At 44.3% G+C, this 124,938-nt stretch overlaps 1 protein-coding gene and 1 long non-coding RNA gene across 2 annotated transcripts; both read left to right on the forward strand.

Moving 5' to 3' along the window:
• Positions 1-6,859: 6,859 nt before the first annotated feature.
• Positions 6,860-112,243, forward strand: Mettl24 (methyltransferase like 24). Its single transcript, XM_060373165.1, is given in 6 exon segments — positions 6,860-7,272; positions 7,274-7,426; positions 39,748-39,846; positions 46,599-46,738; positions 56,437-56,665; positions 110,151-112,243. Coding segments are annotated over 6 exon segments (1,092 nt in total). The 5' UTR covers positions 6,860-7,116; the 3' UTR covers positions 110,466-112,243.
• LOC132649435 (uncharacterized) lies at positions 11,253-28,731 on the forward strand. The gene is made up of 5 exons (XR_009587871.1): positions 11,253-11,624; positions 20,125-21,049; positions 24,956-25,119; positions 27,914-28,074; positions 28,416-28,731. It is a non-coding gene; the product is annotated as an uncharacterized LOC132649435 (long non-coding RNA).
• Positions 112,244-124,938: the final 12,695 nt, after the last annotated feature.

The raw sequence follows: 124,938 nt of genomic DNA on the forward strand, positions 1-124,938 counted from the left end.
AGGAAACCAGATGTAAACTTTGCTGTGGTCACTCTTCTGTTAGGGGCCGGCTCATGGCTGCTCTTTAATGGTTCCCAATCATAACAGAGAAATATTTTATGCTCTTTAAATAAGATTAGTACAGCTTTTTATGGTATGTTTAAAAATTAATAACAACCCGTTTCATCAAAAGACAAACTTTCCTTAAATTAGCACGCTACAGCACTCTGCTCTTAGAGCTAAATATGACAAAATGATTATAAGTGCCCACAGGCTCAATGCTCTCTTCGCTCTTTGTTTCAACAATTATTTCTCAAGTTACCAAGCCATTGTTCTAGATATTGGAGTTATAGCAATAACTAAGATAGGCAAAGTCCCTAAGCTTGTGGACCTTACACTCTGGCTTGGGAGGACACAGAAAAAGTATCACACTGTCAATTCTCACGAGTAGTTTTCAGTCTAAATCAGTGGTTCTCACCCTGCCTACCTAATTCTGCGACCCTTTAATACAGTTCCTCATGTTGTGGTGACCCCCAACCTTAAAATTATTTTGTTGCTACATCATAACTGTAATTTTGCTGCTGTTAGGAATCATAATGTAAATATCCGATACGCAGGATATCTGAAAAGCTACACCTGTGGGGGGTTGGGACCCACAGTTGGAGAACGGCTGATCTCTATCCTCCTTAGCCTCTTCCTTCTAGAAGTACATTTTCCGCTTTGTGTCACAGGGAGCAGGCTTCGAGGTTTCCTAAGTCCATGCCAATTCCAGTCCTCTCTCTCAGCCTTGTGTTTGTGGATCAAGATGCTTAAGCTCTCAGCTACCGCCCAGCCTATGCTCCCCACCACGATGGACACAGACTTTAAATAACCCTCTAAAACTGTAAGCCCTCAATAAACGTTTTCTTCCGTAAGTTGCCTTGGTCATGGTGTCTTATCGAAGCAACAGAAAAGTAACGAAGACACTTGGTTTCTGTGATACATGTTCTCTTATCATACTGTGTATCTAAATCAGAACCTTTAATGAACTCTGATTATGTTTCTGACTTTATTTATTTTTTTAGATTTATTTATTTTCATGTATGAGGGCTCTATCTCAATTTACACCTGCATGCCAGAAGAGGGCATCAGATCCCAGTATAGATGGTTGTGAGCCACCATGTGGTTGCTGCAAATGGAACACGGGACCTCTGAAAAAGCATTCAGTACTACTAACCACTGAGCTACCCCTCCAGCCCCTGTTTTTGACTTTAAATTGGTAAATACTGAAGCTAAGTTCTCAGAATGTTCTTCTCTCCTCCCCTCTCCATGCTGATGGTCTAAAGTTATATTTCAATCCCTTTACCACTTCTAGGAATTTTAATTTCAAATCCAACTGCCTTCCCTCCTTCTTCACATGGACAAACTTAGCATAATCACCAAAGTCAAACTCTTGGTTTTCTCACCCAAGAGTCTTTCTCCTTTCCGTCAATGGCAACTTCATTCTTACAGTTACTCAAGACAAGTCTTGGAATCACTCCTGACGTCTTTCTCTCATACTCTGTATCTGATTTTTCAGAGTTAGCTGCAGGCATGTTCACCACTGTGTTATTTTAAAATGCAAAAACTCTTCATCAGTGGAGGGATGGGTCAGTCATGGTACTTCTAGCCATTAAAATGAGATGACAGGCAGTAATAATCAAAGACAGTAAAAGAAAAAATACCACAGGGTGCACAAAGCTGCTGTTATAAAAACGACAAGTGACAACATCTGTTCTTAACAACTGTAGGCAGTGATGTGAGAGTCTGAGTCTATTGTTTGTAAGAATGCAGATTGGTACATTGATTATGAAAAATAAGGTAAGAATTTCTGCAGAAATTAAAAGGAGGGATGTCATACTAGCCAGCAGTCCCTTGTACCCAAGGAAGACAATGCAGTGTATTTATATGGTGGGATAATATTGCCCTTAATAAAGGAGGAGATTCTGTTATTTCCTACAACATGGATGGAGCACAGGACATTACGCTAAGTGAAATAAGCCACAGGCAGTCATAAAAATGTTATATGATTTTTATTCCAGCAGAGTTCAAGTATACAGAAAATGAAATGGTGATTACCATTGATGGGAGAAGAGAGGAAAGGAAGTGAGGAGAAACAGGTAAGCAGGTATGAAGCACAGAGGAGTGGGATTATTAGAGACCCAATGTCCAACATGAAAACTCCAATTAATGAAATTGTGTTGCATTGTGTTAAAGTGGTATTGCTAGATAAACACACTATTCCTCCTTTACCAGACTTTTGATTTCAGTTTTCTGAAGATAACTTAGATAGGAAACTATTAAATGGAAATTTCCAGAAATAAATGGTTCATAAGTTTTCACTGCTCACTGTTTTGGTAGCATGGTAAATCAGTCATCACTTTGCTACACCCATGCAGAATCCTCTGCTCACCAGCCACAGAGATGTCTCAGATATCAGACTTGACTGCTGTGCTTTGGCAGTGCGTGTATAGAATTTGGATCTATATAGCTTCAGGCATCCATAATGGGTGTTTGGTTCAGATCTTCCGTTGGTAAAGGGTATGTGGACTGTAGAGTTTAGGCACTCTTGCTCTCCCAGTATAGGAATTATATGAGATTACAGAGACGTCGATCCTTACTCTAGTGACAATCACACCATCCAAATTCTCTAACAACATCTTGTAAACTAATATGAGCTCTCAATGTTGTTATTTTAAAGATGTAGTGGATAGCTTACAATTTAAAACATGTTTATTGCGCGTTATCTCAAACACACAGAGATGAAGAACTGTGAATCCATTATCCAGCTATAATGATCAACTTGAAGACATTTTTGTTTGATTTGAACCCCCACTATCCCTCACCTCTCTCCACAGGATTAGTTTAATGCAAACCTTGTATGTATTATTTACAAGACAGTGATTTTATCTTCTTTGGGTATACATAATAATTTGGGTTTATAATAATATAAATATTATGTTACAAAAGTGGATTGCAGGAGGATGCATTTGGTTTCCCTTTTGGTAAACAGGGGAGGGTTTGATAAGATACTTACCTCTGAATTAAAAAAAAATGACTGTTTACATCCTCTTTGGTTTGTATATATTTCACACAGTGTACATGTGGAGAAAAGATGATTGCAGCTGAAGGAAGATCTTGATGCCAACACTCTGGCTTTATTCCTCTTGAGAATCTGATTGCTTTGATTCAGCCTGGATGCCTTACACGGCAGGGCAGGCATAGCCATGCTACAAAGGCAAGAATAATTTCTGTTGGTTTCTCTTTTCTCCTTGGCATCTCAGTAATTTAAAATTTCAGTTATCAGCCTCTATCATGACAGCTTTCTCACAGTCAGAGCTCCTGACGTCTTGCGCTGGACCATTCTTCACCGTGGAGGGTTGTCTGTTCCAGTGGAGCGTGTTTAGCACACTGGCTCCTTACCTGTTAGATGCTAGTTTCATCTTCTCTCCCTAAGAGGAGCTGCAATACTCAAAAATGTCTTTAGACATTGCCAAGCTTCTCTTTGTAAGGTAAAGTTACCCCCGGCTGGAATTCACTGTGCTCCAGTGTGCGTGTGTGTGTGTGTGTGTGTGAGTGTGTGTGTACGTAGTCTTGAAAATTAGCAATAAAAACTTTCATTCATTTTATTGGCTAAAACCTCACGGAGAACATCACCAGTGATCTGATAAAAGTTGCTGCTGTGTTTTACTGACCCCCATATTTAATTAACAAACCTATGACACAATGGCTAATGGTAATTTGCAAGTTTGAGACCTATGCAGGAACAACCTTGACAAGATTAACTCTGAGAAAAGCGAAGGTCACGAGCGGAGGACTGCTTGTCATCTGGGACAGTGTTCAGTCACTTTTGCCTCTCCAGCTTAACCATTAGGCCATCTAAACATTCATTGTCATCCACAACACAGGGAAATATTGTGTGGAACTTAAAGAAGATTTCTGCCTAGAAAATTAATGATGTTCCATACATATCAATAGGCCTTTTGCTTAGTTATAAACACATAGCCATGGGTGCAAAATATAAAGGAAAAGGGTATTTAAACGTTGCATATAATTTGGAGGGTCCCCGCCCCCATAGTAAAACTCTTCGTTAGAGAAGCATAAAATGAGATAAGGGGAAATATGAAGTCATCCTGCTTATTCCCTTCAAGGGCTACACTGTTCTGAATGAGTCCATGTCTTTGCTGTGCTCTCCTCCCAGTCCAGTGTCTTAATCAATGCCCTCATTTTAGCAATATAGGGAAGTCCATGATTCCTCTCTTTAGACTCAGCAGAGAACCAGAGGGCATGCATTAGTGGTACCGTGATCTTCAGAAGATTGTTTTTGTTTTTAGTTTTTTTTTTTTTTTTTTTAACTTATTGGCACTGTGCTAAGCACAAGAAACAAAACAAGGCAAAACTTACCAGCTTCTATCGAAGTCCACATCAGACATTGCTGAACAGGATTATTAAACACTATACATGTTGTTTTAAGTAATGCGGGGCAGGTATGTAATGCGCTAGAATGCATTTGCAGAACCTTGGGTCTGGGAATGGACCTCAGGGCTTCGTGAAAGCTAGGTGAGCCCTCTTCCACTGAGCTACAGACCCAGCCCTGGGAGCGTGAGTCTTCCATGTTCTTGAAACTGTTGGTGTTTTAGCTGGGTTCTACAGAGGAACATACCAAGCAAGCGTTAAAATGACGATAGCCGAATCACATCTTAGACACTGAGAACCGGGCGTTCGGTCCTTGGGGCAGGGGTGTAGCCCCAGAACAGCTGTCTCTCGCTGGGAGTGATGGCTGCAGCTCGACAGGGCAGGTGCCTCCGCCACCCCGGGCTGGCGCTGAAGTTCTTGGAAAGCACTGGTCCCTGTCCTGAGTCAAAACCGTGGAAATGCTGGTTCCACAGTGGCAGAGAATTCAGTCCCTCAGCCCCAGTGCAGTGAAGGAAGGTCAAGCAAGCAAAAGGTGAGAATTAATCCACTCTGAAATACTCTTGTTTAACCTTGGCTGCTACCCGAGGGTGTAAACGACTGGGGGGGGGGGGACGGGACAGTTCTTCAGGTGAGGTGAGACTCCCTACTGAAATGATTCTGACTGTGGCAAGTTGACATTAAAATCAAACATAACACTTAGCATATGCTGGTTATACACAACAATGGCTTTCATATATACATATAACCCATTTTTATCATATTATTTGGAGATTCCTAAGTCAAGAGAAGATAAACATCACTTTGTCTTTTTTTTTTTTTGCATTTGCCCATCTTTAAAAAAAATGCAATTTTTTTTGTGATGATACTCAGAATTTCTAATATTTGTAAATGGTTAAAGAATAGTTAGCTTCTGAGGGCCAGTTATTACTTAGGCACTAAATACACAGTAGTAATGCAATAGCTGTAATCCTAAATACTGATCTATCTCCCCAAGGGAAATGGAAGCTCAGAAAAGATAAGTACATTGTTTAATATCTCATATCACTCACTGAGAGGGCTGTGATTCAAACACAGTTCAAGTAAATAATTACAGGATGTGAGGCTGTTTCTTACAGTTGTATGAATAAAAAGGCATGTGTTTATGTTCATTATTACAGATTTTTATCTGCAATTTCCCTGGAGGTGGACAAGTAGAAATCTCTCTCTCTCTCTCTTTCTCTCTCTATATCTCCTATCTTATATCTATTTACCTATCTATCTATCTATCTGTCTGTCTGTCTGTCTGTCTGTCTATCTATCTATCTCAATCATGTGTACATATTTTAAAGCATAATACAAATAAAACTTTCAGGAGCCTGAGGACTGGCGGTGGCCAGGGAATGCACTAAATTTGGCTGACAAGTTTTGTGGCTGTAGGAAAAGAGGTTAAATGCTCTGTGACAAAGGATAAATTGGGTTTTCAGCCAAAAAGGGATAGGATTTTTCAGAGAGCAGACCTCCCTATGGGAGAATCCCAAAATCCAAATGGGGGCAGACTTCACACTGGGTCTCTGTTGTCCGTGCTGCAGGCTAGAGAGAGAGAACAGTCAGCAGAGGCAACCTGCAGAGAAGCGTGGAAAATGCCCCCAGCTCGAGAGAGAGAGAAAGAGAGAGAGAGAGAGAGAGAGAGAGAGAGAGAGAGAGAGATATGAGGGTGTGTGTGTGTGCTTGGCTGTAGTTTACAAAAACAAAGACTCCAAAAGAAACCGAATGTAAAACTAGAGATCAAAGTCACCCCAAACAGGTGGAGGGAAAGAATTCCAACTGAAAGTGGAACATGGACCCTAGGGCTCTAGCTGTGAGCATTTAGGTTGTATTAATTAAGGTCAAGGTGATGACGGCAATCCCAGCTGGGGAGCATTTTTTCCCGGAGATAAATATGTCCCTCTCCATTTCTGCGAGGCAGTGGGGAGGTGTGTGTTCGGAGCTAAATTAATTTGATTTACATCATGCCATGGCAACTTCTGTTCCCCCTCTCCCTGCTGTTCGATATCTTAGCTGCCTGGTTCCCCCCCCCCCCTTTCCTTCACCCCCACACATTTCATAACACCGAGAGAAAGCAGGGATTGGCTCCAGGCAGAATTTAGAAACTGGATAACTCTAATTTGATTCTTCTGCATGGAATGCTAGTCTCTTTCTCTCTCTCTCCCTCCTTCCTTGAGGGAAAGAAGTTGTAAACCCTAGCATAAGTATAATTGATTTTTGTATCACGCTTAATGGCACAAACTGCTTGACAGAACTTTTTCTTTGGTGCAGCACCTGGCAGCTCACTTTTCCCTTCTCTCCTGTGTCTAACACCAACACCAACCAATGGAGTCAGAGCCCTGGCCCTCAGGAGGAATGTGCTCTTTGCTGGCTCTGTGGCTGTCCCCTGCGCCAGGCTTCACAGGCGGGTCATACCTAGTGATAGCCAGCTGGGCAGCGGGCAGCCTGGATGCTGGTCTAGCCCACTGCCCCTGCCCCTCGCTCTTCCCGAGCGAGCGGCTGGGCAGGATAAGGTTACACCCAGGCCTCCTGTGTCCCAGGGAAGAAGGCGGGCCGAACTCCGGCCCGCTGGGGAGTTGCCACAGTTGGCAGCCAGGGGCCCTTGGGGACGCTTCTTTTCTGGCGGCCGGGAGCTGAGGGTGGGACTCAGACCGCAGCCGGAGGCCGGGGGTCTCCGCCATGGGCACCGCCAGGTCTCCCGGGCGCGGCTGCGGAGCCCTGACCCGGTGGCTGCTGGGCGCCGTGCTGCTGCTGGGCCTGCGGCTGTGCATGGAGTTGCGCCAGGCGGGCTCGGGACCCCCGGGCCGCCGCGACCCCCCCGGGGCCACCCGGGCCTCCCCACGTGCTGCTGGCGCCCGGCCCTCCGCGCGGAGCCAGGAGGAGGCAGGTGACCTACGTGCGCAGCGGGCGCCGAGCGCCGCCCCGGGGTGGTGGCGGCACGACGCCGGAGCCGAGCTGCTGTGCCCAGCGAGGGCTTCCCCGCAGGAAGGTCAGTTAAAAACTGCAGACCTGGACCTTTGGAGTTGAGCCCGCACCCGGATGGCGCCTGGGGGTGGGGGAGCTTCTGTTCAGTGCCCCCACTGGAACACCCAGACTCTTCCACTCCCTGGAACTTTCTCCAGTCTCATTCAGTGCCCCCCCCCCCGAATGCAGTGGAATGGGGGGGGGTTCACCAACACTCAACCAATGTTTGTTGAGCGCCCGCTGGGGCCGGCCTTCTAGGAATAGAGCACCCAGCAACCGTACCCACTTCAGTGCGGGAGGGGGCGCTGAAGGCAAAGGAGGCTTGGTTGCCATTGTGTCTCCCCCACCCAGGCCTAGACAAAGACTTGGAGAAGTCGGTCAGGTCCAGGGGATGGCGAAGATCTGCCTTCCAGCTGCATCACCTCCACCCCCAGCCCCCACCCAGGGGTTGGGACTGAGAAGTCACGCCTCCAGCACCACTTAGTGGGAAATAATTAGATCCTCCAGGACCAAAGCTGGGTTCTGTCTCACATCGCTGGCTAGGCTCTTTCCTGGCCTCATTAGCTTCCTGATTCCCACTTCATTGAGGGGGTCAGTTCTAGCCGCTGGTGGTTAAAGCCGACGCTTCCCACCTTCTTTTGGGAACTCATCACTTATATGGTACTTAAGAGTGAAAAGATGAGGAACTGAATGGATGAGCTTGCCACATCCTTACACCATCACTCCTGCTTCCAACTGCAGTGGCCTCCTCCGAGGCAAGGCTGTCTGTGCCGCTTTTGGAATAGTTTTTTTTTTTTTTCCTTGATGGCATATGCCCCCCCCTACCTCTCCCCACCTTGCCCACTCCGCTCCCTGCATTTATCACCCTACTCTCCCTTCGGGTCTCCACCCTCTCTTCAACCCTAATACCCTCCCCTCATTCTTGGGTGTTTTCCTTCCCGCCCTTCCTCTACATGCCTTGCTACCAGTTTTCCCACGGCGGTAGTTACTTAACAGCCTATCCTGTTATCTTCTGGGATAAACACAGCTCCGTCTTCTGTCTCTGAAATGCAGTTCCTATGTAAAGACTCTAAAGGAGCCACTTCCTTCTCTAGCTGCCCATGCGATTCCCATCATACTGTGTTCAGCATTCAAAACTCTTGCCGAAGGGCTTACGCAGGACGGTGGGTCAAGTGCTGCCAGCACAAACTGAGTTCAGAGCGGTTGGGGGCTCAGGAAAGGAGTTCAGTTTGATTTAGGTCTTGAACCTAGAGAGGAAGATCAGAAAGAGAAAAGGGGGCATTTCAGCTGCGACTTGATATTTTTTTAAGAGGTTGGCTCCCTTCGTGCCTCTGTAGATGACCTCGTTCTGTCTTTGATACACTTTTCCCTTTCAGAGTGATTCTCCACACCTTTTGTTTCTGTTGTCGGCTGTTCAGAGAGTCCTAAGGTTTCCTCTCCACGGTTGCTGGTAACTAGAGCCTGCCTTACAACGTTAAAGTTTGGAAAGTATAGACTCAGAGGGTCACGAGGGCTTGTGGGGGGAGTTCACCTCCATCCCCTGTAGGAGGCTGGGGCAGAGGTCCAGTCAGAAAATGGTGGGGGGTGGTAGACACGGAGGTGTCAAGAAATGGCGAACACCATTTGGAAGGTACAAGGAGAAGCAGGGAGGTTCCGCCTGCCTTTGGTAGATTACCGAGGGGGGGGGGTGTGCTCACTCCAGATTACTTTCAAATATCCTTTAGCTATTCTGTTGGAAATGTCAAAGGACAGTCAGACATGTTGATCTGGGGCTTAGAGGCAGTGTCCGGACTGAAGGAGTGATCTGGAGGTTGTCACCAGTGGCACTAAAACTCTGAGATTTTACACTGCCACGTGGGGGTGAGTGTGGTTGGCAGGACGGGAGTTTGAATACTGGGGTTCAGTCATTACAATTAAGTTTAAAAAAAAACAAAAGGAGAATGTTAGGGTAATGTCTAGTATGATATAAACACAATGTGACAGCTCTTATTTTCTCTAAGCTGTCCTAAGTCTTCAGCCTTAGCTGTCCCTCAGATATAAACTGTTACGGCTCACTAGCATTCCTTTGCCACATCCCCAATCCTGTTCTGTGTGGCCCATCCTGCACCTTGACCATCTTCCACCGTCTCCTATTTCAAACATTCAGGTCAAGGCTTGTTCCCACCCCTGACCATTCAGGCCAAGGTTCGCTGAGAAACTCCTCTTATTTCCACGCTGATCTCTGAAGAGTGCAGTGACAACAGCAATGCTTTCTGGGAGTTTGAATTGCTTTGCTCGTGTGAAGACCTGAGAATCCATCTCAGGTGGAATGTTTTGTCTGTACAAAGTGTCCTTGATTGGGAGGGATTTCATTTCCCACAGTGACCCTAGTACACTCCAGAGACGCTAACAGGAGAAAGATGAATACTGGTACTTTTTGAGTTTCTCACGGGTGATTCTAAACGTCTTTGGTTAAACTACATAAGAACCAAGGCCCATCACTATTGTAAAAATATTAAGTTATTAGCCTTCAATGGAAACATTTTCCTTAGATTACTTTTTCCATAGTTACTTATTTTCAGAGTAAATATCTCATCTTACCAACTTCTAGTCAGGATTTTGGATTTGCTTCACTTTGCCAGTCTTTCACAGCCAAGTTAAAATATTCCTCAAAACTGGAAAGGCCAGTTATTTAATCTGTTTTCTGACTTCTGGGAATGGAATTCACTATCTCATACCCCGGGATAAACCTTGGCTTTGGAGTCTTAAAAGATACAGTATGATTCAAGATGAATGTACCACTGATACACTGAAATAGAGTTTCGAAGTTACCTGTTGAACTTTTAATTTAATTTTTTTTTAAATTTTATTTTAATGGCTTGAGAATACTGATCAACCAACCGTTCCACGGTGTTCTCAGTTTCTTTGTGCCGGGGCAGCTTCCACATTCTAAAGTAGACCGCACTCTATTCTGTGGGCTGTGTTCTGGGTGCAGTGAAACGGCGTGGGATGCAGAGGGTTTCTATCCACCAAGCTTTCTTTGCAGAAGTGAGAGGTGCAAACATTCAACAGTTCTATTGCCACCTTAATCAGAAACAGTTTGGGGGTAGGGGAGGGGGAGAGAGAAAGAGGCAGAGGGGGAAGAAGGGAGAGAGAGAGAGAGAGAGAAAATGAGACAGAGACAGAGAGACAAAGAGAGACAGAGAGGACATAGTTCTATTGTGATTCGCTTCCTCTTCCTCCACCCTCCTTTTTGAAGCAGTGTCTAGCTCTAAATATGAGGTCCCCTTGCACATCAAGAGTTCTAATCTTTGAGCTGGGAGATGAGACCAGGTGACAGATGGCGGGTAAGCACTGCATCTTCTGAGTGTGACAATCTTGGAGCAATCTTGGACGATCTTGTTCATTTCTGCACATTACAGGCTCAGCGCATCTCATCAGTGTGTGTAGTCTCTAAACAGTACATGGGCGTTAAAACATCACTGACGTGCCTTTCTTTACTTCCTGTTTCCTGCTTGTTTCTGGGTTCTGCTGTTGTTTTCTTTCTTAACTAGGCGTTTATGGTTCACATGCCTGAAGACTGATTCACAGACGGTTAGATGTGGTCTCTGTGACTTAGGCTTCTTAGGTACTTTTGGGGTGCATCTGGTACCCCTTACAAGGTTGAGAGTCCACCTACAAGGAAGCAGCTTTTGAAGCTCTAGGTCTCGCTTGTTCCGGAGATACTTAATTCAGCATCAGGCTTCTAGAAGAAATGCCTTTTCAGAGCTATGTCACTTGACATTTAATATGCTGGCAAGAAAAGTGACGTGAGTCACTGAGCTATAGAACCCAGCAACGTGTGGCTGCTGTCTTGGCTGGTGAGTTACAGATCCTTTGGAACAGTGTGAGTGTGCATGCTCATGCGTAGGGGGGGGGACTGTTTTCTTTTCTGGAAAACCAAATGGCAAATGTGGTCTTACTTCTTGTCATCCTTAGTTTTCTAATTCTGTAGTTGTCAGCTACATGGGGAATTGGCATGCTGTGCCCTCCAGAACTATGCCTTAAGAGCCCTTACTGTTTCCAGTAGGTTGAGTTCCCGTGACACACAGAGAGGACATAGTCCTCCTTTGATGGGCTCCCTCCTTCCCCACCCCACCCCCTTTTCAAGCTGTATAGGACTAGCTCTCAATATGAAGTCCTTTTGCACATCAGGAGTTCTGATCTTTGAGCCTTGGGACATGAAGAAGGATGACAGATGGCAGGTGAGCACTGCCCCTTTTGGTTGTGACAATCTTGGAGCTCAGCAGTCATGTCCAGCCCCTCCGGTTTTGCATATGTACCCATACTTCTGACGTACAGGGAGCAGCATGCGTCAGCCCCCTCCCTCTGCCCACAGAAAGCCGAACATTTTCATCTGAAACAAAGTCAGTGGAGAGTAATTGAGTGAGCTCCAGCAGCATGTGGGTGTGAAATAGCAGTTGCTTACTTTCATTTCAAAAAGCGGGTTTTTATTACAAATTTTGATGTGCCTTCAGTGGGGACCAGGGCTCTGTTTCCACCCAAACCCTGCAGTTAGTTTCTTGGAGAGTGGCCTGTGGGCAGAGGGCTGCTAATGGAGCCTCTGTTGTTTTCCAGCTGCCGGTGGCGGAGATTTTAGGTTCTTGCGTATAATTTGTGCAGTCCATTTTCTCCAAGGAGAAAAATGACCTGCCAGTTTTCTCGAATGGAATTGAGTTTCCCTTCTCAGTTCGTGAAGAGAATCAGGGCCTCCTAGCTAAATGGGAGACTGTCACGGGTGGAGGGGCCTTGAGATTTTCCATCTGTGCAATGATACCTTTGCAGGCCTTATGTTTCTGAGAAGTTCTGCTCTTTGTTCTGGGAGACAAGGGAAGTAACTGGAGTCTGCTTCACTTATCATGAGCTGAGCCTCAGCACAGCAATCCACCAGCAGTGATAAACATCTTTTCAAACAGCGCCTGAGCCCCCTGGGTATGCCACAGTGGACCCATCAGTGTCCTGTGGAGGTTTCTGGTAAAGGAGGGTGGGAAAATTTGCTCTCCAACAAGCATTTCTATCTTGCTCAAGTGACTGAAAGAAAATTGAGTTTTAGAAGCCTTACAATCTAGGGCCATATGTAATTTAAACTAATAGCAAGCTAGACTGTTAGTTACTAGAGGGGTAAATATAGTCAATGAATTTGAACCCTGTAACACTTTTTTTCTACAAGTGGGGATTAAACTCAGAGTTCATACATGATGGGCACAGGCTCTTCTATTGAGCCCTATACTGTACCTATACCTATACTGTAATGTAAATATCTCTAGACAAGTAAACAGTGGCCTCCAGCACTAAGCCTTACTATACGCTAATGCAAATGTCTTTAGATGGGGAACTCGGTGGGATACAGCTAATCACTCTCTCCATTCACTTTACCTTCATGATCTCAGAGGGTATTTGAAATTACAACCCTGAGCCAAATACTCTCAATGAGCAAAGTTGTTTTTTTCCTAAAAAGTGACAAGTAAAGCTAATACTTTTTAAGCTCCTTGACAGTATGACATATCCTTACCATATGCAAAAAAAAAAAGGAGAGGTCCTTGGACTGCTGTTTTTCAGAAAGAGGGTGCGATGGTTAACCTTCAAAGTCAACTTGGTTGGATTTAGACTTATGTAGGAGACATCCTTTGGGGGTGTATCTGTGAGGGCATCACCACAGAGGATTTGCTGGGAAGGGAAGACCCATTCTGAATGGAGGGGGGCACCATCCCATGGGCTGGGGACCGAGAAAACCAGACAGACGCAGGGACATTAGTTGCTTTTCTGTTGCCGTGATTAAAACACCACCGCCACCATGGCAACTTACAGAAGAAAGAATTTATTTGAGCTTATGGTTCCAGAAGGTTAGAGTCCATCCTGGAAGGGAGGCATGGCAGGAAGCAGCAGGTATGGCAGCTAGAGTAGAATGCTAAGAGCTCAGCTCCGTTAGTGTAAGCCCCACACAGACAGTAAACTGGAAGTAGATTAGGCTTCTGACTCTCAAATCCTGCCCCCAGAAACATAGTTCCTACATCCAGGCCTCACCTCCCAAACTTAACCAACTGGAGACCGAGTGTTCAAATGCCCAAGACTATGGGAACCAATGTTCCTTGCTCTCTGCTTCCTGACCCTGATTTGCAGAGATGAGAGGAAACCCAGTGTGTGATCCTGTGACACCTCTTTGCCGTCCCTTCTTTTGTGCTTTCCTCACCACGATGGGCGGTACCCATACTGGATGGTACCCATGGAGGATGGTACCCACGATGGGTGGTATCCATGACGATGGATGATACACATGATGGATGACATCCACAATGGATGCTACCTGTGATGGATGGTACCCACCCTCCTTTACCAGAAATCTCCACAGGACACCAATGGGTCCACTGTGGCATATCCAGGGGACCCGGGAGCTATTTAAAAAGATGCTTATCACTGCTGGCAGATTGCTCTGCTGACACCCTCTCTCATGCTAAATGAAGCAGGCTCCTGTTACTTCCTGTGTCTCATGAACAAAGATCCCAACTCCTCAGAAACAGAAGGCCTGCAAAGATATCCTTGCATGGATAGAAAAAACTCAAGATGGATGGTACCCTCTGAAGCCATGAGCCAGAGCCAATACTTCTTGCTTTAACTTGCTTCCACTGGCATTTTGTCCCAGGAGTGAGAAAGTAGGGGAAACAGATGAATCACCCAGAGCCAGAAGTAGCTACTGGGGAAGGTGTTTGTAAGGAAATATATTGACTCAAAGTAGTGCTCTTTTGGGTTTTATAGCAACAACCAAACACCCAGGTTTTGGTTTTTAGACAAGAAAACACATCAATTATTTAAAAAAATTATTTAAGTCTTGCCTGAATTAACGAAAACAAGGCAGAATGGGGAGCAAAAGAGAAGCATTGAAGAGGTGTATCGGGAAATGGTAGAGATTCCTCCCCGAGCTGGGGGAAGAGTTCCATCACTTCCTTTTGGAAGAGGGGGGCTGTCCAGAAAACTCCGCTGTCTTCCTTTCTGAAGGCCCCCAGAAGGTGGCTCTCCTTGCTCTAGTCTGGAGCTAGCTCTCTGATATCCACTTTGAATGGGCCAGCTCTGACCACTTGTTCTAAAAACAGCACAGGGTCATCTCCTGTCCTGGAAGCCATTCTTAGACAGAAACTGTCACTAAGTTACCCTGAACAGCCGAGTCCTTCCCTTTCCCTAACTACTCAGTATTATTTTTGCAGTTTTACCTTAGACATTTTTTTTTCTCCTATTTTATGTTATTTTAATTGGTCCATTTGGGAAATCTTAGACCTGGGCTCTAGAAATACATTCTTATTTTTGTTTTGTTCTGTTTTTTTTTTTTTTTTTTTTTTTTTTTTTTTTTACTGATCCCAGAACCTGTCCTCTATATGTGAGTTTATGTAGTTATGTACATCTCTGGCTATCTTTCTTTCTTTCTTATTTACTCATTAATGGCATTCTTTGCTCTGCATGCATTGTGTGTTCCCATGTGGCATCCTGAGGTTGGTAAATTGTCTTCCTCTATTGCTTTGCCTTTTTAAAAATAAAGATTTACTTATTTTTATTTTCTGTGTATGAGTGTTTTGCTTGCATGGATGTATGTATGCACCAAGTTCAGGCCTGGTGCCAGAGGAAGCCAGTCAGAGGCACTGGATCTCCTGGTAATGGAGTTATAGGCAGTTGTGAGCTGGTAGGTTGTGGGTGCTAGCAATTGAACCAATTCTAGAGGAGCAGCAAGTGTTCTGAACCATGGAGCCATATCTCTAGCCCTGCCCCCAACCTCAATTTTGAGACAGGGTCTCTCCCTAAATCTGGTATTCACCTATTGGCTGGACTGGCTGGCCAGCAAGTTCCTGAGATCCTTCTGTCTCTGGCTTCCTGTGCTAGAATTATGGGTATGTGATACTCAGCTTTTTTCATGGATGTGGGGGATCTGAACTTGGGACCTTATGCTTGAGTAGCAAGCATTCTATCCAGTGAGTCATCCCTCCAGCCCCTGTCTATTATAACCCTACTTCCAGGTAGTACTGGGCAGGAAGCCGGCACTCGGGGCACAAGATGTTTCACTCTGTAGGTATGTATACATAGAAACTGTATGTTGTCTTCCATTCATTCTTCTACCTCTCCATTTCTTTTCTCTCTCCTTTCACTTCTTCTTCTTTTTTTCCCCCCAAAAAGTTATTTGCGAGGACTTGTGGTAGAAAAACAAATAGAAATAGTTGGGCCATCATCACAATTTAGGTTCTTCAACCCAAACTAGGGTTTAATGATACTTAAATTATTTTTTGTTGTTTGTTAATGAAGTTACTTTTCAAAAAACATCCGAATTATTGCCCAGTGCATTTACATCTTTACAGCCTTCGTTCTAACTGGCTAGTTTAAGACTCCTTAGTGTAAGGCTACTTCTGTGTCAGTTAGGACTTGGGTTACGAGCGACAGACCAGGTCAAAACTAGTAAAACCAGAGACTGGTTGGATGAAAGTCTGGATGACAAAGAAGAAATACAGAAGCCGGGAAGGCTCTGAGAAATCAAGCAGAGGCTACAGTGAGCATGAATACCTCAGCTATCCAGAAGCTCCCATATCAGATCGTAGTGGGAACCAACTGTTTGTGTTGGCTGTGTCTTCCTCCTCCACCTCCTCCTCCTCCTCCTCTTCCTCCTCCTCATTCTCCCTGTTTGCAGAACTATCTACTTCTCTAAGAGAACATTTCCCCAGTTTTCCTTGCACCTGATGTTCCCTCAGAGGACCTGGGCATCACCCTTCAGACTGGATTGTACTTTACAGACATAAAGAAGCAGATGGTACGAGCATAGCTGAGGCCAGGGGTCTAAGGATGGGGAAATGGTAGGTTCGTGGCTTCTGTACCCACGGTGGTGGGTACAGAAGTGGTGAGGCAGTTCAGTCTATACCAGTGTGTCTGAAGGTGCTGTTCCTGCCCTTGCGTGTCTGTAAGCCAATAAATCTTTAATCAATCCCCTTTCTGCTTAACTAGCTAGAGTGGTTTCTGTTGTTTACAGCGAAGAACCTTGACAGAGCAGTAAATTAGAGCTGGCACACTGGAAGGTTATGGCTATAACTCTCCCTTTTCAGTTTTGCCTGGGTCTGTTTAATTCAGGTTTTGGAACACGATGATTGGGGGCTGAGTGAACTATGGGCCCAGGGATCTTTCCCTGACAAGATGATAGCATTCAGTTTCAGACACTGAATTACACAGATCTGCTAACTCATCTCTAGAGACACCAAACCATGTTTCACAGTGCCGTTTGCCTGGGGTTTCAGGAAGGAGGCGAGAAGTGCATGCTGCTGTCACAAATAGCGGTCCAGTGTCAGGGTAGGTCACTTCTGGCCTGGCCATGCTTCTTTATGAGTTGGACAGGAGTGTGTCATGCTGCTCTGTGCTGCAATTGGCCTCCCCAAGGATTCCAGGCTGAAAGTGCAGCCATATTTCTCCATTCACCTGAGCTTAGGGCTGGGTGTTCTAATGAGCCTTGCCTTATATTATTTAAAGATCTAGCTTTGGGGCTGGGAAGATGGCTCAGCACCCATGTTCTTTTAGAGTACCTGGGTTCAGTTCTCAGCACCCACAAGGCAGTTCGCAGTTGCTAGTGACTCCAGTTCTAGGGGATCTGATACCCTGTCTGGCTTCCCTGGCCTCCTGTATGCACAGGGTACGCATAAACCTATGCAGGCATGTATGTGTAAGCCTAAGTATTCATTTAAAAAAAAATGCCAGGAAGTGGCGTATCTCTCTCTCTTACACAATACAATGTCCAGAGCTACTCAAGGCCAGTGGTGTCATCCTGCCAGGTGCCAGAAGACAGCTGGACAGTTTGGTGAGCAAGACACTGGGTTCACAGAATGTAACCTTTCAACTGAGAATGCCCGTGTGGGCATTGTCTAGGTCATGTTTGTGCCTATGCTTTGAGCTCCTTGCTGATCTGCACGTTCGACAGTGTTGAAGAAAGCACGGTTGTTTGTTTTCAGGGGCTGAGGTCTGAAATGAAGTAGCCTCCGTCTGTCATGGTTGGAATGAAAATATCTCCTGTAGGCCCGTAGGGGGTGGCACTATGAGGAAGTGAGGCCCTGTTGGAGGAAGCGTGTCACTGCTGAGGGCTTGAAGGTCTCAGATGCTCAAGTCAGGCCCAGTGTTGCTCTCTCTTCCTGCTGCCTGCAGATCTGGATGTAGAACTCTCAGGTACCTCTTCAGTACCACGTCTGCCTGCACGCTGCCATGCTTCCTGGCATGATGCTAATGGACTAAACCTCCGAACTGTAAGCCAGCCCCGAGTAAACGTTTTCCTTTATGAGAGTTGCCATGGTCATGATGTCCCTTCACAGCAACAGAAGTCCCAAGACATTGTCTAAATTTAGTAGGACCCCGCAATAAAAAAAAAAAAAAAAAAAAAGACAATGTATAGATTAAGTGCTAGAGCCACAGACACAGTGATTCTTGTTGACATCGCGTATGTTAGGCTCTGCTCTGGGCAGACAGAGGAAGCAAAGGGTTAAATAAAACCATGAATGTTAAGTGCAGGAGAGATGGCTCAGTAGTGGAGAGTGCTTGTTGTTCTTCTAGAGCACTGGAGTTTGGTTCCCACAGTAGGCACCTCATTAGGCCTGTAACTCCAGCTCCAGGGGGAATCTGACGCCTTCTTCTGGCCTCCAAGAGGACCAGCATGCATGCGCTCATGGTCACACACACACACACACACACACACACACACACACACACACAGATGCACACACATACAGAATCAGTAAATAAAAAGCCATGAATGTTAACGAGTGGAAGGCTTCAAATAAAAGGAGTCAATCGCCATGCCCCAAACCATCTTCATGGTGACCATTTCTGCATTTTTACCCAGAGTTAACGGAAAGACTTCCAAATATGCTTCTAGAGCATGGTTACACGTCAGAACTAGTACTTGAGGTCTATAGCACTGGCCTGTAGGCACAATATAACACCAGGCCATTCCGTTTATTTCACATCTACTTTGAGTGTAGAACAAGGGATCCCTTAAGAACTCTGCTCATTCTGAACTCAGAGAGTTCAGGCTGCAGAAGGTGGTTTTTCTGCCAGCTGTTTTGAGAGTAGAGTATGGGAGGATAATAATAACACACGAGATCTTAGGGTACCGGTGACATTCACTGAAATGTCATGTAAATACTCTGATATAAGTAGCATGCCTGTGAGACAGGCTTTTGGCTTCTCTCGTGGTCTTTCCTGTGACAGGAATTAACCCCAGCATCCTGCATATGTTAGGCCCAAGGCTTCTATTTTTATGCTTGAGGTCAGATGGTTAGACTTTGATCCTATACATGTTGAATGTAGGCAAGAGATGCCATTTTCTGAATTTTAGTTTGTTAAAAAAAAAAAGATTGAATTTTAACGTTTTAAATTATGTGTTGATGTGCATGTTGGCCTTTGGGTATGTGTATGTGAGTGCAGGTGCCCTCCAAGGCCAGGGGCGATGGAACCACCAACCCTGGAGCTGTAGTTTCAAGCAGCTGTGACTATGAGCTACCAAAGAGTGGGTGCTGGGAGATGTAAGGAGGAACCCGGGTTCCTGCAAAAGCAGTGAACACTCTCAAGCACTGAGCCATCTCTCCAGCCCCTGGTTTCTTCCTCTGCAAAACAAGATTGGTAGAACATCACTCACAGGGATTCTGTGAAGGTGAAATGAGAGGAGGTAGAGAAAGCACTAGGAGGGGTCCTGGCATGTGGATGGCTTCTTCCTCTTCTTCCTCTTCTTCCTCTTCTTCCTCTTCTTCCTCTTCTTCCTCTTCTTCCTCTTCTTCCTCTTCTTCCTCTTCTTCCTCTTCTTCCTCTTCTTCCTCTTCTTCCTCTTCTTCCTCTTCTTCCTCTTCTTCCTCTTCTTCCTCTTCTTCCTCTTCTTCCTCTTCTTCCTCTTCTTCCTCTTCTTCCTCTTCTTCCTCTTCTTCTTCTTCTTCTTCTTCTTCTTCTTCTTCTTCTTCTTCTTCTTCTTCTTCTTCTTCTTCTTCTTCTTCTTCTCTCCTCCTCCTCTTTTGTTCACTTTACATCCTGATCATAGCATCTCCTCTCCTCCTGGTCCCACCCTTCCTCCCTCTTCCTCCTATCCTCTCTTCTCTACTCCTCAGAAAAGGGGAGCCCCTCCCCAACAACTCATCCCAGCCCATCAATTTGAATCAGGACTGAGCACATCCTCTTCCACTGAGGCTGGACAAGGCAGTCCCACCAGGGGAAAGTGGTCCAAAACCAGGCAACAGAGTCCATGTCAGAGACAGCCCCTGCTTCCCTTACGAGGGAACCCACATGAAGACTAAGCTGCCCATCAGCTAGGTATGTGTAGGGGGCCTAGGGTAGACGGAATTACAGTCATGGTGTCCTGAGGAGTGTGAAAGTCAGTATTTGTTGCAATTTTGTTTCCTTAAAACTAATTTTAAGTTTTGTTTTTTTTTTTTAAAAAAACAATGTGCCGTTGTTGAATAATTTTGGTTTGTATTAGTGTTGCAATGTAATTCCAAGCTTTTGCAATATTTTTTTTTCCTCAAAAAATGTTTACAAATCTATCCGCTGCTTCATCCATAAGCACTCGATTGCTTCTTTAGTTCAAGGGAGGCCAGCTGGTGAGATCAAGGGTTAACAAGCTAGCTGATAAATTGTTTTGCTGCTTTTGTCTTCCACGTTTTAGCCATGCTGAGTGAATGTTACTGTATTCTGCACTTTATTTGCCTTTTAAAGATAAGCTCAACTCGACGCATCAGACACTACGTACGTATCCGTGTTGTGTCTGGTTTGTGGTAATAATATTCCTTCAAGCAACATGTACTGAATGAGCCAGGAAGACACTATTGTGCTCGGCTAGAATTGTCTTCATCCTGCACACAAGGAAGCCATGGCCTCGCTAGAGGAATTAGATCCCTGGGGTCTAGGGGGCCTGTGCTTGCTTTGGCCTCTTCCCTTAGCTCCCTTTTCTCTGCATTCTGGTGCCACGATGGGATCTGCTCTACTCTGCCACATCTTTCTATAGATTAACACCTTGGAAACCAGGAGCCCCAGGGAAATCAACCCTTCAGTTGCTTCTGTCAGGAACTCGGGCGCAGCGACACAAAGTCAGTTATGCATCCACAGAAAGAAAAGGGAGAAATGCAGAACAGCAAGCTGGGGCTTGTGAAGAGTTAGCCCAAGGAGGGGGGCTGGAGCCACGCCCGCCCTGAACCTGACTTTTCAAAGAACGGTTTCGCCAACCTCTGCTATAGCAGTGGCCCCAGGCCACCTAAGTATGATTGTTTGGTGTGGGGGTGAAAACAGAACTTCTTCACAGGGCTGCCACATCTTGGAGATGTCCATCCTAGACTTTTCTCATCTGCTGAATGAGGAGAATGGCCCTAGACTTCCAACATGGCGCTGAGAATCCCGGAGACTGTCTCCATAAAGTCCTAAAATGTTCATAGTCACATAATAAGGATTTGGGTGGTTAATGTCTTGAAGATCTTTGTCATGTGACCATAGCCACGTAGTGAGCATTCGCATGGTTTACAGCTGGCTTGGCCTACTAGCACCTGATCTTGACTTTTCCTAATATAACTACAGTGTCGCTGGACAAAGTCTGGGGTCAACTTTCCCCTAATGCGTACACTTGAACGACATGGGCCACACAGAAAAGGTAGGTATCTTTCCTTCTGTACGATATGCTGGTAACGTCTGGGGCTTACATTTTCCTGTCCACATCTCTGTGTTTCCTGCTGCTAGTTCAGCATCTCTTCTCTGGAGTGCACTGCCCACTTCTTTAATCTTCCAGGGTGACGCCAACACAGGCCTAGGGAGGTCAATCCAGTTCAGAGCAAACACCACTCCAAAATCAATCCTTCAACGTTTTCCTGGCTGTTGTGTCTTAGTTAAGGCTGTCCTTTCTTCTCAGGTTCCCACTACATAGTTCTTGCCTGCCCTCAGAGGCCCACCAGTGCTTTTCCTCCATGCTGTACGTTCAGTCTCTCACACACAAGCCTCCTCTCTTGACCTAACAACAAACTTCCTGGTCCATACCCTTTTTGCTTTGTTCATTTGCTTTAAGCTTGCGTGATTTATCTCTCTGCTCCTGCAGGCCTGGCCCTAGCGATGTGTTCTTCTGCCACAGTGGCAGCAGGCAAAACTGTGCTTTTCCTTTGGTGGGGATGGGGACTGAATGCGGATCTTTGTGTGTGCCAGACAAGGGTTTACTGTTGAACTAGACTCCCAGCTGCAGCATGCATGTGGAGGCCAGAAGACTTGCCCCAGTATCTAGCCTTGCTTTTCACCTTGTTGGAGACAGGGTCTCTTGTTGTTGGCCGCTGCAAAGGCCAGTCTGGCTGGCCCATGAGTTTCCAGGGACATCCCCGTACCCACCTCCTATGTCTCCGAGGAGCACTGGGATTATAGCTGTGTGCTACTGTGCCTGGCTTTATATGGGTTCCAAGGCCTTGAACACAGGTCCTGTGCTTGCGTGGTAAGTGGTCTAACCACTGAGCAATCTCCCAGCTTTACAAAACTTTTTTTTTTTTTTTTTGTACACAAAATGTGCAGGAATGTTTAGAGCAATATTATAGTGCCTAGAAATAAGAAACCACTCTAGTGTTTCTTGGCTGATGGACAAATCTGTAAAATGTGGGTTAGCCAATCAAACAAAACTTATTCACGAATTGAAAGGAGATGCTAAAGTGTGAATAAACCTTGAAGCACACTGTGTTAAGTGAAAGGAAGCAGTCACCAAAATATCACATATTCCAGGAACTCCATTCTAACAAATATGCCCACCAATGACAAACATATCCTCAGAAGGTAGGTGTGTGGAGGGATAGGAATGATTGCCCTTGGGGACATTTTTTTTTTTTTTTGAGAGGATGAACGTATTCTGGAGGTGACAGTGGTAGCAACTGCGCAACTTGTGTTCATACAAACCCTGCTGGATCCCACCCTTCAAAGTTGCGCATGTTGTGGAATGTGAATTGAAAAAATTCCTAGAAGGCCATGGGTGAGTAACAGACATGAAGTTCAGTGCTCTGCCCTGCTCAGATAAAGATAAATCCACCACGAGAGGGCCCTGGCACCCCACCCTGCTGGTACTCATTGATCGGCACGGCCAAGTTCAGTTGGGATATGCAGTCCATGTGTTTGCCTGTCTCTGTGGCTCCTGCCATGGCCTCTCAGAAGCTCCCCCCGCTCTTCAGGCCTGGCAACACGGTGCAGAGCCTGGCATGGCCAGTCCTGTGTTTGCCGATGGAGGAGAACCTCGAGGTATCCTTGTTATAAGCTTGCTGGCTACTGATGCACCAATTTTGTCAGAAAGGATGGCACAAGAGCACCAAATGTGTCTGCTTGTCTGTCATCCCATTGCGTCTCTTCTTAGACAGCCACTTCTTATTCTGCTTGCACTGGCTCTCTTTCCTCCTCGTCATTCTCATCCAAACGACTTCTTGCTGCATTTGCCATGGTTTGTGTAGCAGTCCAGACGGCCCTTTCTGCCTTGGCAAGGCTTGCTCTGCTGTCACCTCAAGCGGGCTTTATGTAGCCTTGTGGGTGCGATGGGCATTGTTCCCCTGCCATCAACTGGGAGCCTGGTTCAAGATAAAATGAGAGCGTGACCCAGGTCGGCTGAGGTCAGATTTAGTGTCATTTCTACTCTCTGCTATCAATTATTACTGTTGAAATCTCTATTGGAAAAAAAAAAATAGGTTGGTTTCTATACATTGCAGATTCTGTATGGAAGTGAAGCGTCTAACATATCTTCCAAATCAACTAATATATTTTTGAGTTTTGGCTTTAGCTATTTTGCTTAGGTAGAATTTCAAGTACGCCTTACATTGCTTAAAAACAAAATTGAACTGATTATGTAATTATGATGGGGAATGTTCTTTTGGGTGGTGAATATTCATTTTGCACAAAAATAGTAAAAAAAATAAAAGAAAAAGAAAAAAAATAAAGCTGTCTTATTGAACTAATGTGCTCTTAGAGGACCCCCAGTCAGGAACAGCCAGCCACATGAGTTTGAAACAGAAATGGCTTGAATGTGTTTGGGTGCCCTGGATACAGAGAATTGTTTTGGAAAATCTGATGCCTGGGTTTTATTCTTGGACAAGGAATGTTCTTATTTACACAAACTGAGCCACCAGTGAAGACTGACACTTATTTAACACACACAGCATCGTTCTTCCTTGTTCTGGTGAAGCATGGAGAAAAAAAAAAAACATGAAAAAATGTACTATGTATATGTATAGATTTTATTTTTAAAATATAGGTAAGACATGGTACTGAGAGTTAAAATATGCAGCTGTGTGTTTGGTTCAGTCCTTAACTTCATAGTAAAACCAGAAAGTGCTCTTAAGGTCTTTTTTTTTTTTAATGCTTTAATAACAAAACCATACAGACACGGAAGGAGTTGGGTAAGGGACATTGGAAAGTCAATTTTCTATGTCTTTTATCCAAAGAATTCTTAGGTTATAGCTATTTTGAAACAAAAAAAATTCAACTTAAAAATAGAAGTGAGGAAATAGGAACAGATTGCAGTCTGCAGCAAGAAGTGAAAAAGCAGGGAGTGGAAAGGATACAACAGAGTGTGGTGGGGGGAGGCACGGGGGTGTGGGTGGGGACTGCAGGGGTACATTTGTGTTCGGTCCTTCTCGGATGTCCTCAGTGTGGTGCCAATGAAAGGGCCGTGGAGACAGGGGCTGAGCTTCCTCACTTCTGTTGCTGAGTTACAAAAGCATGACGTGGACCACGTGATGGAAACTATAGAAGGCTTGGCAGACCATTGAACATCACACATAAGCTTATAGACACACACAGAGGCAGATATACTCACACACACTCAGCTCTGTCTTAACCTAACACTCCCCTCCCTCAGGAATGACCCTTCCCAGAAACCCCTGACCAGGTGAAGCCATTAATTTCTTTGTGAAGGCGTGTAGGGAGTCGTGGCCCTCCTCAGGCTGGAAGCTCTTAATGTGGAGATGGTTCAGAATGACTCCTGGGGGTTTCAGGAACACGGAGGCTTCACCTGGTCGGGCATCTCTGAAGGGTCACTTCTGAGGGAGGGGAGTGTTAGGTTATGATAAGGACAGATAAGGGTGAGGTGGCTGTGTTCTTTCTGGGAGAGTGACCCCCGTGCAAGGAGTCTTTTCCCTGTGGGGCTGGGCTGGATGTGAGTGAAACTCCTGAGAGGTGGAAGCATGCTGTTGGGGAGCAAGGCCTGGGGACCGCTCCCCAGCAGGCTGGGCCCAGCTAACCACTTCCTGGCCCTGTGATAGGCATCCTACAGAGGGCCAGGTCTGTTTGCCTTGGCCTCTGTAAGCTCCACTGGGAAGAATTGCTGTGTTTTCTTGTCAGAATAGAAACCGCTGCCTCCTCCCTGCTATTGATTTTTTTGTGTTATTTCATTTGTAAACGAACGCTTGTTCTATATTATAAAACTAGTCAATGCTAAGCAAATTTTTGAAGGTTGAAAAAAGTCAATTTCTTGTGAAAATAAACGCAAAGGGAGGCGTGGGCCAGCTCTTCCGCCTTGTGCACAGTTTAATTTATGTTTCTGTTTCCTCAGCGGCACACTCACCTGGGGCTGGTGTCTTTCTGTGCGGGCCCATAGCCTCACACCGTCTCTGACGAGCATTTGCGCATCCTCCACAACTATCCAGGTGTCAAGCTGAGTCGAAGCCTTGTACCCACGTTCACCCACTTGCAGTAATTAGATCCGTTAGAGAAAAGGTAGGGAAAGCCATAAACTGGGAGGCACACGCATGCAAAGTCTCCTTCAGCTGCAAATGTGCGTGTGCATTGACTTGCCAATCTTACTTTGCAACCTTTCTTGCAAAAACCCGTTGAGACTGCATCTCAACCTCTCTCACCCTTTCCACTTGGTTTCTTCAAATGGAGCAATAGCTTGATACACGCGAAGCAATTTAAGTGCAGGATGCTTTCAGATCGTAGTAATTAGGATATACTTTCACAGTTCATTCACCCATACGTTAAAAAAAAATACATTAAAAAAAAAAAAAGTCACCGTGACACAATTCCTGCCAGAAGCAACTTAAGGGCCGAAAGGCCTGCCTCTGTGGCTCAGGGGTTACTGTCTGTCACCGTGGAGAAGGCATAACAGAGGAGCATGGCTGCTGAAGATTGGGGTGTTCATGGCCCCAACCAGGAAGCAGGAGAGCAGTAGTGAAAGCAGGTGGCTAGAACTCTCAAGGCCAGTGATATTCCAGTGATCCGCTTCCTCCAGTGAGGCGGCAGCTTTCCTAAACTTCCCCAAACATCACATCAAACCGGAAGCTGAGCTTTCAAACACACGAGCCTGTTGGAAAGGAGCTAATCTTTCCCAACTTTTTTTTTTATATAATTGCCTTATTTACCTTGGGCTGGGCAGGTATTTTTACCCACGCTACCTCAATAACCTCCCCACCCGTCTCCCAGCCTCCACCCTGACCTCATTTTTATAGGCCCGTGAACCTGTTCTATTCCACGCACTCATTTCACCGACTTGCCTAATGATCAATTAAGTTGTCATTTCAAAAAAACTTGTAGAACTGATGTGAACTGGTCTGGGAAGAAACGAAGTGATTGCTGGCGAAAATAAACGAAGCCGTCAGCAGCAGGGGCGCACGGCAGGGATACTCCAGTGTCGATCAACTGGTTTCAGTGGAGACAGGTTAGAGTGTCTCTGTGGGGGTGTCTGCCTGGCGCTCCAGCACTCTGGAGGCCAAGGCAGGGTGATTGCAGGCCAGCCTTCAGCTACATAGTGAGACTGTGTCTCAGCCTCCCTGACTCACCCTCCCAAAGCGTTTCTACTAGCATGTAAGTAGCTGTAAGTGTTTAACCTTTCAGACTTTATGAAACTAATTTCTGGTTTGGGTGGTACTGAGCGATCCAGTCCAGGGTCTTCAGCATCCCAGGAAATCAGTGTAACCACTGAGCTACCCCCTCCCCAGCCCCCACAAACCCTTTTTATTTATTTATTTTTTTTAAATTCATGTGCATGCATGTTTGCATGTGTGCAGGTGATAACGCGTGTGCGCGAATGTGGAGGCCCAAGGCTGACAGCAGGAGTCCTTCACCTTGCTCTTTGAGGCAGGGCCTCTCCTTTGAGTCCAGAGCTTGACTGACGTTGGGCTAATGAAGTTAGTGAGCTTGCTCCCGCGATTCTGTGTGGAGTGGCTGCCACACCTACTTGCCATTTTCTCATGATTTGGGGATTTGTACTTTGAGCTTCCCAATTGCTGCCACGCAGCAAACACTTTAATTGCTGAGCCATGTCCTCAGCCCAACGGCGCTAATCTTCCACGACCTGTTTTAAATCCTCAGGAATGCTTTCCTGCAGTTTTTCCTCGAGGGTTTGGCTGATTTCCTTGTCATCTCTGAATTTTAAAAAATACATTCATTTAATATCTATATGTGTGTGGATCCTTCGCCTGCATGTATGTCTGGGCACTATGTTCGCACCTGGTGCCTGAGGAGGCCAGAAGACAGTGCTGGATCCCCTGCACTGGATCCCCTGCACTGGATCCCCTGCACTCAGTAAGAGCTGATTGTGAGCCACCACGTGGGCGCTGAGAGTCAGGGCTCTCCGGAAGGGCAGAAAGTGCTCTCTATAACTGCTGAGCCATCTCCCCAGCCTCTGCTTTTTACTTTTAAGTGAACAGAACGGAGTCAAGGACTCTCAGATTTCATAACAACTTACTTCTGTCTGAGTAAAGAGCGGCTCTATTTAGCCACCTTAAGGTAAGCCCAGTTAGTGAATTTTCCCCCAAATTAATTATTTTTTAAAAGCTGTTTTCAACTCCAAAGGATATATCATGTTCTTTTCTCTCTGGCATTTAAACCAGTGTGAAAATGTCCCTTGGAAACTAGCTCTGTGGGGGACTGCAAGGGAAGCAAGATGCGTGGTGTCTTCCTAAGGCTGGTGGTTTGGTTAAAGCGATTCCCCTGCATCAGATCCTACCAAACAGTTAAGTGAGAAGAGTCTGCCTTGCTCAGTGTACTTTGCACAGGCTTGAGGAATCAGGACTTCTGAGTGTGGGGTGTGGCTAACACTAGACCCGGAGGAAGAAGTGGGATTTGAACTGGCTCGTGAATAAGGGAGAGGATTCTGGACAGGAGGGAAGAGGCCTGGCTCGGTGTGGTACAGCTCAGATACACTTAGAAAACAGACCAGGCAGGAGGATTGGCATTGTCGCCAAAATTTCCTTATGGGTTTATTCCGAGTGTTCCCTCGCTCCTCTGAGCCGTGGCATTCAATTGTCTTTGGTCGTGTTTCTTGTCTTTCTCCCATCCAAGAATCTCTACACAGCCAGTTGTTTGTCTTCACCCTCTGTTCAGTCTGAAGGTGTGGCACTGGCAAGATAGAATATGTGGCCTTCACGGTACTGAATGTCTTTTATCTCTTCAGCCTGCGTCAGTCAGGACAAGGCTAGGTGCTGCTGCAGTAACAAGCGTTCAGGTGGATTTCAAATTTGAGAGGATTATGATAACTAATTCCCATTTCTCACCTTTGCTCCGTATCCAGTGTGGGTTGATATGAAAAGCAAAGTCCTACTTGTTGCTGTCATCCAGGGGCTCACATGACCCTGATATCATCATCACCCTCTGCCAGCATGGCCTGGATCAGCTTACCCCTCCTTTCTAACTACTCAGCATTCATTATCCACAACGTTGTCAGATTCACTAGTAAGTTTCTTAGTGTGTCTCATATCTTTTTTGTTTTTGTTTGTTGAGATAGTGTTTCTCTGTGTAGCCTTGGCTGTCCTGGACTTGCTTTGTAGACAGGGCTGGCCTGGAACTCACAGCGATCTGACTGTCCCTGCCTCCCTGAGTGCTGGGTTTAAAGGCGTGTGCCACCACGCCTGGCTGTGTAGCCCATATCCTATGGATAAATAATTTCTTAAATTCGTTCCCATTGCATTGAGGAATCTGTCAGTGCAGGCTGGTTGCTGTTTTTTTTTTTTTTTTTTTTTTTTTTTTTTCCGAGAGGCCCTTCTAAAGTTTTCACGAGCACGTCCTGTGCACAGGATGAAGAAAACCATGTGTGGGGAAGAGAAGCCGAGCTGGGATGGAGACAGCGTGGAGAACAAGTGTGGGGCTGTCCAAGCTTCACTGCCGGCACCTCCTACGCGTGACTCCGGTTTCTCACTTCGCCTCTTTGAACTTCGTCTTCTTTTATTACACCATGAAGGAGTTGGTCTGGGTTATGCGTGAGGCTCCTTTCAAGACAATTATTCTCTACAAACATGACAGAAGTAAAATTTAAAGCCAGAAGTAGACTGTGTCTTCTGTATTCTAAATATATTGAAGGTTTTTTTTTTTTTTTTTTTAATAAAGGTTTTAAGCTCTTCCTGGTGAAAGAAAGTTGTACTTTTCTTTCTTGATAATTTTTTGAGAACCTCCTGCATGAGCCACCCTCCCCTCTGCAGTTCCTCCAGGGTCCTCTTCTCCCAAAGTCACGAAATCTTCTTTAATTGTTATACACATGTATATAGAACCAACGGAGTCCATTGAGCTTCGCTCATAAAACATACCTGTGTGTGTGTGTGTGTGTGTGTGTGTGTGTGTGGCTGAGCGGTGGGGATTGGACATCCTATGTGGGCGCTCCTGACGTACGCTCAGCAAGCGTACGTCACCTGCATCTCTTCACCTGGATATGGGACCTCGCAAAACACCCCTCCACACACCCCACCGTCCATGTTGGCATGCCAACTTGTATTTTCATTCTGTTAGTCTTGTTCAGGCAACCCAATTTTGAGAGTTCATGGGTACAGCTTTTTTTTTTTGGTAATATATAGGAGACACAATCTTGCAGAAGATGATGTACTATTAAAAATGTTTACAGGACCTCCTCAGCTTAGAGCTGATCTATTTATTTGCATGCTCTGTCCCCTCTACTCTTTGATATTTCCCGTCTGCAGTGGGGAAAGGGTCTGTGTAAAAGCCATGGCCGCTGGCAGATTCACTTGCAACTTTGGAGGATCTTACCCTCTTGCAGCAACAAACAAACAAAAAACAAACGGAAAACCCAAGTCCGGAGTTAGGCAGCAACAAGCAGATGACAGCTGACTCCCAGAAAGGCCTGCTTCCTGCAGCAATTCTTCATGTTCCGAAAGGGGCACTTAGTGAGAAAGATAAGTGCTTTTGGTTTCTGAGGCGTGCAGCCAGCTCTCTGCCTGCCTTGTTTCACACTGTTGGCACTTTCCCACAGAAAGCCTTCCCCTGGGCTTTTGCTAATGTGTGAGGTACTATAATTTATAGTGCATTCAGGAAGAAAAATGTCCTATAAATATAGAATCATACAAAGAATGTCCTAGAAGCAGAGCCTTAGCTCTAATTGTCAGGTAGGATTTCCCAAGGCTTCTAATACCCTATCAGTCTCTAAGGGCCAGAGATGGCTGATAGGAATGCTGTGAAGTGTGGACAACAGAAAATGAAAAGGAGTTCATGTGAATGAATGCACCCTTAACACCGAGAAATGCGCACACGCATACACGCACAGTTATGTGCAGCTGATGACATTTTCAACAGCATGTGACAGCTTTGCCTGGAAACCAGCGATATTCCTAACCATATGGTAAATGGTGTGAGGGCTTGGCTGAGGGCCTGGGTGGCTTTGGTTCTCTCCCTCATCCCTACCTGAGATGTCCTTTCTACCTTGTGGAAGATTGTCTCCAGCTGGCTTCCAGGGAAGGCTTTGCTTGCCCTGAGTGTACGTGCTTGTGGCTGCTGTGGCTGTGTGTGCGTATGGCCCACTTGCCAGCTGTGGCCATGGCTGCTGGGTGACCTGGGTTTTCTGTATTTCTGTGTTTCCCTGAGTATTCTATGTGTGCTTGGATGCATTCTTTCTGCCACGATTCCTACACCTGGTGGCTAGGGCTGTAAAGCTTGCATCTTGAGTCCTAAGGTTTGAGGACTTTAAGTAGTTGAGAGTCAACAAAGAGACCCTGGGCCACTGTGGGTCCTCGCTGAACCGACGGGGAGGTGCAGGTATGGAGAAAAAGCCCCACTTCCTTCTCTGCTCATAGCCTTTCCAGTTTCCTTCTCCATGCTCACCCCACACAGTGTCTTTCCTGCCCTGCCCCTTGCCAACTTGCTTGGAAATGGTCTTGTAGGGGTACTGCAGACCTCTACCCTAGGCTAATGTTTTCAGGAAAGGTGTCTGTTTGGGGATGCTGAATGAGGTGAGTCCATGGACACAGCAGATTGATGTTGACTTAGATGGTGCTGTGCTCCGAGAATTCTGGTACCTGGCATGTTAGGAAAACGTTATGTATGCATGTAGAAGGGTGTGTGTGCGTGCATGTGTGTGTAAGTGTGTGTGTGTGTGTGTGTGTGTGAGAGAGAGAGAGAGAGAGAGACAGACAGACAGACAGACAGACAGCAAAAACAATCCTGAAAAATATGGTTAATACTTTTCTAAATTTCTATTTGCTTTCTTAGGCAAACATTTTTATATAAGCTTACTTCTGAAAGAAATGACATGCCCCTCTCCTGTCCTCGTTGGTATGCGGGCTCCATGAACTCCCTGATTTGACATTTGAGTCCCCATTGTGTATGCAGATACTGTGTAGCGTCTACATTATGCAAATTAGTGGAAACCTCTGGGTCTCTCTGGATCTATTCCAGGTATTTGGCTTCTCTTTTTACCGCCTGTGATAAAATCCAGAAATACATGGCATTCTCTTCTCTTAGCTCTCCCTTGGGGTGTTCAATCTTACCCAGATTGGAGCCATTTCAACGTGCACAGAAAATACGGGGAACTTAAAGACGTCAGTTTAAGAACAAAGCGCCACTCTAATTTGCTTGGCTCCTCTTCCAACTTAGCAGAGTAACTTCGAAAATAAATCTAGAGTGTTTATTCTTCCTTGTCCTTTTCTCTATCCTTCCTAAAAGTTATCAGGGCCTGCCTGAGTTATAGTGCATTTTTTCCTGTCAGGGATGATCTGATTTCTAGCTCCCTCATCCCTCGCCTCCCAGCCCACACTCTGTGTAATGATGCCGGGTGGCAGATTGATGGGGCGAGGATTCGGAGTGCCTCTCGGCCTGTGGGTTTCAGCACCCCTGATGCCACTGCCAGAGACTGCTAGCAGATGGACTTGCTGGAGGTGAGGTGGGCGTGGGTCCTGACACAGAGCATCCCGGGGAAGGGTACCCTGTGGCCTGGGTTGCTCCTGTCCCTGACCAGCCCTGCTGGTTAGAGCATTAACACAGACTCAGCTCTTTTCTTGCTATTGTCTTTATTTAGTGTTAGTAGGCTGATGATGTGCACTGAAGTAAAATCCTTTCATTTTGTGAGTTTATAGTAGCTTGAGGATTGGGGAGTGTTGAACCTAAAGCCTCAGATGCACTACGTAAGCTCTACCACTGAGCTGTATCCTCAGGCCCCACACATGGAGTTTTGTGTGTGTGTCTCCTATGGTTTGCTGAGCCCCTTGTTGCTTTAGATTTATGTATTTTTTTTTTCAAGTATGATTTTTTTGAATGCTGTTTTTATACCCCGTGTTCTTCCTCATCCTTCTCTGGGATATCAGGGCCGTGAATGTTAGAAGTCTTGATATGGTCATACAGGTCTCCCAAAATCTTCTTTTAAAAGATTTGTGTTTAGGTCTGTGTGTGTGTGCATGTGTGCCCGCATGCATGTGTTTGTATCTTGAGTGCTGGTGCCCTCAAGACGTGGGACCCCCTGGAGTTGGAGTTACAGGCAGTTGCAAGCTGCCCATTATGAGTGTTGGGAACAGAATTTGGGTCCTCTGCAAGAGTAGTATAGACTCTTAACTGGTGGCCCAGTGCTCATACCTCAAGCTCTTTTTGTCCTCATACCCAGTCATTCTCTTCCTCTCAGTTTTACTTCCAGTTGCTTCATCTATAGTCCACTGGCTCATTCTTCTACTGAGTCTATCCACTGATAGTTTATGTTAGTTACTATATATATTTGTTTAAAAAATGTCCACTTGGCTTTTTTTTTTTTTTTTTAGCTCCTGTGTTGGCTGAGTCTCCTTTTCAGTCTTGGTCAAAACATTTCCTCGTGCTGTGTGCCTTCATTGGAGTCCACTAATTGTCCTTTCTCATCCCAGCTGGGAGTTTTTTGTTGTTGTTGTTGTTTTAATTCTTCACATGCTTAGTAGTTTGGGATTGCATTCTGGACATTTTGAGTATAATCTATGGAATATATATGTATGTATGTATACACACACACACACACATATATATATATATATATATATATATATATATTTAATATGGGACTGCCCTCACTGGGCTTGGGCATGAAGTCTCAGCCAGCTTACTATGGTGTAAATATGGAATGTGCTCCAAGCTCATGTGTTGAAGGTCCTAAGCCGGGGACATTAGTTCTGGATTTAAGGAAGCAGGTTACCGGGGGCAAGTCTTTGGGAGGTGTCTTGACCTGACCCCTTCCTGTTTCTCTACCTCCTGGCCACCGTGAGGTGAGCTCTCTGTGCCCTGTTCACCTTCGTGTGGTGCCTCAGCGACACAGAACCAATGACCAAGGGCCAGAAGCCAGAGACCTGGGAGCCCAGACACATCTCCCCAAGAACTGTTTCTCTGCCTGGCGACTGGTGACAGAGATGAGAAACTGTTTGGGTTGTGGCATTTATGTCAGTCGTGTTTGCAATGCGATCACGCCGTGTTTCAGATCTGCCCCTAGGCATGTGCCTCAGTAGCCAGCCTGGACTCTGGCCAAATGAAAGATCAGGGTCAGATCTAAGCCTGTGTAGTTTTGGAGTGGGATGGACGTCACAAACTACTATGGCATTTTCTCAGCTGCTGTCTCTTCCCAGTGGCTCCAGTGTGGTCCACTTCCCCCTGGCTTCTAAATCTCCGGACAGAGATTTGGGTATCTGGAAACCACGCTGTGCTCATGCTTTGGTGCACATTCCCTATGGCTCTCAGTCTGAGGCCAACTGGGTGACGAGAGAGACACACCACCCTCTTGGAGCTACTGCCTCAGAGCAAACCACTAACTGCCTTTCCTCAGAATGTTAGCTGTGTTTTGGCCTCTGCTTTTGCTTTGACCAGTTTAGTGGGCTTGCTTTGGAGTTGGGATACAAGAATGGAGAAGTGGAAAAGCTGGGGGGGTTGGTGGGCTCCCTCTGGGGGAGAGTACTTGCCTTCCTTCCCTGAGTCTGAAGGGGGCGGGGGCTTCTCTGGCTTTCTGTCTGTGTTAGCAGTCCTGAATGGGGACAGGGCCAAAACAAAGAATTGTTGGGTTAGGGGTGGAAACTGAGAAAACTCACTTCAGAGACAGAAGCTTAAAATGCAAGCTTTATTTTCTGTGTGCGCAGGAAGGCAGCCAGTTCGAGATCTGAATGGAATCCCTGAAGGGAGATCGTACATTTTTAAAGGAGGGGAGCAGGAGCGGGTGTTGCATTGGCCAATCATAATTTGACACAAGCAAGGAAGGTAACGTGGGTGACTGGGCCTTTCCAAGTCACCTGGTTTCAGGACCTTAGTCTCAGCTTTTTGAAGTCATGTCCTCTCTTGGACTTTGGTCCGGAGTTTTAGGATGATAAGAATACAAAGGAGTGGGCAAGCTTTAAGTCAAGACCTCTTAACAGACAAACATGAAACACCTGAGGAAGCAGGGGAGGAGTTGGGTTCCAGACCCTGCCAGCAAGATGGAACTTGTCTCTGGGACGGCTGGACTCAGAAAACTGTCTCCTAACAGAACAAAGGAACTTACAGTTGACTCCATGGTACTTTGAATTTTAGCCACTCTCCCCGGCCCCCCATTTAGCCTGCAAATATTTACTTGTCTGAGTTTCTAAAGAACTCTTCTCCACTTCCCTTCCCTCATTGCTGTGTTCATGGGGTATGGGGACGTCCTTAGCCATCTGACGCAGACTTCAGACTCAACTCTCATTTCAACAACATTTTTAATAAGGTATCCGCATTTGGGGTATCATTGCAAAACATGTGATTGAGCCTTGCTCTATGTCAGGGGTGAGTCTGAGGGCCAAGAGAGTAACAGAAGATCTGGCAACTCTTGTATGTAAGGGCACCATAGGATGTAGGGAGCTGATGCCCAGAAACCCTCAGGTGAAGCTGGATTTATATGCTGCCCAGATACCACAGTGTGCCTCCCCTCCCCCAGCAGCCCCCACCGCCCACTCCTCCCTTGGAAGAGAAATAAACAGTTTCCTTCATTGTTCCGTGCCCACCAACAGATGCTCTCAATTACCACAAAATTGCTAAATAAATCTATTTTGCTTGTTTTCGTTTGTTTCTTCCAGAAAGCCTTGGCTTCTCTGATCAACACATCAACATACACTCAGCCCTGAGTCTTGTTTAGTTGGAATCAAGGATGTACAACCATGTCCATTTCCTCTGGCACAGCCATGATGCAGAGAACCCGTTGAGAGCCGCCACTCCTGGTGGGAAATGGCTGGCTCTAAAACCTCCCAGGGGCTTGGGAATGTACCTTTGGGAACACACTGATAAATACGACCCCCGATATTCTATCATGGCCAAGGAATTGATATTTTAGTCACCCAGTACACATGATTTCCTAAAGGAACTGTGACATTAAAACAGGAAGGAATGGGCCTGTACGGAAAAAAAATGCTTTCTTTTTGGTTTATTTTATTATTTTGTTTCCTCTACCCATCTCAGTACAAAAAGGGCTTGTATAGAATTTGTCCGTGCTGCTATGCCTGGTGGCACATGCTTATTAATCCTGTCACTTGGGAAGCTGAGGCAGGAGGATCTCAAGTTTGAGGTCCCTATGAGCCACATAAGAGTGGCCTGGGCAACACAACAAAACCATGTCTCAAAGCTCACTGTGCTGCTGTTTTTAGTTTGGCAGTTTCTTCATGGGCTGCGTGAGATCATTTGTGAGGGCTAGGAAATTGCTTTTGAAGAAGAAAACTGTTGTTCTAAATTTCCAGACAAGGAAAGCTTTTGCAGGGCAGCGTTGATGACTCTTCTTTTCTAGGTCATGGATGGGCCTGCTTAAGAAAAAAAAATAATTTTTTAATACCACCCGTTTAGCTCGAGGCTTTGTCTTGAATTAATGAGTATAGCCTTGCAGGCCAAGAAGTACTTTAAAAGATTGCTTTAAAATTTTTTTCTTTATTATCCTGTAGGAATAAAATCTTAGAGCCCAGCCTCCTGGTTTTAAGAGAGCCTCTGTCTCTTTCTTTCTAAGAAACAAAATTTAATGCTGCTATAATAAATAAGAAAAATATCCCAAACCCTCCGGTCTGTGCTTGGTGCGTCCTCATCGAGTCTGACCCCTTAGCTCATGCACCTTTTCCCGCTGGATAGCAGAACCTCAAATGTCTGCAAAACAGCACAGGGCTACGTGAGCTAGCTTTTCAGAGGACCTTCTGCTGTCTTTGATCTTACTGTTTGGAATTCCATGTGAAAGAAAGCCTCCCGCCTCCCTTTCAAGAAGTAAACATCAGAGTAAGTGCTGGCTGGAGTCTTATACAAGGAGAATGGCCGTCCTCCCGTCCCCCTGCCCCCACCCCCAGTCCAGGAGCTTGACCTCTTGTGAAGCTCATGCGATAGGAGGTGTCCAGTCTCTGTGCCGATTCCACCCCCTCAGACCCCATCTGTGTGAAGTCTGGTGTCTTAGGAAGCAAGGGCCCAGAGGGGCTTCCCTCTCTTTGCGGGGAGAGGGGAGCTCATCCGTGTGACAACTCATTGAAATGCTGCACTTGACATTTCCACACAGGCCTGTGGGGAACAAACAGACAACCTCACACAAAGAGATTCTGCTCGCAGCCACCTGCTGCTAAGTGACTCTCTACCTGCCCCAAGAGCCGGCTGATGGACAGGTAGATGGGTTTTGGAAACCCACAGCCCCACCGCCTGGGAGTGATGGAGGTGTCGTTGTTACGGTCACTTGATATTTGAAGTACATGGATAATTGGCACGCAGTGCTCCCTGGCATTTAGGAGATTGTGTGGCGCAAAACCATCATCATATTTTTTTTTTAAAGAAAATTATGGGCTTTGCTGTTTTCTATTAAACTTGCCTGAGTGTTTGAAGGTGCCCACAGAATTCTGTTTGTGGGAATTTGGGAAGGACATTATGCTGACGTGTGCAGTGGAGAATTAAGACAGATGATAATTGAATGAGATGATAAAAGCCCGTGGTTTCCATGGGGAAATAACCACGACCTGCTGTCGGATTGATCCCAATAAGAACATTGCTTTATGTGAAATGTTTTTTAAACAGCTGAACCAAAGCAGTAAGCCAGAGCACAACTGAGGACATTTATTGCTACCTGTGTGTTTCTATTAGAGCGCCGTCTGAGGTTCCTCGACTTCGGCTATCCACCAGCACAGCTGTGTTTAGCTTCTTTGTGGTCCACACTTAGCTGGCAACGAGAAGTATCAGGTTGCAGAAAGATAATCCTACATCTAACCAGAGATTCACAAACTACTGATTTGGGAAGTCTGCATGCTAGTGCTGGGGTTCGATGCTGCTGCTGGGTTGAACGTGTCTCTTTAATAGTTCTACAAAGACCTTGCTGTGTTTGGTTTTTGTTTTTGTTTTTGTTTTTTTTTTTTAGCCATAGAAACCCTTTCCTGTAATCCTTATCTGCTTTTTTTGTGCTTTGATTGTGGAGTAATCCTTACGGACCCCATTTTCTTGTGTCCCTATTGTACACCATAGAGAATTCCATCAAAACCCTTAAATAATTATTTGCATTTGTTGTGTGACAACAGCTGTGCCTGATATTAAACAGAAACAAACATACCCTGGGGGCATGAGGCACAAATGCCCACAAAATGAATGAATGAATGAATGACTCTTTGGTCAAACCTTGCTTCCATTTCACCTCGCCTCTATTCCACCAGCTGGGACCCTGGGTAGGCGTTCTGACTGCAGGGGCCAGCCTCAGTTTCCCTCTCTGTGGCTTTAGCTAGCAGAAGGCAGAAGACTGGAGAGCAGGGCAAATAAGGTGATATCTGTAAAGGGGCTGTTTCTTAAAGACCCTCTCCATACATTTCCCCAGAAGGCTCTCTGGTGCCACCAGTCACTGCTATCACATGATTTCTCACGCGCATCCTTAAATCCCGACCACACCTCTGTGAACAGTCTCTCTGTGAAATTCTCCGAGGTTAGCCAGTGTGATGGTTCCGGGTGTCCTGCCGAGTCCCCGACTGATAGTTGCCCAAGCCACCTAAATGACAAAGTTGGCTAATCTAGATATGACAGCTCGACCCGCTTGCGTTATTGCTCATAAATGCCCCAGAAGAGCGCTCCGCCTGTTCGATGCAGAAAAGAATGCGAGCAGGAATAGGCGGAAGTGTTTGCTGTGACCTCAGAAGCAGAGAAGAATAACTCTTAAATGTGTCCCTATTTTCTTTTCAAAGTCATTTTGCACAAACCCGATCTGCTCCTAGCCATGGCGTCTCCTGGGAGAGTCTAGATTGCATTCAAATCTGTATTTATCCTTGCCTGGTCCTTGCTGGTGCTTGATAAATATTGACTGACTAAATGGTTATCAGCATCTAATAAGAGAAGAAAAAAAATCAATATTGGGTTGAAAGGTAGATTAGATAGCATTCCTCGATGCTCTCTGATCTACCTTCACAGGACAACAGCTCTGAGACATGGCGGTCCTCAGCAAAGGCACCTTGCCCAGCAAGTGGCTACAGTGTTTCCGCAAGACAGAGTCTTGCTATACAACTGTCTAAGTTTCTTTTCCTGTTGCTCTGATAAGGTGTCCTGGCAGAGGGAATTTAAGGGATTTGGGGGCGGGGTTCGCAGTTCAAGATTATATGGTGGAAAAGTCACAGCAGCAGGAGATGAAAACAGATTCATGGTCAAGAAGCAGACAGCAGTGAATGCTTGTGTTCTGCTCACTCTCTTCTTTAGGTGCACTCTCTAGTCCTAGCCTTGGGAACAGTGCTATCCGCAGTGGGCAGGCCCTCCCACGTCAATCAACCTGACCAAGATAATCCCCCAAGGTCTGCCTGGATGTCCATCAAAGATGGTTGCAGATCTCATCAGATTGACAGTAGAAATTAACCATCACAGTAGTCTGGGATGGCTTTTACTTGTTATCCTCCCGCCTCAGCATGGGCCAGTGTTGAGATGACCAGTGCTAAGGAAGGTCACCAAATGCCCGAGTATCTCTTCCCCATGAAGTTGGTGCTTCAGTTTTACAGTGCTGTGAAACCCCAGAACTGCTGCCCTTTAAGGAGCAGATTTTTTGATGCTCTAACCTTAGAAAACAGTAATTGATAAGGACCCCTTTCCTTCTGGATGTGAAGTGGGATCACCTTGTATCGAGACACAGTTAAGGTACTGTCAGGTGAAGTCAGGTGGAATGTATCTTTGACCAGACAGTCCCTAGGAATCATTATCACCTGTAGAGGACTTTTAATTCAGAACATGGCTGTTCTGGCAAGAGATCACAATCAAAGACCCTCTAGGTCTGTGTGATTTGGCTGGCAAGAGATCACATCCAAAGATCTAGGTCTGTGTGATCTGGTTGGAATACAAGCATGCCTTTAATCCAGGAGACAGAGGCAAGCAGATCTGAGTTCAAGGCCAGCCTGGTATAGAGCAAGTTTCAGGTAAAGGAAAGCTTAGGTCCAGGCGTGGTGGTACACCCCTTTAATCCCAAACAATGAAGGTAATGTAAGTTTGCGGAAGGAAGCACCATGTTTGAAAGTGATACCTAAGTAAGTGGCAGGAAACGTAATTAATCAGAGAAAGATTTGACAGAACAGGATACACCCAACTCTCATGAGAAGAGAGAGGAAAGGGAAGCTACTAAAGGGGCAATGAGAGAGAGAGAAGAGGTAGTTTTACCAGGACAGTAATGGAGAGCACATAGGTAAAGACTGAATGAGCCAGGGAATGAGAAGAAGCCAGGAGATTAGAAAAGATTTCTGGAGTTAGTTTGAGGCTGAGCAGAGCAATTCAGAGGCCCAGAGAAGAGCCAGATCGAATAAGTCAGCTGGGAGAGGAGTTTGAGCCAGAACATCTGAGTTGAACCAGCCAGCCCAGAGTTCCAAAGAACAGAAAGGGTGAGCTTATTAAGCAATAAGTCTCAGGGGCTGAAAATGTTCCAGGCCTAGGTTAGATTGTACGGAGGCTAGTAGCTTCCAGGACTAGGCCTAGGTTAGCAGACAGATGCAGGAGGCATCCAAGACAACAGCTGAACCAGTTGAATGAGAGTTCCTTTTACAGTCACCGGCTTCTTAACTCGGCCACTGGACTTTCTTACAACGTCCTCCTGTGGTTCATGTGGCCCTTAAACAAGAGCAGCTCTGTGCACACATGCTGTTAGCCTGGGCCCAATCTCATGTTCACCCGCTCTGCCCAGACACTCAGTCTTTCCACGCTGACTGTGTTCTCTGTCCCTCACAGGGTCCCCGGTGGCGCATAGAGCTCCAGCCATGGGCAGGTCCTGCTCAGTCCCTGGATGAAGAAGCCTCAAGGTTCCTGAGCTACATCAGTACCACTCAGGTTGTGTTTCAAGCTCAAATAGGTTTGGGGATGCAAAGGTACTGACCAACCATCGCAAGGAGAGTTTGCCCTCTGGGGCTGGGAGGTTGTGAGGAACTCCTGATAGGAAGAGGGTAGAGACCCCGGTTCTGAATGGCTGCTACTCAGCTTTCTCCCCTTGCCTGGAAGCAGAGAAGATGGCTTCCCTTTGCCTGTCATCTTCCCTCTAGGACTCTCACCGACCTGGAATGTTCTAATGATTCAGCCCCAAGTGTTTTAAAGAATCACTTTAGAAAATGGCTTTGGAAAGCCATTTGAAGAGACAGATTTGTCCCTGTGAGTAGGCAGTCAAGTGTGTCACAAAACAAAAGCGTCATCTGGAGGTTCAGCAACTTTCCTATTTGGAAGCCTTCATCTAGCTATGTGCCTCCCAGCCACAGGCTCTTGGCAGCCAGGCAACGGTGAGCTGGGCGGGGTAGCCAGAGCCTCTGAGGAGAACAACAAGACTTTAATGACCCCTGTGCTCACTTCCCTGTCCCTGGAGCGCCCTGAGTCATTAGTGAGCTTGGCCTTTGTTAGTGGCTTAACACACACAGTAGCAGCTCCTGCCCAGCTCCGAGAATGAGTTGGAGCCAGGCCCTGAAAAGGGAAGAGAACGTTCATGAAAGTAACTCTAGGGCGCTTGACACATTGATCAGCCGATTTATTCTCTAAGATTAGCCTGCAGAAAAGGCAGATCTAAGAGGAGATGGAGGCCTGGGGACACTTAGCCGTGGATGGAGAGGTGGCAGAAGGTAGAACTTTCTGAGCCTGGCAACTGAGCATAGGCTCACGCTAGGATGCTCCCTGGGCAGGCATGGCCTGGGGGAGGCGGGCCTGGTTGCTTAAGATGGCTGGCCCTTGGCACTGCACTGAGCCTCGCTGGCAGCAAAGCCCATCATAAAGAATGGGAAAGAGTATAGTCTAGTTTCCTGTCTGCCCTCTGCTTTGAGAGATGCTCTCGCTATTCAGCCCAGGCTAGCCCTGAACTCCTGCTGAGGGCTGAGGTCGCAGGTGTATGCCATTGTGCTGAGCTCTTTTCCAGAGCTGTAGGAGATTAGTTTAGGTTGAAAATCTTATTTCTTACATGCTGCAGTCAGACAATCCTAGGAATTTTAATACTTGTCCCTAAACATGGAAATAAAAGCTTGTGGAATTAATTGTGGCTGATAGAATGATAAATCAGTTCCCATGCTTTACAGAAATTTATCTTATTCGGGCTGCTTTAAATTAATTCAGTGGACTTACCCAGGCATAATTAAAATATTATAATTTTAATTTTACAATTTGGCTTTACATGAAGCATAGGAGACTAGGTCTCTTAATTATAACCTAGAAACGCTCTTAAAAAGCCTGGAGAAAAATTAGAAGTATTAAATATACAAACTGAACTTGAAAATGATGAGCTCCATCCTCCAAAATTAATCTTTTGAGCACAACTCTCCAAATTCCATCTTACATGTGTTTTAGGTTAATTTTCTATACCTTATAATGAGGGGTACATACTTACAAGATCCTCTTGGAGCATTCTATGGTCATTTCAGACTTTTCCTGGGTCTTTCGCATGAGCCATGGTCTGAGAGGGGGAGGAAAAAGTCTGGAAAGAGAAAGCATGTTCTAGTGTGATGTGGACTAACACTGGAACCTGGATGATTGACTTTGATCAGAACAGGCTGTCCCTGTTCTGATCCTGAAAAGCTTGAGGTCGGACCAAATGCCTCCAAGGCCTCCCCCGTGGCTGAGTGATGTACAAAAAAAATAGTTTATGGCTGTTATTACCCAAGTATTTCTGAGTGCCTATGTGGCCAGGGAATTTGGAAAGCACTTGGCTTGCAGTCTTGGCCTCAAGGACCCCAGAGACGAGTAGATACATAATTACTGGACAACGTGAGACGTGCTGTGATGGAGACATGGTGTCCGAAGCTCTGAGAGAAAGGCTTCCCACCACATTGTGATGTGGGTCTTCAGCTGGATTTCAGACCCTCACTGATACAGGAGGCTTGAAAAGCAAAGCCACAGCGTCAGAGCAAAGCGACAGTGTTTCTGCTAAACTTTGTGGGAGTCTTCACAAGACAGATGTTCCCTTAGGAATGGCCAAAGCACGGTGCTTTCATGCTTTGTACATGGAGGAAAAATAAACTTGGGAAGGAACAATGGAACAAATGGACCTCTAGACACACACAGTAAATCCCAAGGGTACTGCCAGGAGAACTGTAGTGGGGACCTTGGCAGCAGGGATTGGGGGAGGCAGGAATCTAAGAGCTAGTGGGTGATGGAGTTGACTCTGACCTTTATTCTGTCTTTTTGCAATGCCAGTGACCAAGAGGATTCAGGGCTATTTCCCAGCCTCCATACGGGAAGGCCACCCCACCCCCAGAAATCTGTGTAGCCTGTTACACAGAGGAAAAGTCAAGCCAATGGCTCTCTGTGAAGTGATAGTCCCTTGAGAGATGGCAGCTTGAGGTAATGACTGTACTAGTTTGGAATCTTATTGAAATGATGTGTCCTGAGTTCCTTCCGGACTCAGTGGAAGGCTTTCTGTTCTTGAGAAAACTTCGATAGCTTGCAGGCCTCACCATGCTTTTGTAATCAGGAGACATTTTATCCAGGTAAAGCTCTGCATGCTGATGGCTTCCAGGTGGGAGCCGACACTGACTCTTCATTAGAGTCCTTCCTTCGATGACCGTTGCTCCTGCCCCTTCTTTGTGCAGCGAGTAGCTTTTTGGATGCTCTGTGACTTGCACCTCATTTAGAAATCAAGCTAACAATGGGAGCCTGTGAAACTTGCAAAATATTAACATCACGGTTACCTAAAATTTTCAGATAGCAGCGATGAGTCACTAAGTGAATTCCACCCCCATCCTCTATGCTGCCTAAAAAAAAAAAAAAAAAAAAAAAGAAGCCCTCCAATCTATGTTCAAACCAGTACAGTAAGGCCCAGCATTTGATAAGTTAATGGCTGAATTTTTCACATATCTGTACAAAAAGCATGTATTGATCACCTGCCCACGGGCTGGCACAATGCTGAGTTCTGGGATCTCAAACCTTAATGAAATGCCTCTCCCTAATGTTAAGTAGGATGTAAGAGAGGCATCTAAGGGAGGATGAGCATGTGGGTAGGCATTAGACAGCCATGGGCGTGGTTTTCTATGCATAGTGATGATCTTGGTGGCAAGATTAGGACCCTGATTTATTTATTTATTTAATGAAACATCAGAGGCTCTGGCATTTGACTCAACTATGCAGAGTATCAGTTCCAGTTTAATTAGCCACATTGTTTTTCATTCTTCACGTGGGAGGCCCTGATCACCCTACAGAGTTCTGCAGTGAATGGTACAGTGAACCGCTACCAGGAAATGGTTAAATCGCAAGCGCTTGCTCGGCTCTGAAGGAAGGCTCCAAAGCCAGCCTCCACACCATATGCCTCCAGGAAGGAAGCCTCTCAGTAGAGTTCATCTAAGCGACATGGCTGTTCTAAATTAGCACAAAAAAATGCTTTAAATTCTGTTTTTCTATTACTGCCCATCTCTAATCTGTTAGTTATCCAATTACCTACCCATCTACTTGTAAAAATAACCTAAGGAGTCAGGCTCCGGAGACCAGGAGACACATGCTGGAATTTTGCAGCATTGAATCAATAGTATATATTAGTATATATTATATTTGCATGCTCTCTCTCTTTCTCACACGCGCACATACACACACACAGAAAGAGAACGAAAAATTCATTCCTGCCTTTGAGCTTTTCAAAATAATGTAACCATATAAATGTACAGTTAATTGTTAAAGGATCCTGGCCAAAACTCCCCAAATTTTAAAAACCTTCTTTGCCACATTCCGCTCATGTGTTGGTAGAATTGGTATCCAAGCTTTGGGGATGCAAAATGAAATAGAAATGCATTAGATCTCTTTAAGCTAAATAAATTAAAAACATTTCACAAAAACATCATTTTTTCTTCCTGGAGTCTATTTGCCTTTGTCCAGACCTAAATTACTTTATATGGCTAAAATTACAAGGGGAATTAAGCAGGCAGAGGGTATAATTACTTCAGCTGGAGCTTAGCACGAAAGTTGCTGTCCTCGCTCATTTCGCTTGCAAGCGAGTTTATCGAAACCTTGGCTATAAATCTTAACCAGAAAGTTTGAAAAAAAAATCAATATTTAATTAATTTTTAGGAGCAGGATTTTATGGAGGACTTCTAGTTATTTTCCAAAAAAATGAATGTCTGTCGGTAAGACGGTTCATGAATGGTTAGAAGTGGGTAATTCTTGTGCTGTATCTTTTAGATAAAAGAGGAAGGGGAGAGGAAAAGACCGTCTCTCTGATAGGAGAGTATCTCTGCAAGATAAAATCGTAGGATGAGAGAGAGAAAAAAAAACGTGATTGGATGAAGTGCGATCATACTAGAGAGGATCCCGGGACAGGGGTTCTCAACCTTCCTAATGCTGCAACCCTTTAGTACAGCTCCTCATGGTGTGGTGACCCCCCCCCCCAGCCATAAAATTGTTTGGTTTCGGCTTCATAACTGTAAATTTTGCTACCGTTATGAATCGAAATGTAAATCTCTGATATGCCAGATATCTCATTCCATTCTGTGAAAGGGTCATTTGACCCCTCTCGAACAGCTGCCCTAAACCATGGCAGTGGTTCAGGAGGAGCAACTGCACCATGACTCCTGCCCTGAGTTCCTTGTTTTGAGGGGCCCCTGGTTAATTGTTGATGCCAACCTTTCTGGTCTTTGTTGGGGTGGGGGGCGGTGTTGAAGAGGATGCTGTCTTCAGTTGAAAGCTCTGGCCTGGGTCTAGTCTCTTTCCTTAACTTTCTAAGATTCAGGCGAGAAGACCATGCCGGGCATTTTACAGAAGGCCAACCCCCCCACTAAACTCGAAGGACGGCCTGTCTAAGCCCTGCCTCCTTTTGGGGGGGCTTCTTAGATGACCTGTTCCTAGGGGTCTTGGTACCTTGCAAATCTGGAGCAAAAACCAGAACCTGTCCCACCCCTCTCCCCCCCCACTCCCACACTACCTTCCTTTTGCCCCCTGCAAATCCGTCTCCAGGTGGTTCTGTAGCAGGGGAACCATACTTTAAGCAGCGCTGTGAAAGAGGCTGCGGTGGGGTTTTGATGTCACCAGAAAGGCAATAGAACATATTCTGTGTGTCATCATGGAAGGTCTTAGAGAGAAGTGTCCAAGAGTGTCTAATCTTCAGAGTAGGGCACTGCCCTGGAGCAAAAGGCTCAGACTTAAAACCCAGGACCCACAAAAGTGCTCTTGTCTAACCGGCCTCCTGCAGGAGTTCAAGGCACAGACACAGAGCTCCGAGTAGTACCCAGGTTCAAGACGCAGCAACTTTCTCAGTAGTAGGTCAGTTCTGGCCAATTAGATTGACAGTGCCCCTGGAAATTGAATCCTGGTCCTCTGGAAGAGCAGCCAGTACTCTCAACCACTGAGCTATCTCTCCAGCCTGATTTTGCTTTTAATTGTGTGTGTGTGTGTGTGTGTGTGTGTGTGTGTGTGTGTGTGCGCGCGCCCGCCTGCTCGCACACTGCTTATTTGCCTATATATGTTCATATGGAGGGCAGAGGCTGACATCAAATGCTGTCTTCCATTGCTTTCTTTTTTTTATTTTATATTTTATTTATTTATTGAGACAGGGTCTTTCATTGAACCCAAAGCTCACAATTCCGCTAGACTAAACTGGCTATGTGGCTACATACAGACACTATTGAAGATTTTTCAGCAATCATTTTACCCACTGCGCCATCTTGCCAGCCCTAGAATATTTTCTCAAGAAAAAACAATTTCCTGCTGTTGTTTTTCCAATGAAGGAAAGCAGCGACCCTCGGAGCTATGTTTGGAGTGCTCTTTTGTCCCCATGTGATGGCTTGGAGAGTTTTGAGGGATGATGAGGAAGGGGACTTTGGTCACTCAGTCTGGCAAATGTCCGGGACTCAACTCTTTTCTTCTAGTCCATCAGCCCCAGCTGTGCGCAGTACCAGCCTCAGACCCGAGCCATTCTTCTTATGAAGTTCATCTGCTTAATGAGCATTTGGAATTAGAGGTTTCTTTCTGCTTAACTTAGACTTGCATTCCCTTTGGTTTTTTTTTTTTTTTTTCATCTAATCTCGATGCATGCTTTAGGAGAAGGGCATGGGTGAGCTAGGCAGCACTTTTCGCTTGTCAGAGGATCAGCTGTGCACCTGGGTAACACAGGCGACTTTCCTGGCCTCAGTGGTCCCACCTTATCTGCCTGCAGTCGGGCACAGGTGACCTTGGGCTCTTGCTCCCAAGAGCAAGCATGCAACACTCTTGCAGTAGGCACACTGCCCAGCCCTCAGTCCAGACTTAATCAGTTCATCTTAATCTTCATCAGTTCATCCCCCAGACTAGCCAGACCGGCAGACCTCCCTGCACTGCCTCCGGCTCCCTCCTCCAGCCCATCCTGCTCCCCAATTTGCAATCTGGGCAGATGGCCACTGCAAGCCCTTAATTTCCCTTCAAACCCACACCGAGCCTTCATGAGGTTGCTTCTTATCTGGCATGTAATTGAAATTCCTCTGAACATTTTGCGGCGGTCTTGTGGTTCCCCGGGGAGGAGAGTAGTTAGCAGTGGAGGACATATCTCTGCTATTGCTGTTTTCAGGAGCGGGGGGGGGGGGGGAGCAGTTAAGTCTCTACCTGCCATTTATCATCCAGCGTTTTAAATTATTCATATCGATTTCCAATCCTTACAGATTGCATGCGATCACATGGGTACAGACAGCTTGGCTGCTGACTCCAGCCCTGCAACGAAGCCCTGGCTGGTGTATCTTGATGACAGGTTTGGCTTAGCTCATCAAATCCGCAACAAGCGGTGCCGCCTCTACTCTTTAGGGTAAGACTTTTTTTTTTTTTTTATAATAGCTGAGGCCTTTTCAGTGACAACAGGGATGGCAGGTGCAGAGTGTTCAAGAGCTGGGATTTGTCTCAGGCCTCCGCATCAGGCTGACTCCCTCCCATGCGGCTGGCAGATCTCCTGGCTGGAGCCACTTTTTCGCCCGTCCTGCTGGTAATTAGGCAGCAGCTTCCGTTCTCCACATGAGGAGGATCCCCTTGGAGAAACCAAAGGCTCCCAGCGTGAACCAGAGCACTTTTGTTAGAGAGAGAAAAACACGAACAGCTGTAGCGAGGAAAAGAGTACGCCAGGAATGCTAGACACAGTTATGAATGACCCGAGACAGATAACAGACACCGTTTTTTGTTGTTGTTTGCTTTGTGTGTGTGTGAGACAAGAGCAAGAGAGCATGTGTGATTGTGTGTGTGTTGTACCAGTGATCAGTCTATATATAGCTTTGTATTTAGCAAAATAAAGGGAATTCTTAGAAAAACCATGTGATTTTTGCAAAAAAAAAAAAAAAACCCACAAAAAAACAAAAAAACCTTAGTTATACAGGTTGAAAATGACCTCGATGTGTTCTGTAAAAGAATGGATATGAGGTAATGAGACCTGTCCCCTATGTCTAACTACCAGCACTTTTGTAAACTCTGGAACTTGCAAATATGTCTCAGGTTTCTGTCACTCTGTGTATGGTGTACCGTCATGACCAAAAGCAACTTGGGGAGGAAAGGGTTAGTTAAACTTACAGCTCCACACCACAGTTTACCCAGGGAAGTCAGGAAAGGAGCTTGAGGCAGGAACTGAAGCAGAGGCCATGGCTTGCTCAGCCTGCTCTCTCACACAACCCTGACCTAACCGCCTGGGGATGGCACCTCCCACAATGGGCGTGGCCCTCTCACATCCATCCCTAATTAATAAAATGCCCTGCAGGCTTTGCCGACATCCTGATCTTATGGAGACATTTTCTTAGTTGAGGTTGGTTCCTTCTCAGATAACTCTAGCCTGTGTCAAGATGAAAAAACCCACAGAAAACAAAACAAAAACAACCAGGACAAAATGATACCTGTCTGAAGACAAAGCAGGGGGGGAATGATTTCTGTTTGGAGCGCTCTGTTCAGTAGACTATTCATAGAAGCCAAGCAGGTGATTGTAGCATTTTGAAAGCAGTTAGAAAGACCCTAAACGAGTCTGTCCCTCACTTGATGGTATTGGTTATGTCAAGGGTTGTTTGAGAAGGGGACTCTGGCTGTGTGTGGAATGGAGCTTGAGTGGTCAGACAGGAGCTGGGCACCGGTCGGTAAGAACTGAGGCCTTCCTGGAAGCCACCGCCTACGCTTTAAGACTGTAGGAAGGAATGGGAGGGCCTGATAGCAGAGTTTATTTTATGTCACTTTACAAATCTGTGAAAGTAGGTCAAAAAAATAATTGCATAGTATAGCATGCAAATTGGCAATGTCATCTTGATCCTATTTCCTGGTTCCAAACCTCCTTTATGTTCTTTCTCCTTAGCATTTTACATTCCATAATAATTTCATTTAAAGCTTATAACTGAATAAAATAAAACTTGGGAAGTTATTTAGGGTGTGTTTTGAAATTCTTTCCCCTCCTTATGCTTCCAAGCTGTTAGGTAAGATGGTTCTGTAGCTAGATTTCAGATTATTACATAGAGAAAATTTTTTATTTTCTTTCATTTACATTCAAAATTAGCTTTGCAAAATGCAAATGAGAACTTCTGAATTACCCTGGAAACAGAAATGAACAGATTATAAGGGTCAATATTTGATGAGAAACATGAAAGCTTTCATTACAAACTGCAATCTAGCTGGACATGGTGGTACACACCTTTGATGGAGGCACTCAGGGGGTAGAGGCAGGTGGATCTTTGTGAGCTCAAGGACAGCCGGTCCTGTCCCCAAATGAGACCCTGTCCCCCCAAATCAAAACAAAGTAAATAAGCAAACAACCCCCAAACCAAATCAAAACAAGACAAACCCCCCACAGACAAATGGGGGCGAGGAGAAAAACAGAAAGACTGGAATCTAAAGAATATACTTGTGTTTTGTTTTTTTTTTTTTTAAAAATGGCCCTTGGATTGTGGGCCATGGGTAAGGATGGTGAGTGGCTGTGACTTGGGGCCTGGGATCTAGACACCCCTCCTGATGAACTGCTTGTCGCTGGACAAGCAGATTGCTGTTCGCCATCTCAATTGATGCTGAGAGGGGAGGCACAAACCGTGGTTCTGAAGTGAAGAACCACTGCAGGGCAGGGAATGCTGGCCCTGGGTGACCAGTGTCTGGGAGTGTTGGGACAGCTGTGTGACAAGTGGGGGGGGGGTGGATGAGGAATCTGTGGCCTCTACATACATGCAAGTGTGTATCTGAGCTCCACAGAAGGGCGATAATGATACTGTAAATCTGACGGAGCCAGGGGTTCCCAAAGATACAGGTGCAGCTGGGGGAACCATCCTGACATGGGGATCCGGGGGACAGAAGACAAAGGCTGATGGCCTCATGTCTGATGTGCCCCATCCTCTCTCCTCCACCCTCATCCTGGAAGCAAGTGTTGCCCCTGCTGTCTCTCTCCCATCCGAACTGTCTCCGCTGGGAGTCAGAATTTCATATTCCACAGTGGATGTAAAAAGACAGAACTGCCTGGTGTGATGCATTCCATCAAAAACTTAACTGGGGTCTCTTCCAGTTTTCAAATAGTGGGGAGTAGGCCAGCGAACACACAGGAAAGGATGAGAAAAAGGAAGGTAAATGTTGCAGAGAAGAAAAAGAAGAAAAAGAAAGAGAACTGAAAAAAAGAACAGGTTGTGGGTTCCGAGGGTAGTTTACACCTTACAACTTGAATCTTCACAGCAAGTCTTGCTGTGTAGACAGCAATGAGGGCATCATTCAGTTGTGGTGGAGATCAGAGACGAAAGGAGTGGCACACAGAGAGAAGTCGCCTTGCATGCCAGCGATTGCGTTTTAGGGGTAGAGCTGCACGTGGAAAGGAAGATGAGGAGCGACAAGGCGGAAACCCGCTGTCTGTGTCTCCGCTCGCTCTGTGTGAAATTACACTCTTTGGTTTCAAGATAAGATTTCTTGGTGTAAGACAGAAGATTTCCTGAGACACACAGGGTGAGGCAACACCGAGCCAGTGTTTTAGACGGAAAACCTGCAATTTCTGGTGGCTGGGAACACTTTAAGAGGAATGAATGAGTCTCACAGAAAATCCATTTGCTTTCCAGGGCTTGAATGGAGCCAGCACAGCATATGTGAATGAGGAAGGAGAAGATTGTGGCTCTCAGTGGTTCTAGACACTTTCTGCCTGAGCAGTGTGTCTGTGGTCTGAATGCCATAGACACACTGTATATCTGTTTATGCTCTGTGTAATATCTATGCTTTATATATAAAAAGACATTCGTGGTCACATACACACACACACACACACACACTCCCTAAATTTCATAGTCTTTGGGAGTGGTATTGTTTTGAAAATACATGGCTTTTATTTGTTTCTGAGGTAAGGTTTCACTGTATAGCCCCAGATGTTCTGAAATGCAGACCAGGCTGGCCTCAAACTCACAGAGCTCCTCCTGCCTCTACCTCCTGAGTGCTGGGATTAAAGGCGTATATCTCCATGATTGGATTCCTGTTTTACTTGAAAATTTGAAACTTTGCCATGTTATCAACACAAGAAACAATAAGTACAAAGTATTAACTACTCTCTTTGCGCTTTAAGACCCTCCCCCCAGCACTCAGAAGCAGTTTGCAGGCCTAGCCTGCCACCTGGCCAGAGCGCCTCCCTCGATCCTGCCAACGGCTAACACTTGAGGAAAACACTTCCCACGGCTTCCAGACCTCTCCTCTCAGTCATGAGGACTTTTCTGACCCGTATTCTAGATTTATTTTTATTGTTTTCAGTTTTAACAGTTTGATCTACATAGAGCTCACATGCCTAAATGCACAAATTGGGGCTTTCTTTTAGCTGAGACACTTAAATTTCAAACATTTTCATCACCTTCTCCTCCCCAGAGAGCCCTGGGTCCAATATATATCACTCTCAGTTTCCCTCCAATCTTTATCTCCCCAACTCTTCAGCCCCTCCCCCCCCCCCCCGCCGCCATGCCCTGGCCTTACACAAACACTAAGGTGACTTTCTGTGTTTAGAGTCACCTACGCTGACCATTTCATGTCAATAGAATGATATAACATGTACCATCTCGTGCATTTGTCTCTAACAATGTTTTCATAGTTCACTTAGAGTGTAACATGCATCTACTCCATTAGTCTTTAGGGCTGGGTCACACTCCAATGTGTGGAAACACCACCTGTTTCTTCGCCCATCAGTAGATGGACATGGTTTCCCCTTTTTAGTTATTGTGGATGCTGAGATGAGTGTTGCCGTGTAAATTTTGAGCCCACATCTTTTGTTTGATCTTGAATATATACTGTTTTACATCCCCAGCGATAAATAGTCTTTGACTATTCCAATTTTTCCTGTCAGCGCCGTATTGGATGTTGGGATGGGGCATCTCACTGTGGCTTCAAACTGCCTTTCTCTACTGAGCCATGATCCCGAGTGTCTTTTCACACCCTTATGTTCTAAGATTTTGAGAACATAAAATCCACTTACCCTGTATAGTCAAAACCAAACAAAACAAAACAAAAAACCCAAAAACAAAAACCCAAAGGCTAACCAAGGAGCTGCCATCATCCATTCCTTTTACCTTTTGTGGTATAGGAGAGCACGTGGCGGCCATACCCATGGTTCATGTACTTGAAGTGCACCTAAAGTTAGTGCAAAGAGGACTCATGCACAACTTTTAAAAGAAAGTACTCCCCTCTCAAGAGCTCTTGGTGCCATCTACCAGGAAATCACTGTGAAGGTGGTTCTGTGTGACGGGAAATCCTATAGTTCTTTAGTGTATAACCCACACTGCTGCGTGAGGGAACCCGGTTGCTTTACTCTGAGACATCAGAGAAGGAGGGCCAACGTGGGTGTCCTGATATAGTCTACTTTTGAGGACTTAGCCCTGGAAGTCTTGCCCTTCTTCAAGACTTGATAGTCTCTTGAAAGTGCTCTTTCCTCATCAGTACCCCATGAGCGCCCTTGTCTTAAGGACAGTTAGGCTGTTTGTCCATGTCCAGTGGATGCTTTGCTCATGAATAGTATCCTATGAATACTCATTTACATACAGAGTATATATAAGTCAGAGGATTGAAGCCTGCCGCGTGCCACATCTGAACGCTGCTGTATATCCTGGGAATCGCAGACCTCACATAAAGGTTCCTATCACTGAGGGCAGCATTGCAGTTCTGCCTGCCACCACTGTGTGCAGCACAGGAGAGTCAGCAGCGAGCAAGGCCAACTCAGCCTCACTCTCTGAAAAGTGATAACTTTCTAGGCTTGGAGAAGAATGTTCCTCCAGAGCCCTGTGTCCCAGGTCACATGCAGTGAAGAAGAGAATCCACAGAGCATGTGGTTCGGAGGTGCGGGAGGTGGACTCCATTCCTACTTCCATTGTAGTGTGCAATAGCTTGACTCTCCCTCTTGCTTTTTACATCTGTCATGACACCTGATAAATGCAAACCTAAGCCTGGAAAAGGCATCATCTTAGATACGCAAAAGGTAGACCTGCACACACTAGGTAAATGAGCATAGCTTATGCCTTCCCAAATAGCACATTAAAATTAAGTGCTGTGGAAACGCCCTGGTGAACCCCATCATTCTGTAGTCTAAATGCACTAGTTGTGATGGTGAGTCTCATCAGTTTGAGTGGACTGGAACACCCCTTGGGCATTATTAGTACAGCACATCTCTAGGGGTATCTATGAGGGTGCCTTTAGAGCAGAAGGTCTCTGACCTGAATGGATTAAGCCGCTGGTGGATTCAAGGTGTGAATTGAGTGTTGGGAGGTGGTGGAAGGTGGGACCTAGCCAGAGGAGATAAGTCCTCGGGTGGGGGTGTCCTGGGGTCTCTGCCTTGCCCTGGCCCCTTCCTGTCACTGCTCTGTTCTGCTCCCCGCCCGCCATGCTGTGGGCTGTTCCACCATGCCTTCCCCTCTGAGATGGGATGAAACCATAAGCTGGAATCAAAAGTTACTTTCTTTAAGTTATTCTTCTAAGTATCATTTTTCCACAGCTACAGGCTAAAATACTGCTAAGAAATAAAAAAAAAAAAGATTAAATAGATTGAGCAAAAGCAAGATCAGTTAATGGATATTACAAATTACAAATAGTTTCAGGCCACCTGATATATCATATAAAATATCTCTATCATGTAATGGTTAGCTTACATAGGTATGCGTGCGCTCCTAATAAGTTATAATAGACACCATCCCTGTATATTCGTAGAAAAATTCTAGAAAGAGACAGAAATGCTACTTAGCATGGTAATCTCTAGAAGTTAATGGTTACAATTTCTAGTGTTAGAAAATGTACTTTTCATTTTCTCTGCTTTCTTATCTTTTGTTGTTGTTTTTCTATGCGTAGGACTAGAATATAAGAAACTAGTTTCAGGGACAGGGTTGTAGCTCAGATGAGTAGAGTGCTTATCTGGTATGCATAAGGCTCTGGGTCTGATCCCTAGCATATGCAGTGAGAGAGGGAGGAAGGGAGGGGTGGGGGAGGGAGAGAGGGTTTTGAGTGCGTTTTACAGAAGGAAGAAAGCAGGGAACAAGCCCTCTCAGGCAGAAGACATGGGACTGTTGAATCTTTCTAGCTAAAGCAGACTAACGAGGTCTCGTTGAGGGATACCGTGGGCTGACTGACATGTCAAGGTGCCTAGTGATGAAGTCAGCGTCGTAATGAGGTAAAGAATAAGGCAAACAGGACGACTTGAAAGTTTTAGGCAGGTGATTTCTGCACTGAGAGCTGACTTTAGTTAGCTAAAACTGCTGAATGATTGTTGTCTCCTGTTTTTGTGTATGCCCAGGTTACCCAACAGTCTGGAGTAGTTGTCTGAGAGAATAAAGTTCTTCTGTGCTAGTTTGGGTTTGGTCAAGTATCACAGACGTTCTGTGGGATTGTTCAGTCCTAAATCACGGCTTTGGGACTAAGCATGGTCATCCATACGTGTATTCCATGCAGTAGGAAAGCTGAGGTGGGGGATTGAGGGTTCAAGACCAACCTGGGCTGTGTAGCAAGTCTCTCTCTCTCAAAAAAGCATAGAAAATTTGGTATAGAAGTCTTAATTACCATTAAAAGCTTCACTGTCTTCTGGTAATGTCACGTTTTTCATTCAAATTGGTGCTTTAACCAATGCGGCTCTTCTTACACTCAATGAGACATTTTCCTTAAATTGGTGCTTTAACCAATGCAGCTCTTCTTACACTCAATGAGACATTTTCCTTAGCAGCTCGGTGTCTGTAAGTACGTGGACTGTTTGCATGACATACACCCTACTAGCTGCTTAGGTATAGCGTACTCATTATTTCTTCCCCTTATTGATGTGAACTTAGGTATAGATTCTTTCTTCGGGCTCTGGATATAGTAGAAGCACATACATTTGCCTTTTTTTTTTTTTCTTTAACCACACTCCTTCAAAGTGCCTTTATTTGAAAGAACACGCAGCTGTCCACAAGTCCAGTGTCGTGCTTAGCAGCTTAGCACCGAGAAAACACATTAGCACCTTAGCAGACTGTAACTCCCCGCAGGCCTGTCCTTTTTGGTCAATGATGAGCAATTTCTCCTAAGACGAGTGGATATTCTTATTTTTCTTAAAAAATACAAATCTTGCTTCATACAATATATTCTGATCACAATTTCTTTTCTTCCTTTCATCCTACCTCCCTACCCATCCAATTCCACCTCTTCTTTCTCTCTCTCTTTAGGAAACAAACAGCTAGATAAAAACAAACAAACAAACAAACAAACAACAATAATAAAAAAAAACGACCACAAAGAAAAACCACCATAAGTACAGAGATACAACACGAAAACAAAACCCATAAAAACACAAGATCGACATTATAATATACAAGCAAAAATAAATAAATAAATAAACCAGTGAGGTAAAAAAACAAACAAGCAAACAAAACAAGAAAACCCAAAAGAAATATGAAACAAACAAAAATCTTCAAAAACACCTTGACTTCATTGTGGATTGGCCATCTACTGCTGGCCGTGAGACCTGCTGTTAAGTGTGATTTGTATACGCAATGAGCCTACCCTGGAGAAAACTCTAACTATTCCTTTGTAAGTGGCTGTCAGTTGGAGATAACTTTTGGGTTAGGGATGGGAGCTCATACTACTTCCTATTTTAGTGGGGCCCCATCTGAGTTAGACCTATGCGAGATGACACAGTCTCTGTGAGCTCCCGTGTCCATTAGTCCTGCTGTGTCTGGAAGACACTGTGTCCTTGGTGGCATCCATCTTTACTAGCTCTCAGAATCTTTCCACCTTCTCTTATGCACTCTTCCCCGGGCCCACTCTCTGCACATTGTCCAGTTGTGGGTCTCTGTATTGGTTTCCATCTCCTGTCGGAGAAAGCTTCTGTGATGGTGACTGAGTGAAACACTGATCTACGGAGACATGGAATGTCATCCGGAGTCATTTTATTGCTATGATCCTTAGCAAAACAAAAGTATTTGGTTTTTCCCTATGTCCGTGGCCTATTTAGTCTCAGGTTCTATACCACCTAACCTATATTGGAATGGGTTTCATCTTAAGGAGCAGGCCTTCAATTCGATCAAAGAGTGGTTGGTTACTCTTATAACATTTGTGCCATGCTTGCACAAGCCTATCATGCAGGCAAGCCACCACTGTCGATCACAGGGTCTGTCCTGGGCTGATGCTTACCTTTCTTTCCTGGGAGCATGCGGGATACCTTCCAGCAGCATGAACACTCGTTGGGGGGGGGGTGAAGGTCCTAGTTAGGCACTAGCCTGACTTTTCCATGTTCAGTGAGATCTGTAAGTGTTGTCTTTAGAAATGAGGCTTTACCATTAGTTTTTGGAGAACAACTGATGGTTTGGACAATGACCTGAGTTGTTTGAGGTTTCCATGAGGCCCCTTGGCCAACAACTCAATTAGATGTAAGCCATTCCTGGAACTGAGGATTTCACTCCATGACAAATGATGTCTAGTTGGGGTGTTGGTTATTTTATTTGGTGACTCCAGTTATATTTATTTTACATATGTATACGCTTTTGAAGCTTCTACTGTAGGAGGCTTCTATATAACCTCAAATGGCCCTTCGTGTTGGTTGTCTCTCTCTCTCTCTCTCTCTCTCTCTGAATTCTCTTTTTGTAACTTCTTCTCCTTCTTTGGGATGCCATGCCCCACCAGTCTCTTACTCTATACCTAGCCTCTGTGGTTACAGATCATAGTGTGCCTATTGAAGTTAGTGGATATTTTTTATTTGCTCCATTGTTAATATAACTTACAACTTAAATACACCATTCTCACAGGTGCCTACATGTTTAGCTAGCGATTTTGTGATCTGTGTTTGGCAAATAAGTTTTATTTTATTCAGAGGCATTGACCTACAGTGTATGAGTGTGTGTGTTTATGTATAGAGCATGTGTATGTGAAGTTCATTGAATGTGTACATTAGACATGTTTTAAAACAGAAAGCATGATGTCACTAGGAAGAGCGGCATTAAAGTTGTCAATTTGTTCATCTAACTTTGCTTCATTATATATATGTGTGTATACACACACACATACACACACATGATTTGACTTTCTTTCTCTGGTCTCTAGGCTAGGAAGCGATGACACACACTTTGAGGTGAGCATGGCCAATGATGGATGTGAAGTGCATCGCTTTGATCCTAGTGTCAAATCAGCCCATGTTCTGGAGAGCCAGCGCCTCTGGCATCACCGCCTGTCCATTGATTGGCGGGATCGGCATCCGGCTGTGGCTGCTCAGAAGCCCCACAGCAACACCAGAAAACTGGGAAGCGTTTTGAATGAATTTGGGCATTACAAGGTGAGACTTCTCATTTGATTTCACAATTCGATAAAGTGAGTAAGCCTACCAATTTAAAAAAAAATGAGAACTGAGGCTAACACCATTGGACACTGGAAGTCTGAAGGCTTAGTTTTTCAATCTTGAGGGTCACCCAACATTATCTGTAGAGTTGACATGTAGACGTGATGTTTTGGTTATGCTAGAGCTGTTTACATTTTAGAGCTGTTTTAGTTTCTTCTAAGGAATGCTAAGCCTTGGCCAAGTTGAGACAAGAGGCTAAGAAGTTAACTCCTGATGGAGACTTCAGCATACTATTCCTGCTTAGGAGTTTATCTAAAATTTTTGGAAAGGCAAACTGCTTATTTCAGCCTTGAATATCCAAAAATAATCATTCCCATGCTCCTCTTTGGTAAGACACTGATTTTGTATAATATTCCTCAAGTTACTTGCTGTTTTGAGACTTTTGGCTCTTAAAGTGCAGAAAATACATGTAGCTTTGAGTAAAAATCACTTTATAAAATTGAATGGGAGTCATGTATGTTGCAATTTATATAATTATGTCAAAGGATATAAAATACATGCAAATACTCCATTGTGGAGGAATATCATAAAGAAACTCAATCTCTGAGCAATGTTCCTTGAACCCAGCTTTTAGCGTCCTGTATCCCAGCTAACTGAAGTAGCTAAAGAGATGCTAAAAGAGCATCTGTCAAAAACTGCCATTGCCTTTTTTTGGTGTCTATCTCTCATTGAGTTTGGCCTGGCTTAACCTATGGTTCCTAGCCTGGGGAGCCATGGAACTTACAACACATCAGAATAGGAGTCTACCTGTGAAACAAAGTGTAGGAACTTTAAGTTTTAATTGGCTTATTGATCTTTAATAAAAGGACTTTTCCTATGCATTACTCCTTTTCCTTTCTCTCTTCTCTTCCTCCTCTTCTTTGTAAAATAAAAAAATCCCTGTCCTAATTAGGATTTTTATTGCTGTGATAAAATACAATTACACACACACACACACATACACACACACACACAAGTTGTGGAGGAAAGGGTTTATTTCCCCTTACAATTTGTGGTTCATCATCCAGGGAAGTCAGGGCAGGAACTCAAGGCAGGAGCCTAGGGGCAGGAGCTCATGTAGCTAGAGGTCATAGAAGAATACCTGCTATGTGGTTGGCTTGCTCAGCCTGCTTTCTTACGGTACCTGGGACCACCAGCCCAGCAGTGGTACCACCCACGGTGGGCTCTGGGCCCTCCCACACCGATCATCAATCAAGAAGATACACCAAGGCTTCCTTACAGGCCAGTCTGGTGGGGATGTTTTCTCAGTTGTGGTTCCCTCTTTCTAAATGACCCGTGTCAAGTTGACCCAAAGCTAGCCAGCACACTCCCTTTAATCAGACAGTCAGTTTCAAGATCAACCTTAAGGAATGTATCGTTCTTCTAACATGGGACTAGCTACTGGTTTGGGTTTTGTTTCCGCCACCAAGAGTAACCAGCACCCAGCAGCCGGGAATCACCAGCACCCAGCAGCCGGGAATCTTAATGCTTCCTATGTCAAATGTTTTGGGTAAAATCTCTGAACAGAACTTTTCTTCTTCTTCTTCTTCTTCTTCTTCTTCTTCTTCTTCTTCTTCTTCTTCTTCTTCTTCTTCTTCTTCTTCTTCTTCTTCTCTACTAAATTTTTAATAAGAGTGAGAAGTAGGGGCATTTTTCAGAATTCTAGTTTATTTTATTTGCCACTCCTACTTTTGCAAACCTACCTTTCTTTACTGATGAAACTTACAAACCAGCTCCCTAATATGAGTCTGGATTATGCAGAGTGAAAATACTCGGTGTTCAGTAAAGTGTCTTGCTGGTCCTCTCTGTGGGTGTTACTCCCTGGCCCTGTCCACCCTCAGTCTTCTGAGACAAGACTGAATAGGCAAAAGGAGTTAGTTAAAGTCAGTGCCCTTTCGCATTTTTCCAGCCACGTTTTAGCCAAAGATTTGCTAATGGGGAGAATAAAATGAGGCTCTGATAAAGTGATGTGTGTACAGAATTTATCCAAGCACATTTCCTATGGAGAGTATGTTTTGGGATAGTGAGGCACCAACCTGAATTGCGCGCATTCAGTCCCTGGGAGTGGCAGTGGGCCAACCTTCATGCCGAGGGTAGTGTGAGGCGGTTTGCCCCTGAGAGAGCAGAAGCATTTGCAAGGGTGCTTACAGGCAAGAGATGATTTAAAGGGTTGCTTTCTTTCTACGGTGACTTATTTTTCTTAAAAACATTAATAACAGTGAAAGCGATCTGCCTCACAATTGCCAGGTATGTATTTGATGCTTTTTTTTTTTTTAATCCATTGTTGAAAAATGGAAGAGGTGTCTGATTCTTTGGGGGGGGGGGAGTATTTCCAAACAGAAACAACAAAGACTAAACTACCAGTGAGTGATTGCTTCCATTAGAAACACGCATCTAGAGGCTACGCAATGCCAGATAAAAGGAAACTTCATTTGTGGCCCGTAGAGAGCACGCTCTGTTTCTATTTCTCCGCATGTGTGCAGACATTGATAAATAGGACATGGCTGAGGCAAGGGAGGCAGGCAGAGCAAAACACTGGAAAGTATCAGCATTTCCACCTCTTTGTCCGTTCATTGTGGAAGTGGGAAGAGAAGCCAAATAATGATTCAAAGACTTTAAAATATCTCATATAGTTTTGTAATAATCTCCACGTTTGGGCTGTCTTTTCTCTTCTTCCCTACATCCAAGCCTACTTTCTAGTCAAGCAAAGACCGAGAAAACAAAATGCAGGCAGTATTTGGAGAGAGGGACAGCAAGATGCATGTGGCTTTTGTGCTGCTGTAAAAAACTCTTTGCTAATTTTAACTTTAAACTATAAATCAACCCCCCCCCAAAAAAAAAAAAAACCAAACCAAACCAAAACAAAACAAAAAAACAAAAAGCAAACTATACAGAGCATCATGCAGAAGCGGCTGCTTCAGCAAAGCCGTGTGGACCAGAAGTCTGCCGGGGAGTCCTACCACCCGGACCCAGCCTTGCTGGGGATGATTTGCTGTCTAGCCCACGCTGAAATGGTTGTTGCTGTTAACTAAGGCTATGAATTTTTCAAGACTGTATGAAGATTAAACCCAAGGAGTCTGCCCTTAATAATTTTATTATGTGGTTTTTCTTCCCCTCCAAACTCTTTATCACAAACTCAGCATTTCCAGGCTGAGCCAGGCCTGGGAATCATAAATTATGATTGCAATCGTCGCCAGTGTGCCAAGGGTTCTTTTCTCCATCCTTGGGTGGAGAGTGCGGCTGTTAAACTTCAGCCCCCTTCGTGCCAGCCGCTCTGCGCTTAGGGGGTTGGGAGCTTCTGCTCTTTCTCTGCATTCAGCTCTAGCGCTCCTCAGTAGCCAGAGAAACTGCCTGTCTGGGTTTGGGCTGTGGTGGCCAGAGCTTGTATACCTCCCTCTCTCGGCTTCCCTTAGTCTTCCCCTTACATCATCTTCTCTCTTTGCCCCCTTGGCCTTCTGCAGCCTCCAGAGTCTCTGTTCTCCACAGAGACACTTCTGCATTCCTTCATAGTCTTCTCCAGTCTCTGTTTAGGACCATTCTTGGGAACTCATCTGCTGCCCTCTCGCTACTGCTGGGGCGAGCTTAAGGCTGGCAGCTGAGAGAGTAGTCTGCTCTTTGAGCTGCCCGCTCAACCCACTCTATCCATGATAAAGACCAAAAGGCAGGAGATGGGACCACTCAGAAGAGGCCCTGTGAATGCCTAGTGTTAGGGCGCAGTAGGGTTGTTCAGGAGGAAGATCTGGTTAGGAGAGTGAGAGGCAGGCAGCTTACACAGCCGGTCGCAGCCCTCTGCTTACAACCACACACATCATCATGCGGTCTGTGAAGATCATCCTGGGCCTGTCATGGATGCAGTCAGTGCCCAACTTGACTGAGGGTTTTGGTTGATTTCTGGAGTGGCTGATCTGATCATCTAATGCTGTCAGGGTTGAAAAACTATTTTCAGGAGTTGATTCAGAGTGCCTGGAATGGCTCTTAATAAATGACCTTTTTTTTTTTTCTTTTTCCAAAGCAAAAGTCATGGTTGGGGGTAATGGCCTTGAATGTTCCTGCTGGTTTATATTGTTGGAAGGAAACCTTCCTCAGGCACCTGTGGCTAGACAGGAGCCTCCACGACCAGCTTAAGATGGTCAGAACAGAGCTATGGTGATGGCAGCTGGAGGAATGACACACGCACTAGCCAGCTGACTGGTAGCTCATGATTGCCGTGACAAATGGACCTGGAGCTGTCATTGCTGCCATCCCTAGTGGGATAGTACCGGTGTCATTGCCAGCCCCACTAGATTTGAGAGCTATGGAGATAGTGGCGTTGATCCCCCTCCAGACTCAGTTCCTTATGGTCCTGGAGTCATCCCCTGGCTGGGCGCCTTTGCAACCGCTGAAAAGGGGTTTTCTGACAGCTGTCAGTCAAGCAGCTGACTAGCCCGCCCCTGACAGCTCCAGTCATTTGAGAGGAAAACAAGCAAACAAACAAGCTTACAGCAAAGATCTAGCAAGAAAATGTCATCCGCTGGTACACTTTCTTTAACAATACCCAACCCCTAACTGGTGCCCTGAGGATGGGACAGGTTCTCCTGGTCACACCTTCCTTATTGGGACCTTCAGTTTTGACCACGCTGCTGAGTGCAGGGAGAGATGGCTTTCGGGGTGCTTACCACCGAGAAGGCCTCAATCTAGAGTCGGATCAAAAGCCCGCTTGTTAGCATTTGGCACAGCACAGGTCAGCTGACCTCTCTGGCACTCAGTTTGCTCATCTGTAAGAGCGACAGCATTAATAATGTGTGGCTTATTTGGAGAATTAGCTTCGAGAACACAGGGTAGAAGTCTCCAGCCGAAATCTGGGCATGCGCTCACCACTTCATTTTTCTTTCAGTGAATTTAGAGGACCGTGATCCACATTTTCAGTAACTGCTGACAACGATTACAGGAAATGTTTGTTTCTCTTTCTTTGTTTTCAGGGAGACTCTATCATAGATTCGTTTGGACATTGCTAACTGCAACTAATTTCAGGCAAGAGTTGTTGTTCATGAAAGCTGTGGGTGAAACTAAAGGGCCCTTGGTCCTTCAGACATGGTTGAAAGAGAATCATTATTGTTTGCTGCCTTGGGGCACTGAACAGCTTTGCCGAGTGATTGTGTAGAAAGTAAATACTGTGCTGCAGAGAGAGTAAATAAGCCACTGAGAATTAATTGGAATCTGTTTCACTTGAGCAGATGTCTACCTCCAGGGCTGGGCTGCCCAGTCAGATGGCTCTGGGGGGACTGGGCTCCTCTCTGTCAGCTCAGGTCTCTGCCCTTGCTTCCTCCTGCCATGACTCCTCTGGATCAGTGTCCTCTTGGGCCTCAGAAAGACTGCCTCCCCAAGCTAAGAGCTCGCTATTCATTCTAGATCATCGGTTTTCTTGTGTGTTTATGCTGTTTGAGAGGCTATGGGTTCTGAAGTCAAACAATTTTTTTCCTTTCCTTTGTACTCCCTGCTCAGCTTCCGAATGGCTGCGAGGATTGTGTAGAAGTTCACTGGATAGACTTTGGATCTGATCTTTTGTTGTTGTTGTTGTTTTGGTATTTAGTGTTTTTATTTGCATTTTAATCAAAAGGTTTATTAATATATTTTAGAAGATTTTTTAAATGGGATATGAAACATTTGAAGGGGTCAGTATGGGCAGTGGTAGAGAGCTTACTAAGTACCCAGAGGGCTCCAGATTTGACCCTTTTAAAAAAATGCATAAAAAAGAAGAAAAGAGAAAGCCCCTGATGAGAAACAGTTTACAGAAGAGGTACAGAGGACTCCTGAAAAGTCACTCAAGCTTTTTCATGTTAAGAGACATGCAAATAAAACTGCACCTGCCAATGTTTCATCAAGTCACCAGCCAGGAAGCAGCAGCAGGAACATGACTGGGCACAGCCTTTCCGCAGCAGAGGCTGGCAAGGGCAAACCTTCCGTACTTCTGTACCCACAGGCCCCCACGTGTGAACAAGGTCACCTGTTTGCAGCACTGTGTGGGCTGGGTTACCCTACTCTGTGGGAGTAGGCACATGAAAAGCTGGGTATCTTTCTGTGGACTCCTTACAATGCCCCAGGGAAAAAAGACTGGGCAAATCTTTATGTACTGGCATGGAACTATTTTATATATATATATATATATATATATATATATATATAATTTTTTTTTAAGCAAAGGAAGACACAAGGCAAAGAAAGTGCCACTTTTGAAAAAGAGCGGACTTAGATTTGTACTGGTTGAGTCTAATATTTAAGTCGTAGCCATCAAAATAGTATCATATTGATTTGAAGATAGATGGGTAAATGTAATTGGAGTATCAAGAGCACTTGCAAATATCTATATTTATACATACATATATATACGAGTATGTATACACACACACATATTCCCACATGGTGGGGTACTTATATAGACACATACAGAAATTTGGTAAAGTGCTACCATGTTCAACAGTGAAAATGATGGTGTTTACACAAACTGTATCAGATCCACTGGATAGCTGTGTGAAAAACCATCTATGCAATGTATTGTGGTCATACCCTCCCCCTTCCTATAGTGCCCTGCCTATAGTGCTTTCCCCACCCTGCCCCCTCCCAACTCTATTTTTTAATTATTGATAACCTTTTTGAGTTTCACTCGTGCTGCCCAGTTACACACTGGCGTGGGGCCATTCACAGAAGCATGGACAACCTACTAGCAGTGATTTTTCCCTCCCTCAGCAGCTCCACCATCAGTAGACCATTTACCAAAAGTGGGGTCTTGGGGAACCCTCCCTCACTTGTGCTAACATTTTGGCTGGCTTGATTTTGTACAGCTAACCACAGTTGCTGTGAGTTGACGTGTACAGAGGGAGGTCATGTCCGGAAGTCAGCATTTCACAGCTTCCCTTCTCGTCAGCCAGCTCTGACATTTTCTTTTCTGTCACACTTCCACGATGTTCCCCCGAGCTTTGGATGCAGGGAGGTTAATAGAGATGATTCATCCGCAGCTAAATACTCATGGCTACTTACACCTGACACTCTGACCAGTTATGGCTCTGTATTAACCAGCACCCATTGTGAAAGGAGGTTTCTATAGACAAGGTTGAGACAATTAATTTAAAATAAGATAGGCCTAAACATGGAAGGCAAAATCATGAAATTTTTGGAGATGTTCAAGACCTTGAAATTGGTGACTATTTCTTTAAAGATTTTTGTGTATGTCTGTGTACCCTGTGCTTGCTTGGTACCTGAGGAGGTCAGAAGAAAGTGTCAGATCCCCTGGAACTAGAGTTCTGGGTAGTTATGATTTGCCGTGGGGCTTCTGGGAATTGGACCTGCATTCTATGGAGAGCCTCCAGCTCTCTTGACCACCAAGCCATCTCTGTAGCCCAGGAATTTAAAAAGGTAGTATCTTATCGAGATAAAATATTCTGCCCACCCAAGGACATTGTTAAGAACGTGAAACCTGAGATAAAAATTCCACCACAAACACATCAGATTTAAAAACTTTCAATCCAGATTGTACAAAGAATTTTTACACTAATGGGGTGCGGCAGCAACTCAGTTCAGAACTGGACAAAGATCTGAACAGGCACTTTCCCAGAGAAGGTATGGAGAGGCAAAAAAATACACGAGAAGATGCTCAGCATCACTAGTCATCAGGCAAAGGAAAGTTAGAGCTAGAATAGATGCTGTACCAAAGTTACGAAATGAAAAAGATTGACAAGAAGCAGTAATGGAGGTATGCGATAACTGGACTGCTCTGGCATTTTTTGGTGAAAATGAGACCGCTTTGGAAGAGTTTGGCAATATTTGGTATTTAGTTTAGATAAGGAGTGGTACCTAAAGGCCCACCAGATATTATGGCTATGGCACCACTGGAGATGATGTGGGAGGTCTTCAGGGTGTTAGGTATGTACCCTCCGAAGGACTACTGGGACCCCAGACCCTTCTTCCTCTTTTATAATCTGGCCATGTAGTAAGCAGCTCTCTCCTGCCAGGACGTGCAACCTATAGGCCACAAAACCACAGGCCAATCAACCGTGCACTAAAACCTCCAAAAGGAAGCTTTCTTCTTTATAAAAGTGATCATCTCAGATATCTATCGCAGTTCTGGAAAGCTGATGACACGGTTGAACCTGTAAGTACTAACAGAGCGAGGAGAAGCCTGTTTAAGGAAGAGAACTGAGCACGTATGCCCACACGAAGACTCATTCTTGATGATCCATCTAAGATGTATTCACACTAGCTTCTAACTCAGGCAGTTCAGATGTGTTTTAATAGGGGTGGTGGTTAATATTCATTGTAAACTTGCTTTGATTTAAAAATCACCTAGGTGACACACCTTTGGCATCTTTCCAGAAAGAATTAACTGAGGAGGGAAGGCCCACCCTGACGGGGGTGACACCATCCCCTGTACTGGAGACCCAGACTGAATACAGGAGAATAAAGTAGAAAGCCCAATGAACACTAGCAAGCCTCTCTGTGTGTCTAAGCTATCCCAGACCTGAACAAACAGCCTTATGATTCCGCCATCATGCCCTCCCCACCAGGAAGGGCTGTACTTGCTAATACTATAAGCCAAAAACCACTTTCTCTTTTATGTTCCTTCTTCTTAGGTATCTCACAACAGTGACAAGAAAAGTAACTAATACAACATTTGAATGAATAAGTTATAGTTTGAATACATAAAAAATAATATGCCATATACCACCCATATAGGCTGAATATAGCTCAGAAATAAAAAAAGCAATAAACTTGGTAACTTATAGAGCATGAATCCATCTTATGGATTCGGTTTTATCCACACTGGATAGCAGAGTATGTCACGTACAATCCTCTGCTCATTTAGATTCTAGAAAAGAAAAAACCTATTAGCCAGTGGTGGAAAGCTGTCACCAGTCAAGTCCTGGTGCCGTTGATAAAGGAGCAAAGATGGATGGAGAGACTCCCAGGGGAGTTTGAGGTGTGTGACTGTTCTGTATTGGAGTGTGTCGGTGGCTTACATGGGTCTTCATGAATGTCACATATCTTTGGGCTGTACACTCGAAACGTATGACTTTATTGTATATTAATTATATCCTAAGAAAGGAAAAGTACAGAAGAATATGTAGGTTTTGCCATTCCACTGTCCATACAGTAGTTTTCGCTTGTCCATCCTTTCCAAAGAAGCAACGAGAACCTAGGGAGGTCTTTTGCCTCCAGGGAGAATAGATCTCTGACAAAGATACTGCGCCTTTTGAATTTTTGTCTCTTCTGAATATTTAAGAAGTTAAGAAAATATGTTCAGTTGCTTCTGGCTGTGGTTTAAATCTTGACGTCCCCCCCCAAAGACGACTCATGTGCCAAAGGTTCAGTTCTCAGCTTGACGCTACTGGGAGGCGATAGCACCTTTGAGAGGTGGAGCCTATTAGAAGGAAGTTAGGTGCTAGGAACTCGTCCTGGTAGGGCTTTTAGGACCCTGGTTTATTTCTCTCTTTCTCTTTTGCTTGCTGGCAGCCATGAGACAGCCCGCTCTTTCCTTGAAGTTCTGTCTCACTATAGGCCTAAAAGCAACGGTGTCAATCAACCATACACCACGACTCTTGAAACTGTGAGCCAAAACCCAACCTTTCCTCATTCTAAGTCTTTTGTCTCAGGAGTTTTGTGCCAGTAACAGAATGGTAACTCGTACTCTGGGAGCTACTTCCGCATGTGTTCCAGAGCCTCCCCGTCTATTCTTCCTCTCTTAGTTGCCCTTCCATATTTTAAAACGTCATCTACTATCGTACTTTGAGTGAATTCCTTAGTACTAGCTCCAACTTTCTTACACAGTTTATACCATTTATTGATATTTTTACTAGGAAAAAAAAGTAACTTTTTACTTTCAAGATTTTAATTGGGATCTTTCCTGTCCATCTGTTCTTTTATAGTTGTGCATGTTTTATTTTAAAATGTATTGCCACTGCTTACACCATGTGAAAGCGGATCTTATTTCTGATCCCCCATCCTAAGTACACCAATTATAGCCGGACTGTTCAGTACAATTAATCTTAGAATGAATAACAATCCGTTTGTTGTCCAGGTTATTCTTTGTATGTATTCCTTTGACTGTTCTGTGCAAGTTGGAATTTTGATTTGCTGACTCATTTTCAGTGGAAGATTTTGGTTTGGCTTTCCTCTTTTTTTTTTTTTTTTATTGGCTTACCCTTCTCTTATGAGTGGTTTTGCAATAATCCCCAGGACCTAGTCTTATGCAAGCATTTGGGGGCTTCTGCTCCCCTCGATGACGCTGAGACTGTTCCACCACTGAACCCTCTGAAATCTGCCTCATTTGCTTTTTTAGGGGTGTCTTTCTTCTCCTCAAGTCTCCTAAGGACAATGGTTAGTTTTAAGCCAGATCTTCAGCCAGTGGTATTTGAAAATTTATTTCAGACTCTCCTGGAGCTAGGGAGCTCCACCCCAGCTCTGGCTTTAATCAATGACAGTGACTCTGGGTTTTGTCTCGGAGGCTCTGCCTTGGCTTCTCCTCTGCGTAGAAGGAACACTCCCAACACCACCGCCACCTGCCTGAAGGTGGAAGGCGGTGCATGCCAGCCTCAGTCCTGCTCCCGGCATGAATGAGAGGCTCTTCTTCTTGCTTTCAAGTGTGCTTTCTTCTTTTCTTTTCTTGAAGCATCCTACTCGTTTTTGCTTTATTATGGCATGGGGCAGGAGTACATCTCACTTTTGTATTTTCGGTCAAGTGTGCCTTAAATAAATTCAATGTGCTTGGAGTTATCTAGATTATGTTCATGGATCAGCTTCACTAGTTATCTTCCCTAATACATATGTAAAATGCCAGGAATGAGCGATTTTGAGATGTTTACATATTCCATATGATGATTTCTCAAATGTAACGTATATGTTAAATACCCGGAACCCAATGAAAATGGTGACGGTGGAGGTCAGAGGAGGGGCTGGGGTTCTCTGTTTCTCCTGTGGTGTGAGATGATGTGGGGCTATGCTCTCAGTGACAAGGTTTGCAGCACACTTAGCAAAACACAGGACCTGGGGACCCCAATAGCAAAACGCATAGCTGGGTCTTGAAGCTATGTAGCATTCCCCAGAGCCTGAGCACTGAGCCACCCAGCCCTGCTCACGTCCTCTTCCACACTCAGTGTTAAGTTCTTGTCAAGGTGGGAAGAGGGCAGGTGCTACGGCATACGTCATTTTTTTCTGCCCGTAGCTTCGGACACCAGGCTTCTGCCCGAACTGCCATCCTGGGACAAATCCTCCCCAGTTGGCCCATGGCATCAGCTCAAGGCCCAGGCGTTCTAGGTGATTCCTGATCTGCCCTCGAGCTAAAACCTTGATCTTGAAAGGGTTAGACTAACTTTGTAACCTATATGTCTTCTAAAGCCTATAGTTTTGAGTTTTAGGTCCAGGTTAAGCTAAAGCCTCTTAGTACCTTTCCAGAGAGTGAAGGAATGTGACCCTATCTGTGAGGACAGATATAAAAAAAGGGCAAGCAAGCAATGACCTTCACTCAGCAAAAGAAGGACCAGACCCTTGTCCTTGAGATAGCGTTTCTTAGCAACGAACCTAGACTTCTTCTGAGTAGCTTTTGACCTCCGGCCAAGAGCCCGCAGCCCTAATCTTCAAGGATGAGCTAACCACCACCACCTTAAAGTGCAGCTGCATCCACACTTGGCAGGACTGGCCAAGCTTGAGCACCTAAGACTAACCAATTATCTTACTTTATAGCTTCCTCATCCAATCCTAAATTGCCAAAACTAAAACTTCAAATTTCCCGCAATTTTTCTTTTAAAAACCTAAAGGCCTTTGTCTCCCGGTGCCACTCTTTGCTGACCAGCAAGGGTGACCCCGTTGTACAATGGTTAATAAACCTCTTGCTTTTGCAACGAGTCTTGGTCTGGGGGAGTTTCTAAAAAGGGCGCAATTAAACTCCTGAGCTGTGAGACCCCAGGTCTTACAATCTGAGCCATGTCCCTGACCAATAGATCCGTTATCTTAGGGCCTCACGCTCCGCACACCTGGCTGTGAAAAGCCTAGGAAGCTTGCCGATCTGCGTTCTCTCCAGCAGCGTGCTAAGTCAGATGTGTGGGGCCTCAATACTTCATCTTTTGACACGACTTACCGCAGTACTGGGGAGTGACGCATTAATAAGCAGCGGGCATAAGCATGCAGATCTCTGTTGGAGATTCAGAACGTCTCCGATGAGCTTTCGGTGAGAAAGCTTACCGAAAACCAGCTATGCCGCAATGTTATTTTAGGCCCCAGTGCAATCTTCTCTCTAAACTCCTGCATTCCTTTTTCAGGGAGAGAGAGCTGTGTCATTTATCATTCAGTACATTTGAAGGCAGCTTCATCTTGTGGAATCACTATTTAATCATGAAGGGTCTGTGTTTCTGTGAAATCAGCCGGTGGTGATTTAGCAGTAATGAGTCATTCAAGGCCGCGAATCGCAATTGGAAAAGCGGGGACATCTTTCTATTTCCCTCAGTCTGCAGTGGACCCCATGGATAAGGCGTCTCGGAACACGACTCCAGAACTTTGCAATTCCACACTTAAGAAACGAGGTGGTTTGGTGGTTTTTTTTTTTCTAGTTCTGCTCACTCATCTATAATGGTGAGCTTCCCCTCCCCGACGAGGGGCCCAATGCTTTGCCTCTTACTGTTCTCAATTCACCCTGCATTTTACTCTTAGTGCAGACCTACGATAGACTAGGAAAGCCGCCAAAGAGGGAGCAAAGTGCATCTGGATGAAGTTGTAGGTGGCGAGGCCGTGCTCTCCTTACTGTATTCCGGGTGGCAGGGGTGGGGGTGGGGGGAGCAGGGCAGAAGCTGTGAGGGACAAGCTTAAGCCGGAACAGTGTTCTGGGTCTGGGGATATGCTGCCACCTGGATGGGGCCAACCGCTCCAGAGATTCCACCACAACAATGGGAAGCAGGAGGAAATAAACCGACACAGTAGCAAAGTACATAGTGATCCAAGACTCCCAACCTCCAGAAACACCTGATTGAAATGGCAAGCCAGGACCAACCCTAGAAAGAGGGAGGATGTTAAGTCCCAGGAATGTCACCTTGAGGAAGCTATTGAGACCCGCTCTCTTTCCCCCAGCCACCACAGGGTGAATAAATTTGAGCATAAGCCAAAACCTTTGAAGTGTGAGCCAAAATAACTATTTTTTTTTTTTAAACTTGATCATGTCAGGTATTTTGTTAGGGCAGCGGAGCTTAGTTACTACCCTGGCAGGAGTCTCTGGGTATAACGAGGACTTGGATGACGTAAGCCTTCACTTGTGACTTCCAGCCTCTTGCTGTGAATAAGGAAGGCCCTGTAGGCAAGAGGGAGACCGGGAACCTGGCATTCAACTTCTGCAGCTTCTTCCCGATTCCTCACCACGTTGCCGAGGGTGCTATGCCTCAGTTTCCCTACTAAAAGAGGGAGTGAGATCATGTATCCTGTAAAATCCACCACTGGAGAATGTGGCACAGGCAGATGAACTCACACTAGGGAGAAAAATGAACAAGGGGTATTCACGAGACAGCATTGTGACTATGCTCCACGCAGAATAAGGGCTGGCGTGGCTCTGGGAACATGAAGGGGCCCAGCCTTACTACAAAGGAGGGAGATTTCACGTGCGGTGGGGATGAGCCTCCGGGCGCCTCCTCTTTGTTTTTCATTGTTTCCATGTACCAGGAGTGGGTAGATTCATCTCAGAGTTCTTTGCCGTTTTGACAGAGTTTACAGAATGAGAAAGAAGCAAATGAACCTGGAGAGACGACAGGTCCTCTGGAAGTTTCCTTGATTTCCTTTGGTAGGGTGTCCTTTTCTGAAGGAGACTAGGGGTCTGCTGTGCGGCTTGGATATGGAGGGCATGAAGCTCTGCGCTGGCTTTAGGTGTGTTTAATAACAGCTTTTGATAGCAGAAGGCAGAGAGTTTACAATCCTCTAAGGGTATGTATTCTTACATTTTATTTGTTGATTATTTACTTATTTCTTTGTTATTAGGATGTGTGCATGTAGGAGGCCAGAGGACAGCTTTGTGGAGCTGGCTCTCCTGTTCTGCCTTGTAAGTGACTACTGAAGCTGGAACCCAGGTGGCTTATTTGATGAGCAAGTTCCCTGCTGAGCCTGCCGCGGGCCCTGAGCAAATCCTTCCAGGCCATACCCATACTGGCTACTTTTGCCTCAGGAGCTCAGCTGAAGCAGTGCAGGACCTACAAGCAGTCCTGAGAGGAGCTGGACAAAACTGATTTAGACAGGAAATCTGGTTTGTTTTTCTTCCAGTTAAAATACTGAGAAAGGAAGTTTCATTTGCTACTATTTAGTTAAGAACATAAAGACCCCGAAAAGCCTCCACAGATTTCCCAGCATGCAGTGGCATTCAACAGTGTTGCAATTAAAAGGATAATGAAACTTTTCTCACTAGAACTTCTCTTTAAAATCAGCGTGATGGGTACACAGTACACCATTAGGAGGAATTATGCAAAACAGCCTCCCTGTTCCAAGTTTTATTTTAAGATTTAATTTATTCCAGATTCTGCAGGAAAAAAAAATGCCCATGTGACAAGCCTCCTAACAGATGTCAATTTAGTTTTATAGCACATGCCTGCATTGCAGTGCCAGGAAATGGAGAGTATTCTTTCTGCCTGCTGTTTATGGTACACCGAAGCCTTGGAGCACTGGGCTCCAGAGGGTGGCTGATTGCTGACCTGTGGGCACCCGACTTATCCTGCTTTGCATTGCCACCATCAAGTGAAGGCTTCAGTTTACATCCTGTTAGATGAACAGAGGTTCTGGAAGGAGCAGAGGTGGCTGAAAATGGGGTTTTCTCTATGTTAATATCATCTAAGCCAAGGGAAAGGTTAGCTTATGATACGATGTGAGAGAAACAAGAAAAAATAATTATGTATTTATATATATTTAAATAATTTAAATAGGTCACTTTTGAATATTTGTTTTATTCTTTTCTATTATTCTTATTGAGACAGGGTATCATATTCTAGTCCTGCTGGCTTAAAACAAGACACATAGCTCAGGCTAGCCTGAAACAAGGTGCACAGCCCAGGTTGGCCTGAGCTCATAGTTTTACTGCCACTGTCTCTAGTGTGCTGGGATAACAGGCACACGCAACAATGCCTGGTCTCCCTATTTTCAATGACATTCAAGAGAATGTAGAATAATAATTGCTAACTTAACCATCTTGGGTGGCTCCGCAGTGTGTGTTAGTGCTAAGCCCAATAATGTCATGTGTAAAACAGAGAGCCAATACCCATTAAGCAATAGCTCCCCTCCCCTCCATCCCCCTAACTCCCAGTAACTGTTAATCCGCTTGATGTCTTCCTGAATTTCCTGTTCTAGGTATCTCACACAAGTGGATCTCCCACACAATGTTTGTCCTTATTATATCTGGCTTATTTCACTTAACATGCTCTATCAGTTACTCTTCCGTTTCTGTGGTAAGATATCACGACCAAAAAATGTCTGTGTAAAAAGGAGTTTGTTTTGGCTTATGGTTCCAGAAGGATATGAGTCCAACAGGCAGGGAAGCAGGGAAGCAAGCAGCAGGCGTGGCAGGGGGAGCAGGGAGCTGAAAGCTCGTGTCTTCATCAGCAAGCCCAGAGCCAAGAGTGCAAACGGAGAGTAAGGCAAAGCTGTGAACTTCCAAGTCCACCTCAAGGGATGAGCTTCCTCCAGTGAGGACATACTTCCTGACTCCCCCCTTCCCCACACCCCCCACACACAAACAATGCCAGCAGCTGGGAGCACACACTCAAATGCCCAAGCTGTGAGCTGTACATTTCTCATTCAAAACACCACACCCGTTTTCAGGATATCTTCACGTTGAAGCATGTATCAGAAAGTCCTTCATTATCTATTTATTTATTAAAAATAATTTTTTTTTTAGTCAAACATCTTTCTATGTAGCCCTAGCTGTCCTGGAACTCTCTGTTGGCTGGCCTTCAATTCATAGAGATCTGCCTGTCTCTGCCTCCCTAGTGCTGGGAGGATACCTCATTGTATGTATAACGTATTCAATCATCACTTCATCTATCAGTAGCCCCTGGATTTGCTCCCGGCTCTTGCCTGTTATGTATGGTAATATGTCCACAAGCGTGAGTGCATAGAGCATGCTTCCAACTCCTTTGGATATACATGGACCTTGAGGTGCCTCTATTTTATCATCGTTATCAATTTGATGGTGCTGGGAATTTAGCCCAGGGCATGCTGCACAGAAGCTCTGCCATTTGGCTGGCTACCTGGCCCCTATTCCCACCATACATTTCTCAAAGTGTGTACATCATTTTATATTCTCATAAAAAAAAAAGTCATTTGAGATTAAAACGTAGTGGAAAAGACAGAGCTCTTGCAATAAGCTACAAAGAAGCTTGCTGGGCCACCGGAAGGTTTCTAGAAGCCCTGCTGCTAGGGCCACAGTGGGAACCGGAGAAGTGATGGGTAGGTAAAGGGGCCACCCACACCTTTGATGACTCAGCCTCTTTGGGTTTGCTCCTTCCTGTTAGCCAGTGCCGTCTATTCTGCAGGATGGTAGCAGAGAAGGTTGGGAGATTTTACTAATGAGTTCTTCCTTTTCCTTGGTTGTCTCGGTATATTGCTGCCAAGTCATAGAAAAACATGTTTTCAGTTAGGTTCCTTTTCTTATTCTATACTTTATCTAGTATTTAGAGACGTTCTTACCAGAGATGCCCCTCCTTGCCTTGTGGGTGGGAGGAGGAAGCTGCCCGTGGATATGAGATGGTGTTAGGAAGAGAGGGGAAATCACTTTCCTCTTTTATTCTCAGAAAATTGCCTCCATTTTCTAACTCTCTAAGGAGTTGTTCTATAAAGAGAGCAGAAAGACCTTTTGCTCATTTTTTCTCATTTGGCTTAAATCAGTAATGTTTTGCTCAATTACATGCTGTTTATAGCTATGGAAGCCTTAGTCTTGACGCATCAAGAGAATTTCAGGTATTAAGAATATAGAGCCTGGCCCAGTGAGATAGTTCAGTGGTTATGAGTACTGAATGCTTTTCCAGAGGACCTGGGTTCAATTCCCAGCGCACAGCAGCTCACAATTGTCTGTAACTCTAAGATCTGACACCTGCACACAGACATATATGTGTGAGACAGGCAAAACACTTCTTAGATGTTATTTCTTGCTCTTTACCATGCTGCTACGACTCCGATTAACGGGAGATACTGTCTGAAGAGACCTCTGAATTTCTCAAGGTTGCTCTGTCTTGATATGGGCATCAGAGAGCCAAACTGATGGCATTTTCAGGATGTCGCTGGACCAGCTAGTGCATCCTGGGCCACACTGCATCGTTTCTGCAAAGTGAGGACAGCTTTTCAGGCAAGATGGTTGAGGGATTAAAGACAAAAGTCTGGAAAGCGTGACCACGGTGCTACTTGCTGCCTCTGGGGCTGTCCAAGGCTGAGGCTGATCTAATGAATTAGGACAATGTTCCAATACCAGGATGGAGAATTATGGCAGGCGCGACAGACAGTGTATTTCATTGCCCCTTTACTTTCCTAATGGTTATGGGGAAATATCTTTTAGGTCAAACATTTACTCAGACATTGTTAAATTAGGGAGGGGGGGGGTCATTCTCCTGGATTGGATCTTGAAAGTATTTGGAACAGAAACAGTTCGTGTCTGATGTCCAGGCACCCCTTCAGGGTCCTTTTCTGCATTGACAGATATGGCCATGATTGGTGTGTGCTCCAGATAATCTGTCTAATCATGGTGTCAGTAGGAATCTTGTAACTCTGAGCTCCCCTTGGGCTCCTCCTGGAACACTGATGTGAAATAATCTGAGCTCTTTTGACATCTTTGATGATGTTTAACACGGGGGGGGGGGCTGTTCTTTTCACTATTTTGCCATATGGCATTCATTTCTTCTAATCCCCCAACCCTTATTCTCTGTCTTTGTATCTTGTCTGAAGCTATCTATTATATAATTTTGACACCCTTTTGGGGAAATATATCAAGTATAGTGCTAACCTGAAAGCTCTGGAATTTTCTGGATAGCTTAAATTATCTGACTAAATTAAAGACTAAATTAAAGACCTCTCCCTGTCATTATTCTCATGTACCACTTAGTTATGTTAAATAAAAACATCTCACTGGATACAAAAGGTATGAAGTCAACGTGTGGGTGAAACAGAGAGAGAGGATGAAGGAGAGAGAGAGTATGAACGTGTGTGAGAGAGAGAGGGGTAGAGAATTGTGTGTATGTGAGGGCCTCAGTGTGTGAGAGACTCTCAGATTCTCTCTCTCTCTCTCTCTCTCTGTCTCTCTGTCTCTCTGTCTCTCTGTCTCTCTCTCTCTCTGTGTGTGTCTGTGTGTGTACACATACTGGGGGTTGACATTAGATATCTTCCTCTCCCGCTCTCCACATTTTATTTTTTTGGAACAGAATCTTTCACTAAGCCTGGAGCTTGAGGACTGACTGGGCTGGCAGTCGAGTCCCTGGGCTTCCTGTCCCCACCCCTCGCAGCACTGGAGTTATAGACATGCATGCCTGGTGTGGGAGGGACCCACGCACAGATCCTGTTCTTGTGCAGCATTGCTCTACCCACCGAGCCATCATCTTCCAAGCCTGTGAACTCAATTTCCCGAATGTACTCCCACAGATGTCTTATACTTGTTTTCTTTTGAGGCAGGGTCCTGTATACCCCAAGCTGGCCTTGAACTCGCTGTGCTTGGCTGTGAGGACGACCTTGAGATTTTCAGTTGTCCAGTTTATGTGTGCTGAGGGAAAACCCAGGACTTTGTGTGTTCTTGGCGAGCACTCTGCTAACGGAACTCCATCTCTAGTCCCAGATTTCCCTTCCTTTGGCTGGATGGCCTTACTTCCAATTTGCCTAAATACTTCCATCCCATGTAACGCTTTGTTCACAATTTCCACCCTTTCTAATATTCTTCCTGTATTTGAACAAACAAATAATTTCACTCATCTTTCAGATACTATTCCAAATGTCATTTCTTCCACAAAGCCTTTCTCACAGCCCATTTAGCTTTCATTGCATAAATGATGTATGTTCACTGTCAAAAATGTAGATGATAGAGAACATAGGAAGGAAAAGGATTAAAATTAAAATTAAAATTGCAGTTAATTCTGCCACTGGGGATACCTGCCATTGATATATGTAGTCTTTCATTCCAGATTTTTCTTTGCTACAGTATTTTAACAAAATTACATCACTATCATACTATATATGTTATTTTACACCTGACTTGCTTTTTACTTAAAATATCTTTAACATTTCTGTATATCATTAAGCATTTTATTTAGGTATATTGCAATATATAATAAAAATCTGGAAACAACACAATTACCTTGTTGAAGAATGGAATAAATGAAAGTTGCTAAAATATATATGATCAAATATTCAGTGACTATAAAAAACATACTTGCCATTGGGTGGTGGTGGTGCCTGCCTTTAATCCCAGCACTAAGGGTGAGGGGTGGGGCAGCCAAGGCACGCAGATCTCTGAGTTCAAGACCAGCCTGGTTTACAGAGTGAGTTTCAGGACAGCTAAGGCTACTCTATCTCAGGAAAAAAAAAAAAAAGATTTACTTAAAATACCTACCATATACTTGTATTTTGCTAATATGGAAACTATCTGAGCTAAATTGTTAAGAATTGAAAGCAAAGTACCAGGTGAGGGTATACTGTGACACCCAAAATTTGAACAAAAATTCTTTAGATAAAGGTGCTTTTTGGGGTACCCTTGGATATTTTGAGTATTTATGAGGAAGATAGTGGGGACTCTGGGGTAAAAAAAAAAAGACATTTTGTTGTTCTTTTGAAGGGGTTGGACAATTTAAACATCTGTGTTTCATGTACCTTTCATACATTCATAATAAATATTCATCAACAATGTAATCTTTGAGAGCTACATATATTCTAGTAAATAAGTGCATCGTAATGTACGGGATTACATCCCAAATGATGTGGTTTTGACTGCTCTCTGCCCTACAGTAGTGTCCTTTTTGTATGTATCACTAAATTGCCCACAGGAGACTGTCTGTTTTGTTTCTTTCTAACTGAGATCTTTCAGTTGTTGTGATTGCTTATATCTTTGAATTCATCAACAACTTCATTTGCATATCTGTTCTAGCTGGGGTGTCTTCCCATCACAGAGAGTTCGTACTGTATCTCTAGCTATATGAATTATAGTGTATATATATATATATTAGACACTCTGAAATGTCAGACAGTGACTGTCACACTTGCTTCCCTTTCCCCACTTTGACACAGAGCTGCAGTGAATCATTTCTCATGGTGAGTGAACATCTTTCTAAAATGATGGTAATGAAATTTGTCTAGCTGAGCATCTTGAGATAGCCTTCTTTGTAGATCACTATAAACTACACTCTAGAATCTCACGAAATACCAACACCTTTAACAATTTGAGCCAAGGCATTTTACCTATTCATATATATATTATATATATATAATATATATATATATTTCATAAAGTCATGTAACCAAGCTGCAGAGCTAAGCAATATTGTTGTAGATGTTTTGGTTTATGATTCATGAATAGGTTTTTGTTAAAATTCCCTGTTGGGGATTTTAGTTTGTCCACACCTGTTACGTGTCTTGTGCAGAGCGTGGTCTTTGCCAGGCGGAAGTAGTTGAGGGCTGAGGACTTTGATGGGCATAAATATGACAGCCCAGAGGATGACGATGCAGCTGCTTGGAGGAAGACTGCTTGTCTGATTCGCCCTGCTGCTGTGTTTGCTGATTTGCTGGTTACCTAGACATCTAGATTTCTTGGCTACTATATGGTATTGTCCTCAGTGGGAAGGAACAGAGAGAACTCCATCCCCCGTCTCCACTAACTTTCTTTCCCTCCCACCTGTTGTTGGGGGGTTGGAAGGGAGGTAGGAGCGTTTAATAATCCTAAATAAAATAGGTTTTGTTAGAAAATCAAGGTCAACACAATATTGACTCTTTCTGGTTTCCTCATTAATAATTAGTTGCCACTTGTCATTTATTTTTCCTCTATTGGCTCATGGAGGCAGACAATTAGCAGTCAGTGTGGAGGCAAGAAACACTGATGAGTTTTGTCATGTGGGAAATTACCTTGATGCAAATAGCCTCCACACATACATAAGAGGTAAGTTATCCCGGAGGTTATGGATCACAAATTAAGATGCCTGAGCTGCATGGTTTATTGAATCAATTAAAAGCTCACAGTGGGAAGTAAGGGGAGGGAGGTGGAGTACGTTTGTAAGCCAGTGAGATAGAAGAACAATTCTGCATGAATCCTAATCAGCTACCATCCTCCCCCTTCCTACCTTCCTCTCTCTCCCCTCCCTCTCTACTTCCCTGTACTTTCTTCTTTCACTGAGCTCTCTCATCAACCTTCCGTGAAGATGGTAGGACAACCAGGACCAGAATTAAGGTTGGGAGCGAGGAGACTTCATTGTAGATTGCAGGTAGAAGTGCTTTTTTTGTCACAGCTGTGAGCTCACTTATTTAGTTAGTAACTCATGACTCTGTGAATGCTGATTGGCTCATGCACACTTAATGCTCATTAACTGCATGAATGTTTAAACAACGTTCCCATCCTGTTCCTTTCTAATGCTGAGCACACATACATCCTGTAACCTTCCTGGGAGGAGTGAAGGTATTCTAAAAGGACACTGTACCCTTCTCTTTTGTTATCAGACAGTTGAGACATTGTACCCCAAAGTAATTATCATTTTGCCAGGCAAAAGGCTGGGAGCCTGGTGCCTGCCAGAGCAGAGCTTGTCTCCTAGAAAGAAATTTATAGCTTGTCAGGCAATTTTGTGGGAGAAACTGGAGCTGAGACAAAGTCGGGTCCTCACCTCGATTAGGACTATTTATCTACACATACCTCTTTTACTTCTGTTTAAGCCTAAACCTCATGTCTGGACCCTGAAGATGAGCTTGAAGGGCCACTGGACCTTTTTCCTTTTCCCAACATGGTCATGTTAAATAAACCTCGCCTTCCTGCTTTTTGGTATTGTTATTTGTTTAATTGGCCCACTAAAACCAGTGGTCCAGCCTGACTTGTCAAGTTGTCAAGGCCCAGACTCTGACCCTTAATGGCTCCTCAGCTACTTGTTAACTCTACAAGATATACACTGTAGACTTCATTTTTTCCATTTGCTGTCTCGTCTTCTGCAGGACTAAATATTCTTTTTTTTTTAAAAAAGATTTATTTGTTTATTTTACATATATGTGTGCTCTATCTGCATGTACACCTGCATGCCAGAAGAGGGCATCCAGTATAGACGGTTGCGAGCCACCATGTGATTGCTGGAAATTAAACTCGGGACTTTTAAAGAGCAAACAGTGCTAACACTTTTCTTAGCCGCTGAGCCATCGCTCCAGCCCATAAACGGCTGCTGCCGGTTTAAAACTAAAGTTGTGAAAAATATGTAGAGTAAGTTCTTTTTTTCACCATAAACCCACTTCTGGGTTCAAACAAACACCTCTGCAGTCTTTCGCAGGCCCCTGAGGCAATCGTCCATCAGCTGTCGTGAAGAGAAGTGTGATAGAGTGAGGTGTGCCACAGTTCTGAACAGCCATACCGAGTTTCACCCTTATGGTGGCTTCATAGTCATACAAGACAAACCTGAAATGTCTCTTCAGAACAGTTTACATTTAAAATTACATTGTGTGTGTGTGTGTTTGTGTGCATGAATGCCATGGCCTGTGTAGAGGTCTATGTGGGGGCCCTGTGGGAGTCAGAAAACTCCTTCCATCACATGGGTAGTGGGGATCACTGGGATGGTCTGCCGAGGACATGTGTTTGAGGGACAAAGTCTCCTATCTCGGGCATAGTACAAGAAAAAATGAATGCGCAGTCACTGTGAGTCTCTTGTTTGTTCCAGTCTTTTCTCAGCGTAGGTTTTTAATACATGATGTTTCTAAGAGAAAGGCACAGAGAGATAAAGTTTAGCATTTTTATAGCTTCTTGCTTTCTTGTAAAGAGCAGTACGGTGCAGAGAAGATAAAAACACCAGCAAGGAACAAAGACAAAAGGAATATTCTACCTGCCGGCTCCTGGGATGCCCGAAATCTCTTAGTACAAGGGAGCCGGAGACGAAAGCCTGAGCGTGCCCATGAAGTAATCACCTGAAAAATGTCACAGAGTGTAAAAAGGATAGGGATTTGGTTAGCCGTGTTCTTAAACAACCTGCACTCACACACACACAGAGACGCCCAAGTGTGCTAATGGCACTGATGGCGTGCCTGGAAACACTCCCTCTGAGAGGCACCTTAACTTTTCTCACAGCTGGGCTTATCACAGGCAAGAGTTGAAGACAATTTGTCACATGGAGGAAATCGAACACTTTCTCTGGCTTCTTCCACATTCCGTTATCAGCAGCATTCTTTCTTGAGTGTTTGCTGGAAATTCAGAGTAATAAGTTTAGCTCAGCTAGAATACCTCTATTTGAGTATTTTATGCACTAAAAGCTTTTAATCAAGATAGCAGAATGCTAATTTATTTAGACAGCAAAATATATTAAAGGAGATCTAGCTTTCTGTAACATTTTCCCCGACAATTTCTTTATTATAATTTAAACTGCATATTTTAGAAAGCTCCTTCCATTTAGAGTGAATTTAAATCCACATATAAAATGTAGGATAGCAACTTCTTGGAAATTATTGGACAGCAAACCATAAATGAGTCCTGTTCCCTAGGCAACCACATGGAAAGCTGTAACATCCCCCAAACTCTTAAAATGAAGTTTAAGGTTGCAACTATTTTGGGTTTCAGCTTCCTCTGAAAATGGGCTTCATTTCTCGCGATTATTCCTTGATATAATGAGTCTGAGCCCTTTCCACTCCTCCCCGCACCGTGCTTGCACGTGTTGGCCTCTGCATCCTTTGATCTCCGTGTGTTAGGCTGTTAGAGGCATGGGCACCCTGGAAATGAGATCCAATTGAGGGTGGAAACGAACAAGGAGACGGGGCAGAGCAGAGGCATTTCCAGTCTTTTGAGAGGCTCTTGCATTTCATCGAGAAAAGTGCCTGGAGTTTTCTGACCCACTCACTCTTTTGTGGTTTCTCTCTTTTTCTTTTTTTCTTTCTTTCTTTTTTTTTTTTTTTTTTAGCAAATGTGGGATGATGCACTAACCTTTAGATGAAAACCATTTTAATGGAAAAGATACTGGAATGAGTCCATTTCTGGTTCTCTTGGCAGACCTTTCTGCACGAGTGTCAAGTGCCGTCTTGGGTGTGGAATCGTCTATAGAAAAGTAGCAGCCTTTCTTATCTTGTCCTAACTTTCTGTTCTCCTTCTCTGTGTGTCTTTTGGCAATTTTATTTTAGTATTTGCTAGGCAGTTGTGAACCGAGCACGGGTCCCTTAGGGAAGGCACCCTGGGAAATCCCTGCCGAGGTCTGGTATCAGCACGTTCCAGAACCTCGAGGACTGCTTGTTGACACTTCTCTCCACCGTGCTGTCTGTGGCTGGTGGTACCCTGTGACTCAAAGGTCCAAGTGGCTTCTAGAAGGCCTCCGTATATTCCAGTGGTTAGAATTTACATTAATTAGTAATTTTTGGAAGGCTGAGCCCGTTCTTGCCCAACTCTCAACTACTTAAGTAATGGAGTCTCATTGATTCCTCATGTGTCCTATGGTATCTGATTTCGTGGGGATTGAGAGTTTCCTATGTGCCTTAGTACGTGTTATAATGAATAAGCTCTCTGGCTATCCAGAGGGCATTTGCCGGTAAATCTGTGCATACAAAGTGACTGAGGTGAGAAAGGAACACAGAAAGAAGCTTGGCAGGAGAAGCAGGCACTGCCACAGTGCGCTGCCCTGGCAGTTTGACTGTATTGTGTGCGTGAGTGTGGTGCTGCAGTTTCCCTGTGTGGGCCGGAGTAGGCTGGACACACCACGTCTCTCTATTAACTAACATCACAAAGCCCTCACTCCATGTTTACATACGTCTAACCTTTGACACTGTGACAGGGCATCACCTGCCAACTTCACCCTCAAGAACTGGGCAGTCAAGTTACAAAAGAAAATTAAATAAATAAATAAATAAATAAATAAATAAAACCACAAAAAGTCTGATAACGTTTTAAGTACATTCATGATTTTTTTTTTTTTTTTTTTTTTTTTTTTTTTGTCATTTTTTGGGACAGGGTTTCTCTGTGGAACCTTGGCTGTCCTGGGCTGGCTTTGTAGACCAAACTGGCCTTGAACTCATAGGGATCCATCTGCCTCTGCCTCCTGAGTGCTAGGATTAAAGGTGTATGCCACCACGCCCGGCTTACGATTATTTGTAATTGGGCCACATTCATATCTATCCTGGGGTACAGGTGGGATACACCTAAAAAATTGGATTTGGGTTATTGATTGAATTTGCTGGATTATACTGAAAACTACTTAGCATCATAAAAATACTTTTTGAAGTTCTCTTTTGTATCAAGATCAAGGATCAAGGATGAAGGGTCATTGCCCTCAGAGGTAGTACCAGCTATAAGGATTACACAAAGTTGTACACAGTGTCTCTAGATTGTCAGTGGGTTGGGGGTCATGGGTGAGGAGGGGTTACAGGAGAGAGTCTGTGTCAGGTGGCTCTTCAAGGAGTTTAATTTTTATTTATTTGGGTTTTATTTATTTTATAGTGCTGAAGATTGAACAAGCACTCTGCCACTGAACTACATCTCCAGCTTTGGAGAGAGGGAGAGAAAATAGTAGACACAAGGACAAACACATGAGGGGAGGAAAAAAAAAACCAAAAAACCAGGGAATTCTGAGAGAGATTGAAGACTCAGTGTGTGTTGGGACCCAGAGGTCCTTGTGTTGGTAGAGAGCACGAGACAAAGCAGGGAGGTTGAACACACAGAGCTGTCTCTTCAAGGGAAGAAATGTGTAACCTTTTTGTGCCCAGAAGGCTGGGAACAGCCTTGGTGACTTCTCCCACACTTGTAGGGCCAGGCCACACCTGGATTCCCCCAGGCTCCCCAAACAGGACCACAGGTGATTACTAGCCTGAGGACCTTTGTGCTACCCGGAGAGCCAAGCCACACCTGGCTCCCTCAGGCTGCCCCGGATCTTACTAACAGGACTGGAAGCGATTACTAGCGTGACCTCTGCACTATCTGTAGGGCCAGGACACAACTCCCCCCACCACCCCCCATCCCCACCAGACCCTTCAAAACAGAACTGGAGTTGGTTAGTAGCCTGGGGACCTTTGCATTATCTGTATGGCTGAAGCCACCTCCCCCAGACCCTTAAAATACCCATGTAGTCTTTCTATAGAACTCAGCTTCATGCACAAGGTGACATGTACTTTGAAAAGAGTTTCAAAGTAATTATGCCTTAAGCTTTATTGAGTACACAGGACCGTGGTGCACTGCGGAAGTTTTGTTTTTTCCACATTGTACTTAAATATGCCTAAAATAAATGGTCCGGTTGGTGTCAGACTAGACGTTCAAACCAACCTGACTTCCTTCTTGCTTCAGGCAGATGGGCCCTGTGTTGGGGGTTGGGCTGCAGGCTGTAAGCTCTGGAAACTGAGTCAGTCCTTCTGTAGCTGAAGGGAACGAGCAGAGACCTGTAAGCAAGGCTCCAGCAACTGGTTATAATTTTCTCAAATTCTGATGCCTGGTGGAAGGTGGCGGCACAGAGCTCCTGAGGAAACAGGCAGAGTTCACGAAAACTATACTGAATAGATCAAACGTTAAGAATGTTGATCACGTTCAGGGTGGAGGAAGGTGGCATCAGTCAAGACTGACACTTTAGCAATAGCTGTCATCTGTCAACAGACAGCAAGATTTACAATGTGGAGAGACATGACATTTCTTCCTTAGTTATAGTTTATGACCAACTTTCATGGCAACAAGTTTGCTTTTGAAAGGGAGAAAAGTCAAATCCCATTGCAGTAAAGCAGGGACATCAGAACATGCAAAGCTCTCACTAATAACTCATTTTCAAAAGAAATATTTATTTCTAAAACACTAGAAACTACCGCTAGGTACTGATAGGAACAGATTTGAACTCTGTTGTGTTGTTTTGTTTTGTCTGTGAAGAAAACAAAATATGTCACGTTTCCCGGAAACCATGAGAGCCATTTCTGCACTGTCGGCAAATTACCATGTTCTGCCATGGATCCTATTAATACAAACTGTAGGTAACCCCAAACAAACATTCGGTATTTGCTGTGAAGCGTGCATGTATTTGCCCTACCTTTGAGTCTGGATTTGAAAATTATTCTATAGATAACTGGGAACTGTTTTTTTGTTTTGTTTTGTTTTGTAAAAGATACTTAGAGGGGTTTTTAAGTTCTTCCATTGATACTTCTGGGTTTCCTGGAGGTTTTGTTGTTGTTTGTTTTTTTGTTTGTTTGTTTTGTTTTAGTTCAGGTGCATATCTGAGTGAAATATTCCAGTACATAGATCAAGAGCCCAAAACTAATACAAGTAGTTCATCACGTTTAGTTTTTGGGAAACAACAAATTGAAAAGGGATGCTTTTAACTGAAATTGTTAAAAGTTGTATTCGGCACAAATTCAGCAGAGACCTATCAAATTAGTGAGGTTAGGTTGTCAAATCTGGCAACTCCACTCCAGAAGAAGGCATCGTTTTCCCTCCCTCGTGTTTGACAAGATGAGTGAACACTCCTGTCTCCTCAAGGGCATAGGGTGCTGGCCTGAGGGTCGCAGTGACCATGAACTTCGAGGGACTGAGAGTTCCTGCTGTGGAATCTTAACACAAGATTCGGCTCTCCCGGAGCTTCAAATGTCTTAGTTCCAGGAAAAACGCTTCTCTGTTTAACATGCCTCAGAGCTGCAGTTGGTGCTTTATATATGTCTGCCTGAAATTGCCCGCTCTCTGGAATACGGAATGCACGTCATATCTAGAGAAGGTATTCCTGGTGATGGGTTCACAGCAGTCTCCTAAGCTCCAGAAATGGTGTCTGCACCCTGGGGAGGCTCCATTCTACTCTGTTTCCATTGGTAAAATGCCAACTGGAAAGCTCCTCCGGTTCCGGAACTACTGCGTTGCCTCGTGACTGAAACCTCCAAACATCAGCAATTCTTCCACTGAAGGGAGATAAGCAAGGGGGCAGGGAAGGTTGGGGCTTCCGTTTTGGAAGTGTGGAACACCAACAGATATGGAGGAGGAGGCCCTTGGCTGACACAAAGAACGTTTCAGAGTACCTCCATTCTGGACCACAGCAGACACTTAAAACACTCCATTATATGTGTTGGTCTCTTTGATTCTGTTAGAAAAGTGTATTTTTGGAACATTTTCAATGGATGGCCATTTATCAAAACGTCCATGTCAGACAAAGTAGCCAAAATATCTTTGCAGGTTGGCAGCCATCCCGCAAGTTTCCTTGCTGCAAAATTGGAAACAGAGAAATGATTTAGAGCAGAGAGGAGAAATGTCAGCCTGATGTCCTGTTGGACAGTCCTTCCCTGCTCCTTCACCCCACCCCCCACCTCCCCCACCCCCGCCATGAGCTCCCCTCATAACAAACGGATGAGGCAGTTTACACTATATGAGCGTCTCCATGAGTCTTCCGCCCTTCCAGTGTGCTGCCTCCCTTGCTTGCTTCCGGATTTGCAATCTTCCCTGAGTGTGCGTTCGGAGATCACCAGGTGTGGGACAGTGGATGTTGTGAAACATTAAAAAGAAAATGTCTCGCTGAAGTCTGGGGAGCGCGAGACTACAGCGGCAACCATGCCATTGTGGGGGTCCTTGGGGGGGTATAGTGTGTCTGTATCTTTACTACTATGGGACCTAAAATAAAATAAAACAAAAATCCCAGGACGCATTGCTGAATTCTGCTCATGTGAAGCACAAGCTGTCTGCACACGCCTCCAGAGTGTTCAAGCTAAGACGTTGAAATAAGATCTTTGGACCATAAGGGAGTTGTTTATGAATATTAAACAGATGGCCTTTTAAAATAAGCACGCAGCCCGCTAGAAGCGGGTCTCAGGATTCTTCACACTAGGCGATGTTGATTACTTTCCAAATTAGATAAAATGCTGCAAGAAATTCAACGAAGCACTGTAAGGAAAAACGGGCTTTTCCTTTGGGGGGAGTTGGGACAGAAGCTCAAGGCTAGCTGCCTACCAGACCTGAAAGTTTGGGTTCAGTCCCCTAGTGCTGAGGAGGAGAGGGAAGGAGGGAAGGAGGAAGGAGGGAGAGGATGGGGGAAGGGAGGGGATACAGGAAACAAGAAAAAGGGCTTGTTTGGGGACAAAGATTGAGTTTTTCTTCTCATCCATGTATCTTTTGTATTCTCCTAGTTGTTAATAGACACCATGCCTTATTTTTTAAAAATGGAAACCAACTCACAGCTTCCCAAATTGTTACCCCTTTCTGGGGTGTGGAGAGGCCTGGGTGGAGCTGGGCTTTTTGATATGTTGAGACTTAAGTGACTTTTTTTTTTTTTGACAGTTTAATTCCTAACATAATTGTGGCTGTAGAGTTGGCTCTTTCCAAATTAGACCCAGACCTGAATTTAGGCCTTGAAAAGAGTAGCAGAACCCAAGTAAATTACTTGGGGGAAAAAACCTTCTGCAGCAGGAACAGGGACTCTGTGGTATATACTTCAGCTTCCACTCATGAAAATGATGGCTTTCTTCTTATTAGATAATCCAATGCACTTATGTGGAATTTTATAAAACATAAAATGGCAAAAAAAAAAAAAAAAAAAGAAAAAAAAGACCTGTCCCCAACTTATGCCATTTGGTGATAGGGTAACCATGATAATATGAATTGCTACAACATTATTTTTAAAGAAACTATGTGAACAAGGAAGCCAGGGGACACCTGTTCCTATGAGAAAATTAGGTACAGTGCATTTTATAGTATGTGCCTTTTCTAAAGCCAGGCTGGATTGCTGCAGCTCTCTGCCTCCCTCCCCCTTTCCTGCCCCCACAGCTGTTCCTCTCCCCCTTTGCTCTGCCCTCCCCCTCCCCCACCCCCAAGGCCGCAAGTGGGTCATGTTTGGGAAGTTTATCAAGGCTTACCAAGCGATAGACCACACTTGCTTTTTCAACTGTCTGTCATTTGTGCAAAGGAAAGTAAAAGTCAGAAATGTCCCCTTTTGTGCTCATGTCCTTTACTGTCCTTCGTGTTTAAATCACCTTTCAATAGGGCCAGGCAACCGACAACCAAGCGTTCCACACTATGGTTTATATTCAAATCATGATATTCCATCCCTTCTGCCCCAAATGTCTCATGTCTATCTCATAATGCGAAATGCTCCCAGGACCATGAGGGTCTCAATGGTTCTAGTGTTGCTCAAAAGCCCAAGTTCAATGTCTTCTCTGGTACTCAAGGTAAGCTCTTAGCTAAGAGCCTCTGTAAAACCAGAAAGAAAGTTACATGTTTCCAACATGCAATGGTGGGATAGGGTACAAACTCCCATCCCAAAAGGGAGGAATGGAAAAATAGCAAGGGGGGCTGGAGAGATGGCTTAGTGGTTAAGAGCACTGGTTGCTCTTCCAGCTGGGCCTGGGTTCGATTCCTAGCACTCAGACGGTGGGTCACAATTGTCTGTAACTCCAGTTCCAAGGAATCCAATGAGCTCTTCTGGCCTCTGTGGATGCTGAGCACGCATAAGATGCAAAGACATACATGTAGTCAAGACAGCCAAACATAAAATAAAAAATTTAAAAAAGAAATAAAACTATAGAAACCATAAAAGCAATTTGAGTACATTTAGAGACTTCCCTAGAACTTCGAACTTTGATGGACTGGTGTTTATGTTGTGGCAAGCCGTGCTATCTGTGTGCCAAGGTTTTTTAAATTTATACAATTCAGAAAGTGGTTTTTGTGCTTAAAAGCTCACTCTGAGAGAAAGGCTCGAGACTGCACTGGGATCCTGAGCACCAACTGTAGTCTCTAGCTGGCTAATAAAGGCTTTCTGTTGCAGGAAGGAAGGAAGGAAGGAAGGAAGGAAGGAAGGAAGGAAGGAAGGAAGGAAGAGAAAAAAAGCTATCAAGGAAGTATCAAACTAAAACAATTTCAAAACCTAGCAAGGCAAACATTAAAAAAATACTGTGTCTAGGTGGTGGGGTGTGGGTTCCCAAAGCCTTGGGAATTCCTGCTCTTAGTCCCTGTCATTTGCAGCTCATGTGGATTCTCTCATGGACTGACTTTATTTGCTTCCTATTCTGACCTTCCTATATACCATTTGACCTGCCACACCTCCCTTTGCAGCCTGGGTGGAAACCAAGATCCTGCAACTCATTTCTCGATGCCTGCAAAGTAAACATCATATAGGCATTGACAAGGCCTGGTGCCAGCTGTACCAGGGCCAAGCACACTTAGACCATGGCCTCTGTGTCCTGGATAGATAAACACAGGGAACACCTCTCTAGGTGACCCTTCTTACAACGAGATCTTTCAAATGAGTCGTACACCTTTACAGACTTGAGTCTGGGGTGAGCTGGGTTCAGTCTGATGCTGGAAGCTGAGATCATTAGACCTACTGTCTCCTTGTAAAGTATTTAGCTGATTCCATGGTGCTAATAATTTTCATAACCGTGCCTTCCTTGCCTCCCACTTTAAACACATTCCTTTCTAAAAGGTTTTAACATTCCCTTCTGTTCTGATATTTGCTCCCTGTTTTTACTGTAAATCTGGCCCAGTGTAGCTAGCAATAACAGCCTGCCTTAGAATCTCCTGTGTCTGCCTCCACAGTCTCAGGACGTGGACAAAATGGAGACAAAGTTCCATGCCACGATGTAACGGGAGCAGCTTCTTAGCTAATTCCCAGTACCGTCCTCACTTCCAACCGAGACCTCCTGATTCAGTCTTCACTGCACTCCTTTTGGCATCCTGGTCTTCTGCACTCCTACCAGAATCACCCACTGCGCTCGCTCTGTCTTCTGCTTCCTCAAGTATCTCTGAAAAAAAATTTTTTTTTAAATTCTTTCTGATAGCTCTGAACCGTACAGTCAGCGAGGTGGGTTAAATGAGAATGCCCCTCACGGGCTCATCTACTTGAATACCTGGTCCCTAGTTTGGTGGAACTATTTGGGATTAGTTCCAAGGATTAGTAGGTGTGGCCTTGTTGGGGGAGGTGTGTCTAGAAAGGGGAGGTTTGAGGTTTCAAAAGCGCACATCAGGGCTAGTTTCACCCTCTCTGCCTCCACCGTGCAGAGCGAGGTAAGCTTTCAGCTACTGCTCCAATGCCAAACCTGCCCGCCTGACACTATGATCCCCGCCATAGTTTCAGACTAAGCTTCTGAAACTGTAAGCAAACCGCCAATTAAATGCCTTCTGTTATAAGCTGCACTGGGTATGGTGTCTCTTTGTAGGAATAGAACTAAGGCTGGGAATAGTCAAAGCAATGATTCCACTTCTTGGTACCAATTTTCTATGTGAGGCTTATAGTTTAATCGTGTGTGTGTGTGTGTGTGAGAGAGAGAGAGAGAGAGAGAGAGAGAGAGAATACTTCAGAAACTACTTTAAAAGAGAATGTTTTGATTTTATTTATGATGTCAAAGGTTTTAGTCCATGCCAGCATGGCCCCATTATCTCTTGGGTCATTAAAGGCAGGGGCATGTGGGGATGGGGCAGAGCTACTCACCTCATGAAAGACAGTAAGCAAAGAAAGAGATGGAAATGGACCAGGGATCCATATCCATTCTACCCATAATCTGCTTCTGTCAACGAGGCCCCAGCTCCTAATAGCCCATGTATTGTGGACTCACCAATGGATTGTAATCTATTGATGAAGTCAATACCTTCATGAGTCAATCATCTCTTAATACTCACACTAGTTGGAAACCAAGCTTCCAATAATGGGCCTTTTGGGAGAACACTTTCTATCCGAACTGTAAATAGGAGGAGATCTATAACTTTTAATAGAATATAAATTATTAGGCTGCTGTGCTGGCATGTGCCACTTTCTCATGAAAGTTTCCAGATGTGAACAACTTTTTAAATAGAGATTTTATTTCTTTATTGAGAAACTTAAGTCTCAGGTACATCAAAACCAATTTCTGTGACAGGGAAAAAAATTAGAACCCACAATAGAAAAAAAAAAATGTTATCACCATTTGGGCCAGAGAAGAACCCAGAGAATATATTCTCATAATTGAAAAAAATTCTAGGTGCTTCATAATTGACCTTTTGATACAAAATGACCTGTGGAATTTGGTGTGGGGGTCCACAGACAAACTAGGGAATCCAGGCCTTAACTGAATGCCAGTGGGCAACTCTGAAAATGTGAACCCCACTCTTAGTAAGTAGCCAAAATGGTTGTATGTGATTCATATATGCAAGATTAGGGTCAGTTGCATTTGGAAAGAAAGCAAAACAAAACAAAACAACAACAACAGCAACAACAGCAGCAACGGCAGGTGGCTTAAGTGACAGAAACATTTCTTCCTCTTACACGAAAGGAGTCTAGATGTGAGTGGTTGAGGTTTCACATGAGGTACAAAGTCACTAGGGGCCCACAACGTGTCTAATTTTCCCCTGACGCATCCCTAAAATATAACCCTTCTCCTCTTGGCCCAGAAATGTTGTTGAAGGCCCAGCCATGACAATCTCACTCCAAGCAAAGATGTGGAAGACACACTAAGCAAGGAAACTCACTGGCAATCTCATGGGACAGTTTTATCTTATCGAGTAGACATTTGCTACTTTATCACCCGGCTATGGAGAAATGAGAAAACAGAGCCTTTTCCCAGGACATAGACATTCACATAAATAACAAATAAAATTAAATGTTAAAAAGGTTTAGCTGTGCTGAGAAATTGCTCAGCAGCTAAGAGAACAGGATGCTCTTGCAGAGGACCCAGGTGAGAGTCATCTGTAAATCAGGGTTGTTTTTATTTTTTATTTTTTAACAAGTATGGATGCATGGGCAAGTAACAGCTCTTCTAGGTACCTTTGAAATATCATATATATCGTTGCTATTTTCCCTATTTTGTAAATGCGTTTCTCAGATGATTTTATGAGATTTGCATTTTTATTAATATAAGAACTTGTATTGATCAGAAATAGATTTGGAAAACACCATATCGTGCTTTCGGTGCAAAGAAATTCTTGCCAGAGGGGAATGCTGGGAGGAGAAAGAGATGTGCAACTGTCTTCAAGGTGTCTTCTGTCTAGTCTTTAGGTCTGCTCCTCATTCTCTTCATGCCTCTTTCCCTCCCTCCCTCCTTCCTTCTCTCTCTATCTCTCCTCTCTGAGCTGTGTTTGAGATGTAGGCTTTATCACCGAATAAGTAATTTGTGACCTGAAATGTGTCATTTGTGCCTTGTCCTCTAAATGAGGAAGTTGGACCAGGTGTCCTCAAAGCCTGGACAAGCAGGCTGTAATCTGTAACAGAATACAAGAGGAGCCTTAGTCACTCAGCTACCCATCCATCACCCATCTATCATAAGAGCCCCGTCTAGGCATCCACTCACCCATCCGCCCAACACAGACATCTCTCGGATATTGTAGACCACCTTCCAGATCCCAGGGAATGTGCTGGAAGCTGCGGATTCAACCTCAAGCCATCTGCTCTTCCGAAGCTTACAGTGTAGTTCAGGACTTTTCTCTCTTGTCAGAATAAAAAATGTAACCCAAGAAGCTGTCTTCAGTTGCCCCTGCCAGTGTGCCATGTCTAGCTGACTCTTGTTTGTAAATGCCTCTCTGTAATTACCATAGCAAATACTGCTTCTGAGCCATCTCCCTAAGCATGGGTGTAATAAACCACAGAAAGCACGTTTTTGATGTTGCCTTAAATCAGACACTCATTTTAAAAATTGTTTTTAATTTTTGACTGTGTGTGCATGGGTGTGTCTGTATGGATCTATGAATGTATGAGCACAGGTGCCCACGAAGTCCAGAGAGGGAGTCAGATCGCCTGGAGTCATGTGTAGTTGTGAACGGCTTGGTGTGGGTGCTGGGAACCAAACTCAGGCCCTCTGCAAGAGCAGTGCGTGTTCCTAACCTCTGAGGAAACTGCCCATTTCCTGAAAAATCAAACACTCCCAGTGTTTTTTTTTGAATTACAGATTTTATGAAGAGCTAGTAAAAAGAACAGGAGTTCTCGCTGAGGAACTTGATTCTGCTCCAGGCACTCATAGGTACACAGGTGGGGTTTTGTTGGCTTTTCTGGGTTAGCCTAGAAATGGTCCTATGGTATGGGCTCTGCCACAGAGAAGCTAAGCTATCCCAGACCCTTTGATCTGACAGTCTACCCCAGACCCAAGGTTCCCACTGTTCCCAGGAAAATGTTTATTCTGCAAATGCAGTTTTGTACACCGTTCCAGCAAAAACATGTCTCACGGAAAGGCTGTGAGTTTAGGAGACTTTGACATGATGCAACCATCACTTAAGAAGCAACTGGTTGTAAAACCACCACGAATCTTCCAAGACCACTTATCTCTTACATGCAGGTACCTTTCTGCACCTGCTGGGAAGAAGGGAGAAGCTGAGGATGAGAGTCTCAGACAAACACAACAAGAACAGCTCAGGCAGCATTATCATCAAACAGCTCAGCTAGCGTCATCACCAAAGATTCCCCACGTGTGGTCCTCGGACCTGCATCATCACCATCAGACGGGGCTCCGCTTAGAAATGCAAACACCCAGCTCCCACCCTATCTACCACATCAGAGACTGGTCGCCGAAGCCCCGCAGGTGATAAGAATGCAGGCCGTCTTCTGCGCGGCGTTGCCAGTGAACGGAAAGGGAGCGTGTCTAACATGGTAGCCACTTGCCAAGTGCAGTTACAGAGTACTTGAGGCACGGAGGAGGAACTGTTATATGGTTGGCACCTATGTCAAATGGCTACTTTACAAAGCAGCACAGATGAGCACCGTTCTCAAGCCCTCTATCCGTTCTGCTGAGCCCAAAGGAAATAATCTTTATGTGATTCTACCCCCGCCCCAGCAGTATTTTTCAGTTGTGTGTTTTATATACCTGTTTGTCTGCAGGTGCATACACATATTCACAGCTGTTCACATCTGTTCTGCATCAGACTCTAGGCCTCACCCACAGCTAATCCCTTTCTTATTTTCATTCAAAGGACAACATTTCTTTTTAATAATCTTAATAACTCATATGCTTATTTTGCCTCCCTCTCTGTTGGTGCTGAGCATTCATGCATTCTTGCATTTGGGCCGTTTTTGGTATCTATGGGCTCCATGCAGATCCACCACCCAAAGAGCATCTTTCTGCAGAGTCTTTTTAATGGGTGCTCACTTGATTGTTTCTTTGTTTGCATCTACTCATTGAGGCTCAGCTTACATTCTTTGATAAAGCTGGCTATCAGGCCAAAAAAAGGTTTAACCGTATTTCCTTTTAAGTTCTAGGAACTTAGTTCTTTAGATGAGTGTTTTAAGCTTCTCCTCATTTTAGAAACACTCTCACTGAACCCAAAACAGCAGTTCGCTGTTTTGACAGGGTTGGCTCATCAGCGAGTCCCCAACATCCTCAATGCTTTCAGGTGAATATGGCCATGCCTGGCGTTTTATGTGGGTTTGGGGTCTGAACTCAGGTCCCCATGCTTGTGAGACCAATGCTCTTAACCACTGGCCATCTCCCAAAGCCTCAACTTTGTCCCCCCCCCCCGCCCGGGTCCATGGATGCCCCCAGGATAAATTACGCTGCTTGGTCCCTTACTATTGTAGCTCACCAGTGGCCTGGTTCTCCTTCTTGACCGCTTATAGGCTCAGCCATCGCTTGTCCCTGACGTGGGCATCCCAGGGCGTTCTTTGCATCCCCTCGCTCATCCAGCAGGGTCTTGCCTAGTGGCCTCAGGTTGGCTTCTTCAGTCAAGTTGGATATCTGGAAAAACGCTCTTTGCAAATGCTGTCCTCATTCCTTTTTAAACTCCCAGAGTGCTGCTCCCTGCAGAGGTCATTTCTGAAAGCTGATTACCACATAAGAAGTATTTTCCTTTATCATTAGTTCAGAATTGGTCTCAGATTAGCTTAGTGTGACCCTTCCGTGGTTCTCATCATGTGCAGGGCAAATCCTGGCCCTCTTTCCCTAGTGGTGGCGGAAATTCTGCAGAGTTACATTTCTGCCAGCTGACAGTGTTAATTGAACTTAATTTAGGGTGTTGAAGGCTTTGAAGGAGACTTTTGAACCTCTTGCTTGTGTGACAAAGAATAGTTTGTCCTACTTTTCTACATTAAGATCCTTTTCTAGTGTGTTTTACATCCGTTTCCTAGGTATCTGTCTTCTTTTAAGTAGAATTGATGTATAGAAGCTTAGGATTACCTTATCATTAAATAGCAACTTTTTAAAAAAAGTTTTGCAACTTTTCTTAATTAAAGTAAAAAGGAAGAATTGATACTTGTAAATTCTGACTGAATAATTACAGAGAATTAATATACCTTGATTTCTTGGAATGGTAAATAATTGATGATAACTCAATTTTCAAAAAAATATTCATAAATAGAGGATGAGTCAAATGGTAATTAAAATATGAGCTCAATTACAAAACTCAATTTATAGATTTTTTATTGAAGCTTTTACAAATTGAAGAATGTCTGTAAAATATCTCATTGTGTATGATCTAAGCCTCCAGTCCAGACAGCTGCTGATGAAGAAAGAATTGTGTGTTTGCAGGTAAAATGCAGCCTGAGTGGGGTGCTCCTTGTCTTGCTGTATGATTGGTAAGATGGTGGTTCATGTTGACAATTTGTTGATATTACTTATTCGGCTTCAGCTCTTAAACTTAGATTTTGATTAATGGGTAACCTTTTTTATTATTGATAGAAGCGGCAATTTTAAAACGCAGGAACACTTTTCAGGTGGAAAAAATTAATCTACACACTTAAAATTTAGTATAGAACCATGTATGTCAGAAGCATCTTGTTCAAATGATTCAAATCACAAGTTATACATAGGTAACTCATCAAATAGTTCAAATTGACCCATTGTGTTTGTTCTTTCTTTAAAAGACATTCAAATCTCTGAGTCACCCAGTGACAAAAGGACACGGGGGGGGGGGGTTTAGAATGCTACCGAGCAGAGTTGAGGGCGTAAGCCAGGACAGAGCATGTGCAGATCTTTGCTTGAGGTCTCTGGTACTACATTTGAGGGAAAAGTGTCACAAAATGGCTTCCAGGTAAGAAAACGAGCCACATGGTGACTGGTGAGAGTGACAGGGCTCTACAGTCCCGTCTGTTTGCTCTGAGTCTGAGCACAACCTGGCTGGCCTCCAGGAACACACACACAGAGCAGCAGGGGCAACCTTAGTCCTCTGCTTCCGGAAACGTACGTCAAGAAAAGCATAGGACACGTTCAAAGTCTTAGCTGCAAGTTTGTTGACTGTGTTCACTTGTAATGTTATCAGACTTGGGAGAAACTTATCTATCTGTCTGAAGGGTAACTGGTTAAATAAGTGAAACCATTACAAAGACCTAAAGCCTAAAAAAAAAAAAAAAAAGATGTGAATGAGGGCTTTCAAACTTAACCAGGAGCGTTCTTTTTCCGAAAGGTCTTCTTCTTCCCTATAGATTCAAAATATTAGATAAGAAATTGGAAGTGGCTCTCAGTGGGGGAGGGGGCATGTGAAGATCGCACCATTGACTTCTGTCCTAACCCTCATCGCTGCAGTCGGGACCTTAGGACAGCCTCAGAGGCCTAGCTGGAGAACACATCTTAGGTGGAAATCCATTCACAATCTGTCACATTTTGATGCACATTTGAGGCTGGGCAGGGAGCTCACTAGGATAGCACTTGCTTCACATGTGAGTGAGCATTGGGCTCAGTCCCCATGCAGTCGAAGACGGAGCTGAGGCAAACCATCAACTCTAGTTTTATTAAAAAAAAAAAAAAAGAAGAAGAAGAAGAAAAGAAAAAGGGTCTCAGTCAGGCTCACACATGAACTCTTTAGTGTGTGTGTGTGTTTGTTTTAAGGGTTCAGGAAAAAATTTTAAGCTCTTGATTATAAATTTTAGAAATCTTTTGCTTATTTAAGACTTTTTAAATTGTTATAATTTGTTATTTAGTAATTTTGTGAACTATATATCAACTTCCATAAGTTGCAGCATTGAAACATATAGAACTTGATGATGCCAAGAATCATGAAGTTTCAAGATGTCCATCTATAGAATTTGGGTTCTGTCCTAGTAGCTGATCACTGCATAAATGAAACCGCTTGCAAGCTTTAGCCATTGCGCATCATTCATGCAGGCACATGTTTGAGAAGGGCTCTGCTCGGTGCTTCTGGCTCGGGGGTGTCTCATGCGTCAAGAGTCAGGCATCTGACTCTTTATTTGAGACAGGTCTCTTCACATGTCTCTCTGGCTTGGACTTTCTCAGAACACGGCAGCCTGAAGAGCAAACACCTTGCAGAGCGGCCAGCTTCTAAGAATAAAGGTGTCTGTGAAGGAGGAAGCTGAATGACTGTCTGTGGCTCTGCCAGGGGCTACAGCAAGATATATGAGCCCATCCAGTCGTAAGCTCAGCAGGACTCAAGGGTGCCGGCTACATGATTTGTGGGGCTCAGTAAAAATAAGGTGAGGGGTCTCTTGTTCAAAACAAATTAAGGCTTTCAAGAAAGTGATAGCAGAATACAAAGCAAGCTTAGGACCCTTCCCTGTGTGTGGCTCATGGGACTGCACAGGCTGTGAACTTATGAAATTCACCACAGGGAGTGACCTGACATTGTCTCTTGATGAAGGGTGTCAAGGCCACATTCTCAAAAAGCTAGACTCAGAGATGGCCATTAACAATGGAGGAGAAAAACAGTTACTAAATCAGAAGCAAGGGTATAGCTCACATATTGGTGAAGGAGTGCTTGCTCTTAGATAAAGCACTGCAAAAAATTCATGTTTTATATATTAGGGTAGAAATTGTGTCTTTCTCCAATTTTATAGATTAAATTGCTAAACTCCCATGAGGCCTTAAGGCGGCAAGGAGCTAATCCAGTATGACTGGCTTCTTTACAAGAAAAGCAAGAGCTTCTAGGAGTCCACACAGAGGAAAAGCAGGGCAGCAGGGAAGCTATCTGTAAGCCGACTATACTGGCCTACTGACACCTTTATCCCAGGGCTTTGAGGACAAGTTTCCTCTGTTAAAGCCACCTAGCCAGTGGGATTCTCCCAGAAGCCCTGGCAGACTAATGTATGTCTTAGGGTTATCAGTGCTGAGAGGAGAGCAAAGCAACTTAAGAGGGAGGAGTTTATTTGGCTCACACTTCCACGTCAGTGTTCATCACTGAAGGAAGTCAGGACAGGAACTCAAGCACGGCGGGAACCTGGAGGCAGGAACTGATGGCAGAGGCCGTGGAGGCGCGTTGCTTACTGGCTTGCTCCCCCGTATGGCTTGCTCGGCCTGCTTTCTTATAGAACTCAGGCCAATTCTCCAGTGTGGCAAGGCCACTTTCTAAGTTTGTACACTGTTCCGAATAGTTGTATGTAAATTGACAGAAGCCACAAGCTAAAGTAATCCGAGAAGATGGAGCCTCATTTGAAAAGCAAAAACACTCCATAAGATCAAGCTGTAGGCAACCATGTAGGACATTTTTTTTTTTTGGATTAGTGATTGATAAAGAGAGGAACCAGCTCACTGTGGGTGGTGCCATCCCTGGGCTGCTGAGCTATGGCTCACCATCCCGTGGCTCAGCAAGCCATGGGGAGCAAGTCAGTAAGCAGCTTCCCTCCATGGTCTCTGCGTCAGCTCCTGCCTCCAAGTTCTGCCCTGATTGAGTTCCTGTCCTGACTTCCTTTGATGATGTGTAACAGCAATGTGGAAGTAGAAGCCGAATAAACACTTTACTCCCCAACTTGCTTTTTGGTCCTGGTGTTTCATCAGAGCAGGAATAACCCTAAGACACGGGGCATGCCTCTGACAGCATTCAGGAAGTGAAGGAAGGAGCATCAGACCCAGGTCATCCCCATTGGCTACATAGAGAGTTTAAGGCCAGCCTGGACTAGAAGGGGGAGGAGCAAGGGCATTAGTTTCTGGGAATGACAACATGGCTAAAGATTAAAAACAGGCAACTGTCTACTGTGGCCCAAGAGAGAGACGCTTTTGGAAACCACAGTTTCAGTTCTCTGGGCCTGTCTTCTGGTAGCTATCCCTTGTTGCTGGCGAGCTGGTTGGCTTATTTCTCCTTCCTGTGTTTCTTAATCTTTTCTTCCCTCTGGGGCTATTGTAAACAAACACACGTGGAGGGATTTTTATAAGAGTGCATCGATGAGACCAACAACTGTTATGCAAGTTTGTTTATAAAAATTCAATGTCTTTGTTTTTATTTTATGTATGTGAGAGTTTTGCCTGCTTCTAGTAAGCGCACCTTGGGTGTTCCTGGTGTTCATAGTGTCCAGAAGGCGGCTTCAGATTGCCACCAATCTTGAGTTACAGATGATTGAGCTGCCATGTAGATGTCACAAACTGAACTTCGGTCAGCCATTGCTCTTATATGCTGAGGCATTGCCCCAGCCCAAAGTTTTACAATTTTAATGTTTTGATTTTTCTTACTCTTAGTTGATACGCCCTCTGCTGTATTTATTTCTTTTGTGTTTTCCCTTTGTATTTGATAAAACAGAAGTCCAAGACTACAGATTGGAAGAGGAACCCATTATTCAAACACAAGTAGAATGGGCACAAAAAGTTCAAAAAACTTCTTGAACTTGAATGGCCTTAGAGCTGTCTCAGCTTTGACAGTGAGTTGACTTGGGTGATACGTGCCCATTTGGATCTGCAATGGGTATATATCAGTGTTTAAAGGGCGTTGTTAACTACCATATCTCACTGGCTCTTCCATATTAGGATAGTTCTCACGGTTGACGACGTGAATGAGATCTCCACGAGAATAGACTATTGTGTTTACTTCCGTGCCAGTTTTGTAAATCCTATCATTCTGTACAACCTTTAGCAGATGTCTGCATTTATTTCACATATTAGAAAGTAGATCATTTGCCAAACAGAAGTGCCAGGGTTCCTGTACAGACTTGATACGCCGTTGAAACTATTCGATTGTTCTCCACTCTGTTTTATTCTATTCTATTCTATGAAACTATTCTATTAAGCATAATTTTAGGGGGTTAAAGATGTCTCAGCAGGTAAAGGTTTTTATCAAACAAGCCTGGTGACCCAAGTTTGATCCCTGGGACTTCCTTAAAAATGGAAGGAGAAGACCAATTTCATAGTACTCTGATGTTCACACATGTACATGTGGCATACATTCACACACGTACATGATGCACACACACATGCACAAACACACACAATCAAAAAGATAATAGTTTATAATGGGTTTATGGAATACCAAATGTCCTAGTGTGCTTTCTGTTGCTGTGGTAACTACTAATGACCAAAAAAACTTGGGTAGGGAAGGGTTTATTCTGCTTACATTTTTTGATTACAGTTTATCACCAAGGGAAGGCAAGACAGAAACTCAACCAGGACAGAACTATAGCAGGAACCAGGAGGCAGGAACTAAAGCAGAAACCATGGAGGGATGTTGCTTATTGGCTTGCTCGGTCTAGCTTGCTTGGTTTGCTTTCTTACACAATCCAGGACCACTTCTACTAGGGCCACTAGTGGGGGTGGGCAGTACCTACAGTTGGGCTGGAGCATCCCACATCTATCATTAATCAAGAAAATCCACCACGACAGTCTATCAGCCAATTTGATGGATGCATTTTTCTCATCTGCAGAGTCTTCTTCACAGTTAACTCAAACTTTTATCAAGGTGACAAAGAAATTAAGCAGCACACCATACTTTGTTTATTTGGCCATTAGATTAAGTTTCTTCTTGTGTCCCTGGTGTCCTTGACTCTCTGTAGCCTTGTGCACATGTGCATGGTCCTTAGGCATATCACTTGCTCCACATGCAGTGTTTCATTTTGACTTTTATGAAAATTACGGTTCATATAATTTATGTAAACTTGCTAAATGTGGAAACCTTTTCCTTGCACACTCAACTTCAGGGACATTAAAGTCATGTCCCTTCCACCACACACTTTTCTTTTTCTTTCTTTTCTAAAATTTGTTTTCTTGTGTTCATCTGTTTGTTGGAGTAGGTTCTCACTGTGTAGCCCAGGCTAGTCTGGAACTCATGCATTTCAGGGTGGCCTTGAACTTACATTAATCCGCCTGCCTCAGAATCCTGAGTGCTTGAATGACACCCACATCTACCTGGCTCTTCGTTTCGTTGACTCCTGGTATTGGATATTCTCTTTATATAGTTCGCACATCTTCATCTTCACTTTCTGAATTTGCTGAAGTAAAAGTATTTTTCTGTGTGTGTGTGTGTGTGTGTGTGTGGTTGTTGTTGTTTTTGTTTTTTATGGTGCTGAGGATCAAACCTATGGTCTAATACATGTTAAACAAGGACTCTGTCTCTGAGCTACACTCTAATCCCTAAGGGAAATGTTTTAATGAAACAGATAATTGAAAGGACTCTCCTAGGAAACTATATCAAGGTGAAGTCTGGTAAGTAATTTTAAGTAATTATGGTGAACTAAGAAACTTAGGCTTATGACAATTTCCTTCCTTCCTTCCTTCCTTCCTTCCTTCCTTCCTTCCTTCCTTCCTTCCTTTCTTCCTCACTCCCTCCCTCCCTTTCTCCCTCCCTCCATTCCTTCCTTCCCTCTCTTTCTCATTCTTTCTCTCAACAGAGTTTCTCAGTGTTACCCTGTCTGTCCTGGAACTCACTCTGTAGACCAGGCTGGCCTCAAACTCATAGAAATCCACCTGCCTCTGCCTCCCAAGTGCTAGGATTAAAGGCACGCACCACCACTGCCTGGTAAATTTTTATTCCTATTAAAATACTTAGGTATTTACTTCTATAGGTGTCATGTAAATGAAATATCAATTTAAGTTTCCCTGTGGTTGCAGCTAGTGAGATGTTTGCAGACTTTATCAGGGCAGAATTGTCATTCCCATCCAGCTCTTTCCTCAGGTTGCCAGGTGGAGCACACAGGGGCCAGGAGCTTCTGTCGATGCTATTTTGCACTTCTCTTTCCAGGAGCCCAATGCCTCGTCTTGTTTGAATCCACATACTGTTTGGCTCCACTTGTACACCTCTGGTCTCTAACTATAGTAGACAGGGCTTTGAACTCAGTACCTATACCTCAGAGCCCATGGTTGTCCTGCTTACCCACCTAAAAAGGCAGAAGAGCAAACCAGTACTGTGCTCATTTATAATTTCACAGCTCAGTTACATGTAAATGTATTTGTAACGAGGTAGATTATTCTGGAGTGGGTGTAACTCATGGTTAGATAGGATTGAGTTTAGAATTTAAAAATTAGAATTAAAAAATTAAAAAAAAACATGTATATGTGTACACACACACACACACACATAATCAAATTTCATGAAACACCATGACCAAATCAGCTTGGGGAGGTAAGGGTTTATTTGACCTATAGCACTGTTCCTCATTGAAGGAAGTCAGGACAGGAGCTCAAATAGGGCAGGAACGTGGAGACGGGGGCTGAGGCAGAGGCCATGGAGGATGCTACTTACTGGCTTGCTTCCCGTGGCTCGCTCAGCCTGCTTTCTTTCTTTCTTTTTAATTCTTTGTTAATTACACTTTATTCACTTTGTATCCCCCCTGTGGTTCTCTCCCTCCTCCCGTCCCAATCCCTCCCTTCCTCCACCCTCTGCATGCATGCCCTTCCCCAAGCCCACCGATAGGGGAGGTCTTCTTTTCCTTCCTTCTGATCCTAGTCAATTAGGTCTCATCAGGAGTGGCTATATTGTCTTTTTCTGTGGCCTGGTAATACTGCTTCCCCCTCAGGGGGAGGTAATTAAAGAGCCAATCAGTTCATGTCAGAGACAGTCCCTGTTCCTGTTACAATGGAACCCACTTGGATACTGAACTGCCATGGGCTACATCTGTGCAGGGGTCTTAGGTTATCTCCATTGCATGGTTCTTGGTTGGAATATCAGTCTCAGGAAAGACCCTTGTGCTCAGATTTTTTGGTCTGTTGCCCTCCTTGTGGAGTTCCTGTCCTCTCCAGATCTTACTGTTTCCCACTTCTTTCATAAGATTCCCTACACTTTGCCCAAAGGTTACCCATAAGTCTCAGCATCTGCATTGATAGTCTGCAGGGCAGAGCCTTTCAGAGGTCCTCTGTGTCAGGCTCCTGACTTGTTTCCTCTTTTTGCCTTCTTCTTATGTCCATCCTCTTTGCCTTTCTGGTTAGGGATTGAGCATTTTAGCAAGAGTCCTCCCTCTTGATTAGTTTCTTTAGGTGTACAGATTTTAGTAGGTTTATCCTATATTATATGTCTATATGAGTGAGTATATACCATGTGTGTCTTTCTACTTCTGGGATAGCTCACGCAGGATGATCTTTTCCTTTGAATAGCGCTTCCTCAAGATCCAGCTATACCACTCCTAGGCATATATCCAAAAGAAACTCAAGTACACAATAAGGACATTTGCTCAACCATGTTTATAGCAGCCTTATTTGTAATAGCCAGAAGCTGGAAACAGCCCAGATGCCCCTCAGTGGAGGAATGGATACAGAAATTGTGGTACATCTACACAATGGAGTATAACTCAGCAATAAAAAACAAGGAAATCATGAAATTTGCAGGTAAATGGTGGGATCAGCCTGCTTTCTTATAACACCCAGGAGCAGCAACCCAGGGGTGGCCCCACCTGCAAGGGGCTGGGCCCTCCCCCATCAAGCACTGAGTACTAAAGTGTCCTGCAGGCTTTCCCTACATCCGGGTGCTGCGGAAGTTCCCTCCTTAACTGAGGTTCCCTCCTCTCAGGTGACTTTCACTTGTGTCAAGTTGACATAAAACTAGGCAGCACAGTGTGGTTTTGAGGGGTACCACATAATTTATGCATGAAACACAACTAACCTGAAAGATCAGAGGCCAACACGATTCCTGACCATGACAGGACACCTGTTGGCTCTGCCAAACAATATAACACCTCCTCGAGTTTTAATTTGTAAACACGAAATGCTAATATTCAACCTACCTCAAACTTACTAAGTGGTTTTATGCCGATACATCTTTCCTGCTTAATGTCCTTTCTCCTATGCCACAATTTAGGACATGAAAATTGACCAAAGTCTGCACTTGCCTGCTTCATGCTCCGTAGCTGCTACTCCCAATTGTGTAGTTAGGAGAACAGGAGAAACATTCCTTCTTGAAGTCCCATCTAACTGTTGGGGTTCTTGGCAAGCTGGAAAAAGATTGTTTTGATGAATTGGAATGAGCATGTTTGTAGCCTCCAAATTGCTGGAGAATCCTGTGCTGCTGGCTAAAATTATGTCTAAAGGGCTCAAAGCAGACCCAGAGTGGCTTCTGTTTGTTAGTCCAACACAGAGAGTTAATGGCACTTTTAACGACATACAACGGAAGTGTACCTCTGAATATTTATTGAAATTTTATTTAATCATACTCGTGTTCTTCATGTAAATACAATGAGGCCTTATCAAAGCAGAAATGTCGTATCTATGAAAATCGTAGAAATGGATGTTTAGTAGGCATGCACAATACTCAGGAAAAAATAAACAGGAAAGCCTTCATTCATTAGAATACTGTAATGGCTAATGCTGGTGTTCAGTCTGACACACCTGGAAAGAAGGACTGACGGCAAGCCCTCACTAATGCTCTCGACTTGGAGCCGAGTGGCCGGGAGACGGTAACTTACGGTCGGACATCTCTGAATGGTCATGACAGCATCTGAGGGCACCAGCATGTTCTCCAACATTTCCATGCAATCTTAACACTTAGTCGTTACTGTCGTTGTTCATCTGCTTTCCCTTGACCAGCCTCATCACTGTGTGTGCCCAACGCCCTGGGTGGACGCTTACTAAGTGGTGTTGAGACTGATGAATTATTCATTTAACATTCTTTCCTTTGTGCCACACTTTAGGACGATTTGATTCTTCTAGAAGATCATGTGTGCCACAGTCCGAATCTAACTCAGCTGCACAGCTGCATTCTCTACGACCCTTATAAAGAGATTTAAAAAGCCCCATTGAAGGACACTCGTTGGCATGTCGTTTCATTGGCTTCGGTCTTCCGGGAGATAGAGCTGAGGGTTTTAGTCTACAAACCACTCATGGTTGCAGCAGCCATTAAAATACGTTTGTGTGGCGTTGCTTATCAAGTAAATTATTGTTTAAATGCAATATTTTTATTCCTTCAAGTGTGATGTCCTCAAATATGTGAGCATTTGCCATACGATAAGGACACTTGGCATACGTCAAAAGGGCCACCAGTAGACGCTTTTTTTTTCTTGTGAATGCATTGGCAGTTTAATGCTCTAGCTTGTCAAACAGGCCTTTCAGCGGGTTACCTGTGAAATGCAAAAAGGAAATTAACCACCCAACAAACGAAACCGTGCTCTGGTTCCCCTTCTTAGTCCTCTTCCTTTCTTTTAAATCGAAACAGGGCCCCGCTAATGTAGCATAAGCTGTATATTCCAGGCTGGCTTCAAACTTCCGATCTTCAAGGCTCAGCCTCTGGGACGCTGGGGAGGGGAGTGTGGGGGTGGGTGGGGTGTAGCAGTGTGTGTCACCATGCCTGCCCTCAACATTTTCTTTATGAGTTGTCCTAAGCCATTGGCTACCCCATGTTCTCTGTCAACCTCCAAGAAAAGCTACCTCTATAAGAAAATGCCAGGCATAATTAATGCTCCTTCCTTCATAATAATTGTCCTAGTTTGCTTCTTTGTTGCTGTGACAAAATACTAAGAAGAACTTGGGAGAGGAGAGGGTTTATTTGGGTTACAGCTTATGTGCCATCATGGAGGGAGGTCAGGGAAGGAGCTGGAGATAGGAACAGAAGGGGGACCATGGAGGAACACTGCTCACTGGCTTGCTCGCAGTGTATCATACTCGGCTACGTGTATCACACAGCCCAGGCCCACCTGTGTAGGGAGGTACCGCCCACAGTGGACCAGGCATCCCACATCAACACCGGCCAAGAAAATGGCCCACAGGCATGCCGTCAGTCCTTCTTTCCAGGTGTGTCAGACTGAACACCAGGATTTGCCTTTACGGTATTCTAATGAATGAAGGCTTTCCTGTTAATTTTTCCTGAGCGTTGCTCATGCCGACTAAACATCCATTTCTATGATTTTCATCAAGTACAATTGATTTTAATCACTGGGGCCAATCATCTACAGCAAGTCTTCCTCCCCTCTCTGTGCTTGCCCCTCTTCCCTCAGTGGCTAGACTCTATTGCCTTTTCTAGAATCGGAGTTGGCTTTGCGACTTATTTTGACCGATAGAATGCAGTGAAATTTGGACATATTTGGAAATTTTGGACTAGGTTTTACTTGAAAGGTATAGCTCCCATTATTGCCCTCCTCAAAGACAGCCGGCGTGAGGAAAATCTGACCATCCTGCCTAGGAGGCCTGTGAAAGACACTAATCTTAGATGGCCTGTAGATGAAAAGACTCCGTGAGCCTGAAAGCATTACAGAAGGACCAGGAGGGAGATAGGTGGATAGTGGTAAGGTGACCAAAACAGGATGTGCTTGCTTGCATGGTAGAAAGAATCAAGGAATGAGATGTGGGCGTGTTTCCATGGTGATTTCAGTTGGCTTTTGAGGTTTTTTTTTTTTTTTTTTTTTTTTTTAATTTTACTTGCCTGGCTTGGGTATTTATCACGGTTGAGGCTGCCAGTGTTGGCTGATGTGGTGATTGGCAGAGTGATGGTCATAATTGCCTTGGACAGTTGCTACCTTTGGCTCTCTTTCACAGGACCCACTGACTAAGCAAGCAGTGGCTCCGTGTCTCCACACTTGTCTTGCAAAAGCCCCATTGCAAAAACTGCCTTGAGCAATGTTATGGGCTAAATCCTGCTTCCCTGGCACTGCAGAATGTGGCCTTGACTGGAAATACAGTTATTGCAGATGTATTAACCGAAATCGGAGTCATGAGAGAGCATGCCTGGCTCTGATCCAAAATGGCAAACAATTCTATGAAAAGAGAAAATCTGGACACAGACACAGAGGCACACAGAGACTATCATGAAAAGGTAGAAGCAGAGACCAGGTGATGCAGAAGTGAAGACGTGACACGATTGTCAAGCCTTGGGAGAGGTAGGGACAGTTTCTCCTCTAGGGAGAAACAAGTACTTTCAGCCATCATAAGGATGAGGCCGCCAACTTCAGGTTTCAAGACACTCAGTCTGCTGCTCTTCGCTCCTGCAGCATGGAAGGCTCAGTCAGTCACACAGCTCCCTTCCTCTCCTTTCATGTCATCCTGCAGATCTAGGTGGACTTGTGCTCTGGATGAGGGTGCTGCCAGAGGGTATCACATCTTAATCCACTTAAAATTAAAATTCTCATTGCTTCAGAAAGTTGTGCAAAAAGCAACTCACTTATTGGCTATAGGAGGCTTAAGGCAACAAGATAATACCTGAAACTTGAACCTCTTTAATACCCTTGAAATTATACCAGGCATATTGTTTCTTCTGCCATCTTTGAGACCCTCCTACCAAAAATATGTCTGCACTATTCCAGAGTTTCCTCAGCATTATCACTTACTTGTTTTTCTCAAGAAACATGCTTTAACCCAACTATGTTAGGCTTGGCACTTGTTAATCCCAATATAACCATTTGCATGATTTGGGGTGCCATAATTGTTGCAAGCTGGTATTAGAATCTTAAAAGTGGCATATCTTACCCAGAAATCTTTAATACTTTATAATAACAATAATATTGTCTGCATTATGCAGTAATAATGGAAATTACATTTGCAAAATAGTTCATGCAAATGGGACATTCTGAAATGCAAGAAAAAGGCAATGCATAACGGGAGAGAAAAATGTGTTTTATTCACTGCATTTTGGTTGTCTGTGCTCTCAGGTCGGGAGGCAGAAAAGAGTCTGTGGGCAGCTCCATGCCACACTACCTGAGAGCTGAGTGGCAAAGACCAGCCTGTATGGCTCTCATCAGAGTGGGGACTCTCAGACTCTGGGGTCAAAGGTGAGGGTGTCATCATAGTTGGCATACTCTTTGCTCTTTAGATGAGATTTTCATCAAGTGAATACAGTCTGGATTTCCAAATCAAGCATGTATTTGCTTTAATTTAGCTTTATTTGGTTCTCTTCTGGTTGCTCATAATTTCTGATTGATAATTTATTTAAAATATGCCTGGGGGCGGGGGAGAGATGGAGAGAAGGCCCAGCAGTTAAGAGTGCTTGCTGCTCCTGCAGAGGACTCAGGTTTGGTTTCCAGCCGCCATTTAGCAGTTACCATCTGTAACTCCAGTTCCAGGGTTCTAATGCCCTCTTCTGACCTCTGTGGGCACCAAGCATGCATATGGTGCACATACATGCTTGCAGGCAAAACATCCATACACATATAAATACAATCTTAAAATGTGTCTGGATAATACATGATGTATCCCTTTGTATCTTTACCAGTAGTTTTTATTAAGTTAATGAACACTATCCTTATTCCCACTCATTTTTTCCTGACTTCCTTGTTTGTTCTTTTTTTTTGTGTGTGTGTGTGTGTGTGTGTGTTTCCTCATGTTTGCTAAGCAATCCACTCTATTGTGTTACATCCCAACCCCACCCTGTCCTCTTCATACTTTAATGTAGTTATGTTATTCATCATATTCAAACTCACAGAAAATCATGGTGAAAACAAGTCTGTAAGGAACCTAAGAAATTCTTGGCTATGTGACTCAATACAACACATGCTGCTCTTTGAATTTTGGGTGTGTTCTGTACCAATTAGGACATTTTGTGAGATTTTGATTAAATATTTCTTTTGACAGCTTAATTACCCTTAATCCAGGAGGATTCTGCCTAAAACTGCCAAGATTCAACAAAGCTATAAGAGTGCCAAGGAACTGAGGTTTAAAAAGGAATGAGTTAATTCCCCAGGGCCCAAGTCATAAGAATTAATTTAGTTTGGCCCGTCTTTCCATGGAGCCTATCTTTGTTCGGTTACTTTCATGAAGAAAAATGTTGGTTTTCACCTTCCCCATTTGTTTTTGAGTCACTGACCCATTGCCTATTTACAGATGTTGGCTCTCCTAAGGCCTACTGGTTTTTGGTTCTAGGAAATCCAAGCAAGAGTGCCAAGCCATGTGTCGCAAGACTCAGGCCATCAGGCAAAGCCCACTGTCTTGTAGCAATTATATGTCATGTCTCTGCACCTTCTCTTCCATGGAACTCTGAAATCACTCAAGGAATTCCTCTAAGGCCATGAGATTCTCATATTCTAACACCATCTGGAAAACTTACCAAGCAGACAGCACTGAAAGGCGGGGTGGGCAAGATTGGTACCATCCATCCATGTTTATAAACCAGCAAAGAGAGTCTTGCTTCTGCAGCTTCTGGCCAGCAGCTTTCTGGGGCTGAGGTGACTGGGACTCCACTCTTTGTTCCTTTGGGTGTTTCCCTCCATCCCAGAATTCATTGTGTCTGGTGCTATCAGACTTCCTTCGTGTGGCGAAATGACCCATTTTGAAAAGTACTCTGAAAATTCAATGGTACTGATTCAAGCACCTCACTGACCCATGTTCACCCCAAAACTTCTTGGAACACTGAGTCACTCTTTCCTTTTGTGACTTACTGGAAAGGTGATTTTTATTTTTTAATGGTCAAGAATACACGGTGAGCTGGAGAGATGACTCAATTGGTAAAGCGCCTGCCACGCAAACATGACAATCTGAGTTTAGATACCCAGCACCCATATAAACACTGGGCATGGTGGCCTCTGTAACCCGGCGCTGGGTGAGGGGCGCCTGGGGTAAAGATAGGGTGATTCCCAAAGCTCATTGGCCAGCCAGCCTGGGCTCAACAGAAGACTCCATCTTGAAAAATAATAAAATAGAGAAAAAATATAATAAGGTGAAGAGACACCTGATGTTGACCTCTAGCTTCTACACATATGTGCACACACACACACACACGAAACCACAGGTTATGACACACAGACTGTTTGTATTTCACCACTGCCTTCCCAGCTGCGGGATTGAAGGAGGTTACCCATTGGGTCTGTTTTCACAATTAATGTCACTGTCTAGTCAGGGTTCTATTGCTGTGAAAAGACACCATGACCAAGGCAACTCTTAGAAAATAAGTTATCTAACTGGGCCTGGCTCACCGGCTTCTGAGGTTTAGTTCACTCTCATCACGGCAGGGAGCATGGCAGCATGCAAACGACATGGCACTGGAGAGGTAGTTCAGAGTTCTACATCAAGAGTGGCAGGCAGAAGGGAGGGACGCTGGAACCTGGCTCGGGCATTTGAACCCTCCAAGCCCACCCCCCAGTGACACACTTCCTCCAACAAGGCCGTCTCAAGTAGTGCCACTCTCTGACCACCGACCATTCAAATATATGAGTCTCTGGGGCCATTTTCATTCCACCCAACATAGTCACTAACAGAACTACCCTTTCTCAGTGGTGATGTATAATTAATGGACATTGCAAAGGGAAGTATTTAGCTTTGGATCAGGCATGTATTAGTAATGGCACCTTTATTTTATTTTATTTTATTTTATTTTATTTTATTTTATTTTATTTTATTTTTGGTGCTGGGCATTGAAACTAGAGGCGTCATGCTTGCTTGCTAGGAAAGTGCTTGGCCACAGAGCCACAGCACACCCTGCCTTATGTCCTTTGGGATGTACCGCGGTTCCTATTATTCCAAGACATTTTGTGCAAAGCCAGCAGAAAGGAGCCGACTCTCATAGCCTGACTAACTGCAGAAATAATCTCTCCCGTCCTGTCGTCTTCCTTTAGTCCATCATACCTAGGAAGTAAACCTCATTAAATAAACAGATGTTTCGTGGTTTGTTGTTTGCCTGTTTGTTTTGCTTTAGAACATTATCCTGGGATGTACTTTTAAAAAGAAAGAAAAAAACATAGAATAATGATCCTAATACTCGGAAACCCCAAAATCTCTTTCTTAGGCTTCAAATCCTAGTGATGCCTCCATGGTATGATGCTTGTGAATGTGACCCTGCAGGCAGGGCTTCTCTGCCATTTCCTCTGTGTGACTGCCACAGGGCTTGGCTGGGCTCCTTGGAGTGGCATGCAGGTTGAAGGGAAAGGCTGTAGGGCATGGCACTCTGAAATGAATGTGTCCTGGCTTTTCCTACTTAAGCATCTGCTGGCGCTGGGCAGAAGGCAAGAGGGCCCACTCTGATGCCCCCCCCCCCCGGGGCATTCTGTTGCTTGTATTCATTAACAGTGTGAAGGTAGGTTGGAAATGCGCCAGAAATGACCACTTGGTTATTTGAGTTTAAACACACATCTAAGCATCAACAAATACGAGAAAACATGCAATGGCTGTCTTTTGGGGTCTTGAGTAGAAAGGTGGGAGAATCTTGAGAGAACTGAAGGAGGGTGAAGAACATGATCAAGATATATTGTGTGAAAAATAGTTAATAACAAATTTTAAATGGCTACTTGGAAATGACTTCCAACTCTACAAATTTAAAATTTCCGTTGCCTTTGGGGGTGGGTATGATATGATGATAGGACACAATGAAATGGGATCTGATAGGATACAATACGATATGATACGGGGTGGTACAGTGAATGACGGAGTCTGAGAACCTCATGTTATTGCTCTGTTTCAGATTGATGTACTCAAGGCAGATCTGGAAAGTGCAGAATGGAAAGTTTTAGAAAACCTGATTCTGGAGGATGTCCTCGGACAGATTGGCCAGCTCCTCTTTGAGATTCACCTCCACTGGCCTGGCTTTGAGGTCAGTGGCAGCGAGAGCAGTGTGGTGCGGTTTTGGTACAGCCTCCTGAAGGAGTTGGAGCAGAAGGACTTCAGACTTTTCCACACCTATAAAGACTTATCTAAGCCTCAGCTCTTCCTGAAGAAAGACATTTTCAATGCCAGCAGCTGTTATACCCTGAGTTGGGTGAATACGAGATGGAAATAGGATGGAGCCCCGCGCACAACAGGAAGAACTATTTGCAGACAGATGCACCCGTGCTTCCGGTCGCGGAGTCACGCCTCCAGCCTCCACCGGCCTGTTTCCTGCGTGATGCCGCAGCGATCGTGTTATTGTCATTATAAGAGTACACGAAGCCTTGAGCTTGACAATCGACAGCGGCTTGGAGGGACACCTCTCCTGGCCCAGACTGAGACCTCTGCGCTTTTGCCTTTGACAGAGTGGGGCATGCCCCCTCCACTCTCACTTGGAGGGTAGGAATACCCTGCTCCTGCCAGTTTCTGGTTGCCTCAGAATCCATTCTGTATCTATAGCTCACGAATTTACATTAAAAATGACATTTTATTAATTTATACTTTCACTAGGTTGGTCAGATTTTTTTAAATGCACTGTTCTTTTTTTTTTTAAGTTGGGTCACTGCCGGGCAGTGGTGGAACTTTAATCCCAGCACTGGGGAGGCAGAGGCAGGCCAGCCTAGCCTACAGAGCGAGTTCCGGGACAGCCAGAGCTGCACAGAGAAACCTGTAGTGATCTGTATGGTAAAACCCTGTCTCAAAAAACCAAACAAGCCGAAAACAAAGCAAACAACTACAAAAATAAATAGATAGATAGATAGATAGATAGATAGATAGATAGATAGATAGATAGGGCCAGTTGCTTGACTTTAAAGCTTCCCTTAAAGTTTCTCTCATCCAGCCAGTCAAAGCCGTGCTCGGCAGTCTGTGGACTCCAGACGTTGCTTCCCAGCCTTTGCCGAGACGGGGCTTGAGTTCTAAGAACTGCGGCTTCTAGTCCCTGGGAACTTAAATCCGTCAAGTTCTGTCAGAACTTCAAGAACTCCGGCTCAAAATTCTTTTCACACAAAGCCATCAACAGGCTTCATCTCCTGTGAAGCTAAAGCACAAAGCGGCATCTGTGTGGTTCTGCTACTGCCGCGTCAGCCTTCAAAACATGGCTTCGGCTCCACAGACCTTCCGCTGCTGTCAGGCTGAGGAGACGGCCCAGTCAGTAAACCGCCTGCCACACAAGCATGAGGGCTTGAGTTTACAATCCCTGCTCCTACGAGCCAGGCACGACCCTGTAAGCACTGGGCAGGCATGAGGGTGGGCAGGAGACAGGCTGGGGCCCACTGGCCAGGCTGGCCTAGTTGGATCAGTGAGCTTCCGGTTCAGTGAGAGGCCCTGTCTCAAAGGTAAGTTGTAAGCTGGGCTTACAACTTATTAAAGGCTCACACCTTTAATTGTGGCACTTGGGAGAAAGCGGCAGGTGGAGGTCTGTGAGTCTGAGACAGGCCTGGACTACTACATAGTTCCAGGACAGCCAGAGATAGTGTGACCCTATCTAGGGGGAACAGGCCAGGGAAGGGGGTAGGTAGAGAGAGGGAGTAAGTTGGACACAGATAGGGGAAGACAACAATGTCACTGTCTTCTCTCTCTCTGTGTGTCTCTGTCCCCCTCCCTCCTGCTCTCTCTCTCTCTTCCTAGCCCAGGGTGGTCCTAAACTCATCACTTAATGTCTCAGGCTGGTTTTGACCTCTGATCATTTTGCCTCAGCCCCGGGTTTGACTTCTTTTTCACAAAAGTTTTTTCTTTGTTTAATTAAGCAGAACAGGTATGTTCTCTGTGGTTCAAATGATACCCATAATTCTTATATATAGGAAGATTGTCCTGTGAACGATTTCCAAAAGTTTTATGCTAATTAAACAATCTCAAAATAAACCAAGCTAAGAGTTTGGAGGCATGTTTTTTTTTTGTTTTTTTTGTTTTTTTTTTTTTTTTTTTTTTACATACACAGCATATATGTTCACTGCTCAAGACTTCGTAGGAGGCAGTGGAATCCTGACACATTCCGTCCCTTCTCCCAGGCTTCTCCTTCCTGCTTGCTTTCACCCTCAGATAGTCCTGGTCTCACTTTCAGCTTTTTGGCTTTGAAAATACCGTTTTTCAAATGAGGACCCGACAGGTATTAGAATAGAATGATCTTACTAACTTGAGCTAGAAGGAGACCAGGGTTCCTGAGTGAGTTGTGATAATTTTAAGACATCTGAGGTTTTGATTCTTAAATTTATAGTTGCTGGGGCAGGCAGGGGGAAGGTTTGGGGTTGAGAAGATCAGCTGTAATAAGTGTGATCATCAACGGTAGCTCAGTCTCTTTAGTGTGCACAGATGTCCATGAACACAGAAGGTCCACGAACACTCTAACAGCTTGTACAGTTAGTTTGTATGGTTTGTGTAGTTTATTGCTTCCAAAGGAAGGTAACCTTATTTTGCCCTTGTTTGGACTTTGTCACAGATTTTTTTTAATAATAGTTTTGTGCACTGGTGTCTGTGTAGTAAATATTCGTGTACAGCAATGTATAGCGTGCACTAATTTTAAGTGTCCAGTCTGAACAACCCCTAGATGTATACACGTCTATGGCAAGATTTTTAGGGCATGGAATTGGAGACTTAAGGCATTGAAGGTTTCAGACAAGTGATACAGAGCCTTGGCTTCATCATACCATCTATGATTAAAGTGAGAGTGGATTTACTGTTAAAAAAAAAAACCAAAACCAAAAAACAGAACCTCCACCCAGACCCATTTAGCAGGCAGCCTGTGTAATGGTCTTAATATTTATGGTTATTTTTCTTCATGGATAGTCTAGTATTTACAGTGGCTATTGCGGTAGTTGCTATGGCTTCCCTGTCTCTAGAACTGATTACGCTTATGTCGGCCAAGGTCTCGGCAGTGTTGTCAATTGGAGCTGGAGGAATCCTCAAGTGGGAAGACTTAGCCTGTATCCTGTGCTCTGTAGGAGGCTTAGCAGCACCCTGGACTCTACCCACTAGAGGGCAGGAGCGACAATCCCACTCTCCCCGTGGTCACACCCAGATGTGTCTACAGTGTCAAAAGTGCACTAGGTAGCAATTCACTGGGCCACACTCTCGCCTCTAAAGTGGGGAATTGCTGATGCTGGCTCTGAGAAGTGGGTCAGGCTGCTGTAGCTCCGGTGTTAGCTTTCAGAGGAGGGGTAACACAAGCAGGTGGTGAGGGACAGACAAAGCCAGAGCCACCACTGTGGACACAGCACAGACAAAACACATCAGACAAGGAAAGCAACAAAATCAAGTGTCATCGTCTCGTGGAAGCTTACAGATGTACGAGGCACCATGTTCATTAGTGATTCCCTTTTCTCCCAACAATCCAGGGTACATGGGTGAAGAAGCTAAGAGGTTACAAAGCCTGTGTTCTAATTACCTAGCAGATTGAATATGACTCTACAGTCCCCGTCACGTCCTACAGAGAGCACGCACAGCGCAGCAAACATTAGCGCTGCAAACTGGTTACAGTTGGTTTGAGCGTCCAGGCTTTGCTTACCTTGGACTTAATTTAAATAAGCCTGGCAAGTGCAGGCTTGGTGAGGAAATATGGGGATCCGATACCTTCTCTGTCAGCGGAAGTTAGGCAGCCAGAAAGGCTTGTGCGGGGCCTGGGTGCTGCTCTTGCTCCTGCTTGTCCCATCCTCCCAGATGTAGGAAGGATGTTGACTGAAACTACAGCTTGGCTCTCCAGTGCTGAAAACTCGTTTTTGGTCTACAAATAAATGAACTGAGATACGAGTGTCTATGGCACACATTCCCTTAATCAACGCTCACCAGTGCAGTGGTGCATACATGAAAATACGAATGAAATAACTATCAAGTTACTTCAGAAAGCCTGCACTTTCTGAGGTGGAGGAAATAAGAGGGGTGTAAGAGACTCAGAAATTGTCTGTCAGCAAAACTGGGTGAGGCTCAAAGAAAATCCTCCTCTTCTTGTTTGCTAGACGTGGTTGAAATAGGCGATTGTATAAACAGTCGCCAACTACTTGACAGGTTCAGATGAACTGAGCCAGGGAAAGGGGACAAGCCTACGGAAGAACTGACTGGCACTTCAGTAATGTTTGTGTGGGACAGAAGAAAAGCAGTGTCATGAGTTTGCATGTATCCAAGTCTGTTGCTCACATAGGCATTTCTACCTTGGATCTGAGATCTTTCTGTAAACGTGGGCCCCAGATGTGACTTTTCCTGAGAGTTAAATGCTTGGATTTTGCAAAGCTGAACTAAACCCATGGAAGCAGGCTGGCCCTGGCTTGCCGGTTTAAACAAGGGCAGCTCTGCGCTCAGCTAGTGTAGCTGTCCTCTGGTGATAAGCTTGAGCTGGCTTGTTAGGCAGGGCGCTGGCTGATGCAACAGGGGTCACTGTGGAAGAGGGAACCCCAGCTGAGAAAGTTGCCCACCCCATCAGCCCATGGACGAGTCTGCAGTGCATTTTTTTTCATTCATGATGGCTGGGGGAGGGCCAACATGGTACATGATGACATCCCTGGGCTGGTGGTCCTGGGTTCTGGATGAAATCAGGCTGAGCAAGCCATGAGGAGCAAGCTAATAAAGTAGAACTCCTGCATGGCCGTGGCCTCAGTTCCTGCCTGGGCTTTCCCCAAAAATGAAGTGTGAGCAGAGAGCAGTAAGCTGGGATAAACCCTCTCCTCCCCACATTGCTTTTAAGATAGGCAGTTAAGATAGGCAGATATTATTTTACACTAGCTGAATCCTGTCACTTAATTATGTTCAGTAGCTCATCCACTTACTCCGAGAGGCACCTGAACTTTTTGAAGCCACCATCCAAAGATCCAGGAAATTCTTAAAACTGTCTCAATTTAGAGGTTATTTTAAAATCTGTCCTTAGGAAAAATTAAATCGAGCAGGCCTAATGCCATACTTTGTGTGTAGAGGGATATGGGAAAATTCTACACTATTAATGTATTAAAAAAAAAAAAAGAAATTGTTGGAGCTGGAGGGATGTTAAAAGCACATGCCCGCCCCTGCATTCTCACACATACCACACACATACACATAAATAAAAAGATACAAATAAATCTTAAAGAAATGCTTTTTAAAAAGCCAGTAGCTACATATTCACCTCACCTAAAGTTTTTTAGTAGCTTGTTTATTAATGGATTATATTCAGCCAAATTTAAGTTCAGATAGATGATTCAGAAGCCCTAGTGTTCACAAGACAATACCCCATCACTGTGAACCAGTAGAAGAGATCTGCTCCATGCACAGACACACTCTCTCTCTCTCTCTCTCTCTCTCTCTCTCGCTCACACACACACACACACACACACACACACACACTCTCTCTCTCTCACACACAGACAGACATATTCTTGGCAGAATGAAAGGGCTTTACATCATCTTACTTTCTCACAAAATAAAAACATCCTCTGCACAGCTAGAAATTGTGCGTACTAGATTGTAGTTTACAGACTGACTCAGAAATGACTGGTTCTTGGGAATTAATATAAAGAAAGGACAGTGAGGCATAAGGAGAAAGCCTGGGCTGGCTATCCCAGTTCTTAGATGGATAGTCTAATAACTGAATCTTCATTATTACCATACTTATTCAGTTCAGTCATTAATTAGCAATTAGCCCTCACTTCTCCAAGGTTAAGACTACAAATGTCTCCAGGTTAGGTTCTTTCAGTCAGGAATGAAAGCTGCAAATCCAGTATAACAAACAACAAACGGACAGCTGCGTCCAAATTTAAAGTAACAAGTTAAAAAAAAAAAAACAACTAATCTAATTTCCAAAAGTATTTTTAATGACAGACAACTTCAATAAGAAATGATGAGATAATTTTATAGGAAATTCTATTTGTAAGAACAGTTGAAATGTACACAGAGTGAGTACCTCTTGGGCAGATTCCTAGCAGGCTCCATGGTAGGCGCTGGGCTCCAGGCTGCCGATGTGGCCCTTACTCTCTGGAGCGAACAATCTTGTGGGAGAGATTATCCAGCAGGGTAAAGGCAGAAGAGCCATCAATGGAGTCACGAAGCTGGAGGCCTTACCTAGGGCTGGGGGTGGGGCTTCCTCGATTTCATCTCAATCCTTCAGGAATACCTTCTTGTATGCTTAATAACATTATAAATGCTATGTAACTAGTTTCGCACTGAGGCTATGGAATATACTTGGACTTTCATTACATGTGTCCACCCAGGAGTAGCTGTCGATATACCCAATACCCAATCACAAGCCAGACGGGAGAGAAGCTAGCCAGTGTTGAGGTGGGTCCTAAGTGGCAGACAGCTGCCATTGCTCCTTAATGAGGAAGCTGAGGCATTCTGCACAGGTAGAGACTCCCTTGGAACTTAGAACCATCGTGCTAACCACTCGAGCTCCACGGGAAGTTGGGTTTTGCTTACTTGTTCAGGTTTGTATAAGTGTGTTCAAAATATTTTATGGAACAGCTCACTTTCAAATTAACAAATAAAGTCATATGCATTTACTGTGTACAAGACACTTGGGCATAAGTAAGCATTGTGGAGTGACTAAAAATAATGGCCTCCATTGTCTCATTCTTAACTTCTGTTGTTTTGTTTCAGCTGAGAATATTTAAAGTCTACTTTCAGTCATTTTTATGAATATATAATTTTAATCATCTAAGCCACACTGTCTTTATATGATGAAATGAGTAAGAAGGCTGTTACTGGATAGTTGATTTTTTTTTTTATATATAGAAAACCTAATTGTTAGCAAAATATAAAAGCCCAAATAGATATTGCGTTTGTCAGATGCAGTTTGGGTCCACCTCTAAAAGTTCCCTCCCTCCTGGCTGTGTAGCCCAGGGTCCTCTATCTAGAATGACATAAACAGAAAGAGATTTCTCAAGAGCTAGTAGTTTAGCTGTAGAATCAGGCTTGTAAACAGATACTTTGTATATAGTTCAGAAAATAAAGTTAACTCACTGAGCAATCAAGTTTTTGTCTCCGTGTGTTTATTGGCATAAATCTTAAAAAATTCAAACAATTACAGGAAGGTAGCAGTTAGAGCGAAAACCAAGGTGAGAGAGGCATTATATATTTTCAAGACTGACGTATAGCCAAGGAAATTTTTCTTTGGGCAGAGGAAGTGCTGGAGGCCTTCTCTAATGTAAGGGACTCTGAGAAAGGCTTTAGGAACAGGCTCTCACTAGAGGAAGACATAATCATAAATTGTTTATTGACTTAGTGTGTGCATGCAGACGTGTGTCACAGGGTACGTCTGGAGGGCAGAGGACAGCTCTCCTCCCACCATGTGGTGGGTTCAACATGGGGTGGAATAGTGGTCCCCAGGCTCGGCTCTAAGTGCCACTTAGCAGAGGCCGCATGACGAAAGTGAAGATTTTACGTGTGGAGACAGGACAGTAGGGCCAAAGGAGTAAGGGGACCTGAACACTGCCACTAGCTAGCTTAGTTTTAGCTAACAAATCACCATCTTTCTTGATCTGATTTCTTCTTTTAGGTTTGACTTTGATTTTGAAGAGTTTCTTCTTGCTGCAATGTCTGGTTATTTTGACTCCTGTGATTAGGTGTTGGCAATGATTGGATGAAACCTTGACTGTGTGCCTGCTGGGTCTGGATGTCCTTCCAGACTTCCCCTGAAAGCTAATAGTCAGTGCCTCGGCATTGCAGGGAAGACATCCAAGAAGAGTGGGGTTATAAGGGTAGCGCCTTCATGCTTAGAATTGGGGTACTTAAGAAGAGGCCTGGGGAGCATGCTTCCCCTTTCCACTGGGTGAGGGTACAGCAAGAAGGTGCTGTGTCTGAGGCAGACAGTGGTCCCACCTCAGACACTCGCCTACAACTGCTGGCTCATGAACATCTTGGCTTCTAACATGGCGAGCAATAAATCTGCTGTTAATGAATTATTCAGCCTAATGCATATTGTTACAGAAGCTTGACTCGACCGAGACACTTGCCAGGAAAGGAAGTTATAGGATATAATATGCTTATGCATTAAAAAAAAAAACAAAACAGACATGAGGGGAGCCCATTCTGATGGGCGTTCGGGAAGCAGAGCTGCTCTGAGGAGAACTGCCTTCTGGTACACTCATGGTTCTAAGACTAGAACTCAGGCCTTATAGGCTGTGCTGGGTTATTACTTCTGTTTTCAGACTGTCCCAATAACATGACAGTGTGCTAAACAGAACTGTGAATAGCTCTAAAGATTCTTCCATATGCATGCAAGCGTATATGTGTATGTGTATTTGTGTAGAGGGCATGAGTATGGGGCGGGTGTGGCTGAATGCCGAAGAACAAAACCTTGAGACATACAAAACCCACAGAGAGAGCGGGACCTCACGCTAGTCACACCTTAGGACTTCAGGGTATCTGCGATGGGAGAGGCTGCAAGCTGTAGAGATAAGCCAGGAGTTGGGGGTGAGGGAGGACTGGATTCTTGGAGGGCAGGACTTCAGTGAGAAAAAAAACAGTCATAAAACTTCACATTCATCAGCACCACAAAGCTTACCTCGTGCTGTGGCTGAGGGCAAACAGAATCATCTCCTGGGAAATAAACCTTAAACTGGTGCAAGGACTGAAGTAGTGGGATTCATCTTAATCACAAATGAACAAAGTTATAAACTGAGGGGTTATAATAACTACTTGGTTTTAGAGGTGATGCCCTCAGGGGGACATGGTAGAAATAGGAATGAAGTGCTTTGAAGGGACTCTTCACCAACCCAGAAATTCCTCAGGTAAGAAGTTCCTCAGAGAACAAGACCCAATCGTAACAAAACGTTACATCCCATAAGGGACTGAATGGTGAACAGTGACGTAGGGTCAACAGACAAGACACTGGGGAGTTCTGCCATACAGAGTGCGTGCCGTACAGAGAGGAGTGGGACACGGTCTCATCGATCCCAGGCTGACGTTGAACCATAGCTGGGGATGGGCAAGACTTCTGATCCTTCTGTAACATTCTAAGGGATGTAGAATATGGGGCTAGAGAGATGCCTAAGCAGGTGAGAGGATTTGCTGCTCTTCCAGAGGACCTGAGTTCAGTTCAAAGCACCCACAGAGCATAGATCACAACTACCTGTACACATTACATGCATGCCCACATGCCCACAAACACATGAATAAGAAAAATATCTTGTTTTAAAGAGAGACTGTATAATATAAGCTGCTCATGACTAAAGACATAAGACTGTCTAAACCTTACGAAAACAAGAGATTATGGGGGGGGGCAGGCATATAAACACATGCAAATAGACCTCCCAGAAAAGAAAAACTGTGGCTGAATAGAGCAATTTAATGGAGTAAAGTTAAGAGGTCAGACATAGCCAAAGACAACTTAAAGTTATCTGGACATATGTCTGATCAACTATCCCAAAGGTAACATGGGACAGTATGAGCATCAAAATCCTTATTTGAATTGTTAGGAGCAATTTGGACCTTAGAATATCTTTTAGAAGATGAGGCAGTAACACTGGGTACCTGGTCTCTTTTTATACAGAAAAATGCTTCAAGGGCCATACTGTGCAGTATGTTAGCCAGCAGGCTAATGTTGCCATTGGGCACTTAAAAAGTGGCTGATTGAGATACACACTTATACATGTTCAAGGTTATTCTAATCACAAATGCTAGGTCATGGAAGCAGCCTAAGTGCCCAGTCCAACTGATGAATGAAAATGTGGTTCCCATATACATTATAATTTTATTCAGTCTTAAAGAAAAATAAAATTACGAAATTTGCAGGCAAATAGATGGCATTGGAAAACATGCTGAGTGAAATAACCCAGACACAGAAAGATAAAACATCACAGGATTTCACTCCTATGCTGATCAAAGTGTCGAATCTTCAGATTTGTGTGTTTAGTAACTTTGAACACCCATAGAATCTAGGCAACTAGGAAGGGACAAATGGTGATACGGGAGACATCTTAAGGGAGGGGGGAGGTGGTAGAACATAGGGCACATAAAGAGTAAATAATGCAGAAGGAGGTTTAAGTCGAGAGGGATGAAAGGGTAGGGCAGGGAGGAGAGGGCGGGTAAAGGGATAACTAACAGTAAGGATGCCTGGACAATTAGAATCAGCTGTATAGGGAGCCTGAGAAACTGAGAATATTTTAATTAATGTGGAAAGACCCACCCCAAAATGTAGGCAGTAGCTTGTAGTAGCAGCTCGCATATAAAGGGCATTAGCAGAAGGTAGATTATTTGCCTGTTGGTGGTTTGGTCTTGCCTCTTAGTACTGAGTGCGTTTATCCTGTGCTGCTGCTGCTATGATGATTCCTTTGCTGATATCAAAATCAGTGTTCCCAGGCTTCCATGGGTAACTGAGGACCAGTTGCTCTCCAGAAACCCTTTAGGTTTTAGGTGAGGTTTGGACTGCTGAGAAACCCACCTCAAAGACGAAGCAACTACAGAGTTCTTGGTCTCCAGGGTATGATTCAACTATTGTTACTGTTTCAAAACAAACTGACTCAATAAATAATTTTAATATACCCTTTCTATTGGTTCTGTGCCTCTAGAGCAGTGATTCTCAATATGTAGGTTGCAACTCCTTTCACAGGGGTCACCCAAGACCATTAGAAAACACAGATACTTACATCATGATTTGTAGTAGGGTGGCATGTTTTTTCCTCCAGGCCCCTAGCTCCAAGAATAATGACTCATGAGACTTATATCTTATTTACAAATACCTAGGCCATATGGCTAGGCTCTTATCTGATTAGCTCATAACTTAAAATGACCCATTTATACTAATCTACATTCTCTCACATGGCTGGGTACCTCTGCTCAGGTACCATGTGTCTGTTCTCACATCTTCCCCAGGTGAATCTCCCACACCGGACTCTATCCCAAAATCCTTTCTGCCTACCGGATCGGATGTCCCATATTCTATCCTATCTTTTCCTATAGGCCATAGGTTTTCTTTTGACAGGTGTTGCATCTATACAATACACAAGATATTCTCTCTATAATGATTCATAACAGCAGCAAAAATGCAGTTATGAAGTAGTAACAACAAAAATAATTTGTGGTTGGGGTCACTACACATGAGGAACTGTATTAAAGAGTTGCAGCATTAGGAAGGTTGAGAACCAGTGCTCTAGAGAAATCTGGCTAATATACCTCTTTTTGGTCAGGGTTATCCTGGAGCCTTTAAAAACAATACAATCATTGCTCTTGATTGCCCCAAAAACTTGATGGTAAGACCCTATTGCTGAAAACACCACACGTTTTGGTCACAGGAGATGATGAATTGAAGATAGCACTGACAAGGAAACTTTACCCCTGCTGATTAGCTTTCATAGTACTGGAAGATGCTATGTAGGTTGCAGGGGGTGGGGAGAGTCCTCAAGATTTTACTCAATTGTAACCTCTATGAACTACAATAAAGACCAATGTGGAAAGATATGCCCATTGAGGCAATAGTGGTGCTTGTGTAATAGGGGTAACCGCCCAATTCCTTCTTGGATTTAAGATCTGCATCACAGGAAATAAATAAATAAATGCTTAGTTCTGTAAATCTTGCCAAGAACTCTTAGTTGGAGAATTCATAGACCTCAGGAGTGCATCTAATGCTATTATTTTGCTAAATGGACACAATATCAAACTGCCTTCTAAATTCATATCTATGCCCATGGAATACTGCAGCCCTCAGACCTCATCAGAGAAGTTTCTTTGTGCAATAAAGGGTGGTTAAGCAGAAATCCGCAAGTGGTCAAAGTGCAGAGTGTCAGTGAAGTGCTCAGTTACTGAAAGACATCTATATCCCAGCCACCCTGCATGGTCAGGGACTACCATGGAAGAGAGAGCCTAAGACTGGAGGTTAGGAGGACCAGACCTGAACACTATTTTCTGGACATGATAGGACCACTGTAATAATGAACTCACAGCACCTGTAGTTGCCTGCACAAAATCAAGCCAATCAACATTCCAGCATGCAGCTCCAGTCCCTGGAGAATCTACTGACATCTAAAGGCATCTGGGGGAAAGAGAGTCAGGTTTTCTAAAAATGGTAGGTCAACTTTAGTGTGTGGTCTTATAGTCATGAGTACTTGGGCACCACAAATTTGACTCAGAGTTATTTAAACAAAATGACATAAAGTTGGGTAGAGGAGGTGTCGGATGGATCTGGACAGAGTGAGGGGGGAAAAGGGTTGGAGAATAGAATTTAAAATTATTTGAGATTCTCAAAAGTATAAACATATGTATATATATATATGTGTGTGTGTGTGTGTGTGTGTGTGTGTGTGTGTGTATGTGTGTGTATAATCACTGGGAAAATTAAAAGAACTGAATTTCTTTTAATCAAAACCAATTCTGGGTCCTGGAGAGATGGCTCAGCGATTAAGAGTGCATATGGTTCTTGCCAAGGATCCAAGTTCGGGTCTCAGTATCCATGATGGGTTATTTACAACTCACTGTAACTTCAGCTCTAGATTTGGGATCCTCATCCAGCATCTGCGCATGTGCACACAAATAAATCTTAAAATTTTTTTTTGTGCTGAGATGCCAGGGTAGAATTCAGTGCCTCAGTGTGCTAAGCACATGTTCTTCCACCGAGTTCAAATCCAGTTAAAGAACTGACTTTTAAGTGATACTTATTTTTATAATTAAAAACTATAGAATTTATATAAGATACAGTTATTAAAAAATTTAAAGTATGCTTGCATCAACGTAGTGGGTAATTTATGTTGTGCGAATGGTAAAATGCTTTCATAAAAATTTATTTGTTTGATTTGAAACATGTAATCAGTGTAAAACACAATGTTTCAAAGTCTTAGGATACAAAAATAAAATACCAAATTTCAAAATTGAATACATGTTGAGATAAAAATTTATACATATTAAGTAAAATGTAAAATTAATTGTCCATTTTACCCAGTGATTAAAAATGTTAAAACTATGTCTGGCTATGTATTTCTATTGGAATATATCATATACACATAATGTTATAACAGAATCTCTTTGTACACAGGTATATAAATTTAAAAGTATATCTACAACACAATCGCTGAACCTGAGGCTCAGGGATCATTGTGGAAAAGGGGCCAGAAAGGTTGTAAGAGCCAGAGAAACAGGGAGTTTTTTGTGAGATTGTGTCTCCTAGGCATGTCAAAAGTTTCACCAACATGACTGCCTAGACATGAGCTGAACAACGAAACCACCAACAGACATGCTTATGTGGAAGAGAGAAAATTCACGAGGCCTCAGCCCTAGCCAAAGAACAATGGGCAACAAAGGTATGCTGAGGAGAGATGGTCTTCCCCAGGGAAGGGTGGACCAATTGGTCATCCAGTTCTAAATGATCAGCCTTGGGGACATACAAACAGGTAACATTATACAGACTGAGAAGGTTGTATTTATGTACTTAGGAAACACACATGCGCACACACATATACACACCTGCAGTTAACGAAAAAGGTGATGAATTTGAGAGGGAACAAGGCAGGGTACAGGGAACGGCTTAGAGGGAGGAAAGGGAAGGGATAAATGAAATAATTGTATTATAATCTCGAAAATGAAAATTATTTTTTAAAAGGACATAAATTCTAAAATGTTTACGCTGGGCATGGTGGCACACATCTTTAATCCCAGAACTTGAGAGGTGGGCCAGCCTGCTTTATACCTACCAACCAACCAACCAACCAACCAACCAACCATCCAACCAACCAAAAAATGTTTGAGATTTGAGTTAAACCCCTGAGATCTAAAACGCTGGAAGTTGGAGAGCAGGGAGACAGAACACTGATGCAAAGGCAGCTAATACTGGTGTGCTGGTTCAGTTTTGTGAAACCAACACAAAGCCATACCCGGAAAGAGGGATTCTTAACTGAGGAACCACCTCCATCAGACTGCCCTGTAGGCATGTGTGTTGGGCATTTTCTTTGTTGATAATTGAGGTAGGAGGGCAATGCCATCCTGGGACAGGTGGGCTTGGACTGTGGGAGAATAAGGAGAGCAGACGGGCAAGGCAAGGCGAGCAAGCCAGTAAGCAGCTGTGGTTTCTTCTTCCTGCCTTGGTTTCTCCTTGACCATGGGCTAAGATGAAATACGCCTTTTGCTCCCAAGTTGCTTTTGGCTATAGTGTTTATTACAGCGACAGAAGGGAAGCATGGGCAGCGGTGGAGTGGAACCCAAGTTCTCTCTTTCACTCACTGTCACTGTAATAAAGCCATTTCAAGACTTTTGGCTGAAAATCTGTAATCCTCTTAAGTTTGGGGTAAAATAATAGGCTGAGAAAGCTGCTTCCGTGATTATTGACTTGTACCACAGAAGGCATTATGATACAAGCACATGATATATGTACATACATGCATTCAGACACCCATGGGGACTTTTGGGCTATCCAATTTTCGTATCCCAAACAGCCTAAATTTTTAAATGTCTGATACAAATTTGGGATTCTAATTTTGTGGCTCTCCTCCGTAGTGTGCTCTTCCTGGAGGATCATCTGGAAAGCCGGCCAGAGGTTTTACCCTGAGCTAGAGGCAAGAATTGTTCATTTTAAAGGAGAACTTCCCAGGGACTGTACATGTGTCTTTATTTTTACTTTAAGTGAATCTTCCGTTAGTTCATTCTGTTTATTTACCCGCCAATCATGTGTTCCACGATGTGAATTTTGATCCCATGCTTGTGACAGGCGCCTTCCACCCACTAGTACC

The sequence above is a fragment of the Meriones unguiculatus genome, chromosome 20, assembly GCF_030254825.1.
Source record: "Meriones unguiculatus strain TT.TT164.6M chromosome 20, Bangor_MerUng_6.1, whole genome shotgun sequence".
NCBI lineage: Eukaryota > Metazoa > Chordata > Mammalia > Rodentia > Muridae > Meriones > Meriones unguiculatus.